This window comes from Heloderma suspectum, chromosome 2, assembly GCF_057233095.1.
Source record: "Heloderma suspectum isolate Gila_16-S chromosome 2, 16-S_ref, whole genome shotgun sequence".
NCBI lineage: Eukaryota > Metazoa > Chordata > Lepidosauria > Squamata > Helodermatidae > Heloderma > Heloderma suspectum.
In genome coordinates this window covers 130,276,250-130,381,352 of record NC_139459.1, presented here as the reverse complement: position 1 = coordinate 130,381,352, position 105,103 = coordinate 130,276,250, and the positions used below count along the sequence as shown (strand labels likewise).

At 42.9% G+C, this 105,103-nt stretch overlaps 2 protein-coding genes and 1 long non-coding RNA gene across 6 annotated transcripts; 2 read left to right on the top strand and 1 right to left on the bottom strand.

The window, feature by feature from the left end:
• Nucleotides 1–12,458: 12,458 nt before the first annotated feature.
• LOC146352739 (uncharacterized) lies at nt 12,459–59,000 on the bottom strand. Of its 3 annotated transcripts, XR_014787833.1 has the most exons (6): nt 58,758–58,925; nt 58,585–58,634; nt 58,055–58,190; nt 57,401–57,541; nt 24,258–24,401; nt 12,459–13,348 (listed from the first exon to the last, which is right to left on the bottom strand). It is a non-coding gene; the product is annotated as an uncharacterized LOC146352739 (long non-coding RNA). The 3 variants fall into 3 exon arrangements; XR_014787834.1 differs by lacking the exons at nt 12,459–13,348; nt 24,258–24,401 and adding an exon at nt 48,593–48,925 and having other exon boundaries at nt 58,758–58,949; XR_014787832.1 differs by lacking the exons at nt 12,459–13,348; nt 24,258–24,401 and adding an exon at nt 56,363–56,580 and having other exon boundaries at nt 58,758–59,000.
• Nucleotides 37,153–37,598, top strand: TAL2 (TAL bHLH transcription factor 2). Its single transcript, XM_084834776.1, has one exon. The coding sequence runs from the start codon at nt 37,162–37,164 to the stop codon at nt 37,513–37,515; it is 354 nt and encodes a 117-aa protein (XP_084690902.1). The 5' UTR covers nt 37,153–37,161; the 3' UTR covers nt 37,516–37,598.
• A 303-nt stretch (nt 59,001–59,303) lies between the features above and the next one.
• On the top strand, nt 59,304–93,293 carry TMEM38B (transmembrane protein 38B). 2 transcript variants are annotated; one of them, XM_084834774.1, is made up of 6 exons: nt 59,304–59,437; nt 73,177–73,333; nt 81,341–81,525; nt 82,540–82,627; nt 89,553–89,670; nt 90,661–93,293. In XM_084834774.1, exons 1-6 carry the CDS (start codon nt 59,326–59,328, stop codon nt 90,844–90,846), a joined length of 846 nt encoding a protein of 281 aa, XP_084690900.1. In that variant the 5' UTR covers nt 59,304–59,325; the 3' UTR covers nt 90,847–93,293. The 2 variants fall into 2 exon arrangements, with proteins under 2 accessions (XP_084690900.1, XP_084690901.1); XM_084834775.1 differs by having other exon boundaries at nt 59,304–59,445.
• The last annotated feature ends 11,810 nt before the right edge of the window (nt 93,294–105,103 follow it).

Sequence of the window (105,103 nt, the reverse complement as noted above, 5' to 3'; positions counted from 1 at the left end):
CACCATCATAAGGGCTAGGAATGTGCTTTTATTTATTTTGAGAGAAAGTGGGGAGTCTCAGGAGGCTGAATTCTGCACCCAGTACCACATTCTGCACTTTTTCTTTTTCTTTTTGGCACTCCTGAGGACTCATGGCATCCATGTGATGCATGTGCTCTGAGTCGGGTGGCCACTTAGACATTGCAAGAACAGCAGAAATGCATCACCAACAAAAAAAAGGGCACAGCCGTGCATGAAATCTGCATGTGCTAATTTATGTATAGATTCTGTATAGACTTATGAGCCACCAACGATGGGTGTGTGTGTATGCCACTGGCTGTACTTCCTGAATGGTTAGTGCCCCACTTTTGTCAAGCCCCTTGAATTACAGCGGAAAGTCCTGACTTCACTCCCATCTGGGTGGGTTTCCTTTCAACTTCAGTGTGGTGGTGTACAGAGGCCAAGTGCCAAAACAGTTACCCTTGTTCCAATATTTCTGGCCCTGACTGTAGCTAGAGAAGTAGAAACAAGTCTGAATTCTGCAGCTGGCAGGCAAGGAGCAGCCTCGTGGGCTCCACGGTGTGTATGTTGCTTTGCAGGATGGGAAATGGGGATAGCTGATGCTTCATGGCAGCTCCAGGATATTGGGCCCTCGGGCAAGCCATTTTCAGTGGGCCTACCTGAATTGTAAAAGCCAAGGTACCTAAACAGAGAGTCTCCTGCTGCCTCTGGTCATCTTGATTATTCTGTGCAAAACTAGAATGTGTAGTGGTGGGGAACCTCTGCCCCGCAGGCCAAATGTGGCCCACCAGGCTGCCCCATTCAGCTCACCTCTGGCATGCCCCCCCCCTTTGGCTGTGGCCCTGCCCACTGCAGGCAGACAGCCCCTGACATACTTGTCTGGAGCCAATTTGGCCCTTGGGCTGAAAGTGGTTCCCCACCCCTGTTTCACTGGTTGTGGGACACTGGCAAATGCCCAGCTTCACTACCCTGTGGGATCAGCCTTTGACTATACATCTGATCCTTGCTGTTTCAACATGTATGTTGCTAAATAAACAGATACTACAAAACTCCATAGATGTCTAGTGTTCTCTCCCCTGGAGCTGCCCTTGGAGCTCCCTACCACTCAGAAGAATGAGGAGTGCGAGGCGGCCTTCTGCTATTGCTGGCTCTGTTGTTATGAAGCTTCAAGGATAAACAAGGAGCTAAGAATCTGGCCTCTCCCTAAAAGAAATTGCTTCGATTTGAATGACTGATTCAAACAATGGGATAAATGGCTGTGGCTGAAGGAGTTTGAGCATATGCGTTTTCTCTCCCTCGTTTTCCATCTCTAGTCCTCCCCCACCCCACCAATGCATGTATCATCCTCGTGTAGTTCAGCTACAAGCAGATGATTTGTGTTCATAGCAAAATTGGTGATGGTGACCATGTGTGTGAATGGATAATGAGTTCCAGCGATAAGGCCTTTGACTGTATTTTTTACTCTACCGAGGTTCTTAACAAATAATCTTTCCGCAATGTGAGCTGTCCTTATCAGCCTAAGGCAGATTGTCTGAAATCCTTATCTCTCTGGGCCAGTTAGCTGGAGTGATCCCCATTTCAGGATGAATAGGGAATGAAGAGCCAAACACAAACCCTTGTCTGCTTCCAGCCCCTCCTTTTCCCTCACTCTTTCTCCCCCCCCCCCGCCCCCGCCCCCGCCCCCGCCCCCGCCCCTCTCCAAATCCCCTAGTGATTGCTGCCATTTATTGGCCATGAGTTGAATGGGGATTCTGATTTCTCAACTCAGTCATATAACAGAAGGGCTGCCCTACTGTTTCTAATCAGCCAACTGGATGGAATGAGGCAGGGAAACAAATGAGGCAGCCATACTCATGTACATAGGTATATATAACAGAGCCAAAAGCCATCTTTGAAGGGATCGTCAAACCAATTTCACAATCAAAAATTCTCCAAATTCCTCTTCAGGCTGGAGACAGGAATTTTCTTTTAAAGAGAGGTTTTGTTTTCTGTAGTGTGTGCATACACACTCCTTTTGTCCCACCAATGTCTCTAGTCAGGCCCAGGTCTTTTAGTGAGGCAGCCACCTCAGGTAGCTGATTTGGGGTGTCATGAAAGGACAGCAAATTGTTGTTTAGTTTTTTAAATAGTGCCCAGGAAGAGGCATGTTTGGAATTCACTGCCTCAGGTACCACAATAACTTGACAGGCCTTGGGTATTATGCATCTTGACTGGGGGCATGGGGGTTGCTTTGTGCTCTTATGCTTCAGGCAGCAAAAGATCATGGGTCAACCCTGCTAAACGTCTGTTTACCAGAGGCAACAGTGGGATAAATATAGACCTCATAAGCAGTGGTCCCTTTCTTAAAACCTCCTTCAGATCTCTCTCTCTCTCTCTCTCTCTCTTAAAGAACTGTCAGCTGGTTTCAGATTTGTATTTGTGAGTATCACAGCCAACATTTTGTAAGATCTTTCTTTTCTTTCCTCTTTTTGGGGCCACAAACTTTAGTTGATTAACCTATTTTGGTTTTGGTAAGTATCAGAGAATGAAAAAGCAAATATTAAAAATGATCTTTCCTTCTGTGTGGTGCCTTGTGTTTATTTTACTTAAGTTCTCTCATGCTCACATTTTAGTAGCTGAAATTTTGGCAACATGCACATTTATTTAAATTTAATCAGTTAACAGGTACAGCCCTAATATTATTCTTTACCCATATCATAAATGTATGTGCTTAGTTGTATATCATTCATGCATTTTCTGTTTACCAGTTTATCACCATATGGCATTTCATTGTGGGCCAGTTCATGCAGAGACTTGTGAATGAGCTTCCATGTGGTGAGAAGCCTCCAGGTGACTGTAGGAAAGATCTGCTTCGACAGCTGTTTCAAATGCACAAGGCGAGGCCCCTTCACCCCATCTCACCAGTGCCACCACCCATCCATTTGCTCAACCTTTGGTAGCACATGCTCTGATATGTTTTTGCAGCTCCTTGCTGCGGTAACTAGCAGAGAAGAACAAGAATGTCATAGCAAAAGGGAAGTTGTAGCAACTTCTTTATTTTTGTCTGCTGCTGTCAGGTCCCTCTGGAGGGTGAGTGGTTGACGAGCAAGCAGGCAAGATGCTGCTGAGTGAGGGCTGAAAGGGGTCTCTCTTTAGGCTGCTGTAGCAGCTGGCATAGCTGATAGCCGCTACAGTCACCTGGAGGCTTCTCACCTTGGGAAGGCTTGTTCATGCAATGCTGTGTGACCCAGCCATATGTTCACATTAATTGTGATAAAGTCACAGTGTTGATTATGCAAATATGACTTACAAGCTTTAAGGGCCATAAAATATGACAAGCAAAGCCACTGCTTATAAAGTATATGAATACCATAGTGTTGCTACTGAAATGTAAGTAAAGGAAATGTGCATGGGAGGAAAATTAACCCTCAACCAGGATTTAGGAATTTGGAAAGCAGAGTTTTACAATCCAGTTAATTCAAACAGTTTGGGGAGAATTACATTTTTTAATGATAATACATAAGTGTGTGTGTGTGTGTGTATGCATGCACACTTACATTTGTAACCTGCCTTTTCTCCAAAGAGCTTTTGGGTGATATTTTACCCTTGCAAGAACCCTGTGATGTAAGTTGGGATGAGAAATAATGACTTGACCAAGGCCACCTGGACTGCTTCATAGCCAAACCATCATCTGAAATCCTGTATTCCAATTCCAAATGCAAAACACAGTCTTAAACTGAGATTAATAGGGGACTTATTTATGTTTGGTTACTTTTACACAAATTCTTCTAGACTGGGATATTGGTGGTTTGCAACATTTACCTTAGCTCTGTTTATAAAAACAGTCTACAAAACACTCCCATTTGGCTGATACCCTTTGAAATTCTCACCATTTGGCCTGCAGTTGAATGTGCTTCTTGGCACGGCAGCCTCTGCTCCTTGTGTTTTTTGTGTGGTGTGAGGATGCGACGGCTGTTGTTTGCAGGCTTTCATAGGTTGAGAATTTATGGTGAGAAAAATACCTGCTGTTCAAGTGAATCTTTTCTTTATCTGTGACGGGTTTTGTGCCTCTTGTGCAGACTTGAACTAAATCAGAGGTAGGAGGGCAGGCGGTAAAAGACATCTGCAAGCTTCCCCAGAAAACACATAATACACCTTCCAATGCCATTTATTGAATAGCAACAGGAACGTTTTTTCTTACAAGTTCCAGTTGCTAGCATTTAGCAAAAAAGGGGTGTGAGGGAGGGAATGTACTGGAGCATCTATAGTATGGAACCTGAGTAGTAGGGTCCTAACCAGGCCTGGTGTCAAGAGTCAACATAGGCAGGCAGCTGCCAAGGGTCCAGAGGCTCAAAAAGGCCCATCCCTGAGCCAAGTGCAACAGCTGCTGCCATCCTCCTCCTCCTCACTTGCCCACTTGGCTGGCAAAAGGAAATGTCAGAAAAAGGAAGTGCCTGTAGGTGCCGCAGCACCCCATTCTAAAAGATTTTTTTAAAGTTACGTTTTGAGTAGCTGTGACCTGAAGAAATCAGATGCTGCCTTTGGGGGCATGGCCAATGAGGATACATTTATGTTACTCCTGTGCCCTCCTCATTGGCTGTGTTCCTCACCCCCCCCCCCGGCAGTGTCTAATTGGCTCAGATCGTTGCTATTCAAAATGTAACTTTGCCATCGAGTGGGTCAGCCAGAGGAGTTGGAGTTGCCACCGCAGAAGGAGCCACCCCTCACCCTAGCCAGCTAAAAAGAACCATGGAGGGAATGCTGGCTGACTGGCTGGGGTGGCTTTGGCAGCCGGTGGGAGGAAGGGTGGTTTGGGCAGCTGGGAGGTGGGGTTTGGTGGTGGTGGCAATGGGTGGGGGGTTGTGCAGCCGGCGGGTGGCTTCAGCAGCAGGGGCGCAGCCACAGAGGGCCCATCGGAAGCACTATGCCAAGGACCCATTGGGCTCTGGCACCGGCTCTGGCCCAACTTTATGTAGTTATTTATTTTTTAAAAAAATCATACCTTGCCAGACAGAGGGGGCCTTTTCAGTGGACTGTGACTTTGGAATGTCCTCCTGAGGGCGGCCTGCCTGGTCCAATTGCTGTTAGTCTTTCAACAAGCAGTGAAAATAGGGCAGCCAGCTGCCCTACTTTACAGAGGCCAGTCCTCCATTTTGGGCTGTTTGATGGGCTGTCCAGTTCAAGTCCGATTTAAAGTCAAGCACTCCAAGGAGGGAGAGCAGCAGGGGCCTTGAAGTGGCCCATCAACAGTTAGCACCTGGAGAACAGACTGAGCAGGCACACATCAGTCTTCCCCACTATGGTGAGATGTATTATATTTGTATTTAAATTAGCTATTTCTAAATTTGTCTATATACATATACCTTTACATATGCAAATGTTGGTGCCCCCTTTGGTCCTCTTTTTTTGGTGATGCAATTCTTCTTTTTTTGGGCAATGCCTAAGGGGCCACCCTAAGTTAAAATCTGGAGTTTCTTAGGAATGCTTGTGGCATAGGCTAGTATACATTTCCCGCTGGACAGAGTGAGTGGTAGTTTTTAGCATGTTATAATATATAACAGTGGTTCTGTGTCGGTGTCATCTGTTTTAGTGCTGTGATTTTTTAAACCTGTGGTTTCCAATTGGTTAAAGTTTATTTTTATGCCCCTTTTTAACCAAACAGACCCCAATGTGGTATACAAAGGTTTAAAAAGTACAAAATGAAAAAAAAACATAAAACACTATTACAATAAATTGGCACAAATGCAAAACAGCAAAATCTAGAACAGTAGCTTAAAATAGGAGAAGGTATACAAAATAAGAGTGGAACAATAACACAATTTTATTGTCTTGTTTGATTTTGTAAACTGCTCTGTGATTGGTTAAGTGGAATAGCAGTCAATAAGTATCTTAATAAAATTAAATAAAATAGTTTATTTTTATGCAAGCTGCCTTGGAGGCCCATTTGGACTGAAAGCATGGCATACCACATGAAATATTCGAAATGAAAAATAAATGGCATCCAAACAGGCCCTAAAGTGGCTTATGAAAAGTTTAACATAGAATAAAAAGCAAGAACAAACATACAGACCCGCTGCAATTTCTGGGTTGTTTAACCTTGAAATTCTCAGGACGAGCGAAGTGACAATTGCGCTACCTCCCACGTGCTCGTCGTTTCTGCTTTCAGTTAACAACCCAGGAATATCCTGTTTCTGGGTTGTTTCTTGATGTGCAAACCCAGGAACTTGGGTTGCTTATGGCTTAAACAACCCAGAGTTAACCCAACAAGAAATCATGGGCAATTGAGGCAGTGAGCTTGTCGCTTTTCTCATCCCCAGCAATTCCTGAGTTAAACAACCCAGGAATTGCAGCATGACGTGCAAAAAGTTCTAACAGTGCTTAAAACAACCAGCAAAGGAAACCTATAGCAGTAATGTTACAACATCAACCACAGGCCTTGGGCAACAGCCTGCCCTGCCTTAACTAAACAAGAAAGTTCTCGCCAGCTTCCTAAGCCACCACCAGTGATCTAGACTGGCAGGCTTCCTTGGCAAGAAAGACTTTCTCTGTTTTGCCAACAACTTAGTATCAGAAGGCAGGGGGACTTGGAGCTGGCCACCTCTGACAATGATAGAATATGCAAACATTGGTATGGGAGGAATACACAGTGGCCAATACACTGAAGCGCAAATTTTTGCATACCATAGTTTTTGAGCGCTGGATTTATATGCCAGGCTGAAAACAATACAGATACGTTAGCTGGAATCCAAAGTGCATGAGGGGCTCTTGGCAGTGAACCCTGCTGGAGTATGGGCCCTTGGCAGGTGCCCAACCATGCCTACTCTTGACATTGTCCATGTTTTGAAACACCTTCATTTTCAAAAGCAGTTTGCATGAAACATTGGGAAGGGGTGGGTTATTAAAGAAACATAAGACCAAATCCCCTCTGAGAAAATAAATTTACTCGTGTGCTTAGGTCCTTGCCGTGGTTGCTAAATGCTGTGGTTGTAAACAGGGCCAGCGTCAAGGGTCGGCATGGTCAGGCCCCTGCTGAGGGCCCACATCCCAACAGGGGCCCTACTGGCAAGAGGCCCCTGGACCTGCTGCTCTTCTTCACCACTGCAACCTCTTTGTTCACCCTCCTCTTGCTCTGACCCTGACAACAGTGGTGCTATAAAGGAGGAGCAGTAGATGCCACTGTCTACTTGCTCATTGGCTCTCTGCCTGGCAAGCAAGCAGATGATAGCAATGAGGAGGAGGAGGAGTAGCAGCAGCAGCAATAGCAGCAGTAGCTGGTGACAATGCTGGTAAGAGGGCAGACTTACTGACAGAAAGGGAGCACTGAGGGTGTCTTGCCCAAGTGTCCTCAAAAATCTGGAAAAAACTGGCTGTAAGTGTGTTTTCTAGGCACTAGGGAAATTCTTCATATAATTTTTGCAAAATTCTATAACGGGAACTATACGATTCTAAGGAAATAACTAGTCTACTTCCTTGATACAGTGACCTTCTCTTTTAAAATTTATTTTGCTAAGGGAATACCATACTATTGACACTATATGTCGCAATGGCTGTAAAACACTCAAACAGCCAAAATAGAAATAATTATAATAAAGAGGAAAACAAGCAAATCTAAACTCTTACATTATTCAATAATAGAGTAGCATCTTGTCCATTCCAATAAATTGTTAATATTTTCCATATCTCATAAAGTCGAGTTAGGAGTAATTTACATCACTAATTTTCTTTAAATTAGTGATGTAAATTTTCCTCTTATTCATTTCAACCAGGATCTATATTTTATTCAACTAGATACTTATTGATGCAGGTGATGAATTGCCGTTTCCCCTCCAATTTCTAGCTACATAAGGGCTCTCTTCACACGTGGCATTTTAGTCTACTATAAACTGTTCCTTTTGATTCCTGATCCTTTCTGGGATTTAGACTGGCCCTGTACACAGGCATCTCTCATAGCGTGTCCCTCCGCATTATATCTTTTCATGGCTGGGCGAGCTGCACGGAACAATCAGGACAGAAGGGGCCTGCTGGCTCCATGCCCCCTCCCCTCCCCTGATCATTGGTTCCTGTAACATGACTGATGGCTCCGCTCCACTCCTCCACAGCAGGAGGGAAGTCAGAAGTGATCGGGATAGCAGGCTATGGGAGCTGATCCCCTTCTTCCTCTGAGGGAGAGAGTCCTCTCGGTGGCTTACCCCAAGGTTGCTGGCACTGCTAGTCCTTCTCTACTAAATATGTCAATGTGTAATGGAATTAAATACAGTATATTGCTTGCACTACTGAGTTTGAAGGGTATACTGATTTCCGGGTTCCCAACTACAGAAGTAAGAAATCCACAAATGGACTTGTATACAGTCAATGCACCAAGCCATCCCTAGCAGCCCCTGACCGCTTCATGGGGGACACCTTCATTAGACCCAGCTTGCTTCCACCCCCCATGCTGTTGTTGCTCTTCCCCCTTATTCTGGCTTCCCAACAACCCTGCAAGGTGGGCTAGGTGAAGAGATAGTGGCTGGCTGGGTGGGAGGGAGTACTATGGAAAACCAGCTCAGCATTACTGCCTTATCTGAAACAACTCCACACCCCAAAAGGAAACGATTAAAAATGACCAATTAAAAATTCATCTGCATGATGAATTTATTCAGGGGAGGACAAAAGGCACTTTTAATATCCATTGAAATCCTAACTGTCAAGCCTTTCTCCTCTGTGGCTGAGAAGGGAGACTTCCCCATCACCTGGGAGGAAAAAGCCCATCAAACTGGTGAGCAAAAGGGAGAAAAAGCAGTCAGTGAAGCCAATGGGAATACATTGAAGGGGATGCACTCCTATGCATGCCTACTCAGAAGCAAGCCACACAGATTTCAATGGCATTTACTCCCAGGAAAGGAAAGCCTTACAGCCAATGAGTTTACTCTGAAACACTGCTGTTTTCAAGGGGATCTTGGAGCCCGTAGTGGAATGGGAAAGAGGCAGAAAGGTCACTGGAAGCCTCGTCAGTGACCTGCCCCCCCATTTGTTGTCATGACAATGTTATTCAACACCGCCCAGCACCACCCCCTAGCACATGCCCACACAAAGCGGGACAAAGTGCTAAAGGGGAAATACACAGCAGGGAGGAAATGGCGATTTCAGTTGCAGGCACAGAAAATGCTGGGTTTTCCCCATTCTCAGATAACACAGGAAGAGGTAGTGGAAGTTGTGAGATAGTAGCAGGAGAGCAGTGGTGTCATCTAAAGCTCCTGTGAAAACCAGTGATTAAAGAAGAATGCTCCTGCTAAAAAACTCAGGTGTGAAGAGAGCCTTATTCTTGCATCAATCTGAAGGTTACCTAAATCAGTCTTCAGACTGATTTGGAACACTGGGATTCCATGGAAGCTTTTCTGAGATTCCTCATCAGGATCAAAAGTATAATGGCAGGCAAGTTTCTATTGAAACCCACCTTGCCCACCACCACGTTTCCACTGAAATGTGTGGTTGTAGGGAGAGTGCTGAAAGTGTTCAAATCTTCTTTCATAGAATAAGATCACCCACTTTTTGCATGGGTGACAGTGGACCTGAATCTCTATCAGATCTTGCTAGTGCCTGCATGAACTGTGTGTTAGAACATATCCCAGAATGTTCTGTAAGGTGGATTGATTCCTCAACATAACAGTCAATGTGAAAAAGGATGGCTGGAAGGGAGGAATTTTGAAAAGCTCAGATGTTAAATGCTGGGAAACCTGTTCTTTTATCAATCCAAGTAAAAACTGTAAATTGACTAATCCTAAAAAGTAAACCTTAATCTGAACAAGTAGAATTGTCTTCTCTTTATCTGGGACATGACACATTCTGAGATTCCCCTTAGCAAGAGAAAGAAGAGGGTTCTTACCCTCGGGATTAACAAATGCAGCTGCTGCACCCCCCACATTCATTTCTGGAATGTCAAAGGCTATTTTCATGTGCAAAGAAAAAGGTACACCTGTGCGCAAAACAATAAGAAAAATAAACTGCCCCTTTGGCACATGCAAACATGTTTTGATAAATTGCCTTGTAGGTTCATACACAGATATTGCAGGTGTGCTTTAAACAACTGTTTTGGATAATTTTTTACCTCTTCAGGCCTTGCCGAGTCATCTTCCAGGCAAAAATCTATGGTTTTGCTATGGTCTGGAGTCCGCAATTCCATTTTGATTAGAATTGTTGGATCTGGGTTGTCAGATGATAACCTGGAGATTCCCCTTGCACCATTTAGCTACTGAATCAGAAGCCTAAGGAGCTGCATCTCCTCCATCTCTCCCTCTCTGGCCCACCTCCATCTGTTGTAGCAAACAGGTATGCTATATGGCAGGAGGGGAATGAAGCAGAAGGAAGGACTGGTGGGTGGGGAAGAGGCTGTGGCTGGCGGATCTCAGGAAGCAACTAATTAAAAAGTACAGGGACAATCTCCAAGATGTAACATGGCAATCTTACAATCCTGATGTTGTCCTCTTTTCCCAGTCGAAAAGCAGACAGTTCACATGGCCTTCTTTAGTTTGAACACTGTCCAAATCTTCAGGGCTGGCCTGAAGGCAGACTGAGGCAGTTGCCTCAGCCAGCAGATGCTGGAAGGTGGCAGCAAGGAGTTGGAGGAGCTGTGCACCATGTGGCCTGCTTTGCACAAGTTTGCAGGGCAGTGGAGGACAATTTCCCATTATCAATGTTGGCCTTCTGTACACAAAATGGGAAAGGGAGCTATCTTGTTTTTCACCTCAGTCCATAGAATGCCTTGGGCCGGCTCTGCATCTCTTCCTTTTATTAATCATGAAGTATGAACAGTTTTTCTTCTTATGCAGTTTGTGAGGCTCTCTATGACAAAGCTGAATAAAATATCCCCTTGCGGTTTAACATCTTCATGTTGGTGTCTCTATATCCTTGTTAGGAGCTAGTTTTGCCTGAGAACCACTTTGAGAAATGAGTGGAGAATGATGAGCCAAGCTCCCCTTCCCCACGTGGCTTGCTTGTCCAGTGCTTCCCCCACGTCCCTCTTTTTGTCTCTTGCTTTACAATTCTAGCACAAAGCATGCGGCTGGATTGAGTCTTCCAGTTGCTGATCCTTCTGTATATTGGGTACTGCTGCCTCTCTGTAGCAGATCAGAATTCATAAGGACACTATAATTGTCCATTGTTACTTGGACCAGCCCTGCAGTATGTGAGCTTTAGAGCTGCACAAATTAAAAAATATAAAACAGGATGATATCTTTGCAAGAGTGAGCAAGCAGGAAGTAAGCACAGATGTATCTTCATGCCATTTCAGTGTTTCTTGGAGAGAGCGTGGCTAAATTTCTCATTTTAGAGAGTGGGGAATAAGGGTGAGGGGGCTGAAGGAAGAATTTGCATAATCTGATTAACTGGGGATTATCCAATGGCTGCTAAACAGCCTCAGTGTGCTTGAGCTAAAAATCTTTACTATTCATAGCTCTCACCATGTAGGAGAGAGACTGCACCTGCACTGCTGCCAAGCCCTTCAAGAAGTTTGGGGTGGGGTGGGGTAACCAAAGCCAAGAGGAAGGGACCGTGGCCATTGGAGTCAGACTGCTTTGCGTGTACCTTTAATTGATATGTTTGGATTATCCTTGAGGATGCCACAATAACAGCCTGGCCAAGTTTAAAGGCAAGAAGTGCTGATATCCTAGAGACTTAGGCCTGGTTCAGATATTTAACCAGGTGGGGACTGGTCTGACCCTCGCCTTCCTTCCACCACTCACATAAAGTTATATGTGATGCAGGGGCTTCACTTGGATGCTCCTATGCACTTTCTTTCCCCGTTTTTTCTGAGGGCAAAGAGCTGTGGAAATCAGGCAGCCATATGTAAAGGCCTCAATGTGGAGCATGTGTGTCATATGGTTTGTATATGGGAGGGGCACGTGCCTGCTCCTCTACTATCCTGCCAGGCATGGATGAAGATTACTATTATAATTTTTTTGCCTGAGACAAATCGTGGCTTCTCATGACAGTATTAACTGTCAGTTTGTGGCCATTTGAATGGTACCCCAAAATCTGGCACCTGAATTAAGCTACCTCATCCTACCTAATGGTAGGGCTGGACCTGGTCACCAGCTGGGTGTTTGTATCAGGACCAACTTGCTTATTGTGACATGAACTTTTTGTATGTTCCACACACACAGGAGATAATTACGGTGTGGGGTAGGGATTAATTGGGGATGTATCTGAATGATCGCTGATCCTTCCTCATCACAAACTAACCCACCATGACAACCCACAAGAGAGAAACCCATGTTATCATCTGAAAATGTGCAAAAGAGAAAAATAATAATACAGAAGAAAGAACAAGACTGCAATCCTATGCAGACATAACTCATGGAACACAGTGGGACTCATAACTCCTGAAGAAAACGTGTAGGATTACGAGGCATGGTAGGGAAGACTAGTGAGGAAAAGGGGTGTAGTTAATCACCTATAGTCTTTGTTCAAACCCTGATGGATATGATTGGTTGTTATAATTTTTTAAAATACTTTTTATTCTATTTTTTATCTTTATAAATGAAATAAACAGTACCAACAACCTAATCAGTAACTACAATTTCCCAACAATACAGTTTAGGAGGACACAGTATTAACAAAAGAGAAAAAGAGAAAAAGAAAAAGAAAGAAAACAGAAGAAGGAGAAGGAAGAAGGAAGCATGAAAAAAAAAGTTATTTAAAAGGATTAAATTTAAACTCCATTACACAGAAACTTCAAATCCCATTCTACTTAAAAATTATACCTATAACATTGGCAATATTACAATTCAATACAGCATAAATAATCAATCTTACATTTCAATATCATCAATCTTATAGCAAGGAAGCAGGCCTACAATTCATTTCCAGTAACCATATATTGCCCTTCAACTAACATACGTATAATAGTAAAGCTTAACAATTTAACCAGCCAAAAATCTTACTAACCAATGTCATAATAATGATAATAATAGTAATAAAAAGGAAGGAGATTAAAAAAGATAAATAATAACAAATCACTAATAAATGTTATAATGTTATATAATAATAAAGCTTAAAAGCAACCTTACAACAATCACTAATGTATTTTGTACTAGATATATAAATGAGTGTGCACATTTCTATACACCTTCAAACAGTAAATTTAAGTACAGTATTTTAAAAAGAAAGGATTTAAAGAAAAGAGAGAAAAAGAAAAAAAGAGAGAAGAAAAAAAAGGACGTATATATATATATGAGCCTTTATCCCTAGCCTAGCCTGAATCTTACAGACTAAACATAGCCAGTTAACAAAACATGTTTGTAGATTCCAGTTCATGGGGCTGGAACAGAAGTCTCACACGATTTTCCATTTAGCCACGCCTCCGCCATTTCATGATTTAGAAACTTCATCTGGCCTTCAGAAAAAAATGGAAATGTAGCAGGATATTTTAAGTGATATTGTAAGTTCATTTGTTTTGCCAGATTTTTCGCCTTGCTAAATTGCCTTCTTTTATCAGCAACTTCTTTGGTGTAATCCAGAAATAGCATAACTTTATAAATTGGTTGTTATAATTGAGTGCAAACTTATTTATGAAGCGTAGGTTGGCATCAGGGCCTTCCTCTGGGGCAGACTTCCTCAACCTGGTGCCTTTCAGATGTTTTGGACTACAACTCTCATCAGCTCCAGCTAGCATAGCCAATGGTGAGAGATGGTGGGAGTCAAAGTCCAAACCATCTGGACGGCACCACATTGGGGAAGGTTGCTCTAGGTTCTGGAATTCAAGCTATCAAAGCCAGTTCAAGGATCCCTGACCCCTTTGGACAAGAGTTTTGATAAAGTACAGGGGAACTTCTTTCAGTCTAAGGGCCAAATTCAATTTTGGAGAAACTCTCAGGAGCCACATTCCAGTGGTGGGTGGGGCTGAAGGCAAAAGATGGCGGGCACAAATGCAAAAGGGGTGCCCCCCCCAATACCAGCATATTTTAGCTTAAAAGTCTTACTGCCAATAACTAAGATTTAGGAGAGGCATTTCAGCCTTTTAGAATGGGGGAGGGGAGAACTGTGCGAAAGCCAGGAAACCGCCAAACAATTGGCAATCGGGGCAGGGGGAGCATGGCCTAAGATTCAACATCCCTGGGTCCTTGGTCTTCACCAGACCCCCTCTCCGGGAGACCAAGGTTGCTGAGTGCATGTACTGGAGGTTGGGCCCGAAGGGCAGTCTGGGGATTCTGCTCGTGTACCGTCCACCCCGCTGCATGACTGACTCCCTGGCCGAGGTGCTTGACATGGTCTCTGATGTGCGGGTGCAGTCCCCTAACTTATTGGTGTTGGGGGACTTCAATGTACATTCAGAGGCCTTCCTCACGGGAGCACCTCGAGACTTCATGGAGACAATGGCTTCTTGGGAGCTGTACCCTGTTCTAACTGGGCCCACCCATGTAGCTGGTCATGCACTAGACCTTGTGTTTGTTTCTGGAGAAGCAGGGGGTGATATGGAGCAAACCATTCTAGTGGTTTTCCACATGGAGCCTTCTTTTTTCCTTTTTTTGCAGGACAACCATGCAGACTGGGCTGTTTATGCTCTGATATTTCTGCTCTCCTTTTAATGATCAGCTCTTAACTTGGCACTGTTGGGGTTAACCCTAGACAAGAGTGTTAACAATTATGATATACACCATGTCTTCATCCTGTGCATGTTTACTCAGAAGTAAACTACAACAAATCGATTGGTAATCACTCCTGAGTAAGTATGTATGGGGGATTTCCCCCCCCCCCCAGCACTGCTACCACCTGTGGGGAAACTGCTCCTCCACTGGGCAGTCTCACTGGGGTTTCTTATTTATAGTAAATGCTTATTTTTCAGGGAGTTAGCCCATTTTTCTGCCACTATAACTCAGAGTTCTACAAACTGACCCTTTTCAACTGCCACCAATTCTCTTAGAATACTTTAAAATCTCCTAGTAGCTGGTATAAGAGACTTAGGCGTAAGATGGGTGCCAACACTAGAGGCAAGATGAACTGTTAAACAAGTAATTTATTAAAGGGATATTTTGTATATAAGAGCAGTTACTTTGGGGTTTTCACAAAACTGCTTAGTGACAACGGTTAAGAACACAAGAGGCACTGTTGCTGCTATAAGCCTCTAATTTATCTTATTTATTTTATTTATATACAATATACATTGTGTATAAATTCTCCACATCAAAAGATTTTGGAGCAGTGAACAGCAAGAATAAAAGAATAAAACACCATGTTAAAACATTTTAAACATTTTATTTAAAAGAAACAAGTTCTGATAAGACCCGATTTAATAAACTGTGGCTGGTCACTCAAGGAAGGCTTCCTGAAATAACAATGTCTTCAGGAGATGCCAGAAGGAACACAACGTTGGTGCTTGCCTGACCTCCAAAGGCAGGGAGTTCCACAGGGAGGGGGCCACCACACTGAAGGCTCTTTTCCTGGTGGCCTCCAGCTGGGCCATGGGTCCACCAGGAACATCCCCTCTGATGACCTAGTGACCGGGCAGGTTGGTGAGGAAGGAGGCGCTCTCTCAGGTATCCTGGTCCCAAGTTGTTTAGGGTTTTGTATACTAGTAATAATACCTCAAACCTGGCCTGGTAGTGAATAGGCAGCCAGTGCAGTTTCCTCAGCAAAGGAGTTGCACACTGAAAAGGGGCAGCTCCTGACAACAGCTGAGCTGCTTCATTCTGCACTAGCTCCAGCTTCCGGACCAGCCTTAAGGGCAGCCCCGCATAGAGTGCATTGCGGTAATCCAAACTTGAGGTTACTAATGCCTGTACCACCGTGGTCAAGCTATCCCTGTCCAGGAGAGGCTGTAGCTGGCAAACCAGCCAAAGCTGGTAAAAGGTACTCTGAGCCACCACGGCCACTTGGGCCTCCAGTGACAATGATGGATCTAGGAGTACCAACACACTACGAACCTGATCTTTCAGAGGGCGTGCAACCCCATCCAGAACAGGCAATAAGCCTATCTCCCAGACTTGGGAACTACTCACCCACTGGGCTCCCACCCTGCCAGTATTCAGGTTCAGTTTATTGGCCCTCATCCAGCCTATTACTGAGTCTAGGCACTGATTCAGGACTTGCACAGCCTCTCCTGATTCAGATGTCACAGGGAGATAGAGCTGTGTGTCATCAGCATACTGATGGCACTTAGCTCCAAATCCCCTAATGACCACTCCCAGTGGCTTCAAAGAGATGTTAAACAACATTGGGGGAAAATGGTACCCTGCAGGACCCCATAGCTCAATTACCAAGGAGCCGAGGAAAAGTCACCCAATGTTACTCCCTGAAATCAGCCCTGTAAGTAGGACTAGAACCACTGTAGCACAGGGCCTCTGATACCCATGGTTGATGGTATCAAAAGCCAATGAGAGATAGAGCAGAATTAACAGGGTTGCACTCGACCTGGACCTTTCTCGATAAGAAAGGTCATCCATCAGGGCAACCAAGGCTGATTCAGTCCTGTAGCCAGGTCAAAACCCAGACTGGAATGTGTCTAGAAAACAGTATCCTCCAAGGGTGCCTGCAGTTGCTGTGCCGCAACCCTCTCAAGTACCTTCCCTAAAAAGGCGGTAGTTGTCTAATACCATTGGGTCCAGAGTGGGCTTCTTCAGGAGTGGTCACACTGCTGCTTCGTTAAGGACAGCAGGGACCACCCCTTCCTGTAGGGAAGCATTTATCACTCCCTAGACCCACCCAGCCATACCCTCTCGGCTAGCTTTTGTTAGTCAGGAGGGACAGGGATCAAGAGGGCACATGGTCAGTCACATTGCTATACGCACCTTGTCCACATCATCTGACCGCAACAACTGGAACTGATCCCACAAAACTGGGCAGATGGTGGTGTCAGACACCTTGACTGCAACTGCACTACCCACAGCATCAAGTTTGCTGGGGAGACAAGCAATTTTGTCCTCCAAATGTGATGCAAAGAGGTCACAATGGGTCCTCGAAGGGGCCAGGGCCGCATTTACTGGGGAAGGACTTCTTTTACTTCAGGCCAAATTTCCTAAACCCCCACCCCAGCCAAATATACTCACAACCAGATCCAGCTTTTGGGTACACTCTTTCTCTGACTCCCCAAACTCCTCTTGTTGACAGTTTATCCAGGTTTTTACTGCCCACTCATATAAACCTCTTCTGGCAAGATCTTAGGGCAGTCTTTTGGCATACCACAGCCCTACTCCTGATCTTCACTAGCCATGTAAGGTTATCCCACAGAGAAGGAATAGCTTAACATTCAGGCCTTAGTTATTCACTTTCTTCTCAGCTTTCTCCTATTCCTTTTAAACCACATACCAACCAGCAGACTTTCTCCCTCTATCTGCACAGACTGGCTAAATGCCTATCACTTGTAATTTCCCAACCACTCTTTTCCACCTAGCTAGAATCCACCCAATCAGAATAAAATTTAGCTGATCCAGGCTCCATCTAACAATATTCAGAGTGATTGTCTCTCATCCCTCCTTCAGAATATCACTAGGCATCTACTACACAGGCCTTTGACAGGAACAAAACAAGGCCTGAGGCCTACTCAGATACATTATTGTAGAGGACAATAAGTGCTACATAACAATAACAGTTATATACAGGGCATTTCTTCACAGTATGTAGAGGACTGCCAGTTTTGAAACATGTTGGGACAGCATTGACAGTGGTCAGGAGCCTCTAGCTTCCATAGGAATCATTAGGGTTGCCATTTTTTAACCTGGCAAATGAAAGGCAGTGCACCCATTCACTGTGCAAGCAAAGTGAAATGAGTAGGGCATCAAGGTTCCTGTTGCAACCATATAATTGCATGGTTTCAATTTTAATAATTAAATACAGAATAAATTTTTCCCTGCTTGGCACCATTGCATCAAAATAATATGAGGTTGATGGTGATGTAGATTGCACATCTGTTAAAGTGTCAAATAGATTAACTGTGATTTATCATTTATGAGAAATTTACTGTTCTACATTGGGACTGCATTTCACAGTGTATGGGGCACGGGAGTTGCACTAAGTCAATTCATAATAAGCTTTCTTCTGATTAAGAACAGAGTTTCCAAATTAAGAAGAATTCATAGCAATTACAAACATATGCCGATCCTAGTTACCTCCTACTGTTCACACACTGTGCTGTTAAACCATTGGAGGGGGCTTAATTTGAGCCAGCTCTCAATGCCAGAATTGCTACAGGCTTAGCCTTGAGCTTATGAAACAGTAGACGTGCTCTTTCCTCATTCAGTAACCAGTGCCTAGTCCCACACATCTAGGACGGAAGGGCAGATGTGAACTGTATCACCTATTCATTTTAGTAAATGTTACCATTGGTTATATTTCTTGTTGTAAGAGGTGTTAGCCATTGCTGAAACAAACTTAAAACTTATTCTCCTAACGTTCATTTATAAACTCAAAAGAAGTGTCAACATAATAATTATACACTCACCCCCCCCATATCTATATCTATATATATCCCAGTAATAGGTTTGTGTGCTATATAGAAGGAATTGTTCCAGAATTAATTTAATCTACTGACCTACAGTAACTATGAAAAGGTAAAGGTGTCCCCAACCAGTCGTGTCCGACTCTAGGGTGTGGTGCTCATCTCCATTTCTAAGCCGAAGAGCCAGCGCTGTCCGAAGACGCTTCCGTGGTCATGTGGCTGGCATGACTGAACACCAAGGTGCACGGAACGCTGTTACCTTTCCCACCAAAGCGGTACCTATTTATCTACTTGCAATTTCTTGCTTTCGAACTGCTAGGTTGGCAGGAGCTGGGACTGAAGACAGGAGCTCACTCCGTCATGCGGCACTCGGGTCTCGAACTGCTGCCCTGCCGACCTTCCAGACTGCAGTTCACCATCTTAACCACTAAGCCACCGTGGCCCCACTACAGTAACTATATATGGGTGCTAAGTAGTCAAGGGAATCTCATTTCGAGAGGGCATGATACCGATCCTAGGGGGTTGCATATTCAAAATGGCAGCCGCATGTGCCACAGCCTCACTGTGGGTTAAATAACCCAAGGTGGGCTGTTGTGTTATGCAAATAGCCCCTGTTTCTAGCATCCAATTGATGGTGTGTTGCTGAATATGGAGGGTCCATTTAACATGTATTGATAGGCCTGTCCTCTGTGAATTCATCTAAATCTTTAAATAGCCATAAAAACCAGTGACATCACATCTTTTGTTTAAGCATTTCTAGCCCACTTTTAAATTCAGAAAGGATTCCTGAAGTGACTTACACTGGACTATGAAATAACAGTGGATTGGATCCAACTTTTCACTGCATGAACTAAAGGAGTTCTCATTCACAGGAGGAGAGTTGTGTTCATGGAAGGGGTGATATGTTGGATCCAACCCATTAGTAATACCATCAACAAATGGTATTATATTATAGAGTATACTCAATAAAACAGCAATGAAATCTTTTAGTAATAAATTTCTTAATTTAAGTCAAGAAAGGCCTGAGATGACACAGTCAAGAAGACAGCAAGGAAATTATTTTATACCCGTATGCTATGAGGGTGTATGTGGTCCCTAACCTTCCCCTTATCCACCATTTTGGGCTATTGTTACACGGGGGCTCAGACATGATGGCTCTCTGGGTGTATATAATGTGCACTATGTATCTCTTTGGCATTACCCTGCCACCTTGGCTCAAGAATCCATTTGGGTCCTGGAAGCAGCAGCATGGAATGCTGCCAAGAACATTTATAAGGCTCTGGACAGCCACAGAAGGGTAGGATCCAGTTGTGTACCGCTTTCTCTATTAATTAGCTTAAAGGGAGTTGCTCCCTGTAACTACAGAAACATGCAAATGCCTACTTGATTGCCATGTCACCACTCAGCTGACAAACCCACGTAGGTACCTTTGAATTGTCCAGTCCAGAGCCTTGGTAGGAAATTTGACCCAGTCCTGAAGCATTCCCACCCCCTATGATTTTAATTATACCTTTCATTTTGAATATTGGTAGTGAATTATCTCCTGTACTGCTATGGTCCTGTATAGCCAGCTAGATGCCAGTCAGCAGGAGGCAAGAAACCTCTCTGAGCTTTCTTTTCATTCTCCAGAGCCAAACTATTGTTCCCTTTATTCTGACCCATCCTCTGAGCCACTTACCCTTTGTTTTGAACCCTGGGCCCTGGGGTTTGGTCAGCAGTTGTTCTGAAAAGGAGCTCTACTCGCATTTGCTTAAACACGAGTAGAACTCTCTGTGTGATTGGGATCCCTGTTAAGATAGGGTCTGCAATTGCAAGTGAATGCAAGTAGAACCTTTTCAGACAGCATAGTAGGAAGCAGACACATCACCTTGCCGACAAAGGTTCGTATAATCAAAGCTATGGTTTTCCCAGTAGTAACGTATGGCTGTGAGAGCTGGACTGTAAGGAAGGCTGAGCTCAGAAGAATTGATGCTTTCGAACTGTGGTGCTGGAGAAGACTATTACGAGTCCCCTGGACTGCAAGGAGGTCAAATCAGCCCATCCTAAAGGAAATCAACCCTGAGTGCTCATTGGAAGGACAGATACTGAAGCTGAAGCTCAAATATTTTGGCTACCTAATGCGAAGAGAAAACTCACTGGAAAAGACCCTGATGCTGGGAAAGATTGAAGGCAAAAGGAAAAGGGGACGGCAGAGGATGAGATGGCTAGATAGCATCACCGATGCAATGAATATGAACTTAAGCACACTCTGGGAGAGAGCGGAGGACAGGAAGGCCTGGTGTGCTAGGGTCCATGGGGTCACGAAGAGTCGGACACGACTTAAGGACTGAACAACAACAACAAAATTCAACACTGCAAGGTCTGAACTGAAGGGGGTGGGGCCAGTGCATCCAAAGATGTAGGGGGTGGAGCCAGCATGCACATCCTCAACTCTCTACCCACTTAAGCCTTCATCGTTCAGGTGAATGCCTGAACAGGGCTTTACTTAACAGTTTTTCCATGGAAAGAAAAACATGGAAGAAGTAGTAGGTCAACATTGGAGGGCTCCAAGGGGAAGACGATCCCCCACCCCCGCCTGTAAATTTCTGTGAATGAGGCACGGTGATGGCACAATAAAAGCCTCATCTGGAAGTACCCTTAGTCCTGTGTTTGTGTATACACGAGAGGTCATGTGTTCATGTGAACAAGGACATGCTGCACTATCGTAGAGCTGAGGCTGACATCTACTTAACAGCACTCACAATGGGGTATGCCACTGCAGAATGGAAGGAGGAACTGGGTGTTTTCAAAGGTCTAGACAAGGGGAAACTGAAATCAGGTTATTAAGAATGTGGGTGTTCTTTATAGATTGTTTAAATATCAAAAGTCAATAAGTGACAAATAATTTTTTTTAAAGAAGTAAACAAATGCACATCATTGCTTCTAATACATAGCATTTATATAGCACTTTTTGAATGTTCAGTGTGCCTCATGTACATTATCTCAGTAACCCTTCTAATATATGCATATATCAAGACAGATAGTATTGTATGGGGGGAGGGGGTGACCTGAAAGATAGTGGCTAGTTTAAGGCCACCTAGTGTTCAGGGTGGAGGCAAAATCTGAACTGGAGTCTTTTGGGTTCACATATCAATTTCTTACCCACTACAGTACACTGTAGCAAGGCTACAAAATGGCTGAGAAATCTAAAATTCCATCATAAGACGAACAGCACAGTCCTATGCATTGTCTACTCAGATGTAAGTGCCACTTACTCTCAGGTAAGTGAGCCCAGAAGCTGAAATGTTTTTAAATAGTCAAAAATCTTTTGAGAGTCTCTTAGTTTATTTTATGTGATTTTAATTGATTTCATTTGTTTCCGCAAAAATCCAACCCTTTTATTTTAGCTGGGCATCAGGAGATGAAATGGATTGGCTTTTTCAGAGTTTTGCTACATCCTAAAAGATGTCAATAGCCTTGTCTCTCTCTTGTCCTCCCTGTATAAAACCCACAGAGCAAAACCCTCTCTCCTGTATTAGATATTCTTGGCTAGAATATCTCTCTGCTGCAGGCTGTGAGTAAATAATGACCTGGAGGAGGTTACACAGTGGAGGTGCTTTTGGCAACTTTCCAATGTAAATTATATGGAAATGAGATTTCTGTGAGGCCAAAGGCCCCTTTCAAATGGGGTAGTGGGGGATTTAGTTAACATAACACTTGTGCTAAATGAAGCAGTTGACACAGCTTTCAGAGGGTAGGGCTGCTGCTTTAATTTACCATGAGAAAGGGACCAGCCTCCAATTTAGTCCTGCAGGAGAAGGAACTTGTAATCACAAGAATGTGTGGCCAAGCCACTTAAATTTTTAGTGTTGATATTTTGGGCAGTGTTAAAATAAAACAAGACTGTTAAAATCTTCTAGTATTGAATTGCTCTAATTAGTCTAGGTGGGTGATTTTTTCCTTGGCTATTTGTGGGCAGATTGTTACTGAAGCCCCAAGCACACACTAGGGAGAAATATCCACAGGTGCAATAAAAGCTTACTTTTATTATTGAAACTGACTTAATTCTTGGAACTGACTTAATGATCCGAACAGACTTAATGATCCGGTTTGGACGAGCTGGGGCACATGGGGGCACCAGACTGAATATGCAACTTGGGGATTGTCATGTCGCATAACCCATGCTTGCTGGATTTGCATTATGTGACAACCCATGAGTGGGGGGTGAATATTCAAAATAGCAGCTACATGCACTGCAGCCTCACAATAGGTTAAATAACCCAGGGTGGCCTGTCGAATCATGTGAAAAGCCCCAGTGCCTAGTTTGCACATAACGCTAACCCATGGTATAGGTTGTTGAATTCGTGATGTGTGAATGCGGCTGCGCTAACAAACCATGGTTTGTAATCCACAAACAACCCAGAAAGACAGCCCATGATTTATTATTGGGTTGTGAACTGTTGGTCATTTAAGCCATGGGTGTGAACTCAGAACTGTGGGTTGTTCATGAGTTGTTTCACCAGGCTACAGAGGTGGCAGGCAACAGCGGTAAAAAACCCCAGCCATTCTACATGCCGCTGCTACAGTGCTGCAAAGGCATTTGGGATACAGCGACTGAGAAAACCAACCATGGTTTGTTTAATCATCTGCCAAACAAACCCTGGTTAGTGCAACAAACCTTAAATTAAATAAACCATGGATTAGCATTATGCGCAAACCAGGGCAATTTATTATTGCATTTATATCCCGCCTTTTTTCCTCTTGCAAGTAACCCAAGGCGGCTTACATTATCCTCCTCCTCTCTGTTGTATCATCACAACAACAACCCTGTGAGGTAGGCTGGGCTGAGAGTCTGTGACTGGCCCAAAGTCACCCAGTGAGCTTCCATGGCCGAGTGGGGACTAGAACCCGGATCTCCCGGTTCCCAGTCCGTCACTCTCACCACTACCCTACACTGGCTCTCACTAGCTCTCACACTGGCAATGTGGTTTGAGCTTCTTTAGTTCTTCTTCATGGGTATCTTCCTTTTGTAACTAGTTCAGAGAAGTGTAGGTTCTTTCTTTCTTTCTTTCTTTCTTTCTTTCTTTCTTTCTTTCTTTCTAGAATTAAACCTATTCTCTTTTGAAGGAGTTGCAAAAGGAAGATCCCTTTAAAAAGAGTGCTGAAGAAGCTTGAAAAGCCTTGTGTCAGTTGTCAGAATAAAAGTAAACCTTTGGATATTTCCTGCTGGTTTCTGTTGTCCACTGATGCAATCCTCATATTTCTGCAACCTCATGCTTACCACTCTCTTGAAGCTAGTAGGATTCAGCTGTATGCTTAAAAACATACCTCTTAATGTATCCAGCTTCCCAAAGGATTGTGTGTCTTTTGAGTTTGGAAATCTGAGATTGTCTGGGCTGTTGACAAGTCGGAAAAAATTGTAAGGAGAACTATGAGGAAGACAAGAACGTTTGGAAAATAGATCATATGAAATTAAGTTGAGGAAGCTGTGTGTTTGTACCATATGACAGGCCTGCACAACTTGTGACTCATCAAGTCAATCTAGGCTGGCCACTTATGAATTGACAAAAAAGAGGAAATGCATCACCAAAAAAGAGGAGAGCGAATTGTATGACATTTGCATATACTAATTTATAGCTATAGATGCAAATTTAGAAATAATAATTACTGTTATTTAAATAGAAATACAGTACATCTCACCATAGTGTGAGGAATAGGACTGTGACCAGGTGACCTATGTGCCTGCGTGTTCAGCCTGATGTCCAGGTGCTGGCTGTTGATGGACAGCGGTCAAACAGTGGACTCTTTCAAACAGAGGACAGTCCACTGGCAGCCCTTCAAACAGAAGACTCTCTTCTGTAAAAGAGAACACATGGCCACTCTGACAGCTCACCTGCTCTGTCCTGTGGCTTTTCAAAGGCTCAGTAAATCCTTTCTGGGACTGCAAAATCAGGGAGGCTGCCAATCATCTGCAGGGCCACAATAGATGGCCAGTGGGCTCTGTTCAGCTTGGTGGACCATGTTGTGCAGGTCTGGTCTGCAAAAAAGTACATTAAAGGGAAGGTATGTTGACAGTTACTAAAGATGCTGAGTATCACGCAGGGTGTCAACTTTTCAGCTGGCCACTATAGCTGTGAGTCAAGCATCATGCCATCATCAATTACCGTCTACACAGGCTGGCAGTAATTCCTGAGGATTTTGGACAGAGGCTATAACCAGTCCAGAAATCCCTTTATATGGAGATGCCAGGGATTTAACTTGGTGACTTTCTGCACACATGGCATGTACTCTTTCGGAGCTACAGTCCCTGCCCTGCCTCCCCTGTTCGTAGTTGTACATGTGAATATGTGAAACATTTTACTGTATGTATGTGTGTTGCAACACTGGGATTATAAAAACCCTGTTCTGTGTATTAGGTATCTCAATCATGTCCACAGAAATCCATTTTTCACATGGCATTTTTCACTGGCAATTTCCACAAATAATTTAATTTCTAAAAAGAGTGGTGCCAGTTTTCAAGCTTGCTTAAAAGCTACACCTACTGATCTAAAAGCTCTCCCCACCCCTGTCCCCCATCCCAAGTGTATGAAGATGGGTTGTAATTGCCTAGTGGTGAGGAGCACTCTGCACATACTCAGAAGTGCTTCCTTTGTTGTTCTTACTACATGTGGCTGTGCCTTGACACTTGAAAACCAGTTCCAGGGTTGAGCCTCTCGAGATTCCAGAGTCAAAACCCAAACTAAGCCTGGCTTGTATTAAACCTTGCTGCATTCATTAGGCTTTGGCCTTTTGCAAAAACAGCCTTTCTGGGTTTTCTTCTAGGAGCTGTGGATCTACAGTTACACTTGTGTTTCAGAACAAAGCTTATAGCTTCCATTTCCACCTATTCTACCACGGGCTAGGATTTTAGCAGGGAAGAAGATGGAGCATGAAAAGAATCTCCCAGGAGATGCCAAATAAGCTCCCTGGATCGCTAGCACTAGTGGTGACACGCGCCAGACAAAGGAGCTGGCATTCTATAAATGAGGCAGCAGACAGGGATCGGCAATTGGCTGGATTGTAAGGAGAGAAGCTCTTGCATTTCGGAGCTGTGAGAGCAAAGTACTAGGAGGAGAGTATCCTACTTCAGTTGCGTGTGAATTCTTCTGTAAAATCTGCTTTCACCATCTTCGGAAAAGGTAAGTTACAAGCTGTGCATCTATTCTTTTTCTTTAGCATTTTAGTTTTCTGTGTAACTTTCCCAAGTGTGTCCCCACACTTCTCCAGGTGTGGAAAATCAACTGCAGTGATTTTCTGGGATACCCTTCTGCTACACCGCCCCCCCCCCCATTTTTTGTGAAGGATTAAGAACCTTGACATCCCTATTTTGACTCACACAATACAAACATGTGGCACATGATTCCAGCAATACACTTTACAGGTGACTAAATTCAGTCATGAAGTGCAATTCTGTATCCTCTGCTATTTTTCACATTGCTGTTGACATACTGTAAGCACTGCAACTGGAGTCTGGCAGTGGAGCTATTAATTTTTGTTGGGTCTGAAGAATAACATTCCACAGATGAGTATGCATGTTCTAAACTGGAATCTAAAGTAACATGAAATATCAACAACCCTGTGAAATCCTATTCTAAAGCTTTGCGATAGTATAACTGTTAGCATTTAAGATCATATCCATTGCATTTAAAACCATCTGAAGCATTTGTACCCATAGAATAGAAACTCTGCTAAATTGGAGCAGGAGAGTTTGATACCTTCCTCATACTGTGTACCAGCCACTCCATGAGATCTATACAATATGAAAGGTCCATTCTCCACAGCTTTGCAGTTTGTTTTGTTTATCTATATCTATTTTAAAATCTTTAATAACAAGACAAATTCTTATACCTTAGCATGGAAGGTAGCTACTTCAGGATGCATCTCCCTGAATATTTCTGTAGTGTTTTATATAGCTTCCTGGAGTTACCCCAAGAAATATAGCTATAGGTCCGTAATTTTGCATTTTTCGTAATTACTTACATAAGCATTCTGATCTTACATGCAATACATGAAAGTGAGTCCTATTGAAATAATTATTTTCCAACACTTATTCAATTCAATGTATTTATTTTTCAGATTTATTTATCACCCTATATTTAAAAGCTTTCAGGGCAAGTTACAATAAAATGGATTCATTTAAGATTCATACATATGGATTCAATTTAAAATAACATGGCTGTATTGCAAGGACTATTTAGCAATTTTTTGTCCATTTTTCCTACATGGCAATAAAAAGATAACAGTAATAATGAGCCTATTTGGTCATACAGCAAAACATTATTAGATGCAGATTTCAGTTTCTTTAATATATGCATGTATTTTATGGATGTTGGGCATGGTCCAGTAAAGATTAAGCACTTCTGATTTCAGTAGGAGAGATTTAAGCACATGCTTAAAGATATTTATTATGGCTATCTTGTCAATACCTTTTGGATGAAAATTTCAGAACTGTCCTTCTCATCAAACTAAAGGCCAAACTAGACATGGCCATGAAAATAGCTCTCCGGTCTCTTTAAACTGAAGCCTATTTGGGCATGTTATAAATATAAACTTCTGCAAACAGCAGCAGCAGGGTGTTGGCAATCAAGATTGGTAGTGTAGCATGTGGGGAGGGATAATTTAACCCTTCTCCTCTGCCCTATTGCTGATGAAAATCCCCCCCCCCCCAAGGCTATTAGTCTTTTTAGGAAAACATGTTTTTCCTAATAGGGCAAATTGCCCCTAGAAAGAGGTGGCAGCAATTTTAATGGAGAAAATAGTGGAGGGGAAAAGGATTAAACCCTCCCTCTCCCATGGCAGGTCTCAATCAGAATCCCCCTCCCTCCCTCACACACACACACACACACACACACACAGAGCTGTTGTTTGCAAAAGTTCAAAGCAGCTAGAGAGCTATTTGTGCATGTCCAATGTAACATCTAGTTTGGCCCTAACTGAGGCTGAAATTAGATGTGATAGGTTTTTTTGAAAGACTAAACACAGCTGTCCCCCACCCCCTCCCGTGGATTGAGACTGTGCTGCTGGGGAGGGGGGCTTAACCCTTCCCCTGCACCTTTTTTTGAGCTCTGTCTGGGAAAATAGCAGCACCTAGGGGGTGATTTGGTTAAGGAAAACAACACAGCAGAAAGGGTTAAACCAACTCTCTCCTAATACTGTGGTCCTGATCTGTATTTCCTCCCCCCCACCCCGCCTTTGCAGGAAATCTGGTCAAGGATCTCCTGCCATCTTGCCCCTTTCTTTTGTCATATTTTCCTCTGGATAGTTCTCTCTCACATTTTTTCCTTTTAAATATGTGGCATGTTATTTTTTTATCTGTATGTTTAAATGTATATGAAAAAAAGATAATGTTTACAAAATCAGCCAGAATCAGTGGGTAACTGTTCTTTGGAAAAGTGGATTTGGATAATGACTTTTCCTTCCAACCCAAATAGGGCACAAACAACACAAGATTAGCGCCCCAACTCTAAAGGAGCTATCTAAGATGCTGAACCCTATTTCCAAAATGGGTTCAGCACCTTGGATAGCTCCTATAGAGTTATGGCTGGTTCTGACTGAAACTCAGAATGGATTCACAGCCCCACTGAAATTGAGGCCACCAGCCTCCGATACAGATCTTTAAAGCCTCCCTAGCCCCAAACTAGGATCCTGATTCAGAATTGCGCCCCCCCCAGCTACCCTAGAGTAAAAATGAAAAAAAGAAAAAAAAAGATGCAGCTGCTAGACACAGGTTTAAAGTAATGTCTGTTTTGGCCCTTAGAGTCTAAGTAAGTGTGTTTACCATTGGAGTGGTAATCTTGGGTCGTTTGCCCCATTTCTAATTATTTACAATGCAGTCCCATTAATTTCAGTGGCACTTAACTGATGTCTAATCACCCTAATCCTAAATTCCACCAAAGTTCTTTGCACACAACTATCTGATGTGGTGAGGTAGGTACCCTCTGCTCATCTGGGAGGTCTCTCTGAATGCTGGAGCCTTTGCATGTGCACTGAAGCCTCTGAGTTAGGGCTAATGTGTTAGCAATGTTATACACCTACCTTTAACATTTATACCTCAATATTTTTGTTTTTATTTTCTTAAAATTGGAACAAGACTAGTTCTATGTGTTCTTTAAAAATATGTTCTATTGCTGTTGTTTTACAACAAGTAAAATAATTAAATTGTTATCTTTTGGCTTTGCACTAATGGTTAATTATATTACAATGCCAGTATCTATGAATTCAGGGAAATGTTTGTTTTGTTGTACAGTTTTGCTGTACAAGTAAGTGGCTAGACAGTGGAATGTTGTCTTTCTGAAAATAGATTATTATGTTTTTAAAAGAGCCACTTACAACTGAGGTAAAATGGAAAGACACATGCTCAAATAACTCTTAGTTTGAGGCAGGCTTCAGACCAGAACTGGTTTTCCAGGCCAAGACACAGCAGAACATGAAAATAATAAAAAGAAAAAAAAGAAAACTCCTTTTGAAGGTGTATAGTGTGCCTTTCGCTCACTACTGAATAATTGCAGTCAGTCCTCATCTAGGAGTCAGGGCTTCCAACTGGTGTGGCTGGGTCAGCAAGTGTTGAGCCCCTGTACCTATCTGTAAGGGGAGTGAACTGCGAACCTCAATTTTTACATGATCTATTGTGTGTGGTAGCATTGTACAGGTAGGGCCAACTATATGCTGCCCTATACTTCTACTCTTTATAGCTAGACAGTAGATTTTAAATTGCCATTTTAAATATTGTTTTAATGACTGGTGATTTTAATTGTGTGATAGTTTTGTTGTTGTAAGCTGCTTTGAATGCCAGAGAAGCAGGGTACAAATATTTTAAATGGATAATATATGTGCATTCCAGCTACCACGGAGCCATATACTTACAGCTAAGCAAACAAATATGACATATATGTGCCAATGAGCGGTTAGAAACCATTTTTGTGCTCAGTTTTGTTTCATGACTGTAGGTGTGGTGTGAGTACACAGAACAAAAGAAGGCAGTCTTTTTACATGCTGCACAATGGGAAAACCTTGCTGAGGCACCCACCAAAATGGCACCCTTTACTACATCTCTGCGCCTATAACTGCTATACATAGTTCTAGAGAGCTTCGGCTATTGGGCAGTATAGAAATGAAATAGATAGATAGATAGATAGATAGATAGATAGATAGATAGATAGATAGATAGATAGATAGATAGGTTTGGGGTGCTAGTTTCTGTCACAACGCCAACATTTATTCCTTGGTTAGAAATGTATGAATTGTAAGAGAATGCCTATGCCTTGCTTCTAGTGAATCTAATGTATTTTTACCCCTAAGATAGTAACTGTTTTCATTTGCATCAGGCTCTTAAAAATGGATATAGTATTTATTTATCATTACATTTGCTTTGTGCTCCTTGTCCAAGAAGATCATACAAGAAGGTGGTATACATGGGGTTATCCTGTTTCCCTCTTCCCAACTATTGTGAGATAGGCCAGGCTCCATTAGGGCCAATGGAGGCTCCCCCTCAGTCAGAGCTAATTGCACCCACTGGTGTGAGCATGCACGCATGTGTGTGTATTTTTGAAGTGACCACAGTGTGGGAGGAAAGGATAAATCTTCCCTGCCCTGTGTGATATGGTTCTGAGGAAAATGCCGGTGGGAGTGTACCGGCTATTAATTTTTATTTTATCGATGTGATTGCAAGTGAAGTGTTCACATCTTGTTTGGCCCTCAGTCAATTGAATGCTGCAACCATGTTGCTTCCTGGACTGGATTCAAGCCTTTCATCATATCCAGGGCTGGCCCTGCCTTGCAGCAAACTGAAGCAGCCTGATTCAGGTGGCACTATGGGGCTGGAGGGAATAGATGAAGGCAGGAATTGGTGTCTGAATGATGCAGCAATTTTTTTATTTTTAAGTTTTAGCATTAGTGGGGGCTAGTGTCAAAACATCTGGGGTCAGAATGTGTCATCTTTTAGTTTATTATTGGTCTTTTGAATACAGGGTCTTATTGCATGTTCTCAAGTTCCTATGTTACTTTATGAATAGAAAAGACAAGCTGGGACTCATGAAAAATTCTGAAATGCAGAGATTTGGGCTTAGTTGTAGAAGAAGAGCATCCTCCAGTGTTCCTGCTCTCCCTGTGAACTTTTAAGTTGTAAAGAGGCTATCCTGTTCATAGCTTAAGTGCGCAGTCCTATGGATGTTTAGACAGACAAAAGTCCTATAACTCCCAGCATTCCCCAGCCACTTGCTTCCCTTTTGCCTGTCTAACGCCCATGCCTATATACTCCTTTCTGCTCTTAGGCTTCCCTGGCAGTAGGCTGGCCACTTATGAATTTCCCCAAAAGAAGAAATGCATCACTGAAAAAGAGGACAAAGGAGGACACAAATTTGCATAAAAATGTACATATGCTAATTTATATGTATAGATGTTAATTTAGAAATAATTATAATTTGAATAGAATTATAGTACATCTCAGCATAGTGGAGAACGCTGTGATCAGGTGACCTGTCCAGGTATTGAAGGGCAACTGTTCTTATGGCTCTTTAGGTTTAAAGTGGAATTGAACTAGAGAGCCCTTCAAATGGAGGACTGTCCTCTGTAAAAGAGGATACATGGCCACCTTAGAGGGTAGCGTGGATATGCAACCTTCATTCTCTGCTACATGAGATTTCGGGACTGGGTAGGAGGTGGAGGGGGTTATTCTAATCCTGGATGTATTTTTGCAAGGGTAGGGGGCTCTATATTTGTTCAAGATCCACTTCTACCCTGTTCTGCCCCGTAACAAAATGTTTGGACAGGTTTGGTAGCTGTGCCTGAAGAGAGCTGTCTGTTAAGAGGGAGGTCCCTCTTCCTTGAAAGACTCAGGGTTGGGAGCGTGAAGGAGCACAGCCTGACTGGCAGTTGGGACTGGCTGTTGGAACTTGTCAGTTAAGGCTAACCTGAGAGAAAGAAGATGGTGAATTCAATCTAAGCCTGTCAGTGTCACACACGTATATAGTAAATCACCCCAGGATTAGTGTACCTAGCCAGTTTGTTTCTTTTGTTTCTCTTGAGCATAAGTTCTGTATGTTTTCCATCTGTAAACCTTGCCTTTTTGTCTATGAATAAATAAGCCCCATTTTGAATATTCAGTGGGTGTGATTTTAGAAATTCCTTCTTCACAGACCTTCCCCACAGGGCCTTATCTTCAACCCTGCTTACTGTGTCTGGATTTAGGGGAATATGGCAAACAGGGGGTGGTAGCAGTGATACTACCTGAGCAGCCCCTTGGGTATAAGTACTTATTAATATTGGAGAACCTCCTAATTCATAGAGGGGGCGATAGATATCATAGTCGCCATTTAGGCTTTCATGATGTCCACATGTGAACACCCTATATTACTAATATAGGGAGCAGGTGGGGACCTGCAACAAATATGGCAGTATGGAGGGTTTTTGTTCAGAGTTCCAGGCAGCCAGCCAGCAGCATGCTCCCACTGCTTTCCATCCACCCCACCACCAAAATCTTGGTGTTTTGTAGCAGGCTACTGAGCATACTCAGCCCTCACTCGGCTGTTTTGCCCTTGCCCCCCTCCTATTTACATTTTTTCCTGAACGCCTTTGTACTTCTGAAAACCTAAGCTTGCCGATAGAATCTCTTGTGTGTAGATGTTGCTGTTTTGGCTACATAAGGATCAGCACTTGGAAAATGTGTTCACTCTTAATATATAGAATGATTTTTGTGTGTGTTACATGGTTGCATGGACTCCTCTGTTCATTGTACTCTTTTGATATAACGAATTTTGCACAATCTTCGTTATTCAGGGAAACTGTCTTCTGGGAAAGTCCTTCTCTTCAACTGCTAGTCACATATAACGCCATTTTTGTTTACAGCTGTAAACTGGATCTGGGCCATAATCTTTTGTTAAATCTTATTGAAGCTGAACACTGACAATAGTAAAAGCAAGTTCACGCATGCATATATTCCTCTTGATTCATCCACACTTGGTTAGTGTACCTTCAGTAACTGCAGCTAAATGTGTGAACTGATTCCATTGAAATGCAGTGTGTGGTGGGAGGGTCCACATAGAAGTTCTATTTCTGGTATCTGATCTGTGATGGCTCATTCATACATGTATGTCATTAGATGCTGCAGTCATAAAATGTTGAGCAGGACATTGAGTGATTGAGCTATTTATATATCCTCAAGATCTGAATAAATCGTATTTGCTTGTAACTTCTTGTTCCCACCAGACTACGCAGAAATTCCTTGCTAGCCTGCTGCTGCTTGAATGGCCATTTAATGTGGCATGCCTGGCAGAAATGCGACTTTGTGTGAGGAACTGTTACAGTTGCTACTACTTAAGCAGCCTGAATAGATTTTCACATACAGATGTTGCCAGAGCCCTTGCTATTGAAAAAGAATTCCACCTTCCATTGGTAATCTTTTGTATAGAAGGACCTATATTAATTTTGTTCCTTTTGGCATTTAAAAAAATGTTTTGAGTGGGAGATGATGAGGTTTTTGAGATACTGTTCAGAACTATAACTTGTTGGGCTGGATTTTGTTCTGCGTTGCTGTCAATTTACAAGAGTTTAAGGTGATTCACTAACATGAACTTCTTTGTTCCACTGTTGCCTTTAGTCAAACAGGGTTTGCAGGTTTTTGAAATGCCATGGGCTGGTTCGCATGATCAAGCAGTGACTATGATTAGTTCTTAGGTTAACTTTGGGTTGTTTAATCCACAGACAACCCAAAATGTTTGCACGTCATGGAGCAACCTATGATTGGGCTGAGGTGGCATATTGAAATCGGAAGTGGTCCACCCCTGGCACATGCCCTAGCAAATTGTGGGTTAATTAATTAACCCACAATTCGCCATCATTACATACGAACTGGTCTATGACTCCTGGAGCAATTCAATTCTGAAATACAAAAGCATTTTCTTTGAATGGATCATCCATGCATCTTAACACAGATTATTGCTGTGCAAACTCTAAACCCTACATTTTCATGATGTTTGGCCTTTAAAAGGAAGAAGCATAAAGCACTAGTATGTCACATACATCAGGCATCTTCAGACAAGACCCAAAGCAAGCAATCTGAACTGGGGTCACTTTGGATCTTGAATGTGACTCAAGATTTATTGCATTATTCTGGAATATTTAGAGGTTTGCGTTTGGAAGTCTAAACTAGGAGAAATAAATTTTAAAATTAAGCAAATAGACTAAAGCTGCAATCCTATGAAACTTATTTTTGGGTAAGCCCAATCAAACACAGTGCAACTTGTGAATAAACACATGTAGGGGTAGAGATGTAAAATTTCCAGAAATTTGGAGGCCATATGGGGAACCCCCCCCCATTTTCCCCATTTTGGGGGCGGGGAAACAAATTTGGGGGGAAATGGAAGATTTAAGCAATACTTTTTTTTCTTCTTTTTTTTAGCACTCTTTACAGATCTAAAGTCACTTTGTTGCTTTGGACAGCCTTCTCCAACCTAGTGCCCTTGAGATATTTTGGACTTCAGCTCCTATCAGCCTTAGGCAGGATCGCCAATGGTCAGGAATGCTGGCCACTGTAGTCCAAAACACCTGTAGGGCATCAGGTTGAGGGAGCCTGCTTTAGGAACGTAAAGTACCCTTTATGTTCCTAAAGTTATATTATGTATAACCTGGTTTGCTCATAAAATTATCATATCTGAACACTTTAAAAAAGCGAACTCAGTAAATTTGTAAGTACGGTCTGAATAAACTATACTTTTAGAATTCACTATACCAAACATGATTAATTTTATGGGCAAACCAAGTTATATATCACATATTTTAGGTTCCTAGTTTATGTCTGACCAGAGGGAACTTCAGCAAGTAGTCCCTGAAACATCTGAATCATCCTAGAAGGCAGAAGAAGCAGGAGGAACTGGAGGCAAAGGAAGACAAGTCCAGAAACACAGGACTCTGTAGAACAAAACCCAAACTGTCAAGAATGTATATTTTCTTCCATATTATGATATGGTGACCCTATTCACATGTTGGGAAACGGAACATGCCTTGGAGTATCCCAAAATGTTTATCAGTAAAAGATTGTTGTTGTTGTTGTTCAGTCGTTCAGTCGTGTCCGACTCTTCGTGAGCCCATGGACCATAGCACCAGGCCTTCCTGTCCTGCGCTCTCTCCCGGAGTGTGCTCAAGTTCATATTCATTGCATCGGTGATGCTATCTAGCCATCTCATCCTCTGCCGTCCCCTTCTCCTTTTGCCTTCAATCTTTCCCAGCATCAGGGTCTTTTCCAGGGAGTTTTCTCTTCGCATTAGGTGGCCAAAATATTGGAGCTTCAGCTTCAGTATGTCCTTCCAATGAGCACTCAGGGTTGATTTCCTTTAGGATTGACTGACTTGACCTCCTTGCAGTCCAGGGGACTCGTAAGAGTCTTCACCAGCACCACAGTTCGAAAGCATCAATTCTTCTGAGCTCAGCCTTCCTTAAAGTCCAGCTCTCACAGCCATACGTTACTACTGGGAAAACCATGGCTTTGATTATACAGACCTTTGTCGGCAAGGTGATGTCTCTGCTTCTTACTATGCTGTCTAGGTTTGCCACAGCTTTCCTCCCAAGGAGCAAGCATCTTTTAATTTCATGGCTACAGTCACCGTCTGTGGTGATCTTGGAGCCCAAGAAAATAAAATCTGTCACTGCTTCCATTTCTTCCCCTTCTATATGCCAGGAAGTAATGGGGCCAGATGCCATGATCTTAGTTTTTTTAATGTTGAGTTTCAAACCAGCTTTTGCACTCTCCACTTTTACCTTCAACAAGAGGCTCTTTAGATCCTCTACGCTTTCTGCCATTAGGGTGGTATCGTCTGCGTATCTGAGGTTGTTGATAATTCTCCCGGCAATCTTAATTCTGACCTGTGATTCATCCAACCTGGCATTTCTCATGATGTACTCTGCATATAAATTAAATAAGCAGGGCGACAATATGCAGCCTTGTTGTACTCCTTTCCCAATTTTGAACCAATCGGTTGTTCCATGTCTGGTTCTTACTGTTGCTTCTTGACCCTCGTACAGGTTTCTCAGGAGACAGGTAAGGTGGTCTGGTACTCCCATCTCTTTCAGAATTTGCCAGAGTTTGTTGTGATCCACATAATCAAAGGCTTTAGCGTAGTCAATGAAGCAGAAATAGAGAGCTTCGGCTATTGGGCGGTATAGAAATAAATAAATAAATAAATAAATAAATAAATAAAATAGACGTTTTTCTGGAATTCTCTTGCTTTCTCCATGATCCAGCGAATGTTGGCAATACACTGGGTCAATCATTTTAATAAGTAATGGAAGAAATAACTATGCTGAGAACCTTGCAGAGAGGATTTATAAACATCTCTCCCCATGGCTCCATTATCTCCAGACATTTAACATCTCTAGTCTTTCTATAAAAGTCTACTTATTACATAGTTTTTAGAAATCATTTTTCAGGCCGGGGGGGGAGTAAAGGCTTGTTAACAATATATAAACACCTTGTCTTAAAAGGAAATATTTTGTAAAAGCTGTTCAATTTTTTAGAAACTATCTTTGGAAAAAAATCTCCCCCCCCTCAAATGTTTCCTGTTCCCCCCAGGCCTTCACATCTCTATCTAGGAGTGTATACTGCATGTTGGGTTACCATAAATGTTTCTACCCTGTAAAACAGGAGATGCCAGCTTTTTAAAAAGGATTCCCAGGTTGGAGAGGGCTCTACTGTTTGCTGATCTTGTACAAATGTCAGAGATACAAGGATACATTTTTTAACATGCCATCTAATAGAGGAACTTACAAAGCCCACTGTTTGCTCACAGGGCTTGTGTTGACAAAAGAAGAGAGCAAAAGAAAGGAAGAAGGACAGCTCTGGCTGTCCTTCCACAAATAATGCTGCCCATACTGAAGTGATCTGTTAATGGGTGCCCAGTGACCTTTTGTTTACTGGAGCATTTCCGGAGCATATAATGAAGCATAAGCAAAATAGAGAAGCAGGGGTTTGTATTTGCACTTTAGAATTAAGCCATCTTATTTGTCTGTTTTACTTCTATAAAATCCCTGGTTTCAGTAAACGAGGAGTCTCCAAACCTGCACTGGGTAAAATGGATATGTAGATGCTAGTTTCAAAGGTCTTTTGATTTCTCCGCCATGGAGTTTGTTACTGCAGGGCATGGTCCTCATAACTTGGGATATGTTCAGTGATTTACTACTTCCCAAAGGCTTTGGGGCACCTCACATTTTTCACATTACCCCAGACACAAAGCTTTTCAGTAACTGTTCACTTGTTCAGCTGGTAGTCAGCAACTGTAGTCATCAAGCAGTCAAGTGAAGAAAAATCAAGTGACGTACATGAATGTATGACCTAGCCATTTGTTATTTTTTCGAAGATGATGACCCCTAGGCAGATGTAATTGCTTCTGACCAGGTCTGGAAGTGTGTTTGGGGGTTATGTAGGAAACTAAGTGGACCCACTTGATAAGACCTGTGTCTCTGGGTGAGTTGTTTAAAAATTGTGGGGTGGTTGTAGTGGCACCACTTGCTTAGGTTCTGACTGTGTGCATGCATAAGGTCAACATGGGTGTGCTGGCTCAAAATTTTGTATCAGGCCTGGAATCTCCTGTTGGTGGCCCTGCTATTAAGAGTCTTTTTTCAAAAACTTCAGCATTGGGGACTATAAACACAAATATCCAGGCTGAATGTTTCTGTTCCATACTTACAGTTCAATTGGCCCTTTCATTATGTGCTTTATAATTTTCTCCCCCTCCTGTCCTCCTCCTCCTCCAGTTCTGCCCATCTTAAGTATGACCAGAAAGATCTTCACCAACAGCAGGGAGAGGTGGAGACAACAGAACGTCAACAGTGCATTTGCCAAGCTGAGAAAGCTTATACCCACCCATCCTCCAGACAAAAAGCTCAGCAAGAATGAGACCCTTCGCTTAGCCATGAGGTACATCAACTTCCTTGTCAAAGTGCTTGGGGAGCAAGGCCTGCAGCAGACAGGGGTGACTCCGCGGGGAAGAATACTAGGGCTGTTCCAGCAAAGTCCAAGTTTGGAAAGCATGGAAGAATTGACTCTCATTGAAGACTCTGAGGTCCCTTCTCTCAACACAAGCAGCAACATCCCAGAGTGCTGGTCAGAGACATCCTCTCCATGACAAGTCACCAGTCAGGGCTGTAGTCCTGTTAGTAATTTGATAGTTCCCCTTTATATAAGTTGTGGGTTGTTTGCCTATGTACAGTATTGATTGATTTGCTCTTTTATTCAGTGTGTTTTGTGTAAAATATTTCTTTGAAGATGGTAATTTTCAGTAATTAAAACAAGAATATTCACTCTCTGGAAATTAATCAGGATTCCAACAATTTAACTGGCCACAAAGTGCTTTGATTTCAAGGTCAAGGATCTTTGACATGGCAATGTGTCATTGCCTTTACCATGACACACAGGTGAAAGCTACTGAGTTGAACAACCATATAACTTTTAGACCCAATTCATAAAATTCTTGTGCTGGTGAGTCCCCATCCTGTGGTGGAGTGGGTCCTTGACCCTCCCACACCTCCTGTAATGTATGACATGAGTGCTTTGTGTGATCTCCTCCACGCTTTCCTATGGAGGAAGAAACACATGAATTGGGCTGCTGTATATACAGCTGTATAAGTGAAGTCATCACGTCACACACTTTGGGAGGCATATGGTGGAAGGAAGGGCTATATGTGCCGACTCTTCCACTAGTCAGTAATTTATAAACTGGGCCCTAGTGGGTGGAAAACCCAACACATCTTCAATTGAAATTGTTTAAAAAGCCTCCCCCTGAAGCAATTTAGAAGTATTGTTTCTACCAGGAGATTCCATAGAGGGCACCATTTTCTTGCCTTCAGTCTTTGTCTGCCTATACCTTTTGAAAAAAATGAGATCTGGAGCAGAGGTTGTCATTTTTTAAAAACTTTTTGCTTCAGGTGCAAAAATATCTAAGGCTGACACTGCTAGCAGCCCATTTTCTTTCCCTTCACCAAACAAGTCAGTTATGTATTACCTGCATTGCTAGGATGTCTGCATCTTATTCCCTAGTTTTTTTCTGATTGCAGCATATGTCAGAAGTAGAACTAGATAAAATCCAACCGAAAAATATCTCATATATTTGCATAATGAAAATACATGAGTAGGCAGAGATGCCTGCTTCAGTTTTATTCAAAATTGCTGAAAGAAGTAAATTGAATTGGAGTTGCTTTTTTCATTATTTGAAGATGTGCATCTTAAAAGGTGTGAATTCAAATTTGATTATTTTTCAGAAGAGGCAAATATTTAAATTGGATATATACATTTGGATAAGATTCTCAATTTTAAAGCGTAATTAAAAACAAAAAGTCTACACCATCTGAATTTAACAAGGAGGAACTAATCAAATTACCAGTGAAGTGTTTCTTATACAAAGCAGTTTAATTGAAAGACAATTGTTCCATTGTTTTTGACATTTTATAAACCAGCAAGTTTCTATGTGCATGTATCTACAATGAAATGAAAATAGGATCACATATACCACCTACTTCTCGGGATTGATATTCATTGAAGGCAAACTTTTAGCAGAGGCAATCTTTTTTTATGGATTAAAATTGGACATACAATGCAGGGGCAAACTAGGTATGTGATTGCTTGTGTTTTATTTATGAAATAGCAGTGTTGGGGACCCTGGCTAGACTGGAACTGTGGTGTGGGGGGATGGGGCACCTTTCAAAAAGGAGGCTCCCATTTTCACCAAAGGCAAATTTATTCCAAGGGCAAACTGCGGTGGGATCTTCAATCTGCACTGGGAGTGCAGCAGGGGCAAAGAATTAAAGCCCCTCCCCTCATGCTGCAGGCCCGTGACAGCTATTGAGTAAAAAAGAAAAAAAGGAGTACACATTAACCATGTGATTAACATGACTTTTAGTTTACCCTCCCAAAAGGTTTACTTTTCAAGAGTAAGCTTAAGAATTACCTACTTATGGAGAATCCTACCCCATTTGACTTTCTGTATGAGTGACTGATCTGGCTGGCGCCCTCGTTGGCTTTCAGTTAAACTGTGCTCACACAGAGATGCAATGGGCAGTTTTGCTCTGTGCTCGCTTTGAGAAGGATTGATTGAATTATCCAATCACACCTACAGCATAGACACAACAGAATAACCTGCTCTTAGAAGAGGAAGCTGTTTGGAAGCAGGTAAGGCTGAAAGAGGGAATCATGCAGAGAGATAACAAGTAGCCTCATCTATACATGGGCACTTTGGGCTCACAAACCTTTAAGAATGTAATCACTTTAATTCTCATGGCACACTTGTGTGTCCCCCAATACACAGTTTCAGAATTACTGATATTCTAAGCTGTCAAACTCCTTTCACTGGCTCCTGCAATTCCTAGGTTACTGCCTGTGTTGTTGTCCTATATTCTCCATGTATACCTCAATGTAATTATAGAGCACTTCGCACACTGCAAATTGTTCTAGAAACTACTGATGATAAATGTGGCTGCAGTCAGGCATTTTTGTTTTATTTCTAGGTTTATTTTATTAATTTGCTCACCTTTATGAAGGTTTGTAAAGATTAAAGACTTATTGGGAGGAAAACCAGTAGGTTATAATGCAAAACATTTCAAATTTCAATCAGGTATGTTTTTTTATTTTAAGCCCCAGTCCTAATAATTTTCCAACAAATACATATTGTCTTGACTATTTCCTTGTTAAATCCCCCAATTGTATTGAAGGCTATGCTACAGAGAAATAAAAATGGAGCTGTGGTTTCTGTTGAATATGTTTGCAGTAGTGTATCTGGTACTGGTATAAGAGGCATACTGGCCTGGAGCAGACATAAATGCTGCTGCTCTTAACCATGGAGAGTAGGTCAAGGGCTCATGTGCACTCCCCTTCATTCCTTCCTTCTCTGGTGCAAGTTCTGCTGCCTTGTCAGTTTTAACTATAATTCAGCAGTACATCTGCACTAATGCTAACTAGGTTCTCTCCTAACCAGGATTTACAAACCATATTCAAACTCTGGCTAGGATGAAAACCCTGGTTAGCATGGTGGTTATAATTAGCGTAAATGTAATGCAAAACTAGGGATGGTGATCATGCTAGACAGAAGAGGGAGTGTGCAAGTGTTACGGTCTGCTCCCAGTTTCTTAATCACCGTTAAGAGATCAGCAGTGTTGTGGGCCATTGTATTCAGCTCTGTTTATTCAGATTTACATTGAGATCACCATTTTGAGTTTGCTGTAGCTGAATCATGCATGCAGTGTTAAATTATTAATTGGCAAGATATTAGTGAATAGTTTAAAATCCCCCAGAACAAAAGAAGTTAAAGGAAAACACATATATCCAAACTATAAAAGATGTTAATATGAATACCAATAGTCTCACTCAAATTAAAAACAATAAACTAGCAGTCACAAATACCCAACACTACGTCAAATATATAGGCTGGTATCCCAATAATACTGGTATCCCAAATGCATTTAAAATGCCTATCACTACTGACTGTAGCATGAGCTTTGAGGAAGGACAGGAGAAATCCCTGGCTCCATATTTGGCTATAGATAGCTATTTTGACATCAGTAGCACTTTCATTCAATCAATCGGCTTTCCACTTGCTTTTGTTAAACTGAAATTCAAGCCTGTTGGCTGAAATTCTGCTTTGTAGGGGGGCTCCAAGGAAACAGACCAATAAATGCTTTGAGGCTTTTGGACAGTGGTGAGATTGCTGACCTTGGAACAAAGGCTCAATTTCAAACTTCAGCTCAGTAGCTATTAAGTCAAATTTGATCTTGAGCAAATTACTTTTCTCACTCTAAACTATATCACAGGGCTGTGGTGAGATTAATGAAATAAAAATGCTATGGTAATTATATTGACGTCCTTTACATCTGAGCTTTTTAAATCAATTTTAAATGTTTTGAAATGGGTATGTTGTAAATTATTTCTAGAAGGAACAAAAATTGTTAGAGTTAAATGAGAAAAAACAATAGCTATCACTGGATTTTTATGCACCTCCTATGGATCTGGACAACTAATTTTCCTCTGTTGCATAGTGACCACACAACAGAACCCTGGTAGAGCTAGGTCATCTGAAGAGGCCTTCAATAACTCCATTCTTGCCAGACCCTTAGACAAGCTGCAACATCTAACTTGCTTGAGAATCCATTGATTGTTTGATGCCTTAAGACAACATGCAGCACTACCATACACAGGTCTACTTGGAAGTAAGTCCTGCTGAATTCAAGGGGACATAGATCGAAATCTTTGTGCTTAGGAACTAAGGATGCAATCCTTGGGGGACCAAACTGTGCAATAACTGCAAAGTCACTGTATTATGGTAGAAAAGTGTGGTCTGAATAAACGGCAGTCATTTTCAAGACTTTAGATATAAGGACTGGAAACTTTATGCATGGAAAAATATGATATGTGAGATTCTAATATTTTCAATGAAAAAACTACTTAACATGTAAAGAACTGATGAAGTAGTTCAATGTGCTGATGCCACCTCCTGTTAGATCTGTCTTTGGTGTGCCTTGGCTGGTTAAAATAATTTTAATGAGGTACCAAACAAACCATCCTTGTTGTGCTGGGACTCTCCTTTCTATCATTTATTCCCAACGGTCAAAAGCTAATCCAAATACACCAAATGAACATTTATTCATTCCTTGAGGAGAACATTGTTCTAATGCAAAAGAAAAAGGCAGGTATTTAATGTTAGGGTGGTGACAGTTATACTTCATGTAGTAATATTTCTAAAATGTCCTGCCTAATTTTATAGAAAAGGGAAAAATTAGAATCTATCTACTATTAATGTACAACTTGCGTTTTTAACTAGACTTATCTACCAAAGATTTGTTTTGTCAGCACTTTTTATGTTTTGTGATTCCCCTCTGAATAGCTATGAACAAATATGGTGGGTGTAATGATATCTTTTCCTGTATACGATGCTACGTAATGGCTAACATATTAAGAAATAAATTATTTATAAAACTAGTCACTTCATTTCTTCTATTAAAAATTAAATGTTCCAACTGGGAAAACTTTTGTCATTGTGTTACACAAGGAATTAATTCACCTTCCCACTTCTCTTAGCTATAGAAAGCATAAGTTTTATATGGTCACTTTCTTTGCAAGGAAAGAGTACTGGAGACTATGGTAACTTTTGTTATAAATGATTTACAAATGTACAAATTGAGGAGATGGCAAACAAGCAGACATACACACAGTATTAATCCAAAGGTTCTTCAGTCCTGCGCCCTTTTCCTAGGAGATGCTTCTGTCAGCCAGAAAACCCATAGAAACCTATCCTCTCCCAACTCAAAACTAGGTTTTACCCACCACAGCCAAATTCAAGACAGAAAAAACTATTCATTTCAGTCCCACCTCAAGAGGTGGGTATGAACAGTCTCCAAGCATTAAGCTCCATTAATATGGACTTTGTTGTCAATTAGCAAGTGCCAGACATAAGAGGTCCATTTTGCATAACCAAAGAGCATGTTTATTTGGATATTCTTTCATGCTCAGCTATATTTCTCAAATAGTTCAAGGAAAGTCATGGCCCACAGACAAGGGACCACTGGACTTTGGAGAATATTTCTCTGACACAGCAACATTTCCCTGCTGACTGTACTCATTCTACTTCAGAGAACTGTTTCTTTGCTTCCATGAAAAAGTGTGGCTCATGGCATCATCTGATTTGGGCCCTAATGTCCCCTGAAGTCTTCTTCTTTGATCTTCCTGCTTAACATATATCCTGGCTGGGAGGTGTAAATTGCCTGAAAATAAGTCCTTGCTGAAGCCAACTTCTAATGGTAAAAAAGGCCTACAAAGCAAAGGGCTTTAGCCATGTAAGGAAAAGGAGAGCTAAAAAAGGCAAACAAAGGTGACGTTAATGAAAAGACAGGGCCAGGAGCTAGGAGAGCAGCCTGATAATGGGGACAACTGTAAAGGTAAAGCCAGAGCTGGGAGTAATCGGGATTGCAGCAGCACAGCCAATCTAAGGAACCAAAGAATAGGCATGAACCAAGAAATTATTTAGAAAGAAACAGGTCAGGAGGGAGGAAGACTAGAGAGTACAACCCCACACAGACAACTACTGCAAAGGCTTGGCATTAATCTGGAAGTTTTTATCCTCAGGTGGGTCAACGGTGCCCGATCAGGGGAGCCGTGCGTAGAGCTGACTGGGCAGGCTTAACAAAGCCTTCTGCTAGTGAAAACCTGCCACTCATCTGGTAAGTAGATGGATGTGAGAGCCCAGGAAACCAGATCTTCTCCCCTGACCCCAGGGGACAACAGGTTACTTGATATATTTACTCCACTTGCAGCTTGTTTTTCTTCCAAGGAGGTTATGATGCTATGCATCTAGCTCCCCTTTCCCTCTTTACTGTCTAGTCTAATCATTCCCTCTAATACCCAAGTTAGGTGGGGCGTGCCAATGGTTTTGCAGCCAAAACAACTCCACTGACACGGAAGAGGGAGGTCTCTGCCAGCTTGGGTAAAACCTGAAGAATGCAGAAATACTTGCCCCCACAAAAAGGAAGGGGGCCTTCGAAGGACAAATCCCCCCCCCAAAAAAAAGCTGAAACACAACAATGACTCACCCAGGCTGTAAAATGGCATTGGAAGCTGGACCCATGTAACAGGCTTCCAGAAGTCACTGTACAGGCTCTGAGCTGCGTGTGGTGGGAGGAGAAAGCAAGAAGTAGGAGAAGTAATGACAGGATGTGGGGGAAGAAAAGAGATGATTGAACAGACATGAGATGGAGGGGATTGGAGAATAGGCACCTTAAAGGAAGATGCAAGAGGGATGATGAAAGCAGAAACCAGAGCAAGAGACTGGGAGGAACGGAAAGCAAATGAGCGAGGAAGGGGTGGGAGCTGATGCAGCTATGAGGAGGAAGCAGGAAAAGATGGAGGAAGGAATAAACAAATGAAAGAAGAGTAGGCGGGAGCAGAAGGCGGTGGAAACAGCAGGACAACCAACAGAACCAAGAGAAGAAAAAAGGAAACGTATAAAATGGGTAACACAGCAGGGAGTGAGGAAGATAGAACCAGAAAAGGAATGACATACAGGGGAAGGGAAGAGAGAAGCAGAGAATTGAGGGGTTGTGTGAGGCAGCATTTTGCTTGCAGCATTTTGTTGTGGACTCTTGCTTGAAGGATTTAACAGTGACCTGGCATTGCACATTTCTTGCCCACCCCACGGCAGCCAATGAATGGAGTGGAGGGTGGGGAGAGGAACAGTATAATGTCCAGACACAAGTAATACTACACATTATGGAGGGCTAGGGAGGAACTAGGCATGTAGCTGTCCTTTTTGGCAGCAGCCACGCATTTAGAGCCACATCAAGTCTGGCCCTTGGAGCAGCTTGCTTATACCAGGCAGTCTCCATCCAGGCAGCTTACAAGGCCAGATCTGCTGAGATTACGCATCATGTGCCTGCAATACAAGTATTGTTAAATTTTTTCATAAGTGTAAAATAGAGCAGGCTAGAATTTAAATAAACAACTCCAGCCCCACCCTCAATGTGTGTGTGTGTGTGTGTGTGTGTGTGTGTATAGCGATAGATAGATAGATAGATAGATAGATAGATAGATAGATAGATATGGGGGGGCTGTCTTATTTATTTAAATTCTAACCTGCCCTATTCTACACTTCTGAAATACACACACACACACAGTGTTAGTTGTGCTGCTGACAATTGCTTCTGATACTACTACTAGCTGATACTACTGCTACTACTGTCAAACTCATGTCTTGATGTATAGAAAAGGCCTACAAAAATGAATTTCTTTGTGATATGTTAATGGCTACCTTTCTGTTAGAAAGATGGGGGATAAATTCATCTATCATAATACAGTGGTCAGGGGGAAACAAGTCCTGAGATGCAAGTCTTGCAAAGCACCTGTGCAAAGCATTGGCCCTGTTCAGACACACATTGGGGAAGGGTGGTTAGACCAACCATAGTGCATGATGGTTACCACTAACCACTGCCACACATGCAGGTAACCACGTTCTGCAACATAGTTAGATTAACCATTCTCTAACCACCCTCTCTCTCTTGCAGGAATCCGCAGTCCTGTGGATGGGCAGCCATGCATCCCAGTGGCCTTTGCACTGTCGGCCATTTTGGTGCTTGATGCTGTTGACCATTTTGGTGCTCCGTGGCCACTCTTGCTTTGGCCACTCTTGCCGTGGAGCTCTATGGCAGCTGTCAGTTAACCACAGAGGCTGTTTAGACATCATGCTAAGCCATGGTAGAGCCCACCAACCATCTTGCAGCAAGTGGTTAGTGAACATGGTTAGTCTGTGGTTAATAAACCACCATGGCTGGGACAGATGCCTGCTCACACATCACACTAAGCTAACATGGTTAGCTCAAAACTCCTAACTATCATGGCTCAGCGTGATGTCTGAATAGGGCCAATGCGTCTGGGGAGATTTTGGGTGATATGAAAATTTACCTCAGTGTGCCATAGTGGTTTAGGCCTCTCACCTTCACTAGAGTTGCAGGAAGGGCTATAGTTCAGTGGGAAAGCATATACCTTTCTGTATGCATAATGCATCATGTTTCAGTCCCTGGCATCTGTTGAAAAAAGATCTCTGAGCAGGACTGGGAAATACTCTTGTCTGAGACCCTGAGAAGCCATTGCCAACTGAAGTTGACAGTACAGAGTTAGATAGACCAATAACCTGAATCAGTATAAGGCAGTTTCATATGTTCTATATGTCAAAGAATCATTGTAATGAATATGCATATGTAAATCAATGATATTGCAGTTATGCATGTATGAATATGCCCTAATTTATATCCATAAATTAAAGAAGGATTGCACTGGAAATAATTATATGAGCCACCTAAGTATGATCTTCTGCAATAGAAGCCCAGCATGACCAAATACGGAAGAGATTTGTGCTAGTCACTTATGAATCTAGGACAGACTATTAAAAAATGACAGTCCTGGATAAATCCACACCCTGTATATTATTCTTCCACAGATTTTATTTTAGCCATAAGGGAATTGCCTGAGATGACCAAGCGAAGATAGGAGTAAACAACTCACATCTGACATGTTCTTTCATCCTGTAGCCATAAAAGGAAAGTGAGAGAATGGACAGCTTAACTGCTGACCTGTGAGGTCAGAGGTCAGTTAAAAGTCACACAGTTAAATTCAAAAGCCAGAGAGATAAAGTGACTCTAAACTCATCCCTTTTTTATAGCCATGATTGTACTTTTAAAACAGCAGGTGCTAGGAGGGAAACTAAAAGGGGATGAAGAAGGTAAGTAAAAATAAGAGAGAGATTTACTACTGGATATATGTAATATATTAAACACACACACCTATTTCTCATAGTAACACCAGATTGCAAAGGAGGATCCACTTTTAAGAGATAAATGTAGCCTTTCTTCTCACTACTGCATGGTGACACCTGCAGAAATCCCATTTTCTGAATGAATAAGGGTACAACAGTTAAAGGTACATCCTCCTTTATAACTCAGGTCTCTGCACAACTTGTGACTCACCACATCATACACAGCCCATCCCACCAGAATGCACCCCACCTCAGGCTTGATATCCTTGTTTTTGCCATTTGCCAGCATTCAGGTGTTATCCCTGACCAGGGTATGTAAACACATGTAAGGGGTACAGGGCCCCGCCCTCAATGTCCCAAGCCCCACCAGCCCTGTTCCTGACCTTGCCAGGTTGAGGGGCAACATCTGAAGAGGGCTAATTCTCATGCTCACTTGAATGAGAGTAGAACTCCCCATGCAGTCAGGGACCTGGTTTTATCAGGGTTCCTGAATGCGCAGGGGGTTCAGCTCATGAGAAGAAGCCCCCTTCACAGCTCCCTGTCAACCCAAGGTGGTTGGGGCCAGTGCATGCAGGGATGTTGAGGCCAAAGTGCATGCCCTGTGCCCCTTAAATGCGTTTACAACCCGTTTGGGAATATCATCTGAACTTGGGCCTTTGAGTGCCAAGCAAAGGGAGTTGTGAAGTGCCTGGCAGAATTCATGGTTGGTAACCTGCCTTTAGTTTTGGTGGATCACAATTTGAGCAGACCCACCTGAAGTGTTGAGTAATGGAATGATAAGACATTAATTGTGCTGGAGAAGACTCTTACGAGTCCCCTGGACTGCAAGGAGGTCAAATCAGTCAATCCTAAAGGAAATCAACCCTGAGTGCTCATTGGAAGGACAGATACTGAAGCTGAAGCTCAAATATTTTGGCCACCTAATGTGAAGAGAAAAGTCACTGGAATGACTTTCTCTTGATGCTGGGAAAGATCGAAGGCAAAAGGAGAAGGGGACGGCAGAGGATGAGATGGCTAGATAGCATCACTGATGCAATGAATATGAACTTCAGCACGCTCCGGGAGAGAGCAGAGGACAGGAAGGCCTGGCGTGCTATGGTCCATGGGGTCACGAAGAGCCGGACATGACTTAACGACTCAACAACAACAACAACAAGACATTAATTGATATGCATGGAGGTAGGAAACATCCTTTAGGCCCCTGCTATGGCTTTTAAGGTTTTTTAAAAAACATTTTTCGGTGGCCAGGGACAGGGAGGGATGGTATTGTTTATAATAACTGTAGTTCATTTTTTTAGTTGTAATACTTTTATAATGCACAACTATCTAAATGTACAGTCTCCTGGCTGCCTTTGCATGTGATCAACCTGAGTTTGTCTGAGGAAATAATTTGTCACAGCAGCCATGTGGGGCCCACTGAGAAACATTTTTGAGGGGCAGTTGTCTCATGAGAGGGACTGTAATGTTTCCAGGCTGCTCACTCTGTAGATTAACACTATTACAGGCAGACTCCACACCACCACCGCCACCAGGAAGGTGTGGTGCTGCCCCCTGGCCAAAGCCAGCTCCATTTTAGGAGCCCTTGGGTAGCTTAGCCAACAGGGGTCCTATAATTACCTCAGGGTGCAGGCAAGCACAAGGCAAGAGACAGAAACAGGACCTATTTAACAGAATTCCTCAGAATCCTCTGTGCTGTCACAGAGGAGTCTGGGTAGCACTCTTTATTTGCATAAGGCTTGACAAGATTAGGGACAACACACACCACTTCTGACCTCTCTAGGCCAGACACTGAATAAGAATCAAATGGCAGCACTGCCTTCTGGCAGGTAGGGCATGTAACAGGTCAGGGCCTCAGCAGCTACCCCACCACACCAACCTTTGGCACCAGCCATGCCCCCAGCCTGCTTCTTTAGCTTACTTCATCATGTTGCCGCAATCTGGAGGCCCTCTTTATCACTTTTGCTGCTTTCCATGGCAGCTAAGCAATCTGGGTTTTCATGCAGAAATAGGTTCCGGATGTTTTCAGACTAGCCAAAGGTATTCAGTGGCTTATAAAGGATCTTGCAAAAAGTTGGAGAGAAATTTTAAGCAAAGCTGCTCCAGCCAAACATCTCATCTTGAACCCCACTATGCATCCTTTTGTGGAATCAGCACCACAACAACATCCTGTCCCAGTTGGTCAATGCTGGTAATTTTGTTGAAGAATTTAACTAGTGAGTCTTGAGATAGGTCCTTCCATTCCTCTCCCACTCTATAGCAGAATCAAAGAGAAGGTGATTAATTAGCAAAAACTCCCGCAAACCAGCTTTTCAGTTGGGATAATGCCAGCAATTCTCACAAGTGAATTAAACAAAAGCCTTGTGTATCCAGCCCCCACCTGATAATTTATTATAATCATGGTGGTTGTGGTTTATTTATTTATTATTTAGAAAAAGAAAAAGAGGGTTCAGTCCTTCCAAACCAGCAGCTCACTAGTGCTCTTCTTCAGAGACAGTGCAAGTCATTTTGGTGCCCAAGGCAGAAAACCCCAACGGCACAGCCCAGAAAAATATAATCATATGCTAACTAATTGGAAATTTGCTGCCCTTTTATAGTAGGCTAAAAATTGCTGCGTGAGGTGAGCCATGTCACGCTGTAGGTCTGCCCCTCCTCTTTCTCTCCTGTTTTTGTATTTTAAATTTACAAAAGAAAGAAGGAAAAAAGGCTGTACATTTAGAAATGTAATTTAAGAAACCCTGAAGAATTCCAGCAGGATTTGAAAAAGCAAAGCCAAAAACAGACTCTAGCCACCAAAGGGAATTTGGCATTTCTTATCACCCTCCTGCAGAGGCTCTAAAACTCTTATCTCGATAGACCAGATTACTTGGCTGATCTCCTCTCCATGCTGAGTAGAAATCAAACGGCCATTTTACCACTGTCAGCAATTTGCACATTCCCTATCCCGATAAATCAATTAATGGGATGCAGGCCGATTCATTCAGTCCCTCTTTCATTCAGTCTGCCTTTCTTTTTGCCCCCCTCCCATGTTTTAATTCCATCTAAGAGTCCTTAGTTAGAAGAGGACTTGTTCGCTATGCAGGTGCAAAGCCTTCAGCTCGGCAGCCTAACAGCAATAAACCCTTTCTGCCCTCCTCAGGGCTTCCCTTTGTTGAAATACTTTTTCTTTTTGTTATTCCTCCCCCCCCCCCGTTCTTTTCAAATGTACAGCACCATGCAGCTAATCTGATTATGCTAATTTGTACTTCATGATCCCAAACACTGTAATGGGATCTGTAGAGGGTGCCCCACACCAGGGCTGGCAGGACGATGGTGGTGGCAACCAAGGACAATGTGCTTGTGAGTCAGTTAACAATAAAACATCTTCTGTCTTGGAAGACAAAGCTCACTCCGGGACGCCCATGAGCTCTTGAGAATTTAGAGTGTTCCAATGGGCTGGTGTTAAATTGGGTAGGAAAGGTGGAATGGCAATTCACAACATGGGGCACAATGCAAACCCTGTTTCCTATTGCAAGTTCTTTTTTTTCTTTAACAGATAGGAAAAAGTCTAATTCTCGCTAGGTCTCAGTATGCATAGCATTGTGGAACCAATACTTGCTTATGCAGCAGATAGAGCAGTAGACTTCCTTAAGTGTGTACTGAACTCCTTCACTGTCCGTGGCTCAAAGGGCCAATCTATACAGCCTGTTGTCTCATTTTTGTTGTTGTTTATTCGGTCAGTCGCTTCCAACTCTTCGTGACTTCATGGACCAGCCCACGCCAGAGCTTCCTGTCAGCTGTCACCACCCCCAGCTCCCCCAAGGTCGAGTCTGTCACCTCCAGAATATCATCTCATTACATACAGTATAATTACAAGCTGGCAGCCAAAAATGTGGCTGGTTATTTCAAATTAAAAGGTGATCCCACCTTGCAACTCCTGGCCACGTGACCTCTTCTCTCTAGACATGGAAGGCTATTTTTGGAAATGGCGGTTCGGAAACAAATCTCCCAAGTTTTGAAAACTTTAGGTTATTTTGAGTCAAGTCCACACCCCCAAATTTTAGATCGGAGTATAATGGTTCAGTGCTAGGCCTCTCATCTGCTGATTTCCTTCCTCCCTTTCCCATAACTCTGCAAGGGCAGAGGAGTTGGGGGAAGGAAGAGGAGCAGGGAAAACTGAGCAAGTCATTGGTCACTCTCTGTAATGATGACTTCTAAGAATGCTTAAAGCTGCACTGCCAGTGTAAACTCTGGAAAGTGTTGTTTTTAAACATTCCTCCTGACTCGCTGACTGGGCAGAATAGAAACAACTACAGTTCCAGAGTTCCTCTTAGCAATGCAGGCTCAGAGCATGCTAAAAGCGTCCTAGAGGTCTGTAGCCAGTGAACTGTCAAACTGTGCTCTTCATCAGGAACAGGTATTTACAGCAAACATAATACAGAAATATTGTTACACATCCAGGTGATGTGATGTAAGATGTTTTTACATATGACAGGACAGGTTACTCAATTAGATGTGTGCACCATGAATAAAGGATCTGTTTCTGCTCATTGCATTTGCATATAAGGAAGGAGCACCTCACTCCCAGCACCAGAAACGTGGGGTCTGTCAGCAGAAATCACTCCTATCACATGAGGGGATGATGTGTAGAATCTTCCAGTCTTTCAGTCTGCTGTCATGTACAACTCTGGTTAGGCTGTGATGGGCCTTGTGATTGCCTGGTTCCTCTGTACAATTGGAAAACTTCCCTTTGATATCTGTTGGCTCGCTTTCCCTTTAATGCTCTATTAAAAACTGAACTTTTGTGATGCGCTTTCCCAGACTACTTTCCTCCATTATCCATTTCATGCTTTCCTTCCTTGTTTCTTGTCCATTGTATCTTTTGACTATATTACTAAAACCCTAGATTACTGTAGGTACTAAACAAACAGATGCCCCATATAATGCTCTTGAATCAGTTCAGCTCTCAGTGCAGCTCAGGCTGCTTGCAATTTCATTGCCTTCGCCACAAGACTCCCTTTTACAGCTGCCCAGCTCTGCATGACCTTGCCTTCCTGCCCACCTGCACCTGTTCTTATGGTATAAACAGTCTTGCTGTCAGTTAGCTGGCTCTTACTCAGCTACCTTGACCACAGTAACTGCTTAAAGTTATAATTATTCATGATCATAATATAGAGCACCCTAACCTGGCCCAGATTCTGGACTGGAACTTGGGTGTATCCCAAGCAAAGCAAGGGAGGGGGATGTGGAGGCCTCTACTCTTAACAATAACATAACTTTCAAATGTTCCTATAGCTGTGGAAGCAAATTATACTCTGCAGTACTGCTTCTTATCCACTGAGTGGCATCAGGTACATGTCTAGGAAATATGAAATGTATTCTTTATTTATTACATTTTAAAACTGCCCAATAACTGCAGTTCTTGATGTGTGTGTGTGTGTGTGTGTGTGTGTGTTACAAACAGATTAAAAACAAAGTACAAAATAAGCAACACAACAAGAATAAAACAGCACATATTAAAACCTAAGTAAAACCAGCAGCAAAAGATAAAACAGCGAAAAGATCTAAAAGCATTTCAGCAGTTCCTAAAATGCCTTGGGGAAAAAAGGTCTTTATCTGATTCCAAAAAGACCATAACTTAGGTGCTGGGCAAGCCTCACTGGGGAGGGCATTCCATGGACGGGATGTCAACACTGAAAAGGCCCTCTCTCTTATAGCCACCTATCTTGCCTCATTTTGGCGAAGGCCCTCAGAGAAGGGCTTCAGTCCCCTCAAACATCTCAATAATTCCTCCTGCAAAGTAAAACGAGCAAAACAGATAACTATGTCTCTGACACCCGTTCCTCCCACAGGTTGAGGCCCTAATGCTCTATGAGCTTTCTCAAAATCTTCCACCAATACTGGGAAAATCAGAAGTAACGCTGCAAACCATTGAGGTAGAAATGCTTTCAAATCTCCTCTTTCCGCATCTTCAAAAATTCCACGTACACGAATATTCTGGCGCCTGGAATGGTTCTCTGCCTCCAACTTATATTTAATATGCAAAGTCTCTCTTTTTAACCTATTAATACTTTATTTCCAGCTGCCATATCAAAAGCCCCAGAGGCAATGGTTTCAATTGCTTCTATTCTGGATCTGCGCTCTGACAGTTTCTTGTCTAATAAATCAGCCATCCCCACCATCAACTCTTTCTTTAACATCTGTAGTTGTTTTGCCAAGTCCCCTCTTATCTGACCTGCCCTCTCCGTTTGTAAATCTTTCTGCAATATCTGAGTCGCGGTCGCACTCTTATCTGTACTCATAGCATCCGGAACTGGAGAGACAGCTGTCCTTTCCAAAGGCTTAAAGAAGTCTGGTATGCTGGTATTTCTGCTTCTGAGGGTTCTTGCCAGTTTGCTCTGCTTGTTCAGCTCGTTAGTCTATAATTTATGCTCCAAAAATGAGGTTTTAGCGCCAGAGCGTTACTATGGGCGGAGGAGCTCTCTCACCTAGTGTCCTACATCAACTGCAGTCAAGCCATGCCCCCTCAGAGAAGGGCTTCTGAAGATGACTTTGAGGTCCAGGCAGGTATATATGGGAGGAAATGATCCTTCAGGTAACCTGGTCCCAAGTCATTTAGGGCTTTAAAGGTTAAAACTAGAACTTTGAATTGGGCCTGGAAACAGACAGGCAGAGTACTGGCATAATATGACTCTATCCACCAGTCCCTATTAATTATCTAGCTGCTCTGTTTGGACGCAAGTTTCTGCACTGATTCAATGGCAGCCCCAAATATAACACATTGCAGTAATTCAGACAGGAGGTTACTAGAGCATGAATAACTGTTGCAAGGCTATCTCTGTCCAGGCAACTGGTATATGAGCCTGAGCTGATAAAAAGCTCTCCGAGCTATCAAGACCACTTGTGCCTCTAGTGACAATGATGGATCCAAGCGCACCCCCAAACTACACACCTGATCTTGGTGCCCTCCAGATGTTGTGGATTACAACTCCCAGCATTCCTGAAGTCCAAAACATCTGGAGGGCACCATGTTGGGGAAGGTTGCTTTAGGGGGAGTGTAAACACTTCCAGAACAGGGTAAACATCACTCAGTTGGACAGTCGAACCACCCACAAACAATATTTCTTGTCTGGATTGAATCTGTTTATTGGCCCTCAGCCAGTCCATTACCCTGCCCAGTCCATTACTGGTTCAGAATATCAACTGCCTCACCTGTATTTGATGAAACGGAGAGAGCTGGGTATCATCGGCATATAACCTCTCCCAGTGGTCTCATGTAGATGTTGAAAAGCATGGAGGAGATCTGTGGAGGCCCATAATATAAGTGCCACTGGGCGGAACAATAATCCTCCAGCACCACCTTCTGGAAACAGCTATCCATGTAGGATTACGACCATTGCGATACAGTGCCCCCATATCTCAACTCTACAGCCGGTCCAGAAGCTTACCATGGCCGATGGTATTGAAAGCTGCAGAGGTTCAAGAGAGCCAACAGGCTTGCACTCCACCTCTCCCTCTCTCGACAAAGATCATCCCACAGGACAAACAAGGCAGTTTCTGTTCCAAAACCACAACTGAAGCCAGACTGAAATGGATCTAGAAAACTAATTTCATGCCTGGAATTGATCAGTGACCACTTACCCAAGCACCTTGCCCATCAAAGTGTGTAATATCTCTATTTCTAACAACTTGAAAAAGCATTGTTCTTTTCCTTATGAACAAAGGTGAACAAACAAACTGTTTACCATACCTTGATTAAATGTTAGTAGGCTCAGATAGGCCCAGATAGTATGTCCAGATTTGGCTCCAGACTGGCAGTTGTCCAGCCCTCTCCTCTTCCCCTGATCTTCCCACCCTCACCCAACCTGTGAGCAGAAGTCAGTCTGAACTGTATTTACATGTCCTAAACATGAGCCTGATACCACTCAGTGGATAAGAAGCAGTACTGTAAAGAGGATAGTCATACAAGGCCTGAGAACTCAAAATATTCAGCATCCTCAGTGACACAGGGCAGAAATTTTTCCACAGCTTTGTTTTTCCACGGAAAATTTTCCATTTCATAAGTTCATTAATAGAAATGAATGTGTGCCAATTGCATATACAATACTAAGCAAGCTTGGAGGTTTCAAAGTTGGTATGAATGTTTTTCACGTGATTATCTCTAGCATACATATATGTTACTGAAATGCATTTATGTCTCAGAGTGAAATGGAAGGAATAAGTAATGACAGCACAACTGAAGGTGCCCCAACAACCTTAGTGGAATAGCGTTGAACTCTGTTGAAATAAATGAACGGTTTCCAGCATATCATGCATAGTTCTTTGGGTTGCTCAAATTAAGTAGTGCGTCAGCAGTTTTCAGTATTTTTTTTAACACGGGGTACTTGTTTGAGCTTTGTTGTTTGCTAAATACAAGTAAAATAAACATGCTAAATTAGATCTCTCTAGGGCAGGAGTGGGAAACCTGCGGCCCTCCAGATGTTTTGGCCTACAACTCCCATCAGCCCTCGCCAGCAGAGCCAATGCTGAGGGATGCTGGGAGTTATAGGCCAAAACATCTGAAGGGCCACAAGTCACCCACCCCTGCTCTAGGGTTTCAGAACATTTTCCTATGCAAATTTTTCCTAAGCAAATTAACCTAATTTGCATTAGGATTTTTGGGGGGAAATTTTCGAATAGACATTATTAAAAGGCTTTCATTTGATGAAAGAATGCCATTTCATTTTTTGAAAAAAAAAGTGACTTACCTTTTAGTTAGAACTTGTATTTTAAGTACTATTACTTAAGGCAGGGGTGGGCAACTTGTGGCCTACAACTCTCAGCAGCCCCTAGCCAGCATACCCAATGGTGACGGATCATGTGAGGCCAAAACATTTGAAGGGCCATAAGTTATCCACCCTGACTTAAGGGATATTTAATTAGGTTACGCTTTTCTATGTTCTTGTCAATTGATATTGTGTTGCAATATTGTTGTTTGCATTCTGTACCCAAACGGTTTAAAAAGTAATTTCAAAATGATATTGTGATGGGGCAGCATTTTTGAGATTATAGCTTGCCATCGATGAAAGTTTGCTTAAAAGGTTTATAACACAAAGAATTACGTATCTCCTCCAGGTTGTAGATAAAGGGCAAAATCTACTGAGATTCCAGGTATAAACTGGCAATTTCTATGCTATACTGTGCTTTAACAATAGCTGAATATAAAGGACAGTTGTAGCTTAGCGAGCAACATATCTGACGTTAAGACTTCAGCGTGAGTCATACTCCTGAGGTCTCATAATGTAGTATCAGCAAAGTGACCAAAAAAAAAAGGCTATCACTCTCACCTCTTCTCCCACTGTTCAACCTATCCCGTCAGCTACTGATGTAACATACAAAGCCCTAAACCACTTGGGACCAGGTTACCTTAGGGATCACCTCACCCCTGCCCAATGTCTGCAGTCATCAGAGAGAGAGAGAGAGAGAGAGAGCGCGAGCGCACTTCTGAGGGTGCCACATGCTCCTGAGATTCGCCCTAGGAGCACTTGCACTAGAGCACTTAGTGTTGCACCACCCACCCGCTTTACCAATTGCCATGAGACAGGCCCCCACAGAGCTGATGTTTCCAAGTCTTAAAACCCATCACTTCTCACAGGCTTTCTCTGAAGTGTGGCCTGCCAGCTATAGTTTGTAGCACACAGTAGAGTGTGTGGTTTTACTACTGATTTACTTTGTATTGTGCCATTTTATTGTTAAATTTATTGTTGTTTTGATGCTATTGTATTTTATGTTCACTGCTTTGATGCCTCTGTGGAAAGCAGTATATAAATTTGAGTAATAAATAACCAAGAGGCATGGGCCACCTCACAGGAGGATTCCTCTAGCAATACAGTAAGGCTGAGATACAAAGGGTGTCTTTGTTGATCAAAGACATTCCATCCAGATTTGGGCCTGAAAGACAAAGGAAAAATGTGGGTGCACGGAGGGTAGGTTGCCACTAAGGGTGCAATCCTATGCAGGTTTAGAGAGAAAAAACTCCTACAACTAGTTGGCTGGGGAATGCTGGGAGTTGTAGGACTTTTTTCTGTCTAAAGCTGCATAGGATTGCACCCTAAGTAAGCACAATCTGTGACAATGGACAAGGTCATTACTAATCGCTGTTAGTAAGGCATCAGGCTTACCTTCCAATTTCCTGGCTTTGTGGAGCTTGAGTCTACATGAGACAACCTTAACTCTGGTCTTAAATCAGCAGGTTTTGGGCACTGAGTAATTTTTATGCCTTGCTCTTTTTTGGAAGCTCAGATCATAGTAACATGATATGTACGTTTATATCCATATTTTGTGTGTGTGGCACTCTGATATATAACATAATTATTAGGCCACGAACTCTAGAATGTGGATTTCTCCTAATTTTCAGAATTCAGTGTGTTGTCAACAATTACTCAGTTAACAACTATAGGAGGAGAAAAGTTGATCTAGCTATTATAGTTTTCATTTTGTAAAAGTACTTTAAAGTTGACTGAAAACTACAGCTCTGGAGAGGGACTGAAAATGCATCTTTAAGATGCATCACATTTCAGCTCTTTCATCTACTCCTGAACAATCTGTTTAGTAAGTTGGAGGCTTGGTTTCTCCAGCCACTCTTACTGAGCTGGACTTTCCTGGTCTCTCTTCTGCCTTTCATTATCTATCTGTTGTTTCTCAGTAGGCCACAGAAACCTTACTTCATGCAGCAGGGCCTTCTGAGGATGAGAAGCTTTGCAGTTCTTACCATTGCCCATGCTGGTTGAGGCTTATGGGAGTTGTAGTCCAAAACATCTCGAGGGTACCAGGTTGCCTTTCTCTGCTTTAGGGGCATGTGTGTATGGTAAACCAATCTGCTGACCCAGATCCATACTCAGTTTTCTGTTTGCTGAAAGAAAATTGTTTCATTTTGTTACAGCATGTCCTCATTCACATGTATGAATCCACATCTGTGCATGTGTACTTGACAGACACAGAAATACCAGGATCTTGGGCAGAGGGCTGGCACACACATGGTGGATTATGCAATGAACCAGACTAAAGTGGGAAATTAGCTCAAGAACTCCAACAAAGGCTTATCTTCCAGCAGACCGGTTTTTATTTTGCCACATATATTTACAGAAAAAAATGCATTGGTTAACAAACTGTCCCTTATTTATTAGGACGGGCAGACTATTCCTAATAACAGCGTTAGAACAAGAGAAGATGCAGGTGGAGAGTTATAGTTCGCTAAATAAGGGGTGGGGATGGCACCAGGAAAATGGCAGTGCATCTTTGGAGTAATGGGGAGCAACCTCAAGTTTCGAGGGTACCAGGCTGTGCACGCAAAAGATAGAACAGATAGATTCAGAGCGATATCAGGAGAAAGAGAGAGAAATAAAGTCAGAGTGGGTATACTGACCTGTTTTAGAGGGAGGGGAGCACAGAGAGTTCTACTTTCTTGTTCAACCTCACTTGGAAATTCACAGCAAGCATTAATTACCCTGACACCTCAGGGTTTCTGATGACAAACTCAAAAATAGGGTAATCACCCTGGTCTACAAAGAATAAAAAACATAGGTGGGGAATGTTGGGAGTTGTAGGTCTTTTTCTGTTTAAACAGGCAGAGGACTGTGCCTTTAGTTGATTCTAGTTTACCAGAACAATCAGATCTAGTTTCTTGGTGAGAAAAGCATCTCCAGTAAACTACTTACTCTTTCACTTCTCCCATTGATTAAATAAATATGATGCCTCCAACATGTGAAGCTCTGGACTTAGATGAAAAATTAGCCAGACACTCACTGACACTTTGGCCTCGGTTAAGATTTAAGGCTAATGTACAAGTGTTAGAAGAACATGTCAGAAGGGGATCCTACACATCTGTATTCAGAAGTACATCACATAAAACTGAGACTTACAGCTGGATAAATGTGTACAGGATCGCCACCTTACCTGGCCACAATGCCTCAAATGAAGAAAGTGGGCAGATCCAGCTCTAGCTCCTGTGCACAGGCAAAACAATTTACACACATTATTAAAACCAAGCGGAACTGTAGCTCTCCCGAACATGCATCCTTAGTTTCATCTTCACGATTTCTTTTTCTTATCTCCTTTGCCATACTCACTCAGTTTTCAAGAACGCTGAAAGAAACCCTAAATTTCGAAGCCAGCAAAGCTCGCATTACAGATCGTACACGTGCTTACTCAGACGTAAGCCCCACTTAACTTCACTGGGACTTGAAGCCCCGCCACACAAGCGTGCGCAGCGCTGCGCCCCACAAAACACGCCACTCCCCCGCCAGCGCTGCTTGCAGCTCGGGAAGCGGGCCAGGTCCCCTGAACCTCTTTCTTCTGTCCACGCCCACCGCGAGCGAGCCCAGCCAATCATCTTTCAGCCCGATGCGGCGTCAAGCAGGGGCGGAGCCAGTTCCCCCGCCTGCAGCGCGAGCGCTCTTCCCGCGCCCAACGGCGGTTTCTACAGGACAAAACTATGCATGGGTTTTTAATCTGTCCGCCCGCGCTGCTATAGACGATGAGGAAGGGGCCTGAAACCGTGGGGGCGGAGAGTCCCCTCTAGCCCCGCCCTCTTTGCCTAGAACCCGCCCCCTTCTTGCCGTCCGAGCTCGGCTCGTTTGCTGGGCTTTCTTATCCGCCTCGCCTCTTGTCGGCGCATGCGTGGTAGGATCCGCCGCGATGGAGGCGCTCCTGGTGGAGGTGCCGCTGCGCTTCTCCCGCTTGCCCATGTTCCCCTTCTTCGACCTGGCGCATTACGCGGCCTCCGTGATGACGCTGAAGGAGCAGCGGGGTGAGTGAGTAAGTGGGGCGAGCAGGGGAAGGTGTCCCGGGCTTTCAGATCTAGGGGAGCTCGGGAAGAAAAAGCAGCAGCTCCTGAGCATGTGCAGAGGGGCTTCTGGAAGAGAGGGAGCCAGCGTTTAAACTGCTGCCGGGGCTCGCGGTTCCCATATTGTCTTATTCCGTCACCTGTATGCTATTCTGAGGATATATGCTGAAGGGCGGGTCATAACGTTTTCTAAACTATATGTCAGATACCCCGTTTTCGCTGTTTGGGCTTAGCTTGTCAGCGTTGACAAAAGCGAGTTTATTTATTTATTTGAACGTAATATACTGCCCAGCTGGCAAATGCCCCCGAGGTGGTTTACAGTCATGATGCATAATGAATTTATGAGATTTGCTGCCACGAAAGTTGGTGGGCTTTCGCTTGGGTGGCTTTAAAAACGCATGTATGGAGGAGTGGTCTACCGGTGGCTATTAGTCTTGGCGGTTGTATGGATTGTCTGTATTCAGAGCCTGTTGCTGTGGGCCCTTCACATCCTGCTTGCTGGCTTCCCATAGGCACCTGGTTGGCCACTGTAGGAAACAGGATGTTGGACTAGATGGACTTTTGGTCTTATCCAATAGGGTTCTTGTTCTATATGAAAGACATGGGAAGGAATAAAAGTGCATGTGTTGAATTGCTTTCTCCCTACACCTTGTGAGCATAATCGGCCCACATACATCGGGGAGAGCAGCTGCTAGGGCATAAATCTGTGACAGGGTTCAGAGAGTGCCAGAAACAGTTCCACTTATTTATTTGACTTACAAAAGTTAAATTACAATCAAACAAAGTCAAACGAGAACACGAAAACACCACAGTATAAAAGCAGTCAGCAGAATTAAAACAAACATGAAGTAGCATAAAAACAATGTACAGGTATTTAAAATTACTGGGAGTTACTGGGAAAATAAAAAGGGTATTTTCCTGGTGCTGAAACAACATGATAACAGGCATAGGGAAAACCATGTGCAGAGTAGATTGAGTTCTATCACATATCATAATTGATTAGAGGTGAAGGGCTTTTATTTTATAATATACTTTCTTCAGTGATGAACTTTTAAGTAGCAGCAGATATAGGGTTTCCTGGCAGTCTTCCATCCATGAAACGAGCAGCTCTAGCTTCAGCAAGCTTGTTACATTTTGTAGCTCAGGCCGTGAACTGGTATATGGCAGAGATTGTGAGACCCCGTAGTGCTTGAACTCCAAAGTTGCACTGTCTTCAGAAATTAAACACCATACGCTGGGGACAGTTGAGCATGCCACATACAGTCTGATAATCTCCGTAGCCCATAACCCGTGTGGTCTTGTGTACAAGGCCCCTCTCTTACTCCTCCTTTCAGTGTTGTTTTTGACTTGGGTAGCTGCCCCGCCATCTGTTGGTCCTTTGGTATGTTTTGGGAGCCTCAGAGCCTCTTGGAGTTACCGATACCGGCATATTTAAGCAGACAAAAGGAAGTACTTCTTCGCATCTAACTCATAATTAACTTATGGAAATGATCACTGCAAAATCTCATGATGGCTTTTGAAAAGGATTAGAAGAAGATGGGTTTACCAGCAGCTATTTGTCATGATAGTTAAATGGCACCTCCATTTTCTATACTCCAGGTACAAATAGGGTATGACTTACGGCTTCATGCTCTCTTCATGAGTTTCCAGAGGCATGAGGCTGTTGCTGTTGGAAGCAGAATATTTGATGAGATGGACCTTTGGTCTGACCCAGCAGGGCTCTTTTTATGTAATATCCACCAGGAGATGTATTTTGTGGGATATTTTCCTTCACCAATTTATAATGCATTCAGTGTGTCCATTTACTTCCTACTTTTGCAGCATGGAATGGGAACTTTCTCTAATACCAATAGCAAACTTGTTCCCAGATGGATTGGAGAATGAGTCAGTTCATCCCATATATAATGTGGAGAGTTTACACATGTGTCTGTTTCACCTGGAACAGCCCCTCCATTATTGGAGAAGGAAAGCAGAAATCCCAGGGCAAAATATTGCGATATTCAGTGAAGAAGTTCACACTGATCCTTGGTTTTGGCCCTTGGTGCTTATGGAATGATTGCAGGTACATATCTAGCCAATCCTGTATTCCATCTAAACCCGGTTTTGCTTCAACAAATTGCCTGTCATGCTTATATTTCTGGCTGATCTCATCTTCTGCCACCCTCCCCCCCACATGCACACACCTGTCAGTAAAACTCTGAACCTTTAGTGACCCCCTGTTCCTTGCCATAATGGACTGGAGCCCAAGCATAGCTACAGGATCAGGCTGAGGGTATTTAGGGAGCTGCACATTCTGCCACACCCTGCTAGCACCAGAGAAGCCTGGACAAGATGGTGAGAATTTGTGGGAGTGGGGTCTTTGTGTTGGGGTGGCACTGATAGGGGATATGGCTACAAGTGATTACGTCTGTGTAGTCTATGTAAGCAAAAGGTTATAGCAGTGTTTGGGAGGAAGGGCTCATAATGTTGCTATCTCTTGTATTCATTTTGTTTTCCAAGGGTGTACCTAGCCCTAAAATATACATAGGCCAGGATCTGGAAAAAAAAAGCTACTGCAGGCTTGCCCAAAGACTTTGCATACACAGTGGGATTTTTTTTCACTCTGAGTAGGAAATTCCCATGCCATATCAGAAACTGCTTTTGAAAATACACTTGGTGTCAAAAGTGTTTTTTCATATGGCATGGCTGGCAGAAGATGGGAGCTGTTCGAGAAAAACAAGTCCAAAGCTGTCCTGGGCATACAGTGCTAGTTTTACTGTTCTTTTTGTTCTAGGCAATAAATCCTGCTGTTGTTGTTGTTCAGTCGTTCATTCGTGTCCAACTCTTTGTGACCCAATGGACCATAGCACTCCAGGCCTTCCTGTCTTCTGCTCTTTACTGGATTGTGCTCAAATTCGTATTCATTGCATCGGTGATGCTATCTAGCCATCTCATCCTCTGCCGTCCCCTTTTCCTTTTGCCTTCAACCTTTCCCAGCATCAGGGTCTTTTCCAGGAGTTTTCTCTTTGCATTAGGTGGCCAAAATATTTGAGCTTCAGCTTCAGGATCTGTCCTTCCAATGAGCACTCAGGATGGACTGATTTGACCTCCTTGCAGTCCAGGGGACTCGTAAGAGTCTTCTCCAGCACCACAGTTCGAAAGCATCAATTCTTCAGTGCTCAGCCTTCCTTATAGTCCAGCTCTCACAGCCATACGTTACTACTGGGAAAACCATAGCTTTGATTATACGGACCTTTGTCGGCATGGTGATGTCTCTGCTTCTTACTATGCTGTCGAGGTTTGCCATAGCTTTCCTCCCAAGGAGCAAGCATCTTTTAATTTCATGGCTCCGTCTGTGGTGATCTTGGAGCCCAAGAAAGTAAAATCTGTCACTGCTTCCATTTCTTATTTATTTATTTATTTCATTTCATTTCATTTCTATACCACCCCAAAGCCGAAGCTCTCTGGGCGGTTCATAAAAATTAAAACCAAACAACACATAATAAAACAATTTAAAATATATAGAACATTAAAACCACATTTCTTCCCCTTCTATATGCCAGGAAGGGGCCAGATGCCATGATCTTAGTTTTTTTAATGTTGAGTTTCAAACCAGCTTTTGCACTCTCCACTTTCACCCTCAACAAGAGGCTCTTGAGATCCTCTTCGCTTTCTGCCATTAGGGTGGTATCGTCTGCGTATCTGAGGTTGTTGATAATTCTTCCGGCAATCTTAATTCCGAGCTGTGATTCATCCAACCCGGTGTTTCTCATGATGTACTCTACAAATAAATTAAATAAGCAGGGTGACAATATGCAGCCTTGTCGTTCTCCTTTCCCAATTTTGAACCAATCGGTTGTTCCATGTCTGGTTCTTACTGTTGCTTCTTGACCCTCGTACAGGTTTCTCAGGAGACAGGTAAGGTGGTCTGGTACTCCTATCTCTTTCAGAATTTGCCACAGTTTGTTGTGATCCACACAATCAAAGGCTTTAGCGTAGTCAATGAAGCAGAAATAGATGTTTTTCTGGAATTCTCTTGCTTTCTCCATGATCCAGCGAATGTTGGCGATTTGATCTGTAGTTCCTCTGCCTCTTCGAAACCCAGCTTGTACTTCTGGTAGTTCTCGGTTCACATACTGCTGAAGCCTAGCTTGTAGGGTTTTGAGCATCACCTTGCTGGCATGTGAAATGAGCACAATTGTACAGTAGTTTGAACACTCTTTGGCATTGCCCTTCTTTGGAACTGGAATGTAAAGTGACCTTTTCCAGTCTAGTGGCGACTGTTGAGTGTTCCAAATTTGTTGGCATATTGAGTGCAGCACTTTAACAGCATAATCTTTTAGGATTTCAAGTAACTCAGCTGGAATACTGTCATCTTTGCTAGCATTGTTGTTAGTAATGCTTCCTAAGGCCCACTTGACTTCACTCTCTAGGATGTCCGGCTCGAGTTCAGTGACCGCACTCTCATGGCTATCAGGGACATTAAAATCTTTCCTGTATAGTTCTTCTGTGTATTCTTTCCACCTCTTCTTAATCTCATCTGCTTCTGTTAGGTCCCTGCCTTCTTTGTCCTTTATCATGCCCATCTTTGCACAAAACGTTCCCTCGATATCTCTGATTTTCTTGAAAAGATCTTTAGTCTTTCCCATTCTATTGTTTTCCTCGATTTCTTTGCATTGTTCAATTAAGAAGGCCTTCTTGTCTCTCCTTGCTATTCTCTGGAAATCTGCATTCAGTTGGATATATCTTCCCCTTTCTCCCTTGCTTTTTGCTTCCCTTCTTTCCTCAGCTACTTGTAAAGCCTCCTCAGACAGCCACTTGGCTTTCTTGCATTTCTTTTTCTTTGGGATGGATTGAGTTGCTGCCTCCTGAACAGTGTTACTGACCTCTGTTCACAGTTCCTCATGCACTCTGTCTATCAGGTCTAATCCCTGAAATCTATTCCTCACCTCCACTGTATATTCATAAGGGATATGATTGAGGTCATACCTGAATGGTTTAGTGGTTTTCCCTACGTTCTTCAATTTAAGCCAAAATTTGCAATAAGAAGCTCATGATCTGAGCCACAGTCAGCTCCAGGTCTTGTTTTTACTGACTGTATGGAGCTTCTCCACCTTTGGCTGCAAAGGACATAATCTGATTTCGATATTGACCATCTGGTGATGTCCATGTGTAGAGTCTCCTCTTGTGCTGTTGGAAAAGAGTGTTTGCTATGATCAGTGTGTTCTCTTGGCAAAACTCTATTAGCCTTTGTCCTGCTTCATTTTGTACACCAAGGCCATGCTTGCCTGTTGTCCTGGTTATTTCTTGACTTCCTACTTTAGCATTCCAATCCCCTATGATGAAAAGGACATATTTTTTTGGTGTTAGTTCTAGAAGGTGTTGTAGGTCTTCATAGAACCAATCAACCTCAGCTTCTTCGGCCTTAGTGGTTGGGGCATAGATTTGGATTACTGTGATGCTGAATGGTTTGCCTTGGATTTGTACTGAGATCATTCTATTGTTTTTGAGATTGTACCCCAATACTGCTTTTCCCACCCTTTTGTTGACTATGAGTGCTACTCCATTTCTTCTAAGGGATTCTTGCCCACAGTAGTAGATATGATGGTCACCTAAATTAAATTCGCCCATGCTTGTCCATTTTAGTTTGCTGATTCCCAAGATGTCGATGTTCAGTCTTGCCATCTAATGTTTGACCACCTCCAGCTTACCTTGATTCATTGATCTTACATTCCAGGTTCCTAAACAATATTGTTCTTTACAGCATCGGACTTTCTTTTCACCACCAGACACATCCACAGCTGAGTGTCCTTTCGGCTTTGGCCCAGCCGCTTCACTCTTTCTGGTGCTACTTGGAAATATCCTCTGCTCTTCCCCAGTAGTATATTGGACACCTTCCGACCTGAGGGGCTCATCTTCTGGCGTCATATGTTTTAGCCTTGTGATACGTTCCATGGGGTTTTCTTGGCAAGAATACTGGAGTGGGTTGCCATTTCCTTCTCCAGTGGACCACATTTTGTCAGAACTCTCCACCATGACCTGTCCATCTTGGGTGGCCCTGCACGGCATAGCTTATGGTTTCACTGAGTTCCGCAAGCCCCTTCGCCACAACAAGGCAGTGATCCATGAAGGGGTAAATCCTGCTAGCAACACTTAAAACACACACACACACACACACACACACACACCCCTGCTTTTGCTGTTTGATGTGCTATTTTACATTGTGAGTTTTTAGGATATTTTCTTGTGTATTTAATTCATTATAAACTGTGCTGGAATTGAGAAATGAAGGGCGGTCTATATTTACTTTAAATAAACTGGGATCTTGGACATAGAGAACTTTCTGCTTCTCTGCTCAAAAGCCATCCCAGTCACTTTTCTTTCTTTGGAAAGTCCAGAGCTTCATTGTGTATATTTCTGCATATCATGTAGCTGGGTCCTCTTTACCACTTACCTGGCATATGCAAAGATTACTTGACACAAGTTTGATCACATGCTGCATACCTCCATGATGCTTCCTTGTTGTTAAGACTTGCAGGGTAAACAGAAATGAAAAGACAGTGTTCACATTGGTGGTACGTTAAACGCTTAATTTAGTTCACTCTGCCCACAATGCAACTATAAATGTCAAGTTAAATGGCAGCTCATTGAAGCAGCAAACTTTAGTTCTGTATCAGCAAAGTAACAAAATACTAGTGCTCTAATCATTAACTTACATTTTTCGACTCTCACATACTTTGCTGTGTCACTTTTTTCTACAGAGGAAGAAATGAATGCTATAGAGGCCCTGGAGGCATTTCTGCACCACAAACTTATACTAGTTTTATACTAGCTAAATTGTTGTGGCTCCCCCAAATAATTCTGGGAATTGAAGTTTGAGGGCCTGAGAATTCTCTGTTTAGGGTTCTAAGGTGCTTGCAGATGAGGCTTTTGCTGTGCAATTTGCCCTGCCTCATTCATGGAATTTTCTGGGGAATCCAGACGTTGTTGTCTTCTGTTTGTAACTCTCCTGCGTTTTCCCACAGCCTCTTGCACCTCACTTTCTTACTACAGAAAATCTGTTAAGGAGGAAAAGATGAAACAGCTGCGTATTTTCTTTTGATTGGTAGCACTAGGAGCCCTCCATCTGGGAGCACCCCTAGCCCCATCACAGTTTGGGTCTGCGATGTAGATATGTTACTGGTGGCCAGCATATTGAAGGTGGAAGCTCCTTCTACTTCTTTGCAAGTAAAGTGGTACATGCAGACAAAGTTGTGTTTCTCTGCGCCTTTACCTCTTCCAGGTTTTAAAATTATTATTATTATTATTATTATTATTATTAAAGATGTTCATGGGCGAAGAATCCTGTTCTGTTGTATTACCCTGTTCCTGGTAATATTGGGAAATGGTATAGCTTGAAAAACAAGGAACTTATTTTTGTGATTAAGTGTGGTTCAGCAGATATGGAGGTGGACCTGGATTATGAAGCTATGTCCAACTTCTGCTATAGAGCCATAATGGGTTGGTTCATATGACACTTCGCAGCTCTTGTGAGTTGTTTAACTCACGATAAGCGGCAGTGTGTGTGGGTGACATTTTGAATATGCAACCCCGAGCAGGGGCTGCTGTGTTGTGCGAACCCAGCCACCAAGGGTTATTTGAAGGTTGAACAACCCTTGTATAACCCTACAACAAAAGGATGGTTATGCGAGGGTTGTTCAGCCCTCAAATAACCTTCGGTGGCTGGGTTCGCATGATATGACAACCCCTGAGCACATTCAGTTTGCATATTCAAAATATCGCCTTCATGCACCTGGCACACGCCGTGGCTCATTGTGGGTTAAACAACCCCTGATGAACTTGCAGTGCCATGCAAACCAGGGCAGTAAGGGTGCACTCCTATGCATGCTTAGACAGACAAAAGTCCTACAACTCCCAGCATTCCCCAGCCAGCATTGGGAGTTGTAGGACTCCTGTCTAAACATGCATAGGATTGCACCCTAAGTTAGGCAAGCTAAGAGTGGCTCTGAACTTCAAGACCAAAGCAGTTTGTTTTGGTCTTACTAATGTTACATTGGTATTTAAACACCATTGTTAATATGTTAGCTATGTCTATGAGATGTATAAGTTGGTGTTTAAAGATGCAGATATGTCATCTGCATTTCATGGATTTGTTATGGGAAACACCAGTGTAACAGTGACATATCTGTGGCAAATATGAGCGCCAGGTAAAAAAAGTGTGAGACTACACAGTCCTCAGTTTCACTTTTGCATCTGTTGAAAGGGGAAATGTAATGACCTATTTTACAGTCAAACCCTAAAGTATAAGGAATTTAGCATATTTAAATGCTATGATAAATAGTAGTTACAAGTGGGACTGCAAAAAAAATAATACTGCAGTGTGAAGCTGCTGCTCTCCATTCCCCCTCCTGCCCTGCATTTCCATTCTCTCTGTCCCCCTTCAGTGAGTGTTCTGTGGCCATTGAGCATGCTTGGTCTTTATTGGGCTGTTTTGTGGGTTCCCCTCCCTTATGCCCCCCCCCATTCTTTTTGTACTTCTACCAACCGTGAGGTTCCCCAAGCCTGCTGATGCCTCCTTCCTTATGTGTGAGTAGGAGGATTTTAGCTAAAAAGCAAAGGCACTTAAAGCCTGAACATTGGAAATAGATAGAAATTATAGAAATTGGGGATGACTATAGGTCTTGTAGTATTTGGGATTAATTTCAGACACAACTTTATCTCCTCTTCTTGCACTCTGGTTTTTGAACTGCTGCTCCTAGTATTCTTTGGATATCTTCTGCAGTACTAGATGGCATCATCAAAAGGACACAAGATCCCCACACAGAGAGTTAATGCCAGTGGCATCTCATTGTTGTGTTTAATGCCTGCTCAGACCATCAAGTTTGGTCATGAGAGTACTTGTACAATCTAGTCTTATACGCTTGCCCTTTGGGGACTCCTCCTTTTAAAGCAGGAGAAATATGAAGGATGTTGAACGATTTTCACCACCTCAGGAGAGCCTTGCTGGTTCAGACCCATGTTCCATCTTGTCCAGCATCTGCTTTCCCATAGTGGCCTGCCAGATGCTTCTGGAAAACCCACAAGCAGGGCATGAAGGAGCGCCTTTGTCATTTTTAAAACTAATCTGAGCTGCTTTAAGACATACTTGTCTGAAGAGCAGGGATGGTGGTGGAGTCCAGCTGGGGGCTTGAGCTCGTGGATTACTGCCAACTTGGGCCCCGGACTGGAGTCCACAGATCACCACACTTCCCCGACTCGCCGTGCGCCAAGTCGGGCAAGCGCAGCAGGCCCCGCCAAGCTGCCATTCTGTGCAAAATGAGGGCGTAACCTTTTCCATAAAGGCTGCTATTACATAAATGGCAGCCATAAAGAGGCCCATTTACACAACATTACAGGTGTAAATGGTCTATTTAGACCATTTATGCCTGCAGTGTTGCTTAAATGGGCCTCTTTACAACTGCCATTTATGCAAAATCAGCCTTTACAGAAAAGGCCAAGCCACCATTTTGCTCAGAATGGCGGCTTGGCGGAAGCACCGCTCACCTGCAGATTGCCCAGCAGCTCACCGTATGCAGTGGGAAGGGTCAAGCAGCCGACAGGGGTCCAGTGAGCAGCATGGACGGGGGTGAATTCACTCATCCCTATTGAAGAGTAGGATGAAAATATAATTAAATTAAAAAGGGTAATAATGGATATTGGACACAGCAGCAATTTCCCTCTTCTTCACAGCAGCAGGGAATACTGGGAAAAGACAGATGCACATACCTGTGTACTCTTTTTGCAGCAGTAAGGCGTGTGAGAGTGTAGAAGGGTCTGGAAAGGGTGGAGAATGATCAAGGGACTGGGAGCACATTCGCTGAAGTAAGGCTGAAGTGTTTCATGCAGAGGCGGGCAGCCTGCAGTACCCCAGATGTTATTGGACTCCAACACCCATCACCCCCAGCCAGTATGGTCAGCGGTCAGGGACAGTGGTAGCAGTCTTCCAGATGCTGGACTACCACAGTTTCCCCACCCTTGATTTAAGACAAATGGGAAAGAGACATGAACAAGGTTTATAAAGCCGTCAATGGCAGGGGTCCCCAACCCCTTTGTCTTGGTGGGCATATCTGGAATTTTGAGTATGTCATTGGCACTCTCACAAAATGTTTGCCATGGCTGGGCTTGCCCATTCACAAAACGGTGGGCATGGCTGGTCACAAAACACTCATTTCCCAGAAGGCAAATATGTGAGACTAAAAGAAAAGTAATCCCACCCAAGAACCTAAGTACAAGGCAGAAGTGGAGTCTGAGCTCCAAAACACAAAGCCACTCTTTAGAACCCAAATAAAGATGGCACTGGAAGGCAGCACTTTGCTTTGCAGCAGGCCAGCCTCCCAGTAATTAAAACCAGGTTGTTGTTTTTTAAAAAAATCCTAATAAAATACAAATCAAGAAGGGCGGGGAACCTGGCAAGCACCAACAGAGGTGTCTGTGGGAACATTTGCACCCACTGGCTCCACGCTGGAGATCCCAGGTGTATAGAAAATAGAGAGAGATTTTTCCACCCTTCCTCTTTAATACTACTAATGTTCAGAGTCACCCAATGAAATGGTATGATTCAGGACAAAAACAAATTACTTCTTCACACAATACATAGTTTACTAATAGGATTCACTGCTGCAAGATTTGGTGATGGCCGCTGGCTTCGATAAGGCTTCAAGGACAAATTCAGAGAGGGTAGGTCTACCAACAGCCCTATGGCCAATTGCTGGAATATGTGCTTGCACGTCTTCTGACCTTCTCACAAATCCTTGTGAACATCTATTTGTGATGCAGGGCATTTGGGTTTAACAACCCTCTTGTGCTCCTGGTGTGTCATTCGGTAAAACTGATAGTTCAACTAGATAATTATCTCCCTTGTTAACCTTGTCAAGCACACAATTAAGCTTAATTAACTGCAGCATTAATGCTAGGAGGAATATCGATGGGCTTCAAGAGAACTGAACACTGATCCTCTAATTCTGAGCAATAACCATCATAGTGACATGCAGTAGAAATATGAAAACTTGACCATTTATATTTAGATATAACTGATAACGTACACAATGGATAATTTAGTATTTCCAGAAGTATTTCCAAAGAATTAAGTTGTATGTGCACCTACAGCTATAACTGGAAATTCTTTTGCAGGTTATATTTGATTTTTCACTTTTCTCCTTGATAAGAATGAAAAGTGATGAAGAGAAACTAAGACTCACACATGACTACTTCTAATGTCTTGTGGATTACTAAAACCAAATTACGAGATATCAGTGCTGTTAAACGTAGCATTTGACTAGATAATGGCCTGGTTCATAGATAATGCTAGCCCATGGTTTTCTTAGCCCAAGGCTTTTGCCCTACCCAGAGTTTGGCTGGCAGACAGTTGAAGAAACCATGGTTTGTTTTCTCAATCCTTGTATTCTTTGTTTCCCTCCCACTTCACCTGCTCCCTCCATATATCCCAAATGCCTTTGTGGTGCTGTGATACTGGCATGTAGAATAGCTGTTTTGGGGTTTGTTTGTTTTTACTGCTTTTGCCCACTGCCTCTGTTGCCTAGCAGAACAACCCATGAACCTCCCACAGTTCTTGGTTCAAATTCAACACTAAACTATGGTTTAAACAATCCAAAGTTCACAACCTAACAACAAACCATGGGTTCTCTTTCTTGGTTGTTTGTAGTTGACAGACCATGATTTGTTAGCATGGAGGAGTTCACACATCACGATGACCCAGAATTCATGATTAGTGTTATGTGAGAAGCAGGCCATTCAGGTTTTTTTTTTTTTTTTAACTTGCTTGCTTCCTTGTTTGTGTGTTCTGGAAGGAAAACATAACATTTGTTAATTTTAAAATTAGTATTGCGTTTTGTAATGGTAAAATTTCTCTCTTGGAAAGAGCTGTAGTTGAGCTGTCCTTTGAATGTAGTCCTGCATGTGTTATAACATGATTGCAGTTGCCTTCAGTACCGTGAATGGCACTTTCAGTTTAACTTGTGCCAAATGGTGAAAGGATCCAAATTTTAAATATTGCTTTCATTTTTCCACATTCAGTAATAACTGAAGTTTTTGAGGAATCTTCTTTTCAGATCGTTTTCAGAGTTCGCACAAATATTTCATCATGTTTGATGAGCAGATCTTGAATGGGCACCGAACTGGAAACAATATTGCAAATAGGTCCAATAGAATTTTTTACTAGTCCACTTCAAAACACCCTCAAATGCAAGTCATTTGTGGCCTTAAAAAAAAGGGGGGGGATGCAAACCCTTTTCTGCCTAGTCTTCTGGGATTGGTTTTTCTCACCATAACCAAGCAGCCAACAGGCTATTTATAAGCCTGGCTTAGAGCCCAATGCTCAGCCCAGTTAAGAAATACTAAATGAAATCAGTGAGATTGGCAGTGCTATTCTAAGCATGTTTACTCAAAAATAAGTTATTTTAAGTTCAGCGGGATTGACTGATTTAGGGCTCAATCCTATGCATGTTTAGACAGCACGGCTGGCTGAAGCATGTGAGAGTTGTAGGCCTTTTTTCTGTCTAAACATGCATAGGATTGCACCCTTAGTAAGTGTGCTTAGGCTTGTAGCCTGGGTCCTTTATGCTGTAGATTCAACAGGGCTGTTGACTTATTTATTTCCATTTGTATCCTGCCCTCTATTCCTATAGCAAAGCCCACAGGGGTGGACAGGACTGTTTCTTGTTGTAGGAGGTAGCTTGACTAAATATGCTGGATGAATTTGACCAGGGCAATAGATGTCTTCTGAGATTGGTGATCAAATGGGGATCGTTTCTGAACATTATTCAAAATACTCCGTTTTTTTATTTCATCAGATTTATTTATTCTAAGTATTTCTTAGTCAAGTGAAACCCCACAAAGCAACACACACAAAATGAAAGAAACAACAGAACACTAGGCAGAATATGTAAGCATACTGTAGAAACTACTAATAGATACATGAGGAAAACTGTGTTGGATCACACAATTTACTTAAAGAAATGTAATTGTAAAAAGACAAGTTTTTAAAGCCTTCTTGTATGCCAGCATGAAGAGGTCAAGTGAATGGTAACAGGAAGAGAGTTCCACAGTTGCAGGGCCACCATGTAAAAGGCTCTGTCTTGTGCTCTCAACAGCCTCACTGATTTTACCAGCAGACACACAAACAGAATGTCCAACCTTAATCTTAGATTATGGGTAGGTCATATGAATGTAGGCAGTCCTTAAGGTAACCTGGTACCAAATTGTTTAGGGCCTTAAAGTTAAGAACCAGCATTCTCAACGGCAGCCAGAAAGGCACTGGTAGCCAGTGCAACTGGTACAAAAGTGGTGTCATGTTCAGAATTTCTTGCCCTCACTATTTTTAATAGTAATCAGGAAGTGAAAAACACATTGAAATCCAGAAAGTGAAGAGTGTTCAGGAGAGTTTAGTAGTATGCTCCATGAATGCAGATTTTGGTGTAAGATGTGTTACTGCTACGCTCCTTGAAGGGAACTTTGATATCTGTGCATGACATTTTACTTATTTTCTATAATACTTTCCACTGCAATAATGCAAGCCCAGTTTCTCCTCTTGGAGACAGTAAGTAAAGTAAAAAGCCCCACATTGATCTGACTGCCTTCAGGTTTTTGCCCTTTCTGAGAATAAAGGTGAGAAGTTTTAATAGCAGAACTCCTTATAAACAGCTCTTTGTGTTTTGTATTGTTTTCAGGAGCAGTTGAAGTATCGATTCACAGCCCAATTGCATGCTGGTTTAGCGCGATGCTTTACTGCTTTGGGGGGTCCATTTTATCTTCCCTGATGCTAGCAGAACCTCCAGTTGCATTTCTTGCCAACACAACTAGTGTCCTCCTTGCCTCGTCGGTCTGGTAAGCCGCTTTTAAAATAAAGCATATTGTTTTAAGAACAAAGATGTGCTCAAAGTTAGGAAATATGGTTTCAAACACATGATTTAAAGCAGGGGTTGGGCAGCTTGTGGCCCTCCAGGTGTTGGACTATAATTCCCATCAGCCCTCACCACTGGCTATGCTGGCTAGCGCTGATGGGAGTTGCCCATCCCTGATTTAAAGTAAACTTCAGGGCTGTCAGCTGATTAAAGGAATCTTAGTTGATTTATTCTTTGAGTTTTACTAGATTAAATTTGCAAAAATATTCATACTAATAAATAAGTATTTGGAAGAAAAAAGCACCATCATGGAAGAAACTCTCTTCAATCTGAGAGAGAAGGAAAAATGCCTTTTCTGATTTGGCGTCTGCTATCCATGGTTTTATAAATCCTTTAAAAATATGATTTTTAATACAAGCTGCTGTCTAGGCAGTTATTTAATAGATCCAAAGGTTTTTAATTAATCTAACCAGTGAATTAACTAAATTTTCCACTTGTAATTTTTAACCACCTTGGCTTCCTTGAAAGGAAACTAAAAAGCATACAAAGGCTTAAATCGAGTGTACCATTGGCAGAAGAAATTGCTGTGCTAGTAGAGCTCCACTGCCTTTTCTGGTTGCGTAGTAGACCAATTTGTAAACCTAAGATTTGCAAGCAGTTGTGCAAGTAGAACGTTCAGTGGATTCTCCCTTTGTGCATAGGTCCGAGACTTGGTTTCCGCTAGCTCACTGTCATTTGCACTAATGGAATAACACCGTTGGGTACAACTTATAGTATGCTAAACATTGGGTGTATGTAGACATGCATAAAAAAGTCAGTCACTGCACTTAACCACATTATGAACACACCTTTATTCCAATCCAGGTTCTGCGGGTTTTGCAGCAGAGCAGGCTGTGCACAGCCCTGATTGACTGATAGTTGTGACATCATGGTCCCTCCTCTTTTTCTTCTGCCTCTCCCCCTTCCATCAGTTTTACAGTGTTTTAAAAATTGATTGCTGTTTTTTAAGGGGCACTGAACATATGTTAAATTGAATACAAGCAGATGCAGTACTTTAAAAACTTTTTTAAAAGCCAGATAGACTCCACGTTTCAGGCAGTTTCAGGAGATTGACAATTTCAGATCAGCATTCAGATCACTGGCAGGTCATCTGTCTTTAAGCAAAGGTGGGAGGAAATGGGGCTTCCCCTGCTGGCAGAAAAAAATAGGTATAGCAGCTGCTATTTTTAGGTTTGTTTTGAATGCGCTCGTTGATGTCTTTTCTACAGAGGCTGCAGTCTTATGCATACTTACTTGGAAGTAAGCCCCAACTTAAGCTCATTGGGGCTTGGCTTCAAGTAAGCATAGATCAAATTAGGCGGACCACATCTCTTCTTGGGAGTGTAAATGGAAGCCAGTAATTGATTACTTTATGAAGGTTGCCCTTTCTGTGATTGCTCAAAATGTGATAACATTTAAGTAAGGAAGAAGAATGAAAATGCAAATACAAACTAGTGACTGCTGTAAGCTTGGGCTGCATGCCCATGGTGTGAATTTTCTACAGGTTGGGAGACCCAGCAACAGTGTTTGCAATTGGCACAAAAGAGAATTTGATGTATTTTTATCTGTACATATTGTTCCTTTTTGGACTTCTCACTAATTAGTGATGCTTATTAATGAACAGCTTTGAATGAGGCTTGAACACTTGAATCTCAGTCCTTGTCAGTTGTTGGGACATGAGCTATTGAATTAACCTCTCGCTATCTTTAGCTCACATTTTGCTGTGCTTTGCTGAGTATGCAGGGTGGGTGGGTGGTGGGATATAGTGAAGGCATAACATCCTTGAACATTAGTTTCTCAGTTCATGTGGTACTGTGATCATCTTATTGATATTTCATGAGTGTGAGAATAGAATTCAACTTAAGTCATTCTGCTCATAATAAAATGTATGGTAAACCATGGCTTAGGTGCTAACTTCCCTTCTGTATGTAGTTCATGGAATGGGGCTTTTTCACCTTTTCTTTTGCCCTGCAGTCCCCCCCCCCTTCCCCCATATCTGTTCCTGTGGGTTAGAAGTCCCTTGTAGATGCTGTGGAGGGGGAGCTGGCAGAAATTGTCCCGTCCCTCCATTCCACCCCCCCTCCCGCTTACATAAACAGAGGAGCAATTTAGAATCCAAGCCGATGTGTTCTCAGTCTGTCATAATTATTTTAGAACACATGAATCTCAAATTATAATATGAGTTGTGAGCCATTGCTTGACATGGTAAGAAGCTGGAGTGAAATACAAAGTTTCCTTTATATATATATGCAGGGATACGGCTTGCAGATTTAAATGTCTTATTGTTGCAAACAACCAGAAGAAATAGATAATCCTGTTAGGCAAGTTCAGGCCAAGGGAAAATTAAATTAAATTCCTTGTTTCCTCCCATTATATGGTGCTATCCTTGACAGAACAGGCTTGAATGCAGATTCTTACATTATACGTTTCCTATATTAAGAGGTATCTGTGGTAGAGTGAAAAATACTTTCCCTAAGAGTGTAAGGTAGCTGTTTCCACGTATTTTGGCTCTCTTTATAAAGCATGCATGCTAAAGGCACAGATTACTGTATGCATGCATGTGTGGAAAAAAAGATTATATCATCTTTATTGAAAACACTTGCTGTAATGAGTTTTTAAAGCCACAACAAGTGCACTTTAAAGGCCCTGCTTCTCTGCAATCGAATCTTTTAATACAGGCATGATTGACCAAAGCCCCTAGTCTGCCATTAGAACTTTTGTAATAGTTTTCTCTTCCAGCTCTTTCAGCTGCCTTTAGGAAGCATGAGAAACCGCATCCTTCTTTGAAGCCAAGTAGCACCTTCTTTGGGGCATGTCTTGGTCCCCTAACTACAACTAGGAGCATGGTACTTCTTGTTCAAAACATTACAGGCCAGACTGGCTACCCCACCCTACTCCCATGTATGGCTGCATTTCTTCCTCTTTCCTCCAGCATGGACAAGCCCTATCGGTGTCCTGCTGCCAGAGTCCATTGCGCAGGCTTGCCTGTAGGGAAGCCAAGTCCCCAGTATAATTAGAGACAACAGTAACCCACCCCTTCCAACCATACTGCTCACTCGTGAGCTGGTGAAAGCATGCCCAAGTTTTGCACCCAAACGGACAGATCTTTCACTCTCACGCATAGGACTTCTGACAAGATATGGAGAGTTCTGCATTCCATTGTTCCCTTTTGGGGCAAAAATGCGAGGCACAAATGTGCCTACAAATAAAGGCAGCCCAGAACTTTGCTTTAGAAACTATGAGGATTGGGGTGCCTTTACATTCATTGATTGGCTCCCGTACTGCAATATAAGTAACTGAAGAGGCATAGGGCCAGGCAGTCCCAGGGTTGTTTCTCCTCCCATTTGTAAGAACCTATGGTTATAAAATCAACAGACTGAAATGCAGGCATGGGGAACCTCTGGCCTGCAGGGTTTCCCTATCCAGCCCACCAGCTTCTTTGCCAGACTCCCTCTTCTGGCAGGAAAAGCTCTTATCTCTGATCAGCTGCTGATTGGAGATAAGATGTATTCCCTGCTGAGCACTGAAAAAGGCTCCATTTCTCAGTGCTCAGCAGGGAAAAGTGCTGATCAGAGATAAGAGCTTTTCCCTGCCTGGGGAAGAAGCTGCTGAGTAATTCAGTCCTGCTTGCTTCTGAGGCTTGACCTGCAGATTCTTACTTCTGAGTAGACCTAAAACGGATAAGAATAACATTTTCACCCCACCCACTCTGTCTTTGGACAGGCCCACTTTGCCTTTGGCCCTGCCCACAGATGGAATGAAGCCCCCTCCCTGAGACCTTTCCCCGATTGGAATTCGGCCCTCGGACTGAAAAAGTTCCCCACCTCTGCTTTAATATATCCAAGAGTGGGCTTTTAAACTTCGCTGAAAATACTTCCCATTCTTCCCCTAAAATGGTACAGAAGGAGCTGGGTCAGGGAAGGTGCAGCCTTCATGCATGAAGTTGTATGGATTGGGGGTGGGGCAGAGGAATAGATCTCCTTGTAAAACAAACAAAATGCTGGGAAGGTTATATCAAATGCAGAAAAAACAAACCAGAACCAGTGAGACACATTAAATGCTTAGTTTTGCAGTCAGGCCTACTTATATCTGCCAGCCATCTCCATAATCCTTCTAGATAGATGAGCACTAACAATGCATGTTTAATGTGATCCCAGTCAACTTTAGCGTAAAATCTGCCCCACTTAGGAATGATTTATTGCCTATAAAAATATATCAGGCTTTAAAGTTATTTTCTATAAAGTAATCTTGTTTTTAATGTAAAGCCCTGCTTAAGTATTATGTAAAATTTGAAATATAACTTTTTGTTCCACTGAACAAGCCATCACCCTGGATTCTATAATGGCTGTCAACTAGTGACATCTGCTGGTACCTATTGGAAATATTATTAGATGTTCTGCAAAGGGGATATAGACTCAGATACTGGATGCTATCTTCCCATGGACAAGAACATAATAACAAATCTGCTGGTTCACCTATAAAGCTCATGCAAGTATGCTTATGTGCATTGTTATGCCTTTGTATGAAAGGACATCTAATAAGTAAATGTTGTGACTCTGCAGTAGTATTTACTATTTTTGAATTACTGTTGTTGTTGTTTATCTGATTTGTATTCTGCCTTTCTACCTGGAAAATGGCACTCAAGATGGCTTACAATCATAGATAAATAAAAACTTGAAGAGCTTTAATTAAAAAAAAATCATATCTTGATACATCATGGAGAATAAGATATAGAGATTTCTTTAACAGGAAAAAAATAGAGTTATACAGATAAGGTAAGAAAGTAAGGAAAGCATCATTCCATTTACAGTATTTTAAAAACAGTGAAATCTGTAGCCCTATTACTCATCAAATTTGATTATCTTGTCCAAAACATATTACTTAATGCAGATCCTTATTAAGTTGATAAACACATAGCTCAAACTTTCCAAGCAGTAATAAAATTTTAATGCAGAAAAGCAACTCAGTCATACTGGGAATGCTTACAGACTTTTCCCGAGTCTTGTAATTTGAGAAGTTCACAATGTGTGCAGACTGGTGTGGTGTGAAAATCATTTTAAACTGATCATGGCATTGATGCTAACTACTTGTGGCTGTTTCACTGCAGTTACACAATTGTGTCATTGGCAATACAAAAGCATAGTGTCAGCTGTTGGGGCAAGTTCATGCTGTGGCTTAATGCAGCCATAGCAACGTGAACAAAATTGTGAGCATTAATTTTGTCTTAGTAATGTCGACCTGTGAGTCATCATCAAGCTGGACAGGACATCATCTGAAGATGAACCTTTGTCCATTTTTGAAAGATTTTTTCCCCGCTCTTCAGGCGGCTTATAAAGATCCATAATAATATTCAGGCCCTGCCCTCAGCCTTACAATCTAAAAGACATGAGACAAAAGGAATTAGGAAGGAGGAATTAAAAAGCAAACTCGGGCACTAGTTCTTAGTTACTAAGTTCTTATGAAGACCAGCTGGAATGGAAAACAGTTCAAGGAGGTGAGGAACCAAAAGTTGCTGGTCTCAGCAGAACTGATGGAGTGGCCCTGCTTCCCTTCAGCCTGATGGAATGGTTGTTGCCAGGTGACAGTTGATGGAGGATGGAGCCTGATGGAGCTGGTTTCTCAGCAGAGCTGATGGTGGCTCTGCTTCCTTTCACTCCCACTCTTACAGCCTGGTGTGTGTGTGTTTACAGTTGCCGTTGTCACACTCTTAAAAACCTAAGAAGAGCCATACTGGATCAGATCAAGGGTCCATCTAGTCCAGCATTCTGTTCACACAATGGCCAACCAGATGCCCATGGGAAACCCACAAGCAGGACATGAGTGCAACAGCACCCTCCCGCCCATGGTCCCCAGCAACTGGTGTACATAGACGTACTGCCTCTGGAGGTAGCATGTAGCCATCAGGACTAGTAGCCTGATGGCTTTGTCCTCCATGAATTTGTCCAGTCCCTTTTAAAAGCCATCCAAAGTGGTGGCCATCACTACATCTTGTGGAAGTGAATTCTGTAGTTTTACTATGCATGTGTGAAGAAGTAATTCCTTTAATCTGTCCTGAATCTCCCACTGATCAGTTTCATGGGATGACCCTGGGTTCTAGTATTGAGAGAGTTTGCGCATTAAATATTAGAAGTCCAGTCCTTATGTAAATTTTCTGGGTACCCATTCCACTGTTCCTTTCCTCTAACTGTAGTGTGACTATGTGTTTGTGGGTCTGCAAATGCAGCATACCCTCCTTACTCATTTTCCTTATGTACACTTAAGAACTTTGTGCCAAAGACACCATGCAGTGGCCTAGATCAAGTCATTTTATGTCAGGCATAGTTCTTTATCTGTATATGGGAATGCTACACTCACGACATCTCAAGAAAATTTGGAGAGCAAGCATAGCAAAGTTTAAGGAAACATGACTTTGTACACAGCTGGTGATGCATCTATTAATGTTTTCCTGGATCTTGTCCAGTACTCCTGGGACTGAAAATGTATTTTTTAAAGCTGTTTTGGCTTCACTGAAATAGGCTTATTCAAGGGAGGAATAAGCAATTCTCCCTTTGCCCTTATATTGCAGTAGCATGAGACTGGGGCTAGATGAGTTGCTTACTGCCTGTCTGGCCTTGAAGTGCAGTAACCTGGCACTGTAGCACAATTTCCCTTTAGTGCTGACTGCTGATGTTTGATAAACAAGAAGCTAATAATCTAGTCCTAAACCTGAGTGTTACAGTGCAGGGAGGCAGCTAATTTTACCCAACTCTACGTATGCTGTATGAGAAGATCGGTGGGGGAGGGGGGAATTAGAGTTGGAGCATGTGGGCCTTATGATGCACGTCCCCCAAACTGTATTTCCATCCTTGATTATATGGTATTCTCTGTTGGGGGCCTGAGCAGGCCAATTTCCAGTGTGCCTCCCTTGTCTTCAGCTGATGCTCAACTGCTCTCAATATTGCATGGCTCTTGTAGGGCAGGGGTGCTGAACCTCAGGCCCGGGGGTGAAATCTGGCCCTCAAGTCCTTTCCTCTGACCACTGATGATTTGGTTGTCCCAGCTTTTGTGCAGTTTTTTCCCCATTCTAAAAGGTTGAAATGCTTCTCCTGAGGCCTAGTTATTGGCAGGAAGAGCTTTAAGTTAAACTATGCTGGTATTTTTGTTATCTTTGGCCTCATCCCTTTTGCCTTTGGCCCCACCCACCACTGGGATGTGGCTCCTGAGACCTTCTCCAAAATGGAATCCTGCCCTTGGGGTGAAAGAGGTTCAACACCCCTGTTGTAGGGCATTTCACATGTTCAGTCCTCACTGGGCAGTTTGGGTGTTGGTTGCTCATTTACAAACGAATATTATTTTACCTACCTAGAAAGTTCCCTGAGTTGTCTTTTGGTGGACTCATATCACTGCCCTACTGATAGACACAGAACTGCCAAATTTACTATTAATACAGGTTACATATTATGATAATTCAACATTCTAGATTCCCAAACTAATCAAAAGGGAGGATATTAGTGATGGCCTCTTCTTCCAGCCACAAATTGCAGCTTTCTCTCTCTCTCTTCTTCTCATGCTTAAGAAAATGCTTGCAGTATTTTGAGAGCGCACCTTTATTGAAGAATGGTTGTTTTATTCATTCATTCATTCGGGCCAAGGCCTCATAAGGCAGCTTTCATTATATAAATACAGAATCACAATATTTAGTAAAAAGACTACCACCTTAAAACACCCCCCCAAAAAACAATATAAGCAGCATAAAATACTGTATTAATATGTAAATTTAATGAAATGCAATTAGTAAAAGCCTGATTTACTGTATATATTTTACCAGTTGACTGCCCCAACGCTGCCATAATTATTTGCTAACATCTGTTTTTAAGAAAAGTTTTAAGTTTGTTTCAGCTTGTCAGCATGCTTTCATTTATAAACGTCTTGAAGTAGCTAAGGTTGAAACTTTCCCCCCTCAATTTTTTAGGTATCTTGTATTTTACTGTCCACATGATCTAGCCTACCGCTGTTTCTCTTTTCTACCTATACGACTGGTGGTTGCAGGAATGAAGGAGGTGACTAGAACATGGAAAATAACAGGCGGAATTGCACATGCACACAGCCACTACAAAAATGCCTGGATAATCATGATAGTAGTTGGCTGGGCCAGAGGTAATGTGTAAAATATCTCCCTTTTTAAAATTGATTTTTGAACTTTTGAAACCCTGCTTTAATAGGAAATCCCTAATAAATGGTACTTCAACCAGGATCGTTCTTGGAGGAAAGGCAGATTTAAATCCAACCTGTTAGTGTCCGTCCCCTAACGGACACTAACGTTCCCCCCTCCCATTTCTGGCTGCTCCTCAGGGCCATGAATCCCAGTCTTACTAATTAATCAGAAGTAAATCCCACCCGAGGTAAGCATGCCTAGGGTTGCAGGCTTAGTCCCATTGAGCTATTTCTTGGCCTTTTGGTTAGAGATCCTTGTTTAGCGTTTAGTTGTCATTGCTATGCTGCACTTGGGTGAGATCTGACTATATGATCTGATCCATAGAAAATATCTTCTTAACCGTAAACACAAACATGCAAGTCTTATGTCAACTTTACAAGTCCCTTCAGTCTGAGCCAGGCATAGCAATAGCTGCTGGTCAAAGGTTTGGGTTTTTTTTGTCTGTTGGACAAAGGCTTTTTCTTGTCTCTACATCTGACCAAACCCCTTTCCTTAATTTTCCTCCTTTAAAAAAATATTTTTGTATAAATCCCACTTAATATTTTAAAGGAACATATAGGAGCATCTTCTTATGAAACTTACTGGTTTCTTACTAAATGAGACAGTTATGAATTCTGAACTCCAGAGTGCCAAGTGATTTGGGCTACTGCCTCCATTTTTCTCCATTTGGCTTAGATAGAATTTAAGATGATTCTGATGAATTAAGATGATTTTTTAAAGGAAATATTAAGGCTTACTTTAGAATAGGATGCTTTCTAAGGTGTCTCAAACTGAGGATCCAATTTCAATAACTGTGAAGTAGGTCATTACATTCATGTCTATAACTTGAGGGCCATACCTTGCTCCTATTGAAAATAATGTAACAGCTTTGCGGTTGTCCTAACTAGAAGAAGAATTGAGTGGCTAAGACCCTTTGAACCAATTTATGCATGTAATAATTTTTTATTGAATTATAGGAGCTGGTGGCGGTCTAATATCCAACTTTGAACAGTTGGTGAGAGGTGTATGGAAGCCTGAAACTAATGAACTGCTGAAGATGTCCTAGTAAGTCAGTGAAAAGCACATAACAATTGACATAGTTTGGGGAAAGTTCTTTTTTATTTGTATTGAAAGAACTGTATGAGTGGCTTTTCAGTAGCATGACTCTCTAAAGGGAGTGCTATAAAACAGTGCATTTCAAACTTTCTACCTTGGGACACTTTCCACACCAGCTTGTGTGCTGAAGAACATCTGCCACGGAATCCTTGCACATGACAAAGGATTCTGGGACATGTTCTCAAGTATCACTGTTGCTCTACATGTACGTAGTGTTGAGTCAAATACTCCTTTCCACTTTGTCTCCCACAAAAGTGTGTGACATTTTCAGTGTCTTTTGGGTGCGTGTGGCTAAATTCTGTTAACTTTTGGTGGGGGTGGGGAGCTCACCAATATAAGATGTGTTGATAGAGAATTTTCTGCTTCCTCCTTTTAACCTAAATAAATAAAAGCAGCTTTACTGCCACTTGAAGCAGCAGCAGCGCTGCCATCAGCAGTCCAGTGGCATTCACCATTTGCCATGAAAATCGCTGAATTTGTGCCCTCCAAAATATTTTTTCCTCCTTAAAGTCTTTTTGCCCTCCCCCCACCCCCATTCCCAAATTGATGGAAAACTATGGCTGAATATTTTGGCCCAGTCTTAGAATTGAATCTGTCCCCTAAAACACACCATTTGAGCTGCACGTTACAGGAGAAAATTGGCAATGGCTAGAGATGTGAAGGCTTGCAGGAAAACCCAGAAAAACTGAAAAATCTCTGATCTCCCCCCCCCCCCCATTTTCCAGTTTCCTCCACATTTTCTGTTTTTCTCCCAGGCCTTTGCATCTCTAGAACTGGCAAATAAGCTTTTTCAGAGAAGTCTCTCTTTATCAAGAATCCCTGGTAAACTTCCAAGGAACTAAGGTTCCTCAGAAAACCACTGCTGTTAACAACAGTCTTGAGTAAATTTGTCTTGCTTTGCTAAGGAGTGAATTATTTCATGGAGTTTAATTTTTCTCACTAGAAATGTGGCCTATGCAAAGTTATAAAAAAAATGTTGGGACTGGACAACTAGTTTAGTACTAAGAGGTAAAAATGAGAGTCTTATGTGTGCACTGACAGTTCAAAGCAGAGACTTTTGACCATGATGCTTCAAGCACCCCTGCTTGAATTCTTGCAAGCAGAATTGAGGCAGATATAGCCTGCCGTGAGCATGCCCCCTGCCTAGATTCAGCTGCCCCTTCCCTGTCCCCTAAGGGGGAAAATCACCTTAGTGAAGGGGACAGCATCTTTTTCTGTTGGGGGTCATGGTGGTTGTAGAGTCCTGTAGGCATCTTTTGTCTTTGAGGGGCAAGAGCAGAAGCTAACGTTGGGGTGGAGGAATTATTCCTCCACCCCATGGGATTTGTCTTGGAGGCTGCTACAGCGTTCCACCTTGTCCCCCATGCCTTTTTAATCACTTACATTAAGCCACTGGGAGAAATTCTTTTCCAACAGCACAAGAGGCTACACATGGACATCACTAGATGGTCAATATCGAAATCAGATTGATTATGTATTTTGTAGCCAAAGATGGAGAAGCTCTATACAGTCAGTAGAAACAAGACTTGGAGCTGACTGTGGCTCAGATCATGAACTTCTTGTTGCAAAATTTCAGCTTAAATTGAAGAATGTAGGGAAAACCACTAAACCATTCAGGTATGACCTAAATCATATCCCTTATGAATATACAGTGGAGGTGAGGAATAGATTTCAGGGATTAGACCTGATAGACAGAGTGCCTGCGGAACTATGGATGGTGGTCCGTAACATTGTTCAGGAGGCAGCAACTCAATCCATCCCAAAGAAAAAGAAATGCAAGAAAGCAAAGTGGCTGTCTGAGGAGGCTTTACAAGTAGCTGAGGAAAGAAGGGAAGTGAAAAGCAAGGGAGAAAGGGGAAGATATATCCAACTGAATGCAGATTTCCAGAGAATAGCAAGGAGAGCCAAGAAGGCCTTCTTAAATGAACAATGCAAAGAAAATGAGGAAAACAATAGAATGGGAGAGACTAGAGATCTCTTCATGAAAATTGGAGATCTCAAGGGAACGTTTTGTGCAAAGACGGGCATGATAAAGGACAAAGAAGGCAGGACCCTAACAGAAGCAGATGAGAGTAAGAAGAGGTGGCAAGAATACACAGAAGAACTATACAGGAAAGATCTGAATGTCCCTGATAGGCATGATAGTGCGGTCACTGAACTTGAGCCGGACATCCTAGAGAGTGAAGTCAAGTGGGCCTTAGGAAGCATTGCTAACAACAAAGCTAGCGGAGATGACAGTATTCCAGCTGAGTTATTTAAAATCCTAAAAGATAATGCTGTTAAAGTGCTGCACTCAATATGCCAACAAATTTGGAACACTCAACAGTGGCCAGAAGACTGGAAAAGGTCCGTTTATATTCCATTTCTAAAGAAGGGCAATGCCAAACAGTGTTCACACTACCGTACAATTGTGCTCATTTCACATGCCAGCAAGGTGATGCTCAAAACCCTACAAGCTAGGCTTCAGCAGCATGTGAACCGAGAACTACCAGAAGTACAAGCTGGGTTTCGAAGAGGCAGAGGAACTAGAGATCAAATCGCCAACATTCGCTGGATCATGGAGAAAGCAAGAGAATTCCAGAAAAACATCTATTTCTGCTTCACTGACTATGCTAAAGCCTTTGATTGTGTGGATCACAACAAACTGTGGCAAATTCTTAAAGTGATGGGAGTACCAGACCACCTTACCTGTCTCCTGAGAAACCTGTACGAGGGTCAAGAAGCAATAGGAAGAACTGGACATGGAACAACCGATTGGTTCAAAATTGGGAAAGGAGTACGACAAGGTTGTATATTGTCGCCCTGTTTATTTAACTTATATGTAAAGTACATCATGAGAAACACCAGGTTGGATGAATCACAGGTCGGAATTAAGATTGCTGGGAGAATTATCAACAACCTCAGATATGCAGACGTATCTACCCTAATGGCAGAAAGTGAAGGGGATCTAAAGAGCCTCTTGTTGAGGATGAAAGTGGAGAGTGCAAAAGCTGGTTTGAAACTCCACATTAAAAAAACGAAGATCATGGCATCTGGCCCCATCACTTCCCGGCATATAGAAGGGGAAGAAATGGAAGCAGTGACAGATTTTACTTTCTTGGGCTCCAAGATCACCACAGACGGAGCCATAAAATTAAAACACGCTTGCTCCTTGGGAGGAAAGCTATGGCCAACCTAGACAGCATAGTAAGAAGCAGAGACATCACCTTGTCGACAAAGGTCCATATAATCAAAGCTATGGTTTTCCCAGTAGTAACGTATGGCTGTGAGAGCTGGACTATAAGGAAGGCTGAGTGCCGAAGAATTGATGCTTTCGAACTGTGGTGCTGGAGAAGACTCTTACGAGTCCCCTGGACTGCAAGGAGGTCAAATCAGTCATTCCTAAAGGAAATCAACCCTGACTGCTCACTGGAAGGACAGATACTGAAGCTGAAGGTCAAATATTTTGGCCACCTAATGTGAAGAGAAAACTCCCTGGAAAAGACCCTGATGCTGGGAAAGATTGAAGGCAAAAGGAGAAGGGGACAGCAGAGGATGAGATGGCTAGATAGCATCACCAATGCAATGAATATGAACTTGAGCACACTCCGGGAGAGAGCGGAGGACAGGGAGGCCTGGCATGCTATGGTCCATGGGGTCACGAAGAGTTGGACACGACTTAACGACTGAACAACAACAACGAGAAATCATTCGGAGGTCTGGGTGTCATAAGTATGCTGATCACTTCCTGTTGAATTGTTCCTCTTGCTCCAATACCAGTAAGGCAGTAAAGTCCCTGAATAGTTGCCTGGAAGTGGTGACAGGCTGGATGTGGGCTAATAAAGAGAAACTCAATCCCGGCAAGATTGGTTGTTGATGGTGGTGGTGGGTGGCTTTGATCTAGGCATAGGTGTTCCCCCTGTTCTGGAAAGGGTCACGCTTGCCTTGAAGAGATCAGGTTTGCAGCTATTTATTATTTATTTGGCTAGACAGTGTTCCTTGGTCCACAGCTGCTGCTTGATTCTCAAGTTGCAGCAGTGGTGAGAAGCGCCTCTTCATAATGGCTTCATAAATACTTTCCTGTTATGATATATCAAGGTTAGCAAACCGAGATTGAACCACATGTTCTGGTTCGGTTGTAATTCAGAGAATGTGGTTTAAACAAACCATGACACATACCAAAACTGGCATGTGAGTACAGGATTGTTGGTGTGGGCCTGAATTTCACTCTCTGTGTAATAAACCATATTTTACAAAACCAGTATATTCCCGAACCTGCTTTGAGGGCCTAGTGTTAGGGTGAACAAGTGGGATATAAATACTAAAATATCTTTTCCTTGTTCCCATGTACGTCAGTGGCTTCCACTGGCCAGTGTGTTGGCAACAGCTCTGCAGGTGGCGAGAGTGTTGCGAACAGTACAATCCCCCATCCACAGACACTTGAATTACCGGGTGAATTGGAGCAGTAATGTCATGTTGGGCCTCAACAGCAGTGATGACCTCAAACGTGATGTGTTGCTATTTCTCTCACATAAGAAATGGCTATCACTCCCATGGTGAAAAGCAAAGTAAAATGCTGCACTTGGGGGCAGAATTGTGGTGAGGGCTAACCCTAACCTGCCCCTTCCCAGTCCTGACAGTGGCTGGCCTAGTCTACCCTGACAGGAATCTTGCAAAGGGTCCTTGCAGTACTCTTGCCCTGGCTTTACTTATGCATCCAGAAGGTCCCTCCCGGTCATGGTGACCCGTCACTAGTTTCTGAGATATGCCAGCTTCCGAGCAGTGGCTAAAATTAAGCGGAAATAGAAGTTCAGATTTTGTGAGGATGTGAGAGCCTGATATGAAGGAAGTTGCATTAGTATGCCTCTGGCACATGGGGAATACTGCTTGAGTTACAGCTTTCACCTCAGGCTTGCAGACGCTAAATTGGGAATATTAAATCACTCCCGATTTAAACTTCTGCCACGGGAAGTAAGAGCTGAAACTGGCTGGCAGGCCACAGCCCACCACTGCAAAGGGAAAACGAGCTCATGGTGGGCATTTTAAAGTCCCCTTGCCCTTCCTCTGTGACTTCCCGACAGTTTTTTTTGCAGAAACAATTATTTTGAAAACAGGGTTGTGACTTCTAGTGTGATAAAAGCAGTAGGGGCGCCAGAGCACTCAGGCACCCTGCTTCCATGCCACTGTCTTAGGTAATAAAGAATGACAGGAGAGAAACACAGAAATGCAAGCAGAGCTATTGCCAAAAATAAGCTTTGTCTCCTCTCTCTCTCTCTCTCTCTCTTCCCCCCCCTCCCTCCCCCGACCCCTGCCCAGCTTTTCTGGTGATAAGAGCTGTCTTTTTCTTTTTGGAGGGAGTTTGACCTAAATCCTTCAGTTATGATGAGAAATATAATTTCTGTCAGTTTAATTCACCAGAGACACATTTTTTTCTCTAAAGAATATATGCTGGCCAAGGAAAAACAGAGTCTTAAATGTTAAAAAGCAGCAAACTAAAGCCGCTAAAAGGAGAAATTCTGTAAGAAGCTCATCTCACAGCAGTATCATTGAACTGAGAATACTCGGATTTTTAAAAGGGGTTATATCTTATGTTGATGAATAGTTACCTAGAATTACACTACTGCAGTTTAGTGCTAGTTTGGACATATCCCTAAAGCATTGTTGGACATAAAGCAGAGCCAACATTTATCAGAGAACGTTCTGAGAATATTCTTTTTCTAACTGTTGGAGAATTCATCTCTCCTCCCCCCCTGAGAATATTGGGCAACTCCCCCGCCCCCATTTTGCCACCTACAAATAGGATGGAGAATTTGGGGAGGCTATTGTTGCTGAGTTCTAGTTTGGTGTGACATGTGCAAATTCATGGCTCACATAGCGCATATTCTGCACTTACTTCCTGGTTCTTGGCAAACCAGGGTTTGATCCTGGTTTGTGGGCAAGCAGTGGTTTGTTAAGAACCAGGAAGGGCATGAGAAGAGGAGGAAGTATGAGAGCCCAAGGTTCAGTCGTGCTTTTGCACTTAAAGTCAAATTTGTAGAATAAAGTCTCTGAGCCTTGGGGGCAAAAGCATATGGCTACATGTCAGATTGTGGGTATGCTTACACCACCTATATAACCTGGCTATTAAGGTTCCCTAAGATCAGTCTGTGTATCAGAGGACTGGAAAGTGGCCAAGGGATTTGGGGTGTGGGGTGGGAATCTAGGAAATAACAGGCTGGTTAGCTTAACATCTGTTCTGAACATTTTGGTGAAAAGCATGATTAAAGATAAAAGCATCAGGTAGTATAATTTTTAGAAGGCTCCATTTTTAATATTTCCCTTTTGTTCCTTATTGTCAAGGGCTGGATGTGCCTGATCTCATCTGATCTCAGAAGCTAAGCAGGTCAGCCCTGGGTAGTACTTGGATGGGAGACCGCCTGGGAATCAGGCTTCCTGCATTGAGCAAGGGGTTGGACTTGATGGTCTTGTAGGCCCCTTCCAACCCTATGATTCTATGATAACAGACAAAAACCAAGAGAGTCTTACCATGCAATCCTATGCATGTCTGCTTCGAAGTAAGTCCCATGGGACTTACTCCAAAGTAAGTGTGTATAGGATTGCAGCCCTGTGCCTAGCTGCAATGTATAGGATTGCTCTGTTAAAACTTCAACAACCATACCTGTAACATGCAGCTAGCCAATTAAAATTGGTCCCTACCAGACAGTTGATTAACGTTTAGCTGATTGACATATTGATTAAAAACATACTTGTGTTCCTAAATGACTCTTTGGTGGTTCTTTACAAACAAAAATGTTAACAGCAATGTTGAGAGATCTATGAACGCTTTTTTTTTCAAGGAAAGATGGAACTGAGAAATATGTCTCACCTTCTCTGTTTTCTGTGCTCTTTTTCTCAGCCCTGTGAAAGCAAGCTTGATAGGGGCAGTGCTCTTCACAATGCAGCACATTGCTTACCTTCCAGTAGCAAAGCATCACCTTATGTTGTTTTACACCATCTTCTTGGTGGCCACAAAGGTAAGAATGTTGGATTTTTGGTGCTTGAGCAGTCGCGCTGGTATAATTACTCATAGGTACTGTTAATAACAGTATCGGCTCTTCTGCATTTAAAAAAATCTTGTGTACCTTTATTTTCTGACAGCTTCACTTATGCACACTCATGTGCCAGATATAATTGCTTTAAAATTACATGAAATCAGTAGGGCAACCTTGATCCTGAATACACCTTTCTTCCTTGGATCACTAGCAATTTGAAACAAAATAGCGTATTAACATTTTGAGAGCATGCTGAAATCAGTGGTCAAAATATTGAAATTTGGTACTTTTTATATATAATTTTTCCATGCCTATCCTCTAGAGGGGCCAAAAGAGTGGAAGGGAGCTCTCCAGGAATGCGGGAGAAGAGCTTTACTTCCGTAAACTTAACTTGATGGAGTTTGGTCTTCCAAAGGCCTGCTCATATGTGTGACTAGTCGCCCTATTCCCACCTACCACCAACCTTCTCTGCGGTTATGTCTGGGCCAGCATGCTAGCCCCAATGCCCATGTCATGGCTAGGTGTGGTATTTATCCGCCTACCTAGGATTCCAGTAGAAAGGCCAGTTGAGGATTTGGCTAGGTTTAGGTATATACTAGTGTTAACTCTATGGATGTAGTATTTCAGTTATGATATCCTTATGTTGGAAAATGCAAGGAACAAACCATCCAGTAACAATTACATGCCCACTTCACCACATGCCAAACTTGGCATGGATCCATTTGACCCACATCCCCTTTTGGCTGAACTGGTCATTTGGGGCGGCGGGAGGGGCAGGGGGACTAGTCTTTTTTTAGACTAGGCTTAAGAGTATTTTTTTTATTTTAAACCTGCATGTCACTTGAAGTGGCCAGCAGTTTTGCAGACAAAATATCTTCCTGACAAAATATCTTTTGTCAGGAAGATATTACCTAGGTTGGTTTAGCCCAGTTCTAGTTGCAGAGTTGATGCCCTTGCTGTGTTTTGTTGCAGGCAGCCATGATGCTGACGCAACGCATGACTTCTCCATTCGCTCCACTTGAGAAGGCATTGGGCTGCTTCCTCTTTAGTCAGCAGCCAAGTAGTTCAAAGGCCAAAGTACCTTATAATGGTGACTGTACTACTAGTAGAGAGACAGGTGATAGTGTTAAGAAAAGACTGCCAAAGAAAACTGAATGAGAGCATCGACAGCACCATGGGTGTCTAAAAATGGCTTGTTTGTATGTGCCCATAAATATTTAAAGTTTCTCTTTCCTAATGATGTGAAATGACAATTGTGTATAAGGAAATTTGTAGCAAGAAACTAGCTGCAATAGCCTCTGAGCTCAGTCAGTTGTAAAACTTTCCTTGTGCAAACCCCAGTTCAGTGGAGCTCTTGCAGGCTACATTGCCCATGAACTATTTGTACTGCCTACTCCTACTACTGCCATGTGGCTCTGTGTAGCCTCTGAAGTGTTTTTTTTTTGTAAACTAGAATTCATATTTGGATAAGATGCATCATGTTAAATTTCTTTTTCTAATGTAAATGATAAAATAAGAGATTATATTGCTTACTTGTATGAGAAATTTTATGGTGGTAAAATACGTTTTCTAGTTAAGAAAACAAAACCCCTAACTTTTAAAAAGCTTGATTAAAATATTTTCTGGCAGCAGCACAATGCTACAGCCAGAGGTGACACTTTTAGTTGATTATAACATACTTGGGATATGGACCAGCCATAGTTGGGCACTTCTAACTCCAGTGGGAGAGATTTAAGCATATGTGTTTTGGGTCTTCATAGTGCTTAAACCTGGCTGAATTGTATCCTGATATTTCATTCTTTAATAGCAGAGGGTTGCTCTCCCAATATTTTAATACACATAAGGTTTTATTCTAGTTGAGCAATGTCAACATTTTTTGTGAAAATGTAATGTATTCAGTGACTGAAAGGAACAATAATTAACCTGTGCTATCAAACATAACAAACCAGCTTAATCCTCCAACAAAACCTCTTAATTCTTGATATACTGCTACTGAATTGTCTTGAAAGCACAAATTTGTAACAGTTTTCACAGTTGGCTTGAGTCACAAGCTATCTTACAGGTTTTTTTCACAAAACTTACATACTAGGTTTTCTAATTTTTCTACAAATACTCACTTGAACCACTTGGGATATTAAATGTTTTGTAAACATGAGCTTCAACTTTTCTTTGCTGGGTTTTTTTAAATAGAGCAATGTTGAAAGTAGAATTCATATGGCTTGTGTTTCTGAGCATGTGTTTTTCAAACAGTCCCACTTTTTAATCAGGCAGGGATGTATTGTAGATATGACTCAGACCTCCCTCCAAAATATAGCACTTTGGGCAGTTTTCAGTGGTGTGCCAGCGCTAATGATATTGCACTATCATAAATCAATGTTTGCGCAAGGTAACTAGTGCAACAGGAAAAAGTGGTGATTTGCCCCTGACATTTGCTGGCAAATCACCATTTTTTCTTGTTGTGCCAGTTATGTTGCACAAAAGTTGGCATATGCCAACGCAGTGTCGATAAGCTAGTGGAAGCACACTGTTGGATGCTTACATAATTTTTAAAATTTAAATAAAAGTGCATTCTAGACAGGTTTCCCTTTTTCTTTTCCCCAGATAATTTGGTGTCTCAATGCTAGCTAACTCTAGGCCAGACTTGCATAACTTGTGGCCCTCCAAGCCAAACAAAGCCTATCAGCCATCTATAGTTGCTGGTCAGGACCCTCCTAAACTACCTTTTTTTTGCTGCCTGCCTGAGACTACAAAAATTATGCAGGGCAGGAGTGGGAAATGTGTGGACCTTCAGATGTTTTGGCCTACAACTCCCATCAGCCACAAGCAGCATAGCCAATGCTGAGAGATGATGGGAATTGTAGGCAAAAACATTTGGAGGGCAACAAGTTGCTAATCCCTAGTGTAAGAGTTGCCAATTGCCTGCCAGGAAAGAAAAACAGGAAGGCACCAGTTGAAGGGTTGTCTCTTTCCTTCATTTTTCCAGTCACCTGGTTGCTGGTCTGTGCTTGGCTTGGTAGGTCATAAGTAGTGTAGGGCTGCTTTAAAATGTATCTGTTCTTTAGCTAAGCATTTCAAGACTTAAATTATGATTTTTGGCTTTTCGTACATCCAGGTCATAAATGGGGAGAGGGAGAGGGTTTCTTTTTTTCAATGACAAGTTTCAATTTTTTGCATTACAACTTTAGTTTCCTTTTTGGTCAATGGTCTGTCTGTTCTGGGAGCATGTAAATGAGTATCCAGAAAGCGAGTATCTCAGAAGTGCCCATGTAGCATCATACTGAACTTGCTTAGCAGGCAGCTGAAAAAAACATGAGACAAACACCAGCGAACAATGTCCTTCCAGCAGGTATGGCTTCTGTGGGTATGTGCTAGTAAAGTCACTGACATCTTTGTATAACTTTTTGGTACTAGATTTCTGTACTGCATTTGGTGTCAACAACCTTGCAGTAATTGCACTGTAGTCCTTGTAGCACAAATTGATGTGAAAGTGTATTTAAAAGTACTGTTAAGATATTTACAGTTGTTAAGCAGAAAATGGCCTGCTTTGTATTTGGATTCATTATGCATTTTGAAACCCTGCTATTAAAAACAAAAATGGAAACCGTTTGTGTCTCAGTGTTGTTAGTAGTATGATGGACAAATAAATGGACATGAAGAATTGCGTAGTTAACACCTTCTATAGGACAGTAAGCAAAGCAAATAATGTGTTCTTGTTTGATAGAGACTTTGGCACATTCTTCTCATTTTAAAATACTACATTGTTCTGCAATTTTGCTGTATAAATTGCACCGCAATTCTGCTAGTTTAGGCTATGAGATTTGGGGTATGTGACTGAATTCTCTTTCATTCTGTTTGGTAGTAGCCTGATCTCTGAACTTTTATTCAACACTGAGTGCCCTACCGGAGAAACATCACAGCTACAATCTAACACAGAGTTAAGCATGTTTGACTCATATGTTGTGGATCATCATGTTCATCCTAGCATTTATTTGAATGAAATCCTAAATGCTGTTTTTCACTTGTGATTTAAATGTAACCCTGCTATTCAGTAGCCTGATATCAAGGTCAAATCAACTGCAGTTAGGTTGCTACTCCTTGTTTTTTTAAACCAGCCTTCCCCAAAATGGGACCCTCCAGATATTTTGGAATTCAGCTCCCATCAGCCCAAGCCAGTATGGCCAATAATCAGAAATGCTGAGAGCTGTAGTCCAAAACATCCAGAGAGCACCTGGTTGGGAAAGGTTGTATTAAACCAAGGGTGGGCAACACTGCTGAAATTTGGCAGCACAGCAACAGTAAGAAACCTGGCGATTTTGCTGTACAACAAGGCATGCAGGGGAGCACACACTTTGTTTTAAAGCAAAGTCTCCCAAGTTTTGAGCACAGCCATGGTAAATCGACAGAGGATGGTAGGGGCTGAAAAAATGCTATGGGGAGGCACCTGTTGCCCAACCCTGTGTTAAACAATGAGATGGATGACTCCAATTTAATGTAAAAAAATTATGTTAAGAACTATTGGCTTATAGTACAAAAAGAACAACTATGAAGGGATATTATTGGGGTCTGTAATGACCCCAATGATCCCTATGGAGTCTCACAAGTATGGCACTTTACAGTTCCCTGAAATTAAAAACCATTTGGGGGTCTGAATAAAACAATACTGAATGGTTAGCACTGTTGCATCAACATAAATGCAGCTTGGATATGCACTGTTCCACTTCATCCATTCATTATAATTTGTGCATAATGGATCCTAGTGCCGTTTTAGAAAAATCGTCAAATGAACGCACATGCGCGTGCGTGCACGCACACATGCTAGGGGGGTTGCAGGACTGAAACAGCACAGAACAATTTACCTCTTTGTTGTACAAGAACACACGGGGGCATAAGCAAATCTGCTTTCTGAGCCATTCCTTAGGGGCTTCTTAGACATTTGTGTACACACACTCCATAGAAAACACTGAGAGCCAAACTGAAGAAGGTAGTTCTGCTTTGATTCAGTACTGACCATCCACTGCTTGTTGAAAAAGAGTTTCACAGACTTAGGTCTGCCGGTTCCAACTGTTTTGCACCTTGCCCTTCCAATGCTTTCCTGTCTGGAGGCAATTGCATTTTTTTTCCACTCCAGTGAATCACAGTTGGTATGAGATCACGTTCTTGGGAGCGAGAAGTGGTCGCTTTGATTGGTAGAGCCAATCTCATGGAGAGCTTTGAACATCAGGGCAGAACCTTTGAGCCAAGCTCTGTGTTCTGAGATGAGCAGAGAAGAGAAGAATTCTGTGGGGTTATGTTCACAGCAGCCTGTCATACTGAGCAGCTGGGTTGCTGTGTTTTGTACCAGAGCTGTTTCAGGCTGTGTAGCTTCATTCCTAGTAGCCTGGTATTTAAAATATGCTTTTTAGTTCTCTTCAGTTATGATGTAGCAGCTTGGGAACTGAAGCTAGTGTGGCCAGCCCTATTAACGTTCGCTTGTTCTCTTTGGACCACCTGCAAGCATTCCATCAATTTGAAAGTGTTTCCCTAGTGATGCTAATAATGCTTTTTAGTTTCTCAGCACATCACTCCTGAATGTTAACAGGATGGAGAAAGCAGAAGAAAGCAGTTTAAAAATTGAGTGTACATTCTGATCATATGAACATAGGAAGCTGCCTTCTATGAAGTCAGACTATTGCCCATCTAGCCCAGTATTGCTGACTCTGAGTGGCAGCAGCTCTCCAGTTTCAGGCAGGAATTTTTTCAGCCTTACCTGGAGAAGCTGGGGATTGAATCTGGGACCTTTTTCCATGTAAAGCCTGCATTACATGCCTTGTATATAATTTACACACAGGGCCAGTCCTGTGAGGCAGCCCACTTCTAGCAGCAGACTTTGGATACCATTTAAAGGCAGTAAACTTGTACATTGTTTAAATGGACATTTAGTATCACCCCGGAGCTGACATGTGCAGCAAAATTTCTCAGACTTGGTTTATAAAATAATATTACATGGCACACTTCAAGCATTCAAAATACTTCACGGACATTGCTGCAGGAGTCCACACAACAGCCCTACAGGCAAGGCCAATATTGCTATCCCATGCTATGGAGTGGATGTGGGTGTGTTCTGAGGTAGAAAAACAGAAGGTCCAGTGTTACCCAATGAGCATGTAGCTGAGGGCCAAAACAAACATTTTCACTCTAGGGTAGGCACAGGGGCCTTGATCTGGATTGGGACCCTAGCATGGAGGTCCCAATTTTATTTTTTATTTATTTATTTGACTTGTACCCTCCTTTTCTACTTTCAACTAAAGCTGATTCCCATTTTGGCCGCTGCTAAGAGGTGGGTCACCATTTCAATATCTTCACAAGCAACTATGCCCTCAAGATATCCACAAAACCCCTGCTAACCTTTGAGAGTGCATATCCCAAAATTCAACTGATCTCATTCAACACAGAAGATGTGATTCTTATAAACATTGGACAAGTCTAAAAGATGTGCAAGATATTTGCTCTTCCAGAGCCACACCTCCAACATTTATATTCTGCCTGTGTATACATCTTGTTAAGTCTAGCTGGTGTTAAATACCATCTGAACATAAACTTGTAAAAACATTCCTTGATACACATGCATAGGGTAGACCATTTGTTTTAACATTGCTGCTGCTTCTGCATGAGTGGTAATCATACAAAATGTTCAACTGCACAATTGTTCCTCCTGCCTCCCACCTCACTATATGCTATGGGAACTAATGGGGCTAAACGTGCGCAACTATACAAAGTAGCGACCTCAGTTACATTCTCCTGTCCTGTCATGGCTTTCTAGGTTTGCTGTAGCCTAGTAATTTACAACAGACTCTGATGGGATAAAGCAGTGTTTCCCAAGCTTTGGAATCTAGGGTGGAATTTTACCTCAACCCCAGGGTTTAAATGGGACACACATTTTACTCTTTCCACCCAAAAAGATACATACATATATATAAATATAGCTCAGTTCTCAGAATGATAGTTAACACCCTCCTTGCCACTATATACTTTTCTACCTGAGGCTGTTAATTGCTGTATCTACTTTCAGTTTTGTCACAGAATTGAGATCCGAGCTCTAACAAAGAGCTTTTCCTTTTCTGCTTTTCTATTACATAATCTCTAGGTGGCAGTGTGCTATAGTGGAATGGTGCAAACACGCAAGTAGTTCTTTTGCTTTCAGAAATAATACCCCATTTTCCCCATTCTGAAAACATCCGGGAAAGTGCTCTTAAAAAACAAGCAAAACTGGAGGATCACATTGTTGTCTAAAGAACCCATAAACAACTGTGAGTAAGGAATCATGAGTGCACAATAAATGCCTTGTATAGAGAAGCTCTATGGGATGGACCAGTTAATATTGCCTGTTGGCATTCCATCTTCCCCTTTGTCCAGGTAGTCAGGGGTTGGGCATGGGCGCCTACTTGCTATCGGTGATACTTCTGGGATTAACCAGTACGGGGAGTCTTGGTCTCCTTTGTACATCAGGGAATCTTGGTGTAGCTGTACTGTCTCCTTTAAGATGATCTCACAGAGGTGGGGGATTCCAAGTTGGACATGGCCTCCCCACTTAAACAGATGTACAGTGGTGGATGAATCCAACAATGGTAGCGTAACTTTTCAAGGCATACTTCCGTTCCCTCTATGGCACACTAACATGCCTTTAGGAACAACTGGGCTACTTGCTGTTCCAGGGGTCTGGAGTGCGAATGTGCAACACCCACCTTCTGAATACAAGCTGCAAAGCTTGAAAGTATGCAAGAGAGTTTGCACTGAGCACTGAGTTGCTAAGAGGGGTTTTGGGGAGAAGCTACTGGTTGGAGGTGCCGATGCTGCTGTCCTGTGAGCTTGCTTTTGTGCCCCTGTGATACCTGCTCAACTCGTACATTTATAAATGAGCAGAGGGTTGTTGACACCCATCATCAGTGCATACTTTTTCTTCTTGCTATTAAAAGTTAATTTCTCATTTTTCAGTTCTTTTACAACAAGTTTAATTACAATTTCTGAATTTCTTCCTGCACCCTTCCCAATTCTGTTTCAGGTTTTTGTGTTTTTATTTGGGACACATTGCTCATGGATTCTTATAGAAAAGAGAAGAGGGGGTGGAGAGACACACAGGAGGAGGAGAGACAGTTATTGCTCTCTTCTATAAAGGACACGGACGTTCCAAAAAGAAGCCTTACCCAATTCCTCCCATCCCTCAGGGAATGAGGGGTGTAACATGTATAATGTAGCGATAGAAAATCTGATCCCCTTTTATGGTGTGAAGTGGAATCAATGATAGCTGTGAAGTAAATTTGCTATATTTCCATTGGGGGTGGAATGCTTTGCAGGAGGGAATTTAGCCTCCACTTCAACCTGGTACAAATGTTTAATGTGCAAAAACACCTTGCATTGTTTATACAAATGTGAGGTTTGCCACGATGGGACGGTTAATTGCTGGTGCTTTCCATGCCAGGTGGCAATGAAGTGGCCCTGGCAGCGGCAGCAGAGATGAGATGACACACCATTCAGATTTTGACTGATCTGGGACCAGCTTCTGATGTAAGCAGCATCATGTACAGACAGACTAAAAACTGAATGTTGAGGGGCGGGGGGAGTGTTCTTGAGCTGCCAGAGTGATTTGGAAGCTTTTCTTAACCATTCCGACAGAAATGAGAACTGGGCATCCAAATCCTCTTGGCCGATTTGAGCATCTCAGGCTGAGGGCCAGGGAGGGAGGGAGGGAGGAATAGAAGCCTGAATGCCTCTCCCTGCCCCCACCCCACCCTGGCTCTAACCGTGAGCCACTCCTCTCCAATGCTGTGCCCAGAACTTGGCAGTACCCAGGATCTGGCTCCACCATTTGTCAGCGTGTCTGCCTTAACGGCAGGCTATAAAAGGTTGAGGGGGCAGCTTGAGAATGGCGTTACAGCCGATGGTGTTAAATGCATGTCTTAAGACGCCTTTTATTTCTCGATTCATGAGGCAGTCTTGGAGCTTTTGTGTTTAGTCTCATAAGCAAACTATTTAGAGTTTATTCCCCCCCCCCCAGCATGTGTTTATAAGCCCATATGGGCCTGCTGAGGATCCAGCTGGAGGAATGGCCTTGCCTGCTGTAGTGGCTCCTGGCTCATTCCTTCACATATTCACACAGTTGGGAAGGCTTTGGAGGAAGGCAGGACTCGGGTGGGTGAGGGGGGATTCTTGAGCAAATCGCCTAGTCTGAACATGCTTCCAAACATTCAGACTATCAGACTATGATCTCATAATTTAATCTGTCTCTGGGATGCTGTTTGGTTTAGGATTTAAGGAAGCAAACAATGAAATGTAGCGCAGATACGGCATCAGTCACCCCATCACCACAGAGAGTTACGACATTTTTATGCCACCCAGTCCTCGAACATCAGCCTTCCCCCAGGCTGGCGCCCTCCAGATATGCGGGACTACAGCCCCCAGGATCCCCAGTCAGCAGGGGAATGGGTGGGTGGGGATGATGGGAATTGCAGTCAACACATCCGTAAGAAAGCACCAGGTTGAGGAAGGCTGGCATACCTGCTTCTTCCCCTCTACGTATTAGCTTTGCAACTCCACAGTGGAACAGATTAGGCTGGGAGATGGGACCAAATGACACTTTATGTAAAATGTGTGATTGCAGTTAACATACGTGTGGTTTTTTAACAGCAGGTATGGATTGGGGTAGGGTGCGGGGAAGAATCAGGATTGGGACCATGGCATATGGGGAAGGGGCTTAACCTGTTCCCCTTTCACAACAGCTTTTCTACGTGAGGCTGTTGATTTGCTGCATCTTCTTTCAGCTTTGTTGCAGAATTGAGATCTGAGCACTACATGAGGAGTGTTTCCTTTCCTACTTTTGCGCTACATAACCTCTAGGTGGCACTGGGATATAGCAGAATAGCACAATTACACAAACAGGAGCTGCGCTTTCTTTCTGCCATCAGAAATAATACCCCATTTTCCCTGCTGTAAAAAAACTTGCGGAAAGTGCTGTTTACAAAAGAAGTGAAACTGGAGGGTCACAGTATTGTCTAAAGAACCCATAAATAACTGTGAGTAGGGAACGATGAGTGCACAACAAGTGCCTCATGCCGAAAAGTTCCATGGTCCTGATGCAAATAGCTTACCACAATCTGCCAGGAGCTTCCCTCTTGGGGCAAGTAGCAGCTTCTGTGGGATAACTTTTGGCAGGACTGTGGTGTGTTTGTGTGTGAGGAGGGAAGGGGTTAAAAGTTCCTCCCCACACACAACAGTTCCAATCCCTCCCCAACTGCAGTTTGAAACACCCAAGTACGTTAAATGCACTCACACCTTTACTGTAATGTATAGTTTGGTCCAAGGTGACTGGCCCAAGGTGAGTCTGTAAGCTTCATGGCTGGATGGGATTTGAACCTAGGTCTCCCCAGTCTTAGTCTGACACGCTAACCCAGCCTTCCCCAACCTGGTACCCTCCATATGTGGCCAATGGCCATGCTGGCTGGGAATTATGGGAGTTGACGTCCAACACATCTGGCAGGTCTCAGGTTGGGGAAATTTGTTCTAACCACTACACTTTTTTCCATCAGCTTTCTGTATATGTTTATCAAAGCACCTTTAACATCCAGACATCTGGGAAATGCTGCAATCCAGCTACCTGGCTCTACGTTTACCTGAGGTTTCAGATTCCTTCTGGCTAAGCATCTCCCCTTGGGCATCAGTAAGTGCTGAATATCACATTTGCTGGGGGTGGACATAGGTGTTCATCCACAAAAATCCAACCGATTTTCAACAGGTTTTAAGTAACTTTCCACCCTTATTTTTAAAATAGGTGAACATGTTTGGTCACAGCAATCTTTCATGAGAGGGCAGATATTAGAAGGGGGTTCTTGACAGGATCATGTGCCAGGGAAATCAGTTTGAAAGGGAAACCCTTAAAAAAGTAATAGGAGAAACGGTGTGTGTATACAACAATGTGTGGTATATTTGGAAGTCCACTTTCCTGTGCTGTACTTCACAAGTTAAGAAAATAGGAAGTTGCCTTATATCGAGTCAGACCGTGTGTCCATCTAGCCCAGTATTGTCTGCACTGACTGACAGAAGCTCTCCAGGGTTTCAGGCAGGGATTCTTTCCTAGCCCTACCTGGAAATACCAGGGATTGAACCTGGGGCCTTCTGCATGCAAAGCAGGTTCTCTGCCACTGAACTATGGCCCCTTCCCCTTATCAGCTTACTCTAGTATGATCCCATGAAGCTCATTAGAACTATCTTGGAGAAAAATAAGTTGATCAAAGCAACGGGATAGGCAGATAGGGTGGCCAGCTGTCCTTCCTTAGAGGATAGCTCTCTGTTTGAGCTTTTAAGGGTCAATACCAGCACTTTGAACTGAGCCCTCATCACCGCCTCCTTCAGGGCAGTGAGAGCCACTCTGTTTCCCAGAGAGGCATTAGCCACTTCTGAGACTCATGTTACCAGCCCAACCCAGCCCAATTTCAGTAGCCAGGAAGAACAAAGATGCAGAGTACAAGTGGTAGGTCTCTCTCAACCCTCCAAGCAGTTTGGCCACACCCTCAAGCTGCACAAGCTGGAAAGTATCCATAACATGACTAGACCTGGCTGCATCCATCTCTGACTTTGTCAAAACTGTGGCATCCCAAGATGTTCAGGACTTTGGTCACGACAAGGGTTTGAGGTTTCCCACTCATGACCTCCACAACCTACACCCAAGAGACCTTTCACCACCCAAGAAAGCTCCACTGGATGACATTGTGCAAACACAAGGGTGCTAGAGGTTTCTTCATTGCCACAGAGTAAGGGCGAAGATGGATTCCCTCTTGTCTTCGGTCACATTCGCTGCAGCACTTCTACATTCGTGCTCTGATTGCTGAGCCAATTGATATTTCGCCTTCAGTGCCATAGAATACCAAGAGGGCAACGTGGCTTGGGTTGAGTGTGTTTGGGAGCGATCGTATTGATGGCCTGACTCATCCTCTCATTCCAAGTGGAGCCCAGGGCCTCAGAAGGACTGCCAGCTTAACCTGCAGGACAATCCCGCCCAAGACCTCAGAAAACCATCTGGATTCATCAGGTTCCAGGTCTGGGTCATAAAAACAGGTCCTTCACCAGTCTAGCAGACCATCCACAGGTGTTCACATGGCAGAGATGACAGAGATTCATGATTGGACCACTTTACAGTGGAGATTTCTTTGAGCAGGCGGGCTGATCCAGCTTAAGACTGTGGAAGGGGGTTAATCTTTCTTTTCTCCATGCTTTTTTTCTGATGAAAATTTCCCCCACCATCACCATGGCAGGGAAAACTTTTGAGCACATAAGTCAGCTTGCCCCAACAGGTGCCTTCCAGATGTTTTGGACTTTAATTCCTAAGCCCCAGCCAGCATGGCCCATGAGCAGGAATGATGGGAGTTGTAGTCTAAAACTTCTGGAGGACACCAAGCTGGGGAAGGTTGGCAGACATGAAAAGGACTGCCTGGGCCCTGGATGCTGTTCACAATGGGGAGGAAAGGATTTGGCTCATGCAGGGGAAAACAGCTGAGGGGCATAACGGAGGTAGAATCAGAGGCTATGCTTGTGGGTCAAAGGGAAAGCATCTACAGGATGGATGGAGGGTCCCAGGCCACCAGTTGTCCCTCTCGACCTTAGGCTCTTAAATGTTATCAGGCTGCTATCTTCCACAACATACAATGCAAAGTCATTTGCTTGGCTACAGGAATGGACCAATGAACTCGGACATATACACATGAATAAATGGGATAAAGGAGAGAATTTGGCCTGGAATGCATTAATTGTCCTGTCAGGACTTTGCCTCCCTAAGCATACGCAGATAACAATTGGTTTCTGCAGAGTTTGAGCAGGATTTATCTGGAGCCAGAGCTAAAGGGCTCCTGTCAGATGGAAATCTCATTTCAGCAGCAACTTGGCCAGCTCTGTGTGGGCATTAAAATAGCTAACAGCATACTTATCAGCTCTTCTTGTTGAGCAGGAACCTGCTCTTAGTTTCAAAGCCATCTTGCAGGAATTTTTTCCACTTGGTAACTGCCAAAAAGTTTTGCTTTCCACCCACTGGGATTAAAACATTAGACTCTCTTTTTTTTTGTCCTCATGTCTGACCCAAATGCTTTGGAAAGATAGTGGCTAAGTCCTCAGACACACAGTTTAAGGCTTTCTTTCCTCTTCAAACATTTTGGTTTACTTAAGGTAGGCATTGTGAGTATAAAGGAAAACATAGAGCAGGAGAATCCATTCTATAGGATTGGTGGACCCAATTCAGTAGTCTTTCCACATTCCATAGGGCTCTAATTTTCTGGAATAACTAAACATTAGAACTGAAAATTTTAGTAGGCGGAGGGTGCAATCCTATTGGGATAGGTGGCCGCCTCCGAACTCAGAGGCAACTGCCTATCCAATGCAGGGCAGGAGAAGTGCAGAGGGGATCGTCCCCTCTGCACTTCAGCCACCCTGCATTTGCGGCTAGACAGCCGGTTTTGGCTGTCTAGTTGCAGGAAGGCGGAGTGGGGGAAGCGGTTGCTGGATGACACATGTGTCATACCGGCATTTCTGCTTTCCCTGCCCTGGAACACCCCCTGGAACGTCCCGTTTTATCCACTCCACACTCCTCTTCTGAATGTGGAGCGTGGGGCTGCTCTGCGTTGCCTGCGAGGCAGCGTGGGAGGGGGGAAGGTTGGTTCTCAGGGAACTGACCTCGGGGCGTGGGCTCCCCCGAGATCAGTTCCCGGAAACCAACGTATCCTATGGCTGTCTAGCTGTTGACTAGTGGCCATAGGATTGCTCCCTTAATCAGCAGATTAATCAACATGCCTTAATTAATCAGTGAATGCCAATTTTAATAGGTGAATGCTGAGGTACACCCACTGGTTTCTGAAGCTATTTTGGTTCTGGTGTGTGACTGTAAAAGGGAACGAAAAGATGGGCATTCCTTCAACAGTGAGTGGCAGCTTGGGTATGAAATTGTACATCACGGCTAGGCAAGATGTGGCCCTCCAGATGTTTTGGCCTACAACTCCCATCAGCTGTAGCCAGCATAGCCAATGGTGAAGGATGATGGGAGTTGTAGGCCAAAATATCTGGAAGGCCACAAGTTGCCCACCCCTATCATAAGTTATTTCACACTCCTCTTCAGTTATTTAAAAAAAGGTGCCTATACCTGGGTTCTGGTAATAGATAAATTTAATTTCATTTAATCAATTAATCAGTTGGTTAAAAGTTAAACATTCCTGAATCAGTGGACAGCCCTAGCAACTCCCTTTTGAAATATGGTATGCTACATCAGTATAAGGCAATTTTAGCATCTGTGGTTTACGGCTGTTTTGATGAGCATTTTAGAAAGAAAGGATAAGATTTGTGGGAGGAAAACAGATGGGAGACAGATTGCTGTGATAAACATCTCTATAATGAATAGATTTATTGTGGTGGATGGGGTGGTAGTGGGGAGGGTCTTACCAAACAGAACAAAGTTCTGAGTATGAAGATCTTTCATACTTCTTATTCCAAAAGGGGTGCCAGGAAGGGTTTGCTCCCTATATCAGTTCAGTGATTCTCCTTCGGCCACCATATTGTTTCTTGAAGGATTCTTGCATTGGGTCACGTTCATTTTTTTTAATGGGATCCAATCAGATATGGGAGTGGGGGAAAAATGGCTTTTTCCACAGTCTGCCACTCTGATAAACATACAGTTTTGTATTTGTTTGACTTATTCCAGTTCATAGAGTTAAATTCCAGGGCCACCGGTGTTCCATGAAATGGATTACCTTTCTGCCTCTCTAGCTGGGTTCAAACCTGCTGCAACCTCCTCTGGGTGCCCCCACTAAATGAGGTGAAGCGATTAGCTACTAAGCAGAGGGCCTTTTCAGTGGTGGCACCCCAGTTGCAGAATGACCTTCCCAGAGAGGCTCACCTGGTGCCTACATTGTGGTCTTTTTGGTGCCAGGGAAGACCTTTTTTTATTTTCATTTTGTTTTGAACTTAGGGTTTTGTAGTATGTTTTAGAGAGCAATCCTATATCCCCTAGACAGTGTCTGGGGGAGATAGGATTTTTCTGTTTCCCAGCTCCGAGCTTGTAGACAGTGCTCTGAGCTCGAAGCCAGGAAAACATGCTCCCCTCCCCATCCCCCTCATAGGTGGGGTGGAGAGAACCATGGCGGCTGCCCCTCCGTGTCTGTCCGTGCTTGTAACACAGAGCATGGACGGGGCAAAAAGGGGGTGTTCCCAGGAGTGGGGAGGGGAGGAAACCGCAGAAGCTGTTTTAGACAGTTCCCTACGTGGTCTCCAGCCCCGTTCCCGCCCCTCCCCAAAGCTGTGCTTAGACGCCCCAAATCAGGCATCAAATCAAGGAAAACTGCAGGGCAGCCAGAGCACAGAACGAATCCTCTCCTCCATGCTTCAGCCGCCCTACGTTGGATAGGCGGTC

Excerpts from the sequence above, each read along its gene's own strand:
- TMEM38B (XM_084834774.1), top strand. The coding sequence starts at position 59,326 with ATGGAGGCGCTCCTGGTGGAGGTGCCGCTGCGCTTCTCCCGCTTGCCC. Across the intron at positions 82,628-89,552 it reads GAACTGCTGAAGATGTCCTA|CCCTGTGAAAGCAAGCTTGA; the intron begins GTAAGTCAGTGA and ends TCTTTTTCTCAG. Across the intron at positions 89,671-90,660 it reads TCTTCTTGGTGGCCACAAAG|GCAGCCATGATGCTGACGCA; the intron begins GTAAGAATGTTG and ends GTTTTGTTGCAG.
- TAL2 (XM_084834776.1), top strand. The coding sequence starts at position 37,162 with ATGACCAGAAAGATCTTCACCAACAGCAGGGAGAGGTGGAGACAACAG.